Below are 144179 nucleotides of genomic sequence, written 5' to 3'. Positions count from 1 at the left end.
GTCTCATTTTTAAAATCTATAAAGAAATGTGTCAAATTCATAAGAATACAAATTATTCCCCAATTACTAAATGATCAAAGCATATGAGCAATTTGAAGGATATGATCAAACAAATTAAAGCCATCCATTGTCATATGAAAAAAAAATGTTGTAAATTATTATAGATTAGAGAAATGCAAATTAAAATAATTCTGAGGTACCAGCTCACATCTCTCAGATTCGTTAAAATGACAGGCAATGATAATGATAATGATAATTGTTGGAGGGATTTGGGAAAACTAATATTAATGATGGTTGGACGAGTTGTGAAATGATCCAAAATTTCTGGAGAGCAATTTCGAATTATGTCCAAAGAGCTTTCAAACTGCATATCCTTTGACAGACTACTGGGTCTGAATCTCAAGGAAATCATAAAGGAGCACTAGAAAAAATGTTTCTAGCAGATCTTTTTGTGATAGCAAAGAACTAAAAAATGAGTACAAGATGACTATCAATTAGGGAATTGCTGAATAAGCTGTGTTATATGACAGTTATGTAATATTATTGTTCTATAAAAATGATGAACAAGCTGATTTTAGAAAGGTTTGGAAAAATTTACCTGAACCAAATAAGAGAAACAGGAATATATTGTACACAGTAACAGCAAGAATATGTGATAATCAACTATGAAAGACTTGGTTTTTCTAAGTGGTTCAATGATCCAAGAGAATCCCAATAGAGTGTGGATAGAAAATAACATCTTCATCCAGAAAAAGTACTATGGAGATGAATGTAAATCAACACATGCTATGTTTACTTCTTTCTACTGTTTGTTTTTCTCTCCCTTGGTTTTTCTCTTTTGTTCTGATTTTTCTTTCCCAATGTGATTTGTAAAGCAGTGTGTATTAAAAAGAAATAAATTTAATATAATTTTAAAAGGCTACTTTTTGAAGCCTTATGCACTTTAGAATTATAAGCCACCAGTAACATTTCCTTAATAGTTAGAGGGAACAATTATTAATTCAGAATAAAACCATCTTCAAAATTGTATAATGAAAATATAACAATCAATTTTTTTTCCACAACTGTAGAATACACTTCTCCAAAAATATACTCACTCTCAGTGGAAACAATGAACCTATATAGAAATCACATATGGCTTATTGTGATGGGTTACATGTGTGGTTATGGAACATATTTAAAAGAACACACATGTGGCCAGGAAGTACAACTGAAGAAAGAGGAATATATGCTTTCAGTGCTTTAGAGTTTTCTGCTAATGTCAAAGTGTGATATACTCATGGATCCTGTTCCTGGCTACTCTTTAAATTCTGTCCATCTCCATTTTATATATTGTTTTTGTTATTTTATTCAACTATATATGTGTGATTTCTTCTACAGGCTATTCCTAAAGAGAAAAAGTCTACACAAAATGGTCTTTTCTCTGAATGTGTCATCTCTGTCAAAATAGAATTTATTATTAGATGTGTCTTCACATACCTATATATTTTATATCTATTTGAGCATATAGATGAACTATGTCTGTGTTAAGAGCTATTTCAGAATTTTTAGTTTCTGGCTTTAGCTAAAGTCCTTGCCTTCAAGTAGCTAAATTTCTATGTCCTCTTCATAAAAAGAATAGTTTTACCTTATGCTTTCAGTTCCAAACCGTGACACTTTTCTAGAAGTCTTTAATTAATCAGAAGTCTTGCTTTAGTCACAACTCCTTCCTAAGTCAAGGGATGAAGAGCAAGGAATTTCGTGTCTTTTTTTATTGACATGACCTATCTTGTTCGCTTCAGAATCTTTGTTGTAAGGCCAGTGTTCTCACTAGTAGATTCTTTAGTTCAAGTACCAAGCTTTTTAAAATAAAGAACAAAGTCACTCTTAGCTAAGCAATTAGGGCCCTCAAGTTCAAATCTGTCATTTGAATTGAACTCCTTGATCTTTTATGTTTTTATGTCTTTTATGTTTTCTTTTGGAAACCTTCACCTAAGTTTCTATAGCACATTTTCTATAATTCTCCATAATAATCTCTGACTAATCTTTCATTAATATTCATTACATTATTTCACCAACAACTGTCAAAGTCTCTAAATTTCTGGGGTCCTCCAGATTTACAAATTCATAATGTCTTTACACAGATGATGCTTTTGAAATTAACTGCAAGTTCATTGACTGTTTTCCTGATTAGCCAAATTCTTGGCCTTTCATATGGATCATATGAAAGCAAAGACTGAAAAAATCTTAAGCTTATTCTTGCATATTTATGCATGCAAAAACAAAGCTTGATCACTTTTGGAATAAGGTACCACTGAACAAGAGAGTGCCACTTGCATCCTAGGACAATACCAGTCTTCTTTATTTGTATCTTGATACTGAACTCCCAAGATTCTGGAACTGACTTTGTACAGCTCTGCCTCATTTAAATCAAATTAACTTGCAAGTCAATACATCACTCTTCTAATGTCATTGGTTCTCTTTGAGAACAAAGGACAGACAACAATCAACAAGGAACAAGATAATAACAGCTATATTGAGGGAGATGTTTTTTTAACTTCAACAGCGTCCTGACTGCTACATGATAGTTTTGTTATTAATTTCTGATTGACAATTGCAAAATAGCTTTTCAAAAATTCCTCTTTTCTCCTTAGGTTCTAATTCTGTTCTGAATATCCCTTAAAAGATTATTTTGCAAAATAATATGAGCTTCCTTGTTCTCTTAATACATACTTTGGAGTTCTTAGAATCTCATTCTCAGATATTGAGGCAGCTTTGTATATATTAAACTTTTCCCCTGTAGCCTCTATGCCAGCTTCTTTTGCCTTCTCTAATCTTTGGAGTTATCAAAATTCTCTGTCATCATAAAATTATTTCTAATGTTGTCTATTTTTCTACTTTAAAAAAAAATCAAACCCACCCTTTTCCATTTCTTATTTTACAATCTTACCTTGACCCAGATACACTTCAACTGTAATCCCATTGCTTTTTTTTTTCAAAGTCAAATTTATGGAAAATAGGGTACTTCTTTGCTAATTGCTAACTTCTACACAACCTTTAGTCCTTTGCAATTCACCTCTTTGTCATTCAATTGAACACTGAAAGTGAAATTCACTAGATTCTGGATGATCTCCAAGTTTCCTATTGGAATGAATTAACTTTTCATAGTCTTCACCTTTCTTGATATATCTATTGTCAACTTTCTACTTAATAATTTTTCCTCCTCCATTTCTAAAATATATTATAGGCTAGTTTTTTTCTTCTCTTTTTTCAGGACCCTCTACTGATTTCTCTGTTTTAACTCATAAGTTTGGGCATTTTCCAAGACTCCACTTTTCTCTATTTTTCCCCCTGACAATTTGAGCCACTCCCATGTGTTCAATTATTAGTCCAATGCTTTCAATACTATATTTTTATCTCAACTCTCATCTTAGTTCCTCTCAAATTTCCAATTATCACTTGAATGTTTTGCTGCTATCTTAGACACAACATTTCCAAAGCTTATCTTTCCCCTCAAAATCTGTACCTCTTCTCACCTTCTCTATCAGGGACAGTACCTTGATCTCCCAAAGCCCTCTTCTAGAGGGAACATATTTCCAAGTTATCCTCCATAAATGTGGAATGGAAGCCCTTCATATCTCAAAATGATTTTTATACTTTCTTCCCCAACTTCTAAGTCACCTTTCCTTCTGATCCTTTCAATAAGAATATCTTATCACTCATCACTCAAACATGTATTTGTCTCATTGCAATTTGTAGTTTAGTTGTTTTTATGTTTATCTTACCTACCTTGTAAAAAGATAGTAAGCTTCTTTTTTTTTTCCTTAATAATTTTTTATTATATATATATTTTTTATATTATTATCCCTTGTATTCATTTTTCCAAATTATCCCCCCCTCTCTCTATTCCCTCCCCCCGATGACAGGCAATCCCATACATTTTAAATGTGTTACAATATAGTCTAGATACAATACATGTGTGTGAATATAATTTTCTTGTTGCACAATAAACATTAGATTCCGAAGGTACATGCAACCTGAGCAGACAGATATTAGTGCTCACAATTTACATTCACTTCCCAGTGTTTCTTCTCTGGGTGTAGCTACCTCTGTCCATCATTGATCAACTGGAAGTGAGTTGGTTTTTCTTTATGTTGAAGATTTCCACTTCCATCAGAATACATCCTCATACAGTATCGTTGCTGAAGTGTACAGCAATCTTCTGGTTCTGCTCATTTCGCTCAGCATCAGTTGATTTAAGTCTCTCCAGGCCTCTCTGTATTTCTCCTGCTGGTCATTTCTTACAGAGCAATAATATTCCATAACCTTCATATACCATAATTTACCCAACCATTCTCCAACTGATGGACATCCATTCATCTTCCAGTTTCTAGCTACTACAAAAAGAGCTGCCACAAACATTTTGGCACATATATGTCTCTTTCTGCTCTTTAGTATTTCTTTGGGATATAAGCCCAGTAGTAGCACTGCTGGGTCAAAGGGTATGCACAGTTTGATAACTTTTTGGGCATAATTCCAGATTGCTCTCCAGAATGGCTGGATTCTTTCGCAACTCCACCAGCAATGTATCAGTGTCCCAGAAATCCTATCTCCACACTATTGTGTAGTGGAATATTCAGTCTTCTGGTTTCAGTCATGGACCTTCTATTAAAAAGAAAGCTCTTTGAAAATCATTTAATGAAAATATGGCACACAAGAGGTTTAGCCAGTTTTGTGTATGCTTTGGTTATTCACTCTAGACCTTGTATACATAAAGAACACATTAATTGGAATGGGGAAAATTCCAGATAATATGATATTTGTCTTACCTGTACATACTTGAGGAAGAATTACCTGGAGTAAAGGAAAAAGGAGAGGTCTCAGCTTTGAGATTAATCATTTCCTTCTCAGAAGACCTTGTCAATTTTGAAAAATCAAAAAGCTGCTGGGATCCCATTTTCCCTTCAGTGTCCTAACTGTACCCAAAATCAGTTGGTGGCAGTACTTACTTTGGAATCCAAGAACTAAAAATTCTATAAGGAATTAAGCAAAGGATTTATATCATGCCTTAAAAAAATCCTAAGAAATCCACAAATAGGAATTCTATCTCCTGAAAGCTACCCATTTCCTTTAAGAACTCATATGTTCCCCTGGTAAATTCTGTACCAATTGTACTTTTCTAAAAGCTATTTAAGGTAGGTTGACTGAATTGACTCTAATTAACTGCAAATTTTGAATGGAAGCACACTGATGGGGATTTGAGATCATGGAATTAAAGAAGTGTCCTTTGAAGATTCATAGAAATATCTTTAAGAAATTGAGAAAGAAATGAACTCAAACTGGGAAAATGTAATTTTAGGTGAGGATCTTCAGAGCTTACATTTGATATAAATACATTATTTACAATTTTGAGAATAAAAAAGGATGACAATTTGAATAATCTTCCCATTCATCTAAAGAAGTAGAAAACAAGAAAAGTTATTAGAAAGTTTTCTTGTGATAATTAAATATTTCCCCATTGAGTTATATATCTGATTATACATACAATTATAAGACAAACTATCATTGTAAGTGAAGTGCAGTTAAAAGAATTTCAGTAGCATATGACATTCTCAATTGTTGCTTCAAATACTGGCAATGTCTCAGATTTCCAAACAGCTATGGAGCCTGATAGGAAAGTGTGATCTCCCATTTGTCAATAATAATAACAATTAAATATTTAAAAAAGGAAAGAATGACCAGTCTCTCCTTGGCATCGGAAAATTGCTAACTTAAAAAAAAGTATATGATTTATTTAGAGAATTTGATATGAATTGCTATTTCTGTTGTGTCTATTACTGTGGATACTGGGGCATAATCCAATCTCAGTAGTGTATAACCAAACAAGAAAAATTAAATCTCTTAGAGATAGTAAAATTTAAAGCATTCAAAATAAAATAAAAAGTTATGAGGCAACAATGCCAGAAATAAAATAATTTTTCCACCACTAGCTTCTCCAAAAATTCTTGTTTTGTTGATATTTATTTATCTTTAATTTTTTGAGAGATATTTTCTTTTTCTAATTCAGAAATCCTACTTTCTTGAAACTTTTTTTATCTTTTCCAATTCAGAAATCCTACTTTCCTGTGATTTTTTAACCTTTTCTAATTCACAAATTTTGTTTCCCTGCATCTCCTGTGAATTATTTATTTTTTCCAACTCAAATTTCAGAACGTTGTTATTTTCTATCATAGCTTCTCTTTCCTTTCCCCATTTTTCTTCAAACTCTCTTAACTTTTTAATAGTCTCTTCTAGGAGAGAGTTATATGATGGGGGGCAGGTTTCATCCCCCTTTAGGCTGTTATCTGCTGACTCTCTGCTAATAACTTCCTTGGGGTTGGATACCGGCTCTTTCTCTGTGTAGAAGGAATCAGTGGTCCTCTTCAGCTTTTTACTCATGGTTAAAAATCTTTTGGGGTCTGCCCTTGGGGTAAGAAGTTTATTTATTTATTTTTTTACCAGCTTCCTCCCAGACTGGATGGATGCAGCGGCTCCTGTGTCTGAGCTAAGAGATAGCTCTGGGAGAGTGTTTCCCCTCCCCCTCCCTGGAAGTGCCTCAGAGGTGATTAGTACAACTCTGTTGTGAGGGTTGCCCAGTGAAGGACCCTGCTGTGTGTCATAGAGACTTCCCTGAGGTTTAAGACTGAACAGTAAAGGCAACACAAAGCCCAGCCAATGTGTCCTGTGGGGTGTGGATATCAGCAGCTGATGAGAAAAGCCCCTGTGCTCAAACTGGAAGTGTCTGCCTGGAAACCTCGGTCCCTATTTCAAAGGTTCTGCTTCTCTGGGATTTCTGTGGCTGAGTTCCACAGCCTCCAGCCAAGCCAGGCACTATGTGAATTAGATGTTGCCCTCAGGCTGTGTCCCAATATTCAGGCTCTTAACTACCCCAAGGTGAAGCCCAGACAGCAGAAAGCGGCTGCACAGCTGTGCTGAAATCTGTTAGTTCACTTCCGGATTGGGGTGGTTCTAGTATCTGGCTTTATATTTTAAAGTGGCTTGATTTCTCTTCTGAACTGCTGTTTTATAAGCAGAGAAGAGCTAACAGCCTGTGCCAGATTCTTCTATCTCAGTGGTTTCTCTGATCCCAGAGTTCTCCCCAGCCTGATTGGCACAGTGTGCTAGCACCTAACAATCTGTGCTGACCTTTTTTCTTCCTCCCCTTGGAACTGACCTTTTCTGTTGAAACTCCAGATTCTCTTCAGCTGGTATGTTGTGACCCAATCATTGTGGTTTCTATAAGTCCAGCATTATTTTTGAGGCTGATTTAACTAATTGGTAATGAAGGAAGAAGAGAGCTTACAAATTCGTGTGTATCTTCTCCGCCATCTTGGCTCTGCCCCCCATTTATCTTTAATTTTTTTGCCACACCAGATATATGATTCCCTCCCTCTTACCCAGCTTATCCTTTTCTTTGCAGGGAACATTGGCTTGGTAATAAATATATCAAGATCTTCCAAGTAGATTTTAAAAATGACTACAAACTAATTTTGGATGTTGCCCTTATGGATAAATGTGGTCAGATATTTTTTCCTGAATATTTAATAGGTTTATAGATTTTTTTGTATTGTCCATAAGAAATGCAACAGAAATTTGTTTAGATTTTAGAAATATCTATTTAAAAAAACAAACCACACCAACTTACAAAAGAAGGCTCAAGAGGCTTTGAGAGAGTTTGAACTGGCTTTATCCCATATGGTTGAAAGAGTCACTCAAAAACTCTTGGAAATAACAGTTTTTGCTACAAAAGAAGCATCTACCATAGTCTTTAATCAAGGACACAGTGTGATCCAATGGGTAACCTTCCAAGCACAACCAGACCAAAGCCTTACTCCTTACCCATTGCTTGTGGCTAGAATCTCATTAAAACCCATTAAGCAAGTAATACAATTATCTGGGATAAGACCTGACCAATCATACTATGCTTTCTAGAGCCTTCATACTGGGTTGCCAAAATATACCTGACAGATTAGCTGTCTGGAGGATCTCAGGACAAGCCCTAATCCTTGATCTTAGTGGAGGAGTAAAGGAGGCAGGAGACTGATGAGACACTTATGAAAAAATGTTTGTTCTGACATCTCTCCTCTTCCCTCTTGCTTCCAATTTATTTCATTCCCAATCCACAAGGAACACCTGCATCATCAAAGGCTGTTTTGCAACTCCCTCAAGTTTATGATCCACAGCTGCAGAGGCTCTCAGAGAACTGACCTGCTCCTTCACCCAGGCATGGTCCTTAACGATATAGCATCCAGAAATTTTACATGGGTGTACCTGAGCCATAATTTGAATGAAAGAAGAGATAAATAATATCTTCAATTTAATATGTTCCTTCTCTAACACCTCTGATTTTTTTTTAACTCTACTTTTAGACATTAGACATACCTAGAGAATTAGAGCAAAAGAATTGGAATTTGGAGAGGTTCTTTTTAGGATATAATGTTTCAGAATGTTTAAAACTGTACCCTCATTACTTTTCATATTTCTTATTTTTCCATGTTTTTTCCTCCTACTACTCTCCTTTTCCCCATCTTTCTATCACAAACTATCATGTCACTCTGTCAGCTCCCCTATTGTTCCAGTATTTCTCTTGATGTATATCTTTCTCTGTATTTTCAGTTTACTTATATAAACATCTCCTTTTTTCACTTTTGTTTCCTAAAAATTTTACAATTTCACTTCAAAAGTTTGTGTTGACAAGCTAATTGTACACTATTTCAAAGTCCGATTCTTTTTGTACAGCAAAACAACTTTTTGGACATTTATACATATATTGTATTTAATTTATACTTTAACATATTTAACATGTGTTGGTCAAACTGCCATCTGCAGGGAGGGGGGAGGAAGGAGGGGAAAAATTGGAACAGTGGGTTTGGCAGTTGTCAATGCTGTAAAATTACCCATGCATATATCTGGTAAATAAAAACTATAATTAATAAAAAAAAGTTTGCATTGAGAAAAAATAAAATTATATGAGACAAAGTAATATAATAAGATAATAGCAAAACATTGACAAACAATATTTATTTGGTTTCTAATATAGACAAAATTATATGTGTTATGGATCTATTAAAATATCTGTTTGGGTCTCACAAAGAATATTTTGTAAACTTTTCAAAATCATAGTTTAAGGACTCTGTACAGAGTTCTGTGTCAGGATTCTTTAGCTTAAACATTTCTATTAAAATATACTTCATTAAAAAAAAAAAAAAAACTTTAATTACATTTTCTCAAAAAAAATGTGAAAATAACCTTGCCCTTGATTTGTTGAAGGTTATAGTTTGTCATGTATATTGTATTATAAAAGTGTTGTGTTGTGATAATGTAGCTTTTAACTTGGCCATTGAAAGATAGCTTACAAGTCTGGCAAAGAACCAATGCCGAGATGAGAAACATGACAACTAAACTTAAAATAGACATCATACACCTAGAATTATTCTCAGCTTCCTGGAGAGTGAACCTGTGCATTGGCAAAGGCCCATCATGTATTCTCAGCTTAAAAGATAATTGGAGCATAGAGTTACAAAGTGACAAATGAGATGCTAGTTTCTGGGGTTGGACAATGGAAGAATCACTATAGGGCAAAATAAAGGGCAGGAACCAAGTGTTAGTGTTGGAATGGAAAGAACACTGGAATTAGTCTTCAGAAGAGAAAAAAGGAAATTCCTTGACACAGCTTCCTGGAAAGATGATAGTACTTGAATAATATCAAGTTCCCAAACTAAGCTGAGGAGCACTGAAAGCAAGAAGGAGCAATGAGGAACAGTACAAAGAAGGAGAACAGAGTGAGACCTGATTTACCCTACAAATATGAATTATTCAGACTGTAATTCCAATCATGTGGAGATCAACTCTCACAATCACATAGTTTTCTTTAGAGGGATTCATAAATAAAGGGTGAGAGTAAACATCCAGAAAAATCTGTAAGTTCCCAAGGAGGACAAAAAGAACTTATCTTAATTTTTATGGTTTGAGGCATGTCTTTTATCTTTTTGCATTTTTCTGTGTCACAAAATAAAAGCTATATTGTATCCAACATATGTGGCTAGTTTGTGTATTTACATGAGCTTTTTCTGAGGAGACCTAGATTCAAAACAAGTTTTGAAGTTTCCAGGGTAAACTTGGAAAGAAGTAAAAGAAGGATTATACTATCCCTAGATTCCACCAGGGCTTTTTAAGCCAACTTGGAGTTCTCAACACAGGTTAACATTTACCAGATATTGGCCTTGGAAATATTTACCTACCCAGAGAAAGCAGACATTTCTAAATCACAAGAGAAGAGTCCCTTCAATCAGTTTTACAAGCATTTCCATATGGTATAATTGGACTGATAAAAAGAAAAAAAAAAAAATAACATGGGTCAGAATTTTTTTTTCTGCCAGGATTGGCATATATATTAAAATTCTCAACTTTTCTGGATAATAGATAATGCATTATAACAACAGTGGAAAAAAATCTTTACCTATTAATAGCATACATCTTTCCTTATATCTATAATTCATCATATATTATCCCTTTTAACAATCTAAAGTGCTTTAATTATCAAATCTAAAATTGGAGAGATTACCTATAATTCCTAATTATTTTCTTGAAAACTGATGGTTTGAACTCTTGCTGATAATGTACAGCTGAATAGTAAGGAAGCAATACCTGGCCAAGTGTGATTTCTCACCCTCATTTTTAGCCTTCTGAGAACTTTATTCTACTTGTGAATCAAATTCCTTTTTGAAATTAGCTTGCCAATAGCTTTTAAGTTGGTGACATTAAAAGAAAAAAAAAATCTGTTCTGACAGAACTTTGGAATTATGTTTCACCTTATGAATCAAAAGGCAGTAATGTAGACTGATTCAAGAATTTGTTCAATCAGTTGTACAAATGATGAATATTCATATTTTGCTTATCCTCCCATTAGATATCATAGCCATCTGTTGCCTGCTGTTCAGAATCAAAGAATCTGCCCAATCATCTCTGACTTATGGTCAACTAGTAGTTTATTTTATTTTTTCTTCATGAAAGGGAAAAGCAGAGGAGCAAGATGAGGAAAATAAAGAAAATGAAAATCATGTGTCTTGGTTCCCTTGGCCACTAAATTAGCAACACAGTTAAAGTATGTGAATTACGTAGGAATATCAGTGCTGTATGTAAATTTATGGATCCAAGGAGGTCTTCCTAACAAAACACAATTTTAAAATAAAAATATATTTAATATCTGTTTCATTTTCCAAAGAAATTTAGCATTAAAGTGAGATGAACTGAGCAGTCATTCATTTTATTTTTTGAGAACAGACTCAATGTTTGAGAGCATTAACACTTTCTTGTTTGCTAACTAATGTCTGTGAGAGCAAAGTTTCTGCCTATCACAGTCCTTTGCATAGATTGAAGATCAAGAACATATAAACTGCAAAAATAGAGCAGAAGGAATAGTGTAAAAGGCTGTAAAGTCACTAGCTATCTTGTAAAATGTCTATTTCATGATGGAGATCAAGAATACTTCAGAGGACAGCCAGTTATAGAAATACTCATTTATCCAGGAAGCCCTGCAAAATCAGAGGACACTTACCAGATATCTTTATGAAATAAACTTGGCATCAGTCTGAAAAAGCTCTAGTTAACTGTCTAAGAGAAGTTTTGTAGTCTCTTCTAGTGCTGAAATTGAATTATTAACTTCTTTGGATTTATTTTTGAACTAGTTTGGGAATACAGGAAAAATGACAAGACATGCCAATAAAAGATATCAAGGAAAAAGTGCTATCAAAGAAAATGAATAATACCTCCAATAAAAAATTATAATAGTTCATACTCATTTAACTCTTTAAGGATTTCAAAGTACTCTGCTCATAACAGATCAGTAGGGTAGCTCATGAAATTATCTTCAATATAGATAAGGAAATGGAGCTTCAGAATAATTATGTGACTTTTCCACAATCACATCCCTAGTTAACTGAATCAGGATTTGACTCTAAATATTCTGATTCTAAATCCATTCCTTATTTTTTTTTCAATACTACTAAAGAGAGGTACAGATAGATTTATATTAAATAATCTACTCCTCTTGTTCTTAGATCACCATGAAAGAGGACTTTGCAACAAAATCATGGAAATAATGATTCTGACATATAGATGGGATTCTGATATGCTCTGATAAAATTACTGTAATGAGCAGAATTTCTGTTATTTTGCATGCCAGTAGTAATAGAAAGTACAAAAATTCACGAAAAATTAATTTAAATAGTTTGTCAAAGGCCTATGGATATTTAAGAATGGCAAATTATATTTGTGTCTTAGTGAATATTTGCACAGTACCAAACAAAAGGGAGTATGGGAAGGAATGTTTAGAATTGTTGATGTGAAGGAAATAAATGGTGTGAGGAGAGAGGTATCTATCATTCTCAACTGTGGACCAAAAAAGAAGAGGTATTTAAGCCTGAAAAACAATTGTGATCAATCAAGTAAAGGCCCTGGGAATTATAATCAAATAAATAATAGTCAAATAATTTTCAAATTAGACAGGATTCCACATGGCATCTAAGCCAACCCATACTTAATAATAAAGAATTTCTGAAAAGTACATAACAAATGGTCATCCATCTAGAAAACCTTCAGTTAAGGGAACCCACTACTGCAGTGCCACCAATTCTAAACATGATAGCTTTGTTTTATAATATTTTAATTACTTTATCCTACAGCACATAGTTTCTGAATTTTTATAACCTCATTTCTCTTTGTAAATAAATCCTAGAAAACTAATTGTGTCCTATATTATTTGGCAATTGGGTTGAAAGCAAAGATCACAGACTCAGTCAGTCTATGATAGTGAAGTGACAGCAGTGGCAGATTCAAGGAACATAATTTGTTTGGGTACACAAATAAAATGAAACAACAGATCTTATTTTTGGACACTACAAAAAAAAAAAAAGATAGTGAGGAAGAAATAGCATAAAAATTAGTTTACTGAATCAGTGAACCTAAGAAACCAAGCAGTCGCAGAAACCAAAGAAAGTCATTTTTTTAAAAGTATTTCAAAGTGAAATTAAATTATCTGATTTGATTTTGAAAGTAGTGAAAGGTGAAAGTTATAAATGAAAATATAAATGTTTTCTACATAATTTTGAGGATGAACTGGAAATCCCTGAAGGCAATATAGTTTACTGACCTAATATTAACCTAGGTTGTGAATTAGAAAGTACCCGAGAGATCATCTTGTCTAATTCCTTCATTTATAGATCCTTCACATTAATAATTCTAAATATTTCCCTTCCCTCAAATTTGGTGTTGTATAAATATAATCTCACTAAAGGAGATAAAAGAGTTTTAGTGTTCTTCTTCCCCCAATTGCTATATCTCTCAAAGAGTCTACCTTACCTTAGATTTGTGCTCTACTATTAAATTTTTTAGCTGTATTATCCAGAATATCATTATACACTTTGATCAACATACTTTTCTTCTTTTGAAATTATTTTTTGTTTCCCCCCCCCCCAAAAAAAAAAAAAGAACAAAAGACAAAAACATCAAGAAAAAAAAAAACAGGAATAAAAAGGTGAGAATAGTATCTTTTGCTCTACATTCAATATTGATACGGATGGTCTTTTCCTTCCAAAATTTATTAGGATTTCCTTGGATTACTGAACTGCTGAGGAGAACTAAATCTATTAGTTGATCATTGCATAATTCTGCTATTGTTGCAGACAGTGTTTTTGTTTGTTTGTTTGTTTTTTGTTTTGTTTTGTTTTGTTTTTTTGGTTCTGCTTGCTTCAGTGAGTATCAGTTCATATAAATCCTCTTAGGTCTTTCTAAAATCAACTTGTTCACAATTTTTATAGAACAATAATATTTTTGTTACCTTTGTATACCATAATTTATTCAGCCATTTATTAGTTGATGGATATTTACTCATTTTCTAATTCCTTGCCACCAGAAAAAGAGCCACTATAAACATTTCCCCGCATGTGGGTCCTTCTCCCTCTTTTATGATTTCTTTGGGATACAGACCCAGTTGTGGCATTACTAGATCAAAGAGAATTGACCCAAATTTGTGGCAAACATGTTTAGGCTTTATCTTTTTATTCTAATTTACCATGCTCCAGTTTTACATTTAGGGAAATGAGGCAGATGGAGTATGTGACTTGCTCATGATCATCCATCAAGGAGGCATATGAGGCTAGACTCATATCTCAGGTCTAACTCCAAGCCCACTGCTATATATCTCTCACTATATAGAGTAAAAGTGAGATAGTCTTTAAGGGAAGGTACAACCATTAAGAGAAATAGAAAAATTTGTAGAAGATAAGATTTTACATGAGGCTTTGAGGAAGCAAGAAAAATCAAGAGGGATAAAAGAGAAGGGAGGAAAAGCATTTAAAGCAGCCAACAAAAATGCATGGAGTTGGAAGATGCAAATCTTGTGCAAGGAGCAGGAAGGATCTTGGATTTGGAGGGAAAGAAAGAATAAACCAAAATTGGAAAGATAGGAATGGCTAGAATATAAAGGTTTTTTAAAAAAGCAAACAAAAACAAAAGGATTCACATTTGATCCTTGATATAATAGGGAATGACTAGAACTTATTGAGGGGTAAAATATGCATGAAGCTGCTAAGTGGGACAGTGAATAACATATTAGTTTGAAGTCAGGAAGATTCATCTTTCTGAGTTCAAATCTGGCATTAGGCACTTATTAGTTGTGTGATCCTATGCAAGCTACTTAACCCTATTTGTTTAATTTTCTTCATCAATAAAACGATCAGGAGAAGAAAACGGTGTCACTCCAGTATCTTTGCCAAGAAATTCCCAAAAGGGTTTATGAAAAAGTACACATGACTACATTGAGGAAGATCACTTTAGAGGATGTACTAAACTGCTGAAAGAATTGAGACAGGAAAATAAACCCCAGAAAGCTATTATAATACGAGGAATTCATTAGGTATATACATTGTGCCAAGCAGTGTACTAAGTGGTAAAGATTCCAATTAAAAAGCAAAAAATAAATCACTATTTTTATGATGCTTAAATACTATAGAAGGAGACCAAACAAATAAAGGAAGTAGTACTTTATTTAAGAAAGTTAGTGATATTATTAATAGAATATTGGAGAAAAGATTGACAAACTCGATTAAGATTACCAAAGTAGTAAATTGTACCTGATCCCAGGTGTCACACCTTTATTAATATGATTTCATTACTGTCAACTTGACCTGCATCTGTGCCAAATTTGTTATTGTTGCTTTGTTTTGTTTTTCAGTTTGCACAGAATTCACACTTCTTTTTTCCCATGGAAAGTGTGGGAAGTATGCAGCAGATCTAGGGGAAGTAAATAGGGTCTGTGGGGATTGATGTGGAGAAATACAGGTAATGAGATGGAGAATAGTTACAGCCCTGTTCAAGATGTGGTGGGTAAAGGAATCAGCCACCAATCAGTATATTAGGTCTAAGGATAAAGGAATAGGAGCAAGTATATTGGCCATAATTTGGTAAATTTTTATAGAGTTTGTTTAATAAGTTTTGTCTACTAGTTTGCTTAATCATTCAAGTTAAATATATAAGTTGTTAAAATACTCTTACATTTTGAGAATCGGTAAAAAATATAAAACGAAGCCAATGAAATAAAGTTTGCACAGACAAATATGGTTTCTGCACTACATCTAAAGTTCACTTTCTTTTCTTATAATCTCCAACTGTATGAATTTGTTTTTTCCTGGTTTTGTAAGAATATCATGTGTAACAGAAACTCTAGAAATTATATTTTTATACTTTATTTCATGTGTGTGTGTTTTTGTTAGCAACCTAGTAACAGATAGATTAGATATAGATACTACCATTGTGATTATACATACATATGTATGTATATATATATATATATATATATATATATATACATAGAGAGAGAGATGTATATAGACATGTGTGTACATGAATATAGCTATACACATGTGTTTGTCTATACACATATATACACAAATGTATATGCATATAAAAATTATTCCCATCATGATAAACATTTTTACCTAGTATTCATGGAATCAGTGACAGGATAATATGTAACTTAAAGATGAAAACTGTTCTTTATTTTAAAAGAAGTATTCAACTATTCTCTGGATCAATTGCATGGCTAGGTCATTCAATTATTCATTTATAAAAACACAAATGTTCTTTGTTCCTATTCTTCTGTACAATGGGTATGAAATATATATATACGAAGAGAAGGGAATATTCAACAATGAAACAAAAATGTTGTCCATAATAAGGTAAAAAATGTGATGAAACTGAAAATTTGCATCTAGTAATGGCAAAATTAAAAATTTTCTTTTAAGTTTATCAAAGCTAGTCTAGAATTCTTTATAAGTTTTTAAAAAGGACATAATAAAACTAAAAGTATTGCAATTACAAATCTATTGTAACTAATATGAATTCAATTATTCTTTCCATTAAAGATTTTAAAAAGAATACTAAAATAATGTGCTAGCCTTACTTTGGTGTAACTCTGCTTTTGGATTAATGTAAATTAAGATTTCAAAGAGTTTCAAGTATACAGTGGCTATATGCTATATTTTTGCTTTATATTTGTTGCATTCTATAACTGCAAAGAAGAACAAAGATTTACTTAGGACACCATTCTATGATTTTATGTCCTATAAAAGCAAAACTGATAACTTTCAAAGTATGGCAGTGATGGCACCTTTTCTTGTCCCTGGTCATCTACTCATTTATTCCATTTAATTTGGTATTGTTCTAAAAGTTTAATTGTTAATGTTTAATGTCTAAACAGAAGTCTTTCTTATGAAAGCTTTCAAAAATAAAGTTGAAATTTGGCTTCAGCTTGTCCAACACTGATGCACTGATTTAATTCTCTGTCCCTTCTTTGGAAGCTGAATATATGTGTACTCCATAACATATAATTACAAAAGGCAAATCTGGGATTGAAACACCTGGAATGGTCATTTGGGTAGGTTCCTGATCCCAGGTGAAGGCACCTTTGTTTAAAATATTCCATGCTGTCAACATGGCCTGCACCTGTAGCAATTTGCATACTATTTACACATTCAGTTATTTCCCACTGAAGATATTGACAACAACCTAGTACAACGATGACCTGTATTTAGTAACATAGTACTTCCACTGTTTCTAAAAAAATAGTATAGTCTCCTACTTGTTGCACTATAGCTCATCATTCTGGGTGTTGGATGCACTACATTTGTAGAATGGAGATTTCACTGAAGGAAACTAATTTCTTTCCTTGTTACATTAAAAATTCACACCATAGTCACAGCCAGTGACATATAGAAAGGTCTGTGCCCAACCATGGTTGACACTAAACATCAATCATTATTCCATCTGGAATTGAACATGCAGTATTAATCACTGAGAGAAATCATGTGCATTTTTATAACATGAATCAAAATGAGTTTCTTAACAAATGTCATGCCAAGAACTTGCTATAATAAAGATGTGTGTCTGGTACTATTCTGCTGCCGTTCAGACTGTCTCTCTGTCTCCATCACTTTCTCACTCTTTTTTTCGATCTCTTTCTGTTCTTTCTCCTTGTCTCTTTTACTTTATCTTTCCCCCCCTGTCTTTTTCTCTTCATTTATACAACCATTTTCCCATACACATATTAATACACATATCCTTAACCTTCCAGGATTACAATACTTATAAAATTGATTCATTATAATTTTGAATTGAGAGCAAAAGCAAAAGAAATAAGGTTATACAAAATAATAATACACACACACACACACACACACATATATATATATATATACATAAAAGTAAAAAAAAATTAGGGGTTGCAATTGTTTATTGTAAACAGAGAGACAATAGTACAAGACAGTGAAAAGTTAGTATCATTAGCAGAAGAGGGCTGCAGATGCTACAGAATTGCTTCATCTGGAACAAAATCAAAATGTAAAAACATTTAACCCTAGCTGAATCTGAGAAGAGGATTTTAGAGGGATTTTTTCTAATTGCAGTGCCTTTCCTTTGAGGCATAAGACATAAGACAAAATGGATCAAATGAATTTTTGTAAAGGATTGCAAGTAGGAAAAAAAAAAGATTTTGTTTAATCTATGATGTAATACCATTGTGTAGCCTACTAAATATCTGAAAGCTTTTGTTAACTGGCCAATTATATCTCTCACATAATATAATAAATTTATATTGGCAACTCAGCAGAGAAATTTATCCAGTTATTGTCAATGGCATAGAGAAGTATTACATTAAACTGGGACAAGGGCATAGCAGGAGTCATTGCTCAGTTTCAGTTCTGAAATGCCTACTCTTCTGGTTAATGCCATTGGGGGAAAAAAAAAAAAAAACTAATCCAAAATGACTTTCTTAAAAAAAAATTAGAATATATAAAGACACTTCAAGGGCACATGTACCCTGTGATAAATGTTCACCTTTGGTGAAATGTATAATGTGTTTTGTAACTGTTTTAGACTTCTGTGAACTTTAAGGGTCACTGTGATTTTGAGCTCATGACAATAGTTCTTGACAACAATGAAATATGGATGTGAATTTCCAGGACTTTGAACCTTATCTATGGAAGGCTTTAACCACTTCCTAATACTAATTTAATGAATATCTTTAGAAGATAGAAGTAGTTATAGTTCATTTCCTTCCTCAAACCCTTCTGTACCTGACACTTAAGTAATTAACAGAAGGATGGTAACAAGGGATATGGAACCAAGATATTTAAGAAGGAAGAATTTATATCCACTTTAGGAATATGTTAAAATACAGACATATTTAAGGTTAGAATCAGAAGCATTTGAAACAACTTGTATGAAATAGAGTTCAGTATTATTAAATCTGTAATTTTTTGGTAATTGATTTCCAGTTTCTTACTCAAATTTCACTTCATCAAAAAATTAATTTTATGACTAAGATATAGAGAAATGTTATTGTGATTTTTTTGATTCAATTTACATTGAGTGGTAACAGAAAAGAACTCTATACCAAGATAAAGTAAAAAAAAAAGTACATGATTTAGATAATAAAGTGTAATAACATAAGCAAACTAATTTTCCTGTCAGATCTATGAAAGAAGGGAAGAATTATGATCAAACAAGAGATAGAGAACATTATGATATGCAACATGGATAATCCTGATTACATTAAATTAAAAAGCTTCTCCATATACAAAAAATTGCAACTAAGATTACAAGGGAAACAGAAACCTGAGAAATAATTTTTTTTTACAGCCAGGATTTCTAATAAAGTTTTTATTTCTAAAAGATATATAGAACTGAATCAAATTTATAAGAAAACAAGTCATTCCACAGTTGATAAACTATAAAAGAATAGGAACAAGCAGTTTTCAGATGAAGAAAGTAAAAACCATTTCTAGTCATATTAAAAATTCTCTAAATCACTTTCAAGTAGAGAAATGCAAATTAAACCAACTCTGACATAGCATCTCACATTAATATGATAGAAAATTAAAATGACAAATTTTGGAGAAGATATGGGAAAATTGGGACACCAATGCAGTAGCTGAGTTGTGAACTGATCCGACCATTCTGGAAAGCAATTTGGAACTATGCCCAAAAGGCTATGAAACTGTGCATATTGACCCAATAATATTATTACTAATATTTCCCAAAGAGATCACAAAAAAAGGAAAAGGACTTACATAGGCAAAGTTATTTATAGTACTCTTTTTTTGTTGTGACCAAGTATTGGAAAGTGAGGGGATAGTCATCAATTGTTGAATGACCGACCAAACTGTGTTATATGAATGCGATGGAATTTTATTGTCCTATAAGAAATGAACAAACAGATTTCAGGAAAACAAACAAACAAACAAACAAACAAAAAAACCTGAAAGGATATTCAAGAACTGATGCTGAGTGAAATGAGCAGAATCAGGAGAACATTCTACCCAATACAACATGATTTTGCAATGGTCAACTATGAAAATCTTAGCTCTCTTTAGTAATGCAATGTTCCATGACAATTGCAAGGGTTAATGGTGGAAAATGCTAATCACATCAAGAGAAAGGACTATGGAGTTTGAATACAGATCAAAACATACATTTTTCACTTTTTAAATATTTTCTCTTTCTTGAAGATTTTTCCCTTTTGTTTTGAGTCTTCTTTCACAACATGACTAATGTGCAAATGTTTTTTTTTTTTTTAAATCGGATAGCTTCCTTAATCTACAGATCTTTTTAAAAAAGCTTTTTAATTTTCAATAGTATATTTTTCTGTTTATTCAAAACAACATATTTTATCTATTTTGATAGTTTCAAAATTCACCCTTGCAAAACCATGTGTTCCAAATTCTTTCTCCCTCTCTTCCTCCCACTGTCTTTCCTAAATGACAAGTAATCCAATTTATATTAAACATGTACAATTCTTCTAAACATATTTCCATAATTATTATGCTGCAAAAGAAAAATTGGGGTACCCTCTCGAAGTGCAGACAATTTTCTCCATCACAAAATTATTGGAACTGGCCTAAATGACTTCCCAATTGAAGTCCATCAGAACTGATAATCATAAAATCTTGTTAATGTGTACAAAGTTCTCTTAGTTCTACTCACTTCATCTAGCATCAGTTCATTTAAGCCTCTCTAGGCCTTTATGAAATCATCCTGCTGATCATTTCTTACAGAACAATAATATTCCATAACATTAATATGCTATAACTTATTCAGCTATAACCTTTGGTTATATTTTTTCCCAGTTTACTATAATCTTGTCTACATTAGTTTTTGTTTGGACAGAAATTTTTAACTTAATATAATAAAAATTATACATTTTACATTCCATAATGTACTCTAGGTCTTCTTTGACTAAAAATTGCTTTCTTCTCCACAGATATGAGAGGTAGACTATCCTTTTTTCTTCAAATTCTTGATGTTTTTTTCTTCTATATTAACTTAATTATTATGCTTTCCTAACTTTGTAAAATAATTTTTTGGGAGTTTGATTGGTATGGCACTGAATATGTGGATTACTATAGGTAGAATTGTCATTTTTTATCACATTAACTCTACCTACATGTGGGTACCTGATATTTTGTGAGTTGATTAGATCTTATTTTATTTGTTTGGAAAGTGTTTTGTAAATTGTGTTCATATAATTCTTGGTTTTGTCTTGGCAAATAGATCCAAATAATGTATATTATCTACAGTTATTTTAATTAGAATTTCTTTTTATATCTCTTGCTGCTGGACTTTTTTGGTAATATATAAAAATGTTGGTGATTTATGTGGATTTATTCTGTATCCTGCACCTTTTCTAAAGTTGTAAATTGTTTCTTGTAGTTTTTGAGTTTATTCTCTAGAATCTCTAAGTATGCAAAGAGTAATAATTTAGTTCCCTCATATACTCTAATTCTTTTAATTTCTGTTTCTTCTCTTATTGCTAAAGCTAACATTTCTAATACAATATTGAATAGAAGGAGTGATAGGAGGAGGAGTTTCACCTCTGATCTTATTGGAAATGGTTCTAGTTTGTCACCCTTACATATGATGCTTGCTGATGGTTTTAAATAGATGCTACTGATCATTAAGGAAAAATCCATTTATTCCTATACTCTCTGGTGTTTTTATTAGGAATGGATAGTGAATTTTGTGAAATGCTTTGCTTTTTCTGTATCTATTGAGATAATCATGTGATTTCTGTTAGTTTGGTTATTGATGTACTCAATTATGCTGAGTTTTCCTAATATTAAATAAGCCCTACATTCCTGGTATCAAATCCTACTTGGTCATGGTGAATTATGCAGGGAATAACTTGATGTTTTCTCTTTGCTAATATTTTATTTAAGATTTTGTCATCAATATTCATTAGAGGAATTGTATAATTTTCTTCTTTTTATTTTGACCCCACCTACTTTAGGTATTAGCACCACATCTGTGCTATTAAAGGAATTTGGTAGAACTGCTTTTTCCCTACTTTTTTTCCAAATAGTTTGCATAGTATTGGAATTAATTGTTCTTTAAATGTTTGGTAGAATTCACATGTAAATCCATGTGGTCTAGAGAATTTTTTCTTAAGAAGTGGATTAACAGCTTGTCGGGTTTCTTTTTCTAAAATAGGACTATTTACATAATTCATTTCCTCCTCTATTAATCTGGGCAATATATACTTTTGTTTATATTCATTCATATTACTTAGATGATAATATTTTTTGGCATATAGTTGGGCAAAATAGCTCCTAATTATTACTCTAATTTCCTCTTCATTGGTGAAAAGCTCACCTTTTTCATTTTTGATATTAACAATTTGATTTTCTTCTTTCCTTTTTCATATCAAATTAACTAAAAGTTTATGTATTTTTTGACCTTTTTCATAAAACCAATTCTTTGTTTATTAATTCAATAGTTTCCTTATTTTCAATTTTATTAATCTCTTATTTCCAAAATCTCAAATTTGGTTTTTAATCAGGGGTTTCTAATTTGTTCTTTTCCCAGCTTGTTTAGTTCCATGTTAAATTCATTGATTTTTTCTTTCTCTGTTATATGCAAGTAAGCATCTAAAGATGCTTACAAGATCTTAAAGATCTAAAGATATAAAATTTCCCCTAAGAACTGCTTGGCCTGCATCCCATATATTTTTGTATGTTGTTTCTATTGTCCTTCTCTTAGATGAAATTATTGATTTTGTCTAGGATTTGTTTTTATACCCACTCATCTTTAGTAATATATTATTTAGTTTCCAATTAATTTTGGTCTATGTTTCCCTAACATTTTATTACATGTACTTTTTATTGCATCTCATGCTGAAAAGGTGCATTTACTATCTCGGCTTTTTTTTTTTTTTTTTTTTTTTTTGCATTTGATTTTTAAGTGTTTTTGCCATAATAAATGGCCACCAAGAAAAAAGTATATTCCTTTCTTTCTCCATTCAATTTTCTCCAAAGATCTATCATACCTAACTTGTCTTAAATTATATTTAATTCGTCAAATTCTTTCTTATATTTTCCATGTTATATTTTTCTTTTTATTTTCCCCCTTTCCATCCTCTTCATTGTTTTGCTTCTTACCACTACTTCCCTGGGTGTGCCCTCTCCTTTTCTAGACCTCTCTTTCCCCTTCTGTTTCTGTTCTCCCTTCTATCACCTCCCCCTTTCCTTTCCTCCTTCTCTTTCTCCCTCCCTATAGGATGAGACAAGTTTCTCTATTAAACTAACTATGTTTGGTATTCTCTCTTTGAGCCAAATCCAATAAGATTAAGTTTCATAAAATGCTCCTCCTCTTTCTTTCTTTCCCTCAATTGTAATAGGTATTTTTGCCTCTTCATGTGATATAATTTATCACATTTTCCTCCCCTTTCTTCTTCTTCCAGTATAATCCCTTTTACATCAATAGCATCTTTATATATATATATATATATATATATATATATATATATATATATATATATATATATATATATATATAATTACAGTAAAGTTAAATTATACCTATACTCTATGTATACCTCTAACAATGATCCATTTCTGAAGAGTTCAACATGTCATCTTTCCATATTGGGGTGTAAACATTTCATCCATTAAAAATAAATGAAGATCACCTATTTCAATGAATAGTCATTTTTTCTCATTAAAAAAAAAAATAATAATAATGGTTAATTTTGCTGGATGTTTGATTCTTGGCTATAGTCCAAGTTCCTTTGCCTTCCAGAATACCATTTTCTAGAAACTTCAGTTATTTCAAGTAGAAATTCCTACGGGCAGACAGGTGGCTCAGTGTATTGAGCAACAGCCCTGAAGTTAGGAGGACCTGAATTCAAATCTAGACTCAGAGACTTAACACTCCTTAGATATGTGACCCTGGGAAAGTCACTTAGACCCAGTTGCCCCAGGTGAAAAAAAAAAAAAAGTGGAAACTCCTAGGTTATGGTTCCTTGATATTTGAATTGTTTGTTTCTGGGGGTTTGAAGCATTTTTTTCCATGATATAATAATTCTGCTTTTTCTTACTAATAGTTTCAGTACTTAACCCATGGCCCAAAATATTAACTTGGGGGGAAGATCTATAGAATAAAAGAAAGGAGGGGGCAGAGCCAAGATGGCAGCGAAGCCACACACAACTTACTAAGCTCTCTCATGCCCTCACAACCAACTATTTAATTCAGCCTCAAAAATTGCACTTGACTGGTATTTGATTGCATTGTGGTCAGAAAAGGATGCATTTACTATTTCTGCCTTACTGCATTTGATTTTGAGGTTTTTATGCCCTAGTATATGATCAATTTTTCTATAGGTTCCATGAACTGCTGAGAAGAAAATAAACTCCTTTCTGTCTCCATTTAGCTTTCACCAAAGATCTATCATATCAAACTTTTTCTAGTATTCTATTTACCTCTTTGACGTCTTTCTTATTTATTTTGTGGTTTGATTTATCTAATTCTGAAAGTGCAAGGTTGAGATCTCCTCCTATTATAGTTTTGCTGTCTATTTCTTCTTGCAGCTCTCTTAATTTCCCTTTTAAGAATTTAGATGTTGCACCACTTGGTGTGTATATGTTTAATATTGATACTGCTTTATTATATATGCTACCCTTTAGCATGATATAATGCCCTTCCTTATCTCTTTTAATTAGATTTTTGTTTTTGCTTGATCTGCTACCCCTGCTTTTTTTGGCTTCGCCTGAAGCATAATAGATTCTGCTCCATCCTTTTACTTTTACTTTGAATGTATCAACCTGTTTGAGGTGTGTTTCCTGTAAACAACATATAGTAGGATTCTGACTTTTAATCCAGTCTGCTAACTGCTTCCTCTTTATGAGGGAGTTTACCCCATTCACATTTATGGTTAGAATGACTAATTCTATATTGCTTGTTATCCTGTTAACCCCTGCTTATGCTTTTCTCCTTTCCTTCCCTCTTACCCCCCTACCCAGTATTAAACTTGTGAACACCACTTGCTTTTCACAACCTTCCCTTTTTAGTATCCCTCCCCCACCTTAAAGTTCTTCCCCCTATTTTACCCCTTTTCCTCACAATGTCTGTATTCCCTTCCCCTTAGCTTACTCCTTCCCTCTCACTTTTCAATGAAGTGGAAGAAATTTCACCATGAACTGAATAAGTCTCTTGATACACACTATGTTCATCTCCCTCCTTTCTTTCTCTCAGATATAATAGATTACCTTTGACTCTTCATGAGATGTAGTACCACCACTTTATACTTTTTTATGATGTACTTTCCTTTCCACCTCTAGTTTCTAGGACAAATTATATATATATATATATATATATATATATATATGTTCTTTACATATTTTTATGGCAGAAGTATAGTTCTCAAGATTTCTTTTTACCTTTTTAGAAATCTCTTTAGTACTGTATCTGAAGATCAAACATTTTATGTAGGTCTGGTTTTTTCATCAAAAATAGATGGAATTCATTTATTTTGTTAAATGTCCATCTTCTTCCCTAGAAAACAATGCTCATTTTTGCTGGGTAAGTTATTCTTGGCTGCATAGCAATTTCCTTAGGATTTTGCAATATCATGTTCCAAGCCCTTTGTTCTTTTAATGTGGATGCTGCTAGATCCTGGGTTATCCTTATTGTGGCTCCTCCATATCAGAATTGCTTTTTTCTAGCAGCTTCCAGTATTTGTTCCTTTGTCTGATGGTTCTTGAACTTGGCCACTATATTTCTTGGCATTTTGATTTTAAGGTCCCTTTCAGTAGGTCATCGATGAATTTTTTCAATGCCTATTTTACCCTCTGCTTCCAAAACGTCTGGGCAGTTCTCTTTGATAATTTCCTCGAAAATAGTGTCCAAGCTCTTTTTTTCCTCACATTTTTCAGGGAGTCCGATTATTCTCAAATTGTCTCTCCTGGATCTGTTTTTCAGGTCTGTTGTCTTTCTAATAAGGTACTTGACATTCTTTTTAATTGTTTCATTTCTCTGGTTTTGCTTGACTACTTCTTAGTTCTTGGTTTCTCCTTGAGTCATTCATTTCTACTTGTTTGAGTCTAATTTTCAATGATGTATTTTCTTCACTCACTTTTTTTATATCTTTTTGTAATTGACCAATTGTGTTTGTGAGTTTTTTTCTTCAATGGAATTTTTTTTTCCATTTTATTCATTTTATTTTTTAGAGAGCTGTTTTCCTTTTCCAGCTCAATATTTTTATTTCTCAATGATTTGATCTCTTTATCCACTCTGGATAACTTCTCCAGGCTCTCTTGCAAAGCGTCCCTTTCCTTTTCCCATTTCTCTTCTAGCTCTCTTGTGAGAGCCTTTTTGCTTTCCTCTGTGAGATTATTTTTGTATTGAGGAGAAGCTCATAGCCCCCTTAGGGGATTCCTCTGGGGACAGTCTGTTTTTCGTCTCCTCAGTATTTGAAGTCTGCTATCTCTCCATACAGTAGCTGTCAATGGTTAGAGCCCTTTTGAATTTTTTTTTTTCATTTTGTCAGAGCAGAATCGAAGAAAACAAATTGACACGAGAAACAATTGTTCTGTTTTTTTGGGGATGGGGCTGGATGGTATTAATGGGCTTCCTCTACAGACTGGGGGGGAGGGCAGTGGTGAGCCACTAACAGGACAGCGATCGATGCGCTGCATCTGCACTCTGAGGCTCTGAGAATGCGCTGAGTAACTCCAGGTGGGGTTTGGGGGTGACCTGGTTCAGAGAGAAGCCAGCTTTCTGGGGTTTTAATCTTCACCTCTGCTGTTTACAGTCTCTCCGCTGCTCCTGGCTTGCTACCAAGACGGAATATCCACACTGGGGTAAAAGTCTTTTTGCAAAAAAGGCAGAGGGGAGGGGCGGAGCCAAGATGGCGGAGAAGAAACACACGACTCTGTGAACATCCTCACTCCCTCACAACCAATTAGATAAATCAGCCTCAGAAATAGCGCTGGACTGATAGATACCACAAGGACTGGAAGCACAACTTACCAGCTGAAGAGAATCTGGAGTTTCAACAGAAAAGGTCAGTTCCCAGGGGAGGAAGAAGAGAGGCCAGCCCAGACGGCTGGGTGCTAGCATACTGCGCCGATCGCGCTGGGAAGGGCTCTGGGATCAGAGAAGCCACTGAGATAAAGGAATCTGGCACAGGCTGTTAGCTCTTCTCTGCTTATAATATAGCAGTTCAGAAGAGAAATCTAAAATACTTTAAAATTCAGATAGATTAGATTTTCCCCAGATCCTGGGGGTGACTCAGCAGATCTCAGCACCAGGGTGTGTGGCCTCAGCCCCCACCTGAGAATAGTTAAGAGATTGACAAGTGGGTGGATATGGCCCAAGTCAACACACACTGCCTAGCTTAGCTGGAGGGAGTGGAACTCAGCTCCAGAAGTCCCAGAGAAGCAAAACCTTTGAACTAGGGACCACGGTTTCTGGCAGACACTTCCAGTTTGAGCACAGGGGCTTTTCACATCACCTGCTGCAGACATCCACGCCCCACTGGGAAGCATAGGCGGGGCTTTGTGCCTTCTTTACTGTTCAATCTCAAACCTCAGGGAAGCAGCTAGAACACAACGCCCTCAAGCCACAGCACTTCCAGGGAGCGGGTGGGGAACTCTCTCCCAGAGCTCTATCTTAGCTCAGGCACAAGAGCCGCTGCATCCATCCAGTCTGGGAGGAAGCTGGTAAAGAAATAAATAAATAATTTCCTACCCTAGGGACAGACCCCAAAAGATTTTTAAAATATGAACAAAAAAGCAAGAAAAACTATAGGTTCCTTCTACACAGAGAAAGAGCGGGTATCCAACCCCGAGGAAGTTAACATCAGAGAGTCAGCAGATAACACCTAAAGGGGAACGATTCCTGCCCCCCATCACTTAACTCTCTCCTAGAAGAGCCTATTAAAAAGTTAAGAGAGTTTGAAGAAAAATGGGGAAAGGAAAGGGAAGCTATGATAGAGAATAACAACGTCCTGAAATTGGAGTTGGAAAAAATAAAGAATTCACAGGAGATGCAGGGAAACAAAATTTGTGAATTAGAAAAGGTTAAAAAATCACAGGAAAATAAGATTTCTGAATTGGAAATAAAAAAAAGGCTCAAGAAAATAGGATTTCTGAATTGGAAAAAGAAAATAATTCTCTAAAAAAAATTAGGGAAATGGAAAAAAAAATTCAATAGAGCAAAATAATTCATTTAAAAACGAAATTGGGCATTTACAAAAAGAACTAAAAACTGTGAAAGAAGAAAATAACTCCTTAAAAGTCAGGATGGAACAAATAGAAATGAATGATTCACAGAGAACCCAAGAATCAGTCAAACAAAACAAAACAAAAAAAAAAAATGAGAAGCTGGAGAACAACGTCAAATACTTACTGGGAAAATCTATAGACCTAGAAAATAGATCTAGGAGAGATAATCTGCAGATCCTTGGACTTCCAGAAAACTATGACCAAAAGAAAGAGCCTAGATTCTATTTTACAGGAAAATATCAAAGAGAACTGTCCAGAGATAATAGAAACAGAGGGGAAAGTAGATGTGGAAAGAATTCATCGAACTCCTTCTGAAATAGACCCTAAAAAAAGAACACCACGGAATATTATGTCTAAGCTGCAGAATTACCACACAAAGGAGAAAATCCTGCAAGCAGCTAGAAAAAAACAATTTAAATACCAAGGTGCCACAATAAGGGTCACTCAAGATCTGGCTGCCTCCACATTAAAAGATAGAAGGGCCTGGAACCTGATATTCCGTAAGGCAAAAGATCAAGGACAGCAACCAAGAATGAACTACCCAGCTAAGTTTAGCATCTTTTTCCATGGAAGAAGATGGTAATTCAATGAAATAGATGAATTCTATATGTTTCTAAGAAAAAAAAAACAGACTTAAACAAAAAATTTGATCTACATCCACAAGACTGAAGAGAAACAGAAAAAGGTACACAGAACCCTTGAGAATTGTAACTCTCTTGAGGGTATATAAAAAGTACTCAAGGATAATTTGATTTTACTGATATAAAAGAAAAAAGGGGGGTGTAGTAAAGGGAAGGGGGTAGTATCAGAAAAAGGGGAGGGAGTGATAAAAAGAGGGAAACTACATCCCAGGAAGAGGCATAGAAAATACAACATATCTGAGGGAATTTAGTGAGGGGGAGAATCATTGTGTGAATCTTACTCTCATCAGGAGAGGCTCAAAGAGTAAATAATTAACATATTTGTTTTTCAGAGAATTTTCTCTCACTTCATTAAAAGGGGGGAGAGGAAAAGGGAAAAGGAAAAGGAGAATAAGTGAAGGGACTTGGAGGGAGGGGGGAGGGATACTAAAAAAAAAAAAGGGAGGGTTGCGCGTCACAAGGGGGGTCCGTAAATTAAATATCAGGGAAGGGGTTCAGGGGGGTAAAAGGAAAAAGCATAATCTGGGGATAATATGATGGCAGGAAATACAGAATTAGTAATTTTAACTGTAAATGTGAATGGGATGAACGATCCCATCAAACGGAGACGGATAGCAGATTGGATCAAAAATCAGAATGCTACAATATGTTGTCTGCAGGAAACACACTTAAAGCAGGGAGATACATGCAGAGTAAAGGTAAAAGGTTGGAGCAGAATCTATTATGTTTCAGGTGAAGCCAAAAACAGGGGTAGCCATCCTTATCTCAGATCAAGCAAAAGCAGAAGTAGATCTAGTTAAAAAAGATAAGGAAGGAAACTATATCCTGTGGAAAGGTAGCATAAATAATGAAGCCATATCAATACCAAACATATATGCACCAAGTGGTATAGCATCTAACTTTCTAAACGAAAAGTTAAGAGAATTGCAAGAAGAAATAGACAGTAAAACTATAATAGTGGGAGATCTCAACCTTGCACTCTCAGATTTAGACAAATCAAACCACAAAACAAATAAGAAAGAAATTTAAAAAGTAAATAGAATATTCGAAAAACTAGGTATGATAGACCTTTGGAGAAAACTGAATGGCAATAGAAAGGAATATACTTTCTTCTCAGCAGTTCATGGATCCTATACAAAAATTGACCATATATTAGGACATAAAGATCTCAAAATTAAATGTAGGAAGGTCGAAATAATAAATGCCTTCTTCTCAGATCACAATGCAATAAAAGCAACATTCAGTAAAAAGTTAGGGGTAAATAGACCAAAAAGTAATTGGAAACTGAACAATCTCATCTTAAATAATGACTGGGTGAAACAGCAAATTATAGAAAGAATTAATAATTTCACCCAAGATAATGACAATGATGAGACATCATACCAAAATCTGTGGGATGCAGCTAAAGCAGTAATAAGGGGAAATTTTATATCTTTAGAGGCTTATTTGAAGAAAATAGAGAAAGAGAAGATTAACAAATTGGGCTTACAACTTAAAAGGCTAGAAAAAGACCAAATTATAAAACCCCAACCAAAAATTAAACTTGAAATACAAAAATTAAAAGGAGAAATCAATAATATTTAAAGTGAAAAAAACTATTGAATTAATAAATATAACCAAGAGTTGGTTTTATGAAAAAGCCAATAAAATAGATAAACCTTTGGTAAATTTGATCAGAACAAAGAAAGAGGAAAATCAAATTGTTAGTCTTACACATGAAAAGGGGGATCTTTCCACCAATGAAGAGGAAATTAAAGAAATAATAAGGAGTGACTTTGCCCAACTTTATGCCAATAAATTTCATAACTTAAGTGAAATGGATGACTTCCTCCAAAAATATAGGCTCCCTAGATTAACAGAGGAGGAGATAAATTGCTTAAATAGTCCCATTTCAGAAAAAGAAATAGAACAAGCTATTAATCAACTCCCCAGGAAAAAATCCCCAGGGCCAGATGGATTCACATGTGAATTCTACCAAACATTTAAAGAACAATTAGCCCCAATGTTATATAAATTATTTGAAAAAATAGGGGATGAAGGAGTTTTACCAAACTCCTTTTATGACACAGACATGGTACTGATACCTAAACCAGGTCGATCGAAAACTGAGAAAGAAAATTATAGACCAATTTCCTTAATGAATATTGATGCTAAAATCTTAAATAAGATATTAGCAAAAAGACTAAAGAAAATTATCTCCAGGATAATACACTATGATCAAGTAGGATTTATTCCAAGAATGCAGGGCTGGTTTAATATTAGGAAAACTATTAATATAATTGACCATATTAATAATCAAATTAATAAAAACCATATGATCATCTCAATAGATGCAGAAAGAGCATTTGACAAAATCCAACATCCATTCCTACTAAAAATACTTGAAATTATAGGAATAAATGGACTATTCCTTAGAATAATCAGGAGCAAAGATTTAAGACTGTCAGTAAGCATAATATGCAATAGAAATAAACTACAACCTTTCCCAGTAAGATCAGGAATGAAACAAGTTTGCCCATTATCACCATTACTATTCAATATAGTACTAGAAATGCTAGCCTCGGCAATAAGAGCCGAGAAAGAGATTCAAGGAATTAGAGTAGGAAATGAGGAAATCAAACTATCACTTTTTGCAGATGACATGATGGTATACTTAGAGAAACCCAAAGACTCTGCTAAAAAGCTACTAGAAATAATTCAAAATTTCAGCAAAGTGGCATGGTACAAAATAAATCCACATAAATCCTCAGCATTTTTATATATCACTAACAAAATGCAACAGCAAGAGATACAAAGAGAAATTCCATTCCAAACACATGTTGAGAGTATAAAGTATTTCGGAATCCATCTACCAAATAAAAGTCAGGAATTATATGAGAAAAACTACAAAACACTTGCCACAAAAATAAAGTCAGATTTAAATAATTGGATAGACATTCAGTGCTCTTGCATAGGCCGAGCAAATATATTCAAAATGACAATACTCCACAAACTAATCTATTTATTTAGTGCTATACCAATCAGATTCCCAAGAAACTATTTCAATGACCTATAAAAAAATAACAACAAAATTCATATGGAAGAATAAAAGGTCGAGAATTGCAAGGGAACTAATGAAAAAAAGTTGGAGGAAGGTGGTCTAAGTGTACCTGATCTAAAGCTATATTATATAGCAGCAGTCACCAAAACCATTTGGTATTGGCTAAGAAATAGACCTGTAGATCAGTGGAACAGATTAGATACAAAGGACAAAAAAAGGGTACATCTATAGCAATCTAATCTTTGACAAACACAAACATACCAACATTAGGGATAAAAATTCATTATTTGGAAAAAACTGTTGGGAAAACTGGAAATTAATATGGCAGAAATTAGATATGGATCCACACTTAACACCATGTACCAAGATAAGATAAAAATGGGTCCATGATTTAGGCATAAAGAGGGAGATAATAAGTAGATTAGAGAAACCGAGGATAGTCTACCTCTCAGACTTGTGGAGGAGGAAGGAATTTATGACCAGAGGAGAACTCGAGATCATTATTGATCACAAAATAGAAGATTTTGATTACATCAAACTAAAAAGTTTCTGTACAAATAATACTAATGCAAACAAGATTAGAAGGGAAGTAACAAATTGGGAAAATAGTTTTAAAAACAAAGGTTCTGACAAAGGTCTCATTTCCAAAATATATAGAGAACTGACCCTAATTTATAAGAAACCGAACCATTCTCCAATTGATAAATTGTCAAAGGATATGAACAGACAATTCTCAGATGAAGGAATTGAAACTATATCCACTCACATGAAAGAGTGTTCCAAATCACTACTGATCAGAGAAAAGCAAATTAAGACAACTCTGAGATACCACTACACACCTGTCAGATTGGCTAAGATGACAGGAACAAATAATGATGAATGTTGGAGGGGATGTGGGAAAACTGGGACACTAATACATTGCTGGTGGAGTTGTGAAAGAATCCAGTCATTCTGGAGAGCAATTTGTAACTATGCCCAAAAAGCTATCAAACTGTGCATACCCTTTGACCCAGCAGTGCTACTACTGGGCTTATATCCCAAAGAAATACTAAAGAGCAGAAAGAGACATATATATGCCAAAATGTTTGTGGCAGCTCTTTTTGTTGTAGCTAGAAACTGGAAGATGAATGGATGTCCATCAGTTGGAGAATGGTTGGGTAAATTATGGTATATGAAGGTTATGGAATATTATTGCTCTGTAAGAAATGACCAGCAGGAGGAATACAGAGAGGCCTGGAGAGATTACATCAACTGATGCTGAGTGAAATGAGCAGAAACAGAAAATCACTGTACACTTCAACAACAATACTGTATGAGGATATATTCTGATGGTAGTGGAAACCTTCAACATAAAGAAGAGCCAACTCACTTCCAGTTGATCAATGATGGACAGAGGTAGTTATTCCCAGAGAAGAAACACTGGGAAGTGAATGTAAATTGTTAGCACTAATATCTGTCTGCCCAGGTTACATGTACCTTCGGAATCTAATGCTTATTGTGCAACAAGAAAATGGTATTTACACACATGTATTATATTTAGGTTATATTGTAACACATGTAAATTGTATGGGATTGCCTGTCATTGGGGGGAGGGAGTAGAGAGAGGTGGGGGATAATTTGGAAAAATGAATACAAGGGATAATATTATATATATATATATATATATATATATATATATATATATATATATATATATATATATATAATAAAAATTATTAAAAAAAAAAAAAAGGCAGAGAGCATACCCCTCCCCCCTCTGGTCTGAGCTGTGTGAGCTGCCTGTCTCTCACTGGCTTGCCTGCCCTCAGTCTGCTCCCAGTCTGTTCGACTCTTCCCCAAGCAAACACAGACCTTCTCTGGCAAATTTCAATGATGTCTTCTGTTGATGATTATTTGTGGGTTTCTTTTGTGGTCAAGCATTAACTCCGAGACTTGTTATGAAGTAAGTCCTGAGAGAAAACATGTAGCTCAAGCAGCTGTCTGCCTCCATGCCGCCATCTTGGCCAGAAGTCCCAAAGATATTTTTCTACATTCCCTGGTAAAACCTATGAAGATTAGAAGTACAACAACTTGCCAGAAGAAGAGAATCTGGAATTTCATCAGAAAAGGTCTATCCTGAGGGGTGGGAAAAGACTGGTGTGGACAGTGATAGAACTAGGCTAGCATAGTGTGCAGATTGGGCTGGGGAGGCCTCTGGGATTAGAAAAGCTACACAGACAGATGACTCTGGCATAGGATGATTGCTCTACTCTGCTTGCAAAACAGCAGATCATTAGAGAAATCAAATCCACTTTAAAAAAAGTAAGAAACTATAGTCTGCCTATAGCCATGCCAAACCAGAAATACTCAGCAAAAATCAAAGGATAGTTGTGCAGCCCCATTCTGCTGTATGGAGATTTTGCTTGGACCAGTTAAGAACCTGCACAGTAGGGGAACATAGCCCAGGACAGCCTATAATCTTCACAGTGCAGGGGCTCGGCTTGAGGCTGTGGAATTTCCACATCAGCAAAACATCTGTAGCAGAGACTGTGCTTCCTGGGGCCGAGACACTTCCAGTCAGTGTCGCAGGGGCTATTCGCTGGTCAGCTGCTAATATCCACACCCCCACAGTGTGCTTTAGTCTTGTGACACTTTTACTGTTCACCCTCTAGGCTCAGAGAAGTCACTAGGCCACACAGCTGGGGCTCTTCACTGGACATTTCTGTAGCCCAGCCTGTGTTAACCAGCTCTGAATCACTTCTGGTGGGTGGGGGGGCTCTCTCTCAGAGCACCCTCATACCTTTGCACCCTGTTCACAAGACAGCTGCTGTCCATATACCTCGCCCTGTTTTGCAGAGGAAGCTGGTAACCTCTTTTCACTGAAGGCAGACAATATATGTTTTTAAAAATGAGTAAAAACATTAAAAGGATGATCTATAGGTTCTATACAGAAAGAGAGCAGGTTTGCAACCCTGTGGAGACTAATAGCAGACAATCTCCAGATGATACCCTGAAGGGGAATGTTACCTGGCCCCAATCACATAACTCTCTCCTAGAAGAGGTTATTAAAACCCTCAAAAGAGAGTTAGAAGAAAAATGGGGAAAGGAAAGAAAAGCTATGCAAGTGAGTAACAATATCCTAAAATGTGAATTGAAAAAAGATAAAAAATTCACAGGAAGTGCAGGGAAACAGAATTTGTAAATTGGAAAAGGTTAAAAAATCCCTTGAAAGTAGAATTTGTGAATTGGAAAAGATAAAGAATTACCAAGAAAGTAGGATTTGTGAATTGGAAAAAGAAAATAACTGACTAATTAAAAAAAAATAGTGAATCAACCCATTCTACCTAAACAAATCAATCTCTAAAATGAAATGGGGGATAGATATAAATAATGCCAAAAAAATCCTGTGATGTTTATACTTCCCCCCCCAAAAAAATAATCTTTCTTTTTCTCTCTCTTCAGTTAATATAAACATTCATTCTTGGTCTCAGTAACTTCAGCTGAACAGAGGGGAAGAGAAAAGCATTTGAGAAATGTAACAGCTGCATGATTATTGTAGGACACACTTATGTCACGAATCATTTATCTAAGGATCATGGCATTTTATCCCTAGTGGCTTCATAAGTCATGTGTATCCATTTCCAAGAACTGCAAGATTTCCCTTTGGCCAAGACAAAACCTTTTTTTTTTTTTTTTTTTTTTTTTTTTTTTTTTTTTTTTTTAATCTAGCTGTTCCTTAAGTGACAATTGATTTAGAAAATATTCAGTTGTAAGTTATAGAATCTTAACCTTGAAAAAAAACTTTTTTAAACAGTTACTTCTGGCATAAGGTATGCTGCATACCCTCTTTGTTTATTTTTAAAAGTAATGAAATAATGGCAGAAATTAGATATGGAACCACACTTAACACTATATACCAAGATAAGATCAAAATGGGTCCATGGTTTAGGCATAAAGAATGAGATCATAAATAGATTAGAGGAACAGAGAATAGTCTACCTCTCAGACCTGTGGAGGAGGAAGGAATTTATGACTAGAGGAGAACTAGAGATCATTATCAATCATGAAATAGAAGAATTTGATTACATCAAACTAAAAAGTTTCTGTACAAACAATAATAATGCAAACAAGATTAGAAGGGAAGTAACAAATTGGGAAAATATTTTTACAGTTAAAGGTTCTGATAAAGGTCCCATTTCCAAAATATATAGAGAAATGACCCTAATTTATAAGAAATCAAACTATTCTGCAATTCATAAATGGTCAAAGGATATGAACAGACAATTCTCAGATGATGAAATTGAAATTATATATACTCATATGAAAGAGTGTTCCAAATCACTACTGATCAGAGAAATGCAAATTAAGACAACTCTGAGATACCACTATACATCTGTCAGATTGGCTAAGATGACAAGAACAAATAATGACGAATGTTGGAGGGGATGTGGGAAAACTGGGACACTAATACATTGTTGGTGGAGTTGTGAAAGAATCCAACCATTCTGGAGAGCAATTTGGAACTATGCCCAAAAAGTTATCAAACTGTGCATACCCTTTGATCCAGCATTGCTGCTATTGGACTTATATCCCAAAGAAATACTAAAGAGCTGAAAGAGACATATATGTGCCAAAATGTTTGTGGCAGTTCTTTTCATAGTGGCTAGAAACTGGAAGATGAATGGATGTCCATCAGTTGGAGAATGGTTGGGTAAATTATGGTATATGAAGGTTGTGGAATATTATTGCTCTGTAAGAAATGACCAGCAGGAGGAATACAGAGAGATTTGGAGAGACTTACATAAACTGATGCTGAGTGTAATGAATAGAACCAGAAGATCACTGTAAACTTCAGCAACAATGCTGTATGAAGATGTATTCTGATGGAAGTGGATATCTTCAACATAAAGAAGATCCACCTCACTTCCAGTTGATCAATGATGGACAGAAACAACTACACCCAAAGAAGGAACACTGGGAAGTGAATGTAAATCGTTAGCACTACTGTCTATCTACCCAGGTTACTTATACTTTCAGAATCTAATGCTTAACGTGCAACAAGAAAATTGGATGTACACACATATATTGTATCTTGGTTATACTGTAACACATGTGTAAAATGTATGGGATTGCCTGTCATCTAGGGGAGGGAGTAGAGGGAGGGAAGGAGGGGAAAATTTGGAAAAATGAATAAAAGGGATATTATTATAAAAAAATACTCATGCATATATAGTGTCAAAATTATAATTAAAAAATTAAAAAATAATAAAATTTTAAAAAGTAAATAATAAAATAAAAGTAATGAAATATCAATTATCCAACAACTATTGGAGGAAGGAAACCATATTGCGAATAATCTATGCAGATTTCATTTCACTGTTAAAGGTTAAGGAAGGGAAATCAATTCCCATAGAACCATTTAAACAATTATTTGTCAATTGCAAATAGCTGAAAATGACCACTATTTTCAACACAGGAAAATATAAATTCATCATCTAACATAAAAGCTTCCATTGCCCAAATTATCTAATAATTAAAAACAATCAACATTTAGTAAGTTCTTGTTATGAGCAATTGCTTAGATCTGTCTACCTTGGTAGATAAATTCCCAAATATATTATATTATCAACAGTTATTTTAAGTGGATTTTCTCTTTGTATCTCTTGTATTTGACCTTTTAGTGATGTATGAGAATGCTAATGATTTTTGAATCCTGCAACTTTGCTAAAGTTATGGATTATTTTAAATAGCTTTTTAGTTGATTTTCTTGGGTTCTCTAAGTATACCATCATATGATCTGCAAAGAATGAAAATTTGGTTTCCTCATTACATATTCTTGTTCCTTTTCTTTCACCTCTTATTCTTCTATTATTGCCAAAGCTAGCATTTCTCATACAACATTGAATAACAATGGTTATAGTGGAGAACCTTGTTTCATCGCTGATCTTACAGGGAATAGTTCTAGTTTATTTCCATTACATAGATCTTACTAGGAATGGTTCTAGTTCATTTCCACTACATAAGATGCTTGCTAATGGTTGTAAATAGATGAATAGATGCTACTGACAATTTTTAAAATTAATTTTATAATTATAATTTTTGATAGTACATATGCATGAGTATTTTTTTTTTACAATATTATCCCTTGTATCCATTTTTCCAAATTTTCCCCTCCCTCCCTCTACTCCATCCCCTAGATGACAGGCAATCTCATACATATTAAATGTGTTACTGTATAAGCTAGATACAATATATGTGTTTAAATCCAATTTTCTTGTTGCATGGTAAGAATTGGATTCCGAAGGTATGAGTAACCTGGGAAAAAAGACAGTAGTGTAAATAGTTTACATCCAAATACCAGTGTTACTTCTCTGGGTGTAGTTGCTTCTGTCCATCATTGATCAAGTGAATTGGATCTTTTTTATGTTCAAGATATCCACTTCACTTAGAATATGTCTTCATACAATATTGTTGTTGAAGAATATAGTGATCTCCTGGTTCTGCTCATTTCACTCAGCATCAGTTCATACAAGCCTCTCCAAACCTCTCTGTATTCATCCTGCTGTTCATTTCTAACAGAGCAATAATATTCTGTAACATTGTTATACCATAATTTATCCAACAATTCTCCAACTAATGGACAACCATCCATTTCCCAGTTTCTAGCCACTACAAAAACAAATGCCACAAACATTTTGGCACATACAGGTCCCTTTCCCTTCTTTAGTATTTCTTTGGGATAGAAGCCCAGTAGAAGCACTACTGGATCTAAGGGAATGCACAGTTTGATAACTTTTTGGGCCTAGTTCCAAATTGCTCTCCAGAATGGCTTGATTCTTTCACAACTCCTCCAACAATGCATCAGTGTCCCAGTTTTCCCACATCCCCTCCAACATTTATCATTACCTTTTCATGTCATCTTAGCCAATCTGACATGTGTGTAGTGTTATCTCAGAGTTGTCTTAATTTGCATTTCTCTGATCAGTAGTGATTTGGAACACTCTTTCATGTGAGTGGATATAATTTCAATTTCATCTGAGAATTGTCTGTTCATATCCTTTGACCATTGGAGAATGGTTTGATTTCTTATAAATTAGAGTCAGTTATCTATATATTTTGGAAATGAGTCCTTTATCAGAACTTTTAACTGTAAAAATATTTTCCAAAATTTTTACTTCCCTTCTAATCTTGTTTGCATTAATTTTGTTTATACAGAAGTTTTTTAATTTGATGTAATCAAAATCTTCTATTTTTTGATCAATGATCTCTAGTTCTCTTCTGGTCATAAATTCCTCCCTTCTCCACAGGTCTAAGAGGTAGACTGTTCCTCTAGTCTATTTATGATCTCATTCTTTATGCCTAAATCATGGACCCATTTTGTTTTTATCTTGGTATATGGTATTAAATGTGGGTCCATATCTAATTTCTGCCATACTAATTTCCAGTTTTCCCAACAGTTTTTTTCAAATAATGAATTCTTATCCCAAATGATGGTATCTTTGGGTTTGTTAAACACTAGATTGCTATAGTTGGACCCTATTTTGTCTTGTGTACCTAATCTATTCCACTGATTGACTAGTCTATTTCTTAACCAATACTAAATAGTTTTGGTGACTGCTGCTTTATAATATAGCTTTAGATCAGGCACAGCTAGAACACCTTCATCTTAATTTTTTTTTCATCAATTCCCTCGAAATTCTCAACCTCTTATTCTTCCATATAAATTTTGTTGTTATTTTTTCTGGGTCATTAAAATAGATTTTTGGGAGTCTAATTGATATTATTTTGGGGATTATTGTCATATTTATTATATTTGCTAGTCCTATCCAACAGCACCTAATGTCTTTCCAATTATTTAAATCTGACTTTATTTTTGTGGCAAGTGTTTTGTAATTTTGCTCATATAATTCCTGACTTTTCTTTGGTAGGTGGATTCCCAAATATTTTATACTCTCAACATTTGTTTTGAATGGAATTTGTCTTTGTATCTTTTGTTGTTGCATTTTGTTGGTGATGTATAGAAATGCTAAGGATTTATGTGGGTTTATTTTGTATCCAGCAACTTTGCTAAAGTTGTGAATTATATCTGTTAACTTTTTATTAGGATCCCTGGGGTTCTCTAAGTATACCATCATATCATAGGCAATGAGTGATAGTTTGATTTCCTCATTACCTGCTATTATGCCTTTAATCTCTTTCTCGACGCATTACCGAGGATATCATTTCTAATTGAATATTGAATAGTAATGATGATAGTGGGCAAACTTGTTTCACTCCTGATCTTACTGGGAATGGTTCCAGTTTATCTCCATTACATATTATACTTACTAACGGTCTTAAATCTATACTCCTGACTATTTTAAGGAATCTTCCATTTATTCCTATACCCTCAAGTGTTTTTAGTAGGAATGGATATTGTATTTTATCAAATGCTTTTGCTGCATCTATTGAGATGATCATATTTTTTTAACTTGATTACTAATATGGTCAATTATATTACTAGTTTTCCTAATATGAAATCATCCCTGAATTCCTGGTATAAAATCTACTTGATCATAGTGTATTATCCTGGGGATGATTTTCTGAAGTTTTTTTTATTAATATCTTATTTAAGATTTTAGCATCAATATTCATTAAAGAGATTGGTCCATAGTTTTCTTTCTCAGTTTTCAACCTACCTGGTTTAGGTATCAGTAACATTTCTGGGTAATAAAAGGAGTTTGGTAGGACTCCTTCATCCCCTATTTTTTCAAATAGTTTATATAACATTGACGCTAATTGTTCTTTAAATGTTTGTTATAATTCACATGTAAATCCATCTGGTCCTGAGGAGTTTTTTTCCTGGAGAGTTGATTAATAGCTTGTTCTATTTCTTTTTCTGAAATGGGACTATTTAAGCAGTTTACTTCCTCCTCTGATAATCTAAAAAGCCTATTTTTTGGAGGTAGTCATCCATTTCACTTAAGTTATCAAATTTATTGGCATAAAGTTGGGCAAAGTAACTCCTTATGATTTCTCTAATTTCCTCTTCATTGGTGGAAAGATCCTCCTTTTCATTTGTAAGACTAACAGTTTGATTTTCCTCTTTCCTTTTTCTGATCAGATTTATCAAAGGTTTATCTATTTTATTGGCTTTTTCATAAAACCAACTCTTAGTTTTATTTATTAATTCAATAGTGTTTTTTTTTTTGTTTTTTGTTTTTTTTTTTACTTTCAATATTATTGATTTCTCCTTTTAATTTTTGTATTTAATGTTTGATTTTTGTTTGGGGGTTTTTAATTTGGTCTTTTACTAGATTTTAAAGTTGCAGGCCCAATTTCTTCTCTTTCTCTATTTTATTCAAGTAACCTTCTAAAGATATAAAATTTCCCCTAATTACTGCTTTAGCTGTCTCCCACAGATTTTGGAATGATGTCTCATCATTGTCATTATTTTGGGTTAAATTATTAATTGTTTCTATAATTTGCTGTTTCACCCAGTCATTCTTTAAGATGAGATTATTTAGTTTCCAATTACTTTTTGGTCTATTTACCCCCAACTTCTTGTTAAATGTAGTTTTTATTGCATTGTGATCTGAGAAGAAGGCATTTACTATTTCTGCGTTCCTACATTTAATTTTGAGATCTTTATGTCCTAATATGTGGTCAATTTTTGTATAGGTTCCATGAACTGCTGAGAAGAAAGTATACTCCTTCCTATCACCATTCAGATTACTCCAAAGATCTATCATACCTAGTTTTCTAATGTTTTATTTAATTTCTTTCTTATCTGTTTTGTGGTGTGACTTATCTAATTCTGAGAGTGCTCAAATGAGATCTCCCACTATTATAATTTTGCTGTCTATTTCTTCTTGCAACTCTCTTAACTTCTCCTTTAGGAAGTTAGATGCTATACAACTTGGTGCATATATGTTTAGTATTGATATGGCTTCATTGTCTATGCTACCTTTTAGCAGGATATAGTTTCCTTCCTTATCTTTTTTAATTAGATCAACTTCTGCTTTTGCTTGATCTGAGATAAGGATGGCTACCCCTGCTTTTTTGGCTTCACCTGAAACATAATAGATTCTGCTCCAACCTTTTACCTTTACTCTGTATGTATCTCCCTGCTTTATTTTATTTTTTTTTTTTTTTTTAATTTTTTATTTTATTTTATAATTATAACATTTTTTGACAGTACATATGCATGGGTAATTTTTTACAACATTATCCCTTGCTCTTACTTCTATTCAGATTTTTTCCCTTCCTCCCCCAACCCCCTCCCCCAGATGGCAAGCAGTCTTATATATGTTAAATATATTACAGTATAATTTAGATACAATATATGTGTGTAGAACCGAATTTTTTGTTGCACAGGAAGAATTGGATTCAGAAGGTAAAAATAACAGTTTACATTCATTTCCCAGTGTTCCTTTTCTGGATGTAGCTGGTTCTGTCCATCATTAATCAATTGGAATTGGATTAGTTCTTCTCTATGTTGAAGAAATCCACTTCCATCAGCATACATCCTCATACAGTATCATTGTTGAAGTGTATAATGATCTTCTGGTTCTGCTCGTTTGACTCAGCATCAGTTGATGTAAGTCTCTCCAAGCCTCTCTGTATTTCTCCTGTTGGTCATTTCTTATAGAACAATAATATTCCATAACATTCATATACCATAGTTTACCCAACCATTCTCCAATTGATGGACATCCATTCATCTTCCAGCTTCTAGCCACTATGAAAAGGGCTGCCACAAACATTTTGTCACATACAGGTCCCTTTCCCTTCTTTAGTATTTCCTTGGGATATAAGCCCAGTAGTAGCACTGCTGGGTCAAAGGGTATGCACATTTTGATAACTTTTTGGGCATAATTCCAGATTGCTCTCCAGAATGGTTGGATTCTTTCACAACTTATCTCCCTGCTTTAAATGTGTTTCCTGTAAACAACATATTGTAGGATTCTGACTTTTGATCCAGTCTGCTATCTGCCTCCGTTTAATGGGAGAGTTCATATCATACACATTTACAGTTAAATTACTAATTCTATATTTCCTGCCATCCTATTATCCTATTATCCCCTCATTATGCTTTTTTCCCCCTTGTCCCCCCCCTGAACCCCTTCCCCAGTATTTAATTTATGCACCCCACTTGTGATGGGCAGCCCTCCCTTTTTTTTTTCAGCCCTCCCTTTTTAGTATCCCTCCCCCCTCCTTAAGAGTCCCTTTCCCCCTTACCATTCCCTTATTCCTTTTTTCCTTTTCCTGTTACCTCTCCCCCATATAATGAGGTGAGAGAGAATTCTCTGAAAAACAAATATATCACTTATTTCCTCTTTGAGCCTACTATGATGAAAGTAAAATGCACACAATGTTTCTCCCCCTCTCTAAATTCCCTCCAGTGTGGTAAATTTTCTATGCCTCTTCCTGGGATATAGTTTCCCTCTTTTTATCTCTCATTTTCCTTTTTCTAATACTATCTCCTTCCCTTTACTACTTCTCCTTTTTTTAAAAGTTGTATCAGTAAAATCTAATTATCAATGTGGATTTTCTGTATATCTGCAACAGAGATACATTTCTGAAGAGTTCTTTTTACCTTTTTCTGCTTCTCTTGTGTCTTGTGGATGTAGAACAAATCTTTTTTTTAAGTCTATTTTTTTTTCCTTAGAAACAAATGGAATTCCTCTGTTTCATTAAATGTCCATCTTCTTCCATGGAAGAAAATGCTAAACTTGACTGGGTAGTTTATTCTTGGTTGCAGTCCTAGTTCTTTTGACTTTCAGGATATCAGGTTCCAGGCCCTTTGATCCTTTAATGTGGAGACAGCCAGATCTTGAGTGAGCCTTATTGTGGCACCTTGATATTTGAATTGTTTTTTTCTAGCTGCTTGCAATATTCTTTCCTTTATTTGATAGTTCTGCAGTTTAGCCACAATGTTCCGTGGAGTTATTTTTTTAGAGTCTTTTTCAGAAAGTGTTCAATGAATTCTTTCAACACCTATTTCCCCTTCTGTTTCTATGATCTCTGGACAGTTCTCTTTGATGATTTCCTGTAAAATAGAATCTAAGCTCTTTTTTTGGTTATAGTTTTCGGGAAGTCCAATGATCCTCAGATTATCTCTCCCAGATCTATTTTCTCGGTCTATAAATTTTCCCAGTAAGTATTTGACCTTATTCTCCATCTTTTCATATGCTTTTGTTTTGTTTGACTGATTTTTGGTTTCTAAATGAATCATTCATTTCTATTTGTTCAGTCCTGATTTTAATGTTATTTTCTTCATTCACATTTTTAGTTCTTTTTGTATATGTCCAATTGAGTTTTTAAATGAATTATTTTGCTCTGTTTAATTTTTTTCTATTTCACTATTTTTTTTTAGTTATTTATTTTCTTTTTCCAAATCACAATTCCTACTTTCTTGGGAAGTTTTTATCCTTTCCAATTCAGAAATCCTACTTTCCTGTGATTTTTTAACCTTTTCCAATTCACAAATTTTGCTGCACCAACTGTGAATGCTTTATCTTTTCCAACTCAAATTTCAGGATATTGTTATTCTCTCATAGCTTCTCTTTCCTTTCCCCATTTTTCTTCAAACTCTCTTAACTTTTTAATAGTTTCTTCTTATGTGATGGTGGGCAGGTATCATTCCCCCTTAGGGTGTTATCTAGAGACTCTCTGATGTTAGCCTCCTTGGGTTTGGATACCCACTCTTTCTCTGTATAGAAGTTGTCAATAGTTCATTTCAGCTTTTTACTCATTATTAACACTCTGTAGGGGGTCTGCCCTTGACTAAGAAATTTATCAACTTCCTCGCAGACCAGATGGATACAGCAATCCTGTGATTGGGCTAAGAGAGAGCTCTGGGAGACAGTTCCCTCCCCCACAGAAGTGACTTAGAGATGGTTAGCACCACTGTGATGCAAGGAGTGCCCAGTGAGGAAACCTGCTGTGTGGCCTAGCGACTGCTCTGAGGTTTAAGGCTGAACAGTGAAAGCTTCACAAACCCCTCCCATGGGGCCATCGATATTAGCAACTGATGTGAAAAGCCCTTGCACCCAAACCAGAAATGTCTGCCTGGAAAGCACAGTCCCTGCTGTAAACATTCCACTGTTATGGGAGTTCTTCTGCTGCTGGAGTTTTGCTACAAGGAGAATTCCACTGCCTCAGGCTGAGCCCTGCACTATGTGGATTAGAGGCTGCCCCAAGCTGTGTCCCCCTCTGTTCAGGTTCTTAACTGCCCCAAACAAAAGCCCTGGACAGCCACAGGCGGCTTCACAGCCCTGCTGAGATTTGTTAGGTCGCTTCTGGTTTTGGGGGTGATTATATTTTCTGGCTAATGTTTTAACGTGGCTTTGATTTCTCTTCTGATCTGCTATTTTATAAGCAAAGTAGAGCTATCAGCCTATGCCATATTCTTCTATCTCAGTGGCCTCTCTGATCCCAGTGTTCTGCCTAGCCTGTTTGGGACAGTGTGCTAGCCCTAATCCAACACTGTCTGTCCTGATCTTTTTTTTTTTTTTTCTTCCCCTCAGAACTGACCTTTTCTATTGAAATTCCAGAGTCTCTTTGGCTAGTAAGTTTTGCTTCTAATCCTTGTGGTTTTTATCAGTCCAGTGTTATTTTTGAGGCTGATTTAACTAGTTGGTATTAAGGGAAGAAAGGAGCTTAGAAATTCACGTGTATCTTCTCCAACATCTTGGCTCTGCCTGCTACTAACAATTTTAAGTTAAAGTCCATTTATTTCCTCTCTAGTGTTATTGGTAGGAATGGGTGTTGGATTTTATCAAATGCTTTTACGCAACTTTTGAAATAATCATATGTTTGTGTTAATTTGGTTATTGATATATTCAGTTATGATAATAGTTTTCCAAATATAGTACCAGCCCTGCATTCCTGGTATAAATCCTACTTGGTCATGGTGTATTATCCTGGAGGATGACTATCTGTAATCTCTTTGCTAATATTTTGTTTATGATGTTTGCATAAATATTCATTAGGGAGATTGGTCTGTAAATTTCCTTCTCTATTTTCATCCTACCTGTTTAGTTATCAGTACCTTGTCTCTATTGTAAAATGAATTTGGTAGGAGTCCTCCATTCTCTATTTTTTCAAATACTTTATATGGTATTGAAGTTAATTGTTTTTTAAATGTTTGGTAGAATTCATATGTATATCCATCTGTTCCTGGGGATTTTTTCTTAGGGAGTTGATTAATAGCTTGTTCTGTTTCTTTTAATAAAATGGGACTATTTAAGTAATTTATTTCCTTTTCTTTTAATCTGGACAATCTATATTTTTGTAGATATTCTTTCACTTAGTTTATCAATTTTATTTGCAGGCAGTTAGATAAAGTAATGATAATTGCTAATAATTGCTCTAGTTTCCTCTGCATTGGTGCATAGTTCTCCCTTTTCATTTTTGAGACTAACAATTTGATTTTCCTCTTTCCTTTTTCTAATCAAATTAACTAAAAGTTTATCTATTTTGTTGTTGTTGTTTTTATTAAACCAACTGTTAGTTTTATTTATTAATTCAATAGTTTTTTTTAGTTTCAATTTTATGGATCTCTTATTTTTAGAATTTCAAGTTTGGTATTTGATTTGAGGTTTTTAATTTGTTCTTTTTCTAGCTTTTTTAGTTGTAGCCCAATTTATTGATCTTCTCTTTCTCTATTTTATACAAGTAAGCATCTAGATTATTGATTGTGTCTTTTTTATGTTTCACAATTCTGGTTTTGTGGGAGTTGCTTTCTTTTTCCATTTTGTAAAATCTATTCTTTAATGAGTTATATACTTTTTTCCATTTCACTAAGTCTATTTTGCAATGAATTTTCTACAGATAGTTTCTGTGTTGCCTTTTCCAAACCTTCTTGCAAATTTTTCATTTCCTTTTCCAATCTTTCTTCTGGCTATCTTTTAAGATCCTTTTTTAAATTCTTCTAGGAGAGCCTTCTGTGATGGGGACCAGCTATATCACCTTCATCTGCAGACAATCTGCCCGTAGTCTCTTCTATGTTTGAAATTTGTTCTTCTCTTTCACCATAAAAACTGTCTGTAGTCAGAATCCTGTTTAATTTTTTACTCTTTTTTTTTTTTTTTTTTTTTTTTTCTTAAGTTAAGGTCTGCCTTTAGAGTAAGGGAGATTTTCCAAGTGGCCTCAGCTGCACTGGGTCAGTCCTGATTCACTCCTGGTGCTGGGTGAGTGTAGCAAGGTACCATGAGATTCTGGCATTTGGGGTTCACTATTGATCTTTTGTGTTTGTGTTGGAAGTTTTATAACTTCTCTGTTAATCTACTGGCTTACAACCAGGACAGATTGGCCAACATTGCTGTAAATTCTTGTAGATTCCACCCTGTGGGGATTCTCTGCCCTGTGAAGTCAGCAATGCCAGTGTAGTCAACAACATCCTAGGACTCTGAGCTGACTGAGCTGACATTTGTGGTCAGCTGTTTGTGTTAAGCTACCTCTATCTGGTTTCTGATTGAAACAGACCTTTTCTGGTATGTTTCATCCCGTAAATTGTCTGCCACATGGAGACTGCACCACCCTGGGATTCTGTGCTATCTGCACTGACATTTGAGTTCAGCTGGTTGTGCTGGCTTTCTCCCTCCCGTTTCCAATTGAAACAGACCTTTTCTGGCTATCTTCAAAATCATCTTCTGTTGATAATTTGTTGCATTCCCAATATTTGTGGGTTCTTTTGGTCCAGAATTAATTCAGAGGCTGGATTTCATAATTAGTGAGTGGGTTATAGAGTAGGTCAGAGAGAGAAATGGGTGTCATCTCAGCTATCTTTGTTCTGCCCCCAAAAGTCCAAAATATTTTTAATAATAATACAGAATCAAACTGGTAAAATAGTATAAGAAGCTAACCTAATGTGTAAAAATTCTTAGCTTAAGTTCTATCTTGTATATTACTGGCTATATAATTTATCTTTTCATTGCTTCCAAAAAAAATTAAGATACCAAATTGAGTATAATGTGCTGATTAATTTGTATTGATAAGTAGATTTTATTCTCCAGAAGTTCCCCATACTAATGAAATTATAGGTTTGTCCCCACTTCCACAAATGGTAAAGAAATAAATGTGATTTTTTTTTTCAGTTTTAATAAGCTTTACAAGAGTTATGAGCTGGTCTTTAGTCAGTAGGTTAAATATATTTTAGTATGAATAAGTGGATAATTGAGATAGTTACTTAGGTTGAGGGAATAATTCTACCTGACCTTTTGGCTTCTCTTTAACAGGAAAACAAAAAACAAACAAACAAAAAAACAAAAAAACAAAACACTTTTCTTCAAATTATTTAACTGGGTAATCTAAAGAGTGAGTTTCTTATTTGGGATCACTTAAAATAGTATGTAGGGGGCAGCTAGTTTGTGCAGTGGATAGAGCACCAGCCCTGAATTCAGGAGGACTGGAGTTCAAATCTGGTCTCAGACACTTAACACTTCCTAGCTGTGTGACCCTGGGCAAGTCACTTAACCCCAGCCCCAGGAAAAAAATAGTATGTAAACGTAATCTAAACAGTATTAATATTTATCATAGTAAGGTAAAAATATAAGCATTCAAAGAAAAAGAAATGAAAGTTTTGAAATCACAGTATTTGGTTCACCAGGTGGAATATTAATTTAGAAATTCTGTCAATTTGTGCTACATTCATCCTTTTCCATTAGAGGAAATGTTCTATTTGGCAAAAGTGTTCTGTTTTCTAATGTGTGCTTAAAAGGGGGGGGAAACATATTCTGTGGTGAATTTGAATAAAGCAGGGTTTTCACACTTCAGTTTGGTTAATGAGAACCAGATTTGAATGCTTACAAAGGAAAGAGAAATCTGGAAATGCAGAACAGCAATTGCAGCCAATTGCCATGGGTTACTGCAGGTTAATTGGCATCTATTGTCTGGAGATGAGTCAAACAGGGAAAGAATTTGATGCCCAAATATTGTGTTTTCATTTACATTTTTATTAAGATTTAACAAATACAGAGAGAGCTCATCAATGTAAGTTGATATGATATTTGCAAAGGAGACAGACAAAAATTAGTAAAAGCTCCAAAAGGAAAGGAAGGAGTTTGTTTATATTTTATTTGTTATTGCCTTTAAAAATACTAAAAAAATCTCTCTAAAATATCATGTCTTTAAGGATATTAGGTGAGTTCAAATGGTCTCTGAATATCAGTATTTTTTTAATGTAGAAAAGATACAACATTCTCATTCCCTAATAAGGGCCAGAGAGCCTCAGAATGCAAAAAAGGCCTGAATTTTAATGGATCAGATGCTTTAACCAGTCATTCACAATATGAGTAATGCATCCATCACACCCTACTGTCTTTCCATCTGGCCCAAACCTTTTCTTTTTCACTAAGCCAATTATACTATCCTATTTTCTGCTAAGCACATGTGACCTCACCAAATATTTCCTATAAAATTTGAAGCTATCTGCCATTAGATTCCTCTTCTCCTTACCTCCAAATTCAAGAACACTTCAGTGTCATTGTTTATGTTCTTATCTCATAATCACTTTCCAAAACATTGAAATTTATATTCTGATCTCTTGACAAAAATGAAGCTTTTTTTTTAAAGGATAACAGTGATCACTCAATGGTTAAATGTAATTTCTTCTTCATATATTGATCCATACAAACCTCTGTGCACAATATGACACTGTCTATTGTCTTTTCCTCCTAATAATTCTCTACTTTCTGGGTTTTCATGAAATTACTTATTCTTTTCCCCCTACACCTATGTACTTTTTTCCCCTTAATATTTGTTGTTGTTGTGGCTGTTGTTGATCTCATTGGAATCCATGGGTTCAACTAATATCTTTATGAAGGTAATTTGAAGATCTGTATTTCTGGTCTCAATGTTCCACTAACACTTCCTTCTCTCTAATAACCAGTCAGTTATATTTAGATTTTATTTATTCTATCTCCACAATATCTTTCACAAGCATCCTCTTTTCTCTATTCATTTTCCTATTTAAATTGCAGCCATTATTACATTTCTAAGTGATCTCTTAATCTCCATTTTCACTCCTCTTCAATCTATTCTTCATATAGCTGCCAAATGTCTGTAAAGGACAGGTCTAACCATATTCATCACCTGCTTATGATGTTTCAGAGGCATGTGTGTGTGCTTCTATGATTAAAAATTCAAATGCCCTTTTTGACATATTAAGTTCTTCACACAGTTTCCAAGCTTCTATTGAGTTAATTGCTTTCTTTTACTCACTCTACTCTTTAGTTAAATTGGTTCATTATACTTTTTCTGATGAGTTGCTTTGGGGCCAAGATAGGAGGATTCATGCTGCAAAATTCCCTATTAAAAAGTTTTATGTCCAGTTCTTCTCAGCATTTTGCTTCCTATTAAATGAAAGGCATTTGGTTGTACATTGAGGCAGACCTAGGTCCATGAAGATTTTACTGAGTTCACTGAGATAGGAAAAGTACAATTTTATTTCAAAATGATTACTTTCCTTTAGAATTGACTTTACATACATTTCATCTGTTTGAATTAAAGAAAAAACAATATTTAAAGTTTTTATAGGTTTTACTGGTTTGGCAAAAATTCACCTAAGAGTAAAATGAAAACAAAAAATCCTGAAATTAAAACAAAACAAAAAACAAACAAAAAAAAAAAAAAAAAAAAAAAAAAAAACAAACAACAACAACAACAACAAAAACTGAACACATTTCCTTCAAATACATTAAATTACAGTAGGATGCCACAAAATATCATACAACAAACATGGCACTTTGAAAAGATTTCAAAGAATTTAAAATTTATTACACATGACTTTGAATTATAAGACTTTCTCATCATACCATGAAAATATCCATGTCTAACATTTTATTGCATGTTATTTCAAAAAATCTGTGATTTTGTAACATTATCTGTTTTGCTAGAGGGAAATTAATTTTTTCCTGTAACTAAATGAAAATCATTTATACTACAACGAAACCAGTCAATTAGATGAACTCATGTTGCATAATCTAAATTTTCTGATTACCAATTTTATTTCCTTTGGATATAATTAATTTTGAACCTACATTCTGTACTAATTAATCCAAATGCAGTCAGTTACCTTACAAACTGTCTTATATGATGTAGTAATCTGTTTAAAAAGGTAATAATTAATTCAAAGTGCATTATAGTATGTCTATGCTGAATAAGCTGCATAACTAGAAAAGACTGTCTTTAAAATTCCAAATAAGCTCTAACACATATGATTTCTGGAGGAGAGGAGGAACAATGTGAAGGGGTGGTGCTGAATTCCATTCTAGCATCTTCCAAAGGGGATTGAGGGGAAAAAAATCATATAAAACAAACTGCCAGAAGTATCAGAGATGCCAAAATACTTTCTTCCACTTTATGTACCTTCTCTTGCCTCCACCAACTAGAATTCCTTAATTGGAACCTGTTATCAAAAGAATTAGAAATTGTGAATAATGCTTATATCAAAATAAAATTGAGTGATATCAAATCCTTTGATGCAATAGTATGCTGGTAAATGTTTAACTACACTTTTTGAGGAAGAAAAAGTATACTATACATACTTTTGAGTTTAATCCACATCATTAGCATTTTCTCTATCCTTTTAGATCTAGAAAGTCAATAAACAATAGTTGAAGTCCTGATTTGTAGCCTTTTCTGATTTCTGAAGTGTAATTCCCCACACTGAAAATTTAACAATCAGCTTTCACCAACTATGTCAGCTGACTCCAGCATACTCCTATTGTGGACTAAAGGTAAACAGGGAAATAATATAAGACTGATAAAAAGGGACAAGGTAAACTAAAGCAGTAAAGAAAATTATCCTATTTTGTTATATTCAGAAAGATCAGAGTTCAAATATAATTTCAGACACTTACTGGCTTTATGATTTGGGACAATTCACTTTAATAACAGTGCTTAAAGCTGAGGAAGGAAATTGCAAACTATTCCAGTATCTTTGGGAAAAAGTATCCATAGAGAGTTGATCCTCCAGTTACAAAGAGATAGATAACACTGAACAACAATATTTTTTCTTAGGATCTGCTCTGTTCCCCTAGTCCCTTCTGATTCCCTTCTGACATATCAGTGAGAGAGCCAGAAGCAGTAATTTTCTGGTTATAACAAGGTAACAGGGAACTTTGAGAAGGTAACAATTTTTATTTTCACCTAATCTGAAATGAAATTCCTGCTTCTTTCCATCCCCTAGCTAGGCTATTATTTCCAGAATGGTAGATCACAATTGTATATGGAGAAGGGAAGATTTCAGGAGAGGTGTTGTGTCTTTTCTCCGCTTTTTCCCTTCCCATCTTAAGAACAATCCTGAATCAGGTTCAATAGTCAGATGAATGAATCGAAAATGGCAGAGAAAGCAAGCAGAAGGAAAGAGTGTAAACAGAGACATAGGGGATTTCATTTGGCTACTCTTAGAGAGGTTTGAAAAATAATATTGACAGTGGGAATACCAGCCACACATAGAGCAATGACTAGTTGCAGAACACAAAATGTAGAGTCAGAGTCCAAACTGTTGATTTCGAATCAAGAGAAATACTGTAGATTTAATATTGAGCCTATTTACATAGTACTGTGAAAATGGTAATTAACCAGCATTCAAAGACAATTTGTCAAAAGGACCATATTTCTCTTTTGTTAATCCAAAGTAATTGTATCTAAATAGAATTCATTTCTTTCAGTTTTACAATCATTGCAAATTAGATATAAGTTTCATTAGCAAATGTGTATGAAAGAACTTGAGTTGTCAATGGGTTACCAATAGGACAAATGTCAGTTACTTAGTTTATCATCTCTCTTAAATTAGAAAGTGACATCTAAAAGCCCAAGGAACTATATTGTTATTTAGCTCTGGGAAACAGCTAACTAACCTCTGTTCCTTATAGAATCTTATTCTATATTTTCAGCTAAGTTCTTCTCTCAGCCTTTTGGCTCTATATAAAAAGCTTGTCTCACTTCTCACTGAACATCTAAAGACTGAACTTAGCCTTTCATGTCTTGACAAAATTTCCCAAGGTATTTTCATAATTAGAACACTCAATCATAAATTTCTCCTTTTTCTTCTTCTCTTCTATGGCACTATCCTCTATGGGCTGCCAGTCTTATAAGATTTCCCCCCTTTCTCTGAAACAAAGGCATTGCTATCCCCAAAATTATCTTTGAGCTTTCTTTGAGGACTTATTGCATCAGCATTCTGCAAAATTAGATAACTATACCTGACATTATTCTTTGAATTTGCAACTAAACACTACTAATTACACCACTTTAGGCATGAAGAATACACTAAGACAAATGTCTTTGCAGTAGTAGTTTTAGTCATTGGATGAAAGTCTAAATATGAAAAAAATGAAAGGTGTGTGTGAGTTTGTGTTCTATAGTGTTTGTGCATTTCAATATTTGTTTTAGATTCTAAAAATCTAATGGATAGGGAAAATAAAAGGAAAGACTACATTCCTTGTGATGGTTGTTCTATTGTTATGTTGTAGGTGACAATGATTTTATGTTTGATAACTGATTCTTCAGTTTATATCTTGAGAAATTCCTATACTCCCAACACGCACACACACACAGACACACACACACACACAAACATGAATAGAGGGGGGATCGGATAAAGATACACAATGTGTGTGTGACACTAGGTAAATCACTGAACTAATGTCTGCCTCAGTTTTCTCCATTGTAATGTATGGATAGTAATCACTAACTGCCAGATTTGTAATATCAATGCATTGTAAGTACTTACTAAATGCTTTTTGTCTCTTGCCCTCTCTCCAAAGGCTTAAAGTTCAAATAATTAATTTGTGCTATCACTAACCAACAAGTAGGGGAAATAGATGTTTGGGGGCTTTGCAAATTTTTTTTCTAGGTCTTTTCCAAATACACTATTATGATTATATTTCAAGAAAGATTAGAAATGTGCATAATATATACTATTTAAATGAAAGTATATGTTTGTGTTTATTAATATTCAGATAGAGGTTTATATATAGAGGTGTATATATATATATATATGTGTGTGTGTGTGTGTGTGTGTGTATGCATATATATGTATAAAATATAACCCATGAGAGGAATACTGGTTTACAATAGGTTTTGATATTCAGAATTCCCAGATTAAAGTCCTGCTTCTGATCAAATGACTTTGGATAAGTCAAAGTTGATAAGTCACTTTCCCTTTTCTAGAAGGTATTTCATTTTTTTTTCTACTTTTTCATTTTTTTGGTTTTGTTTGACTGATTCTTGGAGTCTTATTGAGGCATTCACTTCCATTTGTTTAATTCTAATTTTTAGTGTATAATTTCTTCAGTTACCTTTTAAGCTCCTTTTATATTTGGCCAATTGAATGGTTTTGTTCATTGCATTTTTTTTTAATTTCACATTTTTTGTTTTTCATTGGATTGGTATTTTTTTCATATTTATTTTATAAGGAATTATATGCTTTTCCCATCCCTTCTTGCAAAGATCTCATTTCCCCTCTCCACTTTTCTTTTTTTTTCAACTTTTTTTTTAATTTAATTTTTATTTTATTTTATAATTATAACTTTTTTTTGACAGTATATATGCATGGGTAATTTTTTACAACATTATCCCTTGCACTTACTTCTATTCAGATTTTTTCCCTTTCTCCCCCAACCCCCTCCCCCAGATGGCAGGCAGTCTCATACATGTTAAATATATTATAGTATATTCTAGATGCAATATATGTGTGTAGAACCAAATTTCTTGTTGCACAGGAAGAATTGGATTCAGAAGGTAAAAATAACAGTTTGCACTCATTTCCCAGTGTTCCTTTTCTGGATATAGCTGATTCTGTCCATCATTAATCAATTGGAATTGGATTAGCTCTTCTCTATGTTGAAGATATCCAATTCCATCAGCATACATCCTCATACAGTATCATTGTTGAAGTGTATCATGATCTTCTGGTTCTGCTCGTTTCACTTAGCATCAGTTGCTGTAAGTCTCTCCAAGCCTCTCTGTATTTCTCCTGTTGGTCATTTCTTATAGAACAATAATATTCCATAACCTTCATATACCATAATTTACCCAACCATTCTCCAATTGATGGACATCCATTCATCTTCCAGCTTCTAGCCAATATGAAAAGGGCTGCCAGAAACATTTTGGCACATACAGGTCCCTTTCCCTTCTTTAGTATTTCCTTGGGATATAAGCCCAGTAGTAGTATGGCTGGGTCAAAGGGTATGTAAATTTTGATAACTTTTTGGGCATAATTCCAGATCGCTCTCCAGAATGGTTGGATTCTTTCACAACTCCACCAACAATGCATCAGTGTCCCAGTTTTCCCACAGCCCCTCCAACATTCATCGTTATTTGTTGGTGTCATCTTAGCCAATCTGACAGGTGTGTAATGATATATCAAGGTTGTCTTAATTTGCATTTCTCTGATCAATAGTGATTTGGAACACTCTTTCATATGAGTGGAAATAGTTTTAATTTCATCATCTGAGAATTGTCCGTTCATATCCTTTGACCATTTATCAATTGGAGAATGGCTTGATTTCCTATAAATTACAGTCAATTCTCTGTATATTTTGGAGATGAGGCCTTTATCAGAACCTTTAACTATAAAAATGTTTTCCCAATTTGTTACTTCCCTTCTACTCTTGTTTGCATTAGTTTTCTTTGTGCAGAAACTTTTTAATTTGGTGTAATCAAAATGTTCTATTTTGTGATCAATAATGCTCTCTAGTTCTCCCTTGGACACAAACTCCTTCCTCCTCCACAAGTCTGAGAGGTAAACCATCCCATGTTCCTCCAATTTATTTATGATTTTGTTCTTTATGCCTAAATCTTGGACCCATTTTGATCTAATCTTAGTATGTGGTGTTAAATGTGGGTCGATGCCTAGTTTCTGCCATACTAATTTCCAGTTTTCCCAGCAGATTTTTCTCAAATAATGAATTCTTATCCCAAAATTTGGGATCTTTGGGTTTGTCAAACACTAGATTGCTATTTTTATTCACTATCTTGCCCTGTGAACCTAACCTATGCCACTGATCAACTAGTCTATTTCTTAGCCAATACCAAATGGTTTTGGTGACTGTTGCTTTATAATATAATTCTAGATCAGGTACAGCTAGACCACCTTCACTTAATTTTTTTTTTCATTACTTCCCTTGAAATTCTCAACCTTTTGTTCTTCCATATGAATTCTGTTGTTATTTTTTCTAGGTTACTAAAATAGCTTCTCGGAAGTCTGATTGGTATAGCACTAAATAAATAGATTCCTGGTATAAATCCCACTTGGTCATAGTGTATTATCCTGGGGATGATTTTATGAAGTCTATTTGCTAATATCTTATTTAAGATTTTAGCATCAATATTCATTAAGGAAATTGGTCTATAGTTTTCTTTCTCAGTTTTCGATCTACCTGGTTTAGGTATCAGTACCATGTCTGTGTCATAGAAGGAATTTGGTAGGACTCCTTCAATCCCTATTTTTTCAAATAGTTTACATAGCATTGGAGTTAGTGGTTCTTTAAATGTTTGGTAGAATTCACATGTATATCCATCTGGTCCTGGGGACTTTTTCTTAGGAATTTGGTTAATAGCTTGGTCTATTTCTTTTTCTGAGATGGGACTATTTAGACTACTTACTTCTTCCTCTGTTAATCTGGGCAAGCTATATTTTTGAAGGTATTCTTCCATTTCATTTAAGTTATTGAATTTATTGGCATAAAGTTTAGCAAAGTATTGTTCTAACTTAACTATTGTTCTAATTTCCTCTTTCATTAGTGGTGAGTTCACCCTTTTCATTTTCAAGATTAACAATTTGCTTTTTCTCTTTCCTTTTTTTAATCAGGTTTACTAAGGGTTTGTCTATTTTGTTGGTTTTTTCATAGAACCAACTCTTAGTTTTATTAATTAATTCAATAGTTTTTTTACTTTCACTTTTATTATTCTCACCTTTCATTTTTTGAATTTCAAGTTTTGTGTTTGTCTGGGGGTTTTTAATTTGTTCCTTTTCTAGCAATTTTAGTTGTAAGCCCAATTCGTTGGCCCTCTCTTTCTCTATTTTATGCAAGTAGGCCTGTAGAGATATAAAACTTCCCCTTATTACTGCTTTGGCTGTATCCCACACATTTTGGTATGATGTCTCATTATTGTCATTTTCTTGGGTGAAGTTATTAATTGTGTCTATGATTTGCTGTTTTACCCAATCATTTTTCAGGGAATCCGATTATTTTCAAATTCTCTCTCCTGGATCTGTTTTCCAGGTCTGTTGTCTTTCTAGTAAGGTACTTGACATTCTTTTCAATTGTTTCATTTCTCTGGTTTTGCTTGACTACCTCTTGGTTTCTCCTTGAGTCATTCATTTCTACTTGTTCCAGTCTAATTTTCAATGATGTATTTTCTTCACTCATTTTTTTTTAATATCTCTTTGTAATTGTCCAATTGAGTTTTTATCTTCTATGGAATTTTTTTCCATTTTATCCATTTTATTTTTTAGAGAGCTGTTTTCTTTTTCCAGCTCACTAATCCTGTTTTCCTTGGAGTTGTTTTCCTTTTCCAGCTCACTAATCTTGTTTCTCAATGATTTGATTTCTTTATCCACTCTGTCTTTGAATGCATGGGATGACTTCTCCAGGCTCTCTTGCCAAGCTTCCCTTTCCTTTTCCCATTTCTCTTCCAGCTCTCTTGTGAGAGCCTTTTTGATGTCCTCTAGGAGATTCTTTTGTTTTGAGGAGCAGCTCCTATCCCTCTTAGGGGATTCATCTGGGGACAGTCTGTTTTTGGTCTCCTCACTGTTTGAAGTCTGCTCTCTCTCCATAAAAAAGCTGTCAATGGTTAGAGCCCTTTTGAATTTTTTGTTCATTTTGTCAGAGTAGGAATCTAAGAAAACAAACTGATAAGAGAAACAATTGGTCTGTTTTGTGGGGGATGGGGCTGGATGGTATTAATGGCTTCCTCTACAGACTGGGGGTAGGGCAGCAGAGAGCCACTAACAGAACTGCAGTGACTGTACTGAGTCTGCACTCTTGAGGCTCTGAGAACACACTGAGTCAGTCCAGGTGGGGGTTGGGGGTGGCCGGGCTCTGAGACAGGCTGGCTTTCCGGGGTTTTAATCTTCCCCTTAGGTGTTTACACCCTCTCCGCTGCTCCTGGCTTGCTGCCAAGACGGAGCATCCACACTGGGGAAAAAGCCTTTTCACAGAAATGGCAGAGATCGCACCCCTCCCCCTCTGGTCTGAGCTTTGTGAGCTGCCTGCTCCACTCTGGCTTGCCTGCCCTCAGTCTGCGCCCAGTCTGATTGACCCTCCCTCAAGCAAACACAGACCTTTTCTGGCGACTTTCAAGGATGTCTTCTCTTGGTGATTATTTGTGGATTTCTTTCTGGGTCAAGCATTAAGTCTGAGGCTTGTCATGAAGTAAGTTCTGAGAGAAAAGGAGGAGCTCAAGCAGCTGTCTGCCTCCACGCCGCCATCTTGGCTGGAAGTCCCTCTCCACTTTTCTTCTCTCTTTTAAGCTCCTTTATGAAATCTTCCAAGAAAGCCCTGTACAATGGGGACCACCTTATATCTCCCTTAGGGGCTTGCTCTGGAGTTAATTTTCCTCTAGGAATGTCAGGATTTGAGGTCTGTTCTTTTCTCTCTCCACAAAAGCTGTCTACAGTGAACTTTTTTTGTTTTTTGTTTTTCCTCATTTTTTTTTAAGGCTTGAGGTTTGCTCTTAAGGAAAAAGCGTGACTATAGTTTGCCCAGGGGCATCTGCTAATTGAATTCTGGTTGTGTTTAATGACTGTTAGATGCCATTCATCTGGCATTCAGTGGTTTACAATTTTCCTTTTGTAGCAAATTTGCTAGATCAACCACTTTCAATCAGGACTGAGTAGACTAAGAGGCTCACAGAAGATTTCTGGGTGCCTGGAAGCTGCAATGAAAGCTCTAACTCCCAGCTTCATCTTCTTGCCCCTGTCTCCCTGTACTGCAGTCTGGGCCCAGCAGACTGTCCCCCTGCCTATTTCAAATAGACTTCTGAAGTTCTTCCAAGGCATATTATTTTGTAAATTTGTTGTACTACAAATATTTGTGAACTCTGTGACTCCAACACCATTTTAAAGGCTTAATTTGCTATTGGTTTGAGAGAAGGTCAGAGGAAGTCACAGAAAGTCAGGTCTACTCCCTGTCATATATTTTTTCAATTTATTTTTTATTAATTTTATAATTATAACTTTGTTTGACAGTACATATGCATGGGTAATTTTTTACAACATTATCCCTTGCACTCACTTCTGTCTGAATTTTCCCTTCCTTCCCTCCATCACTTCCCTTAATTGGCAGGCAGTCTTATGCATGCTAGATATGTTATAGTATATCTTAGATACAATATATGTGTGCAGAACCAAATTTCTTGTTGCACAGGAAGAATTGGATTCTGAAGGTAAAAATAACCTGTGAAGGAAAACAAAAATGCAAGCAGTTTACACTCATTTCCCAGTGTTCCTTCTCTGGGTGTAGCTGATTCTGTCCATCATTGATCAACTGGAACTGAATTAGATCTTCTTTTTGTTGAAGATATCCACTTCCATCAGAATATATCCTTAAACAGTATTATTGACGAAGTGTATAATGATCTCCTGGTTCTGCTCGGTTCACTCAGCATCAGTTCATGTAAGTCTCTCCAAGCCTCTTTGTATTCATCCTGCTGGTCATTTCTTACAGAACAATAATATTCCATAACATTCATATACCATAATTTACCCAACCATTCTCCAATTGATGGGCATCCATTCATTTTCCAATTTCTAGCCACTACAAAAATGCTCCCTTCCTTTTTGGCGTCAATTTACCTATCAATGCTCCAAGAAAATATTTATGATATAGGTTGCAGAAAGCACTTCATACACCAATGAAATCATATGATCCCTTCAAAAAAAACTTATATATCATATACACACATGAAATAAAACAAAGGAGCATATTTGTAAAACATTTTTTAAATCTTAAAGATTATCATGATCATAAAAATGAAATCTTTGAAATAACATTACTATACATTTAACTTTAAAGCAAAGAAATATGGTCAGGTCATTCTTTCAACTGGTGGCTACAATATAGATAAACCCTACTGATAAATAGGAGAAATTAATGCTTTTGTCTAATCCTTACAAATTGTCACTGTTTGGGGATTATCAAGTACTAATTTTACTACAGAAAGAAGTTAAGAAAACAGTCTCCACTAAGTGATTCAAAAATATTTGTTATTTGATTGATTAATATATTCCCATAATTAGTGACAATCATCAGTGGTATAGAAAGGAGGAAATAAACACCTGAAGCTGAAAAGGACATGACTGAAACCAACATTCAAGAAGTTTCAGAGAAATCCATGTTGAAGACAAAGACTAGTATTTTTTATTTTTAATGAATGACTGACAACATTATTCCAAAAGCACCAGGAAGTCAATGGCCAAGAATAAAAAGTCTATACAATGTGAATAAGGAAGAACACGAACACACATACACACACACACACACACACACACACACACACACACACACACACTGTGCTTGCACACACAGGGATATATGCAAAGTAACTAACAATTTATCTTATAAAGAGATACAAGAAATATTGCCTAAGCCCCTGCTGTGAACAAAGGCAAAGCACTGTAGGAAACCAAAGTCTCCCTGAGGCAATATCGTTTTATTTTTTTTTTTTTTTTTTTTTTTTTTTTATGGCAGTAACATGATAAAGCTATTTTCTTTCTTCAATCAGTTACAATCACACAATTGTAGTTGTTTTCGTCCCTAGAGAGTAATTGAATTAATTCAATTTTTCAAAATGTTTATTAAGCATTAGCTAAGCTTTGTATCAATGAATGAATTAATGAGCAACAGAAAGAATGAATGAATTGTGCATTATTAGTGGAAAGAGAGCACTGACAGGCATCAGAGACTTGGAATTCAAATTCTGCCTTTGTCAGGTACTAATTATGGAATATCACTTTTTGGGAAATGTCACTTTCCTTCTTTGAGTGCTAATTTCTTAGGTAAATGCCTTATAAGATAAAGTATAGACCTGAAAGCAAAAACAAAAACAAAACAAAACAAAACAAAAAACCTGAGTTCAAATCTAGTCTCAAACACCATCTTGTGACCTTTTGAAAGTCACTTAAGCCTGCTGTCTCAATTTTTTCATCTATAAAATGGGGATAATAAGATCTACTTGAAGATTTATTGTAAGGATAAAACGAGATAATGTAAAGTATATGGGAGATCTTAAAAACTAATGATGATGATAATGATGTTGGTGAACTAGTTAGCTTCCAATGTTCCTTTCAGTTATAAATCTGTTTTAACATCTATTAGAAGCAGAGTTAGGGTTTCACAAAAAGAACTTCCATTCACAAATTCTACTGATTTGGTAAAAATCACTACAAGTAAAACATGGACTTCACGTAAGTCTGTTTATTTCATTTTAATGGTATTTTTCTCCAATTACATGTCAAGAAATTTTTAGCATTAATTTTTACAATATTTAGAGTTCCAAGTTGTTATCCTTCCCTCCCTCCCTCCCTGTCCTCTTCCAAATATGACAGAAAGTTTGGTATATTTTATGGGTGTATTATTGTATAAAATTAACTTCCATATTAGTCACAATTATGAAAGAAGAAACAGATCAAAAGAAAAAAAGATATAGAATAAGATAAATGGGGTAGAAATGCCTTGATTTGCATTCAAGGTGCAAGAGTTCTTTACCTGGATATGTGTTCCATTTTGAGTCCTTTATATTTGTATTAGTTTATATTAATGAGAAGAGTTCAGTAAGTTATAGCTGATCATCAAACAATGTTGCTGAAACTGGGCACAATGTTTTCCTGCTTCAGCTCGTTTCACTTTGCTTTGGCTTGTAGTAGTCTTTCTGTTTTTTGTTTTTGTTTTTTTTTTCCCTGAAATCTGCCTATTTATCATTTTTTATTGCACAGTAGTATTCCATTATATTCATATACCACAACTTGCTCAGCCTTCCAATTGAAAGGAATTCTCTTCAAAGTCCAATATTTTGACACCAGAAAAATGTTGCTATAACTATTATATATTAGATAAAGATATACATATCTATCTCTATCTATCTATCAATCTATCTATCTATCTATCTATCTATCTATCTATCTATCTATCTTTCCCCCTTTCATTATCTCATTGATATATATATATATATTAGATAAAGATATAAATATCTGTCTTTTTCCCCTTTTATTATCTATCTATCTATCTATCTATCTATCTATATCTATATACATATATATACATATATACATGTATACATATATATATATACACATATATATATGTAAATATATATATGTGTATATATATATATGTATATATATATATATGTTTATATATATATATGAATATATATATATATATTTTTTTTATATACATACATATATACACTGGTATTGCTGGGTCAAACAGTATGCAAAGTTTGGTGGCCCTTTGGGAATAGTTCCAAATTGCTCCAGAATGGTTGGATCAGTTTGCAACTCCACCAATAGTTCATTAGTGTCCCAATTTTCCTACATGCTAACACTTATTATTTTCATTTTTGTCATATTAAGTAATCTGATACTTATAAGGTGGTATATAAGGGTTGTTTTAATTTAAATTTTTGTAATCAAAAGTGAGTCAGAAGATATTTATTTATTTATTTATTTATTTTTAAATTTATTATTTTATATATATATATATATTTTATAATATTATCCCTTGTATTCATTTTTCTAAATTATCCCCCCCTCCCTCTATTCCCTCCCCCCGATGACAGGCAATCCCATACATTTTACATGTGTTACAATATAGTCTAGGTACAATACATGTGTGCAAATATCATTTTCTTGTTGCACAATAAACATTAGAATCCGAAGGTACATGCAACCTGGGCAGACAAATATTAGTGCTAACAATTTACATTCACTTCCCAGTGTTTCTTCTCTGGGTGTAGCTACCTCTGTCCATCATTGATCAACTGAAAGTGAGTTGGATCTTCTTTATGTTGAAGATTTCCACTTCCATCAGAATACATCCTCATACAGTATTGTTGTTGAAGTGTACAGTGATCTTCTGGTTCTGCTCATTTCACTCAGCATCAGTTGGTTTAAGTCTCTCCAGGCCTCTCTGTATTCCTCCTGCTGGTCATTTCTTACAGAGCAATAATATTCCATAACCTTCATATACCACAATTTACCCAACCATTCTCCAACTGATGGACATCCATTCATCTTCCATTTTCTAGCTACAACAAAAAGAGCTGCCACAAACATTTTGGCACATATATGTCTCTTTCTGCTCTTTAGTATTTCTTTGGGATATAATCCCAGTAGTAGCGCTGCTGGGTCAAAGGGTATGCACAGTTTGATAACTTTTTGGGCATAGTTCCAAATTGCTCTCCAGAATGGCTGGATTCTTTCACAACTCCACCAGCAATGTATTACTGTCCCAGTTTCCCCACATCCCCTCCAACATTCATCATGATTTGTTCCTGTCATCTTAGCCAATCTGACAGGTGTGTAGTGGTATCTCAGAGTGGTCTTAATTTGCATTTCTCTGATCAGTAGTGATTTGGAACACTCTTTCATGTGAGTGGATATAGTTTCAATTTCTTCCTCTGAGAATTGTCTGTTCATATCCTTTGACCATTTATCAATTGGAGAATGGTTCGGTTTCTTATAAATTAGGGTCAGTTCTCTATATATATTGGAAATGAGACCTTTGTCAGAACCTTTGTTTTTAAAAATATTTTCCCAATTTGTTACTTCCCTTCTAATCTTGTTTGCATTAGTATTGTTTGTACAGAAACTTTTTAGTTTGATGTAATCAAAAGTCTTCTATTTTGTGATCAATAATGATCTCTAGTTCTCCTCTGGTCAAAAATTCCTTCCTCCTCCACAAGTCTGAGAGGTAGATTATCCTCTGTTCCTCTAATCTATTTATTATCTCCCTCTTTATGCCTAAATCATGAACCCATTTTGATATTATCTTGGTATATGGTGTTAAGTGTGGATCCATATCTAATTTCTGCCATACTAATTTCCAGTTTTCCCAACAGTTTTTTCCGAATAATGAATTTTTATCCCTAATGTTGGTATCTTTGGGTTTGTCAAAGATTAGGTTGCTATATATGTATCCTTTTTTGTCCTTTGTATCTAATCTGTTCCACTGATCTACCGGTCTATTTCTTAGCCAATACCAAATAGTTTTGGTGACTGCTGCTATATAATATAGCTTTAGATCAGGTACATTTAGACCACCTTCCTCTGAGTTTTTTTTTTTTCATTAGTTCCCTTGCAATTCTCGACCTTTTATTCTTCCATATGAATTTTGTTGTTATTTTTTCTAGGTCATTGAAATAGTTTCTTGGGAGTCTGATTGGTATAGCACTAAATAAATAGATTAGTTTGGGGAGTATTGTCATCTTTATTATATTCGCTCGGCCTATCCAAGAGCACTGAATGTCTTTCCAATTATTTAAATCTGATTTTATTTTTGTGGCAAGTGTTTTGTAATTTTTCTCATATAATTCCTGACTTTTCTTTGGTAGATGGATTCCCAAATACTTTATACTCTCAACATTTGTTTGGAATGGAATTTCTCTTTGTATCTCTTGCTGTTGCATTTTGTTAGTGATATATAAAAATGCCGAGGATTTATGTGGATTTATTTTGTATCCTGCCACTTTGCTGAAATTTTGAATTATTTCTAGTAGCTTTTTAGCAGAGTCTTTGGGGTTCTCTAAGTATACCATCATGTCATCTGCAAAAAGTGACAGTTTAATTTCCTCATTTCCTACTCTAATTCCTTGGATCTCTTTCTCAGCTCTTATTGCCAAGGCTAGCGTTTCTAGTACTATATTGAATAGTAATGGTGATAGTGGGCAAACTTGTTTCACTCCTGATCTTACTGGGAAAGGTTGCAGTTTATTTCTATTGCATATTATGCTTACTGAAGGTCTTAAATATATGCTCCTGATTATTCTAAGGAATAGTCCATTTATTCCTATACTCTCAAGAGTTTTTAGTAGGAATGGATGTTGGATTTTGTCAAATGCTTTTTCTGCATCTATTGAGATGATCATATGGTTCTTATTAATTTGATTATTAATATGGTCAATTATATTAATAGTTTTCCTAATATTGAACCAGCCCTGCATTCCTGGAATAAATCCTACTTCATCATAGTGTATTATCATGGAGATGATTTTTCTGAAGTCTTTTTGCTAAAATCTTATTTAAGATTTTAGCATCAATATTCATTAAGGAGATTGGTCTATAATTTTCTTTCTCAGTTTTCGATCTACCTGGTTTAGGTATCAGTACCATGTCTGTGTCATAAAAGGAGTTTGGTAGGACTCCTTCATCCCCTATTTTTTCAAATAATTTGTATAACATTGGGGCTAATTGTTCTTTAAATGTTTGGTAGAATTCACATGTGAATCCATCTGGCCCTGGGGATTTTTTCCTGGGGAGTTGATTAGTAGCTTGTTCTATTTCTTTTTCTGAAATGGGACTATTTAAGCAATTTATTTCCTCCTCTGTTAATCTAGGAAGCCTATATTTTTGGAGGAAGTGATCCATTTCACTTAAGTTATAAAATTTATTGGCATAAAGTTGGGCAAAGTAACTCCTTATTATTTCTCTAATTTCCTCTTCATTGGTGGAAAGATCCCCCTTTTCATTTGTAAGACTATCAATTTGATTTTCCTCTTTCTTTTTTTTGATCAAATTTACCAAAGGTTTATCTATTTTATTGGCTTTTTCATAAAACCAACTCTTGGTTTTATTTATTAATTCAATAATTTTTTTTTTACTTTCAATATTATTGATTTCTCCTTTTAATTTTTGTATTTCAATTTTAATTTTTGCTTAGGGGTTTATAATTTGGTCTTTTTCTAGCCTTTTAAGTTGTAAGCCCAATTCGTTAATCTTCTCTTTCTCTATTTTCTTCAAATAAGCCTCTAAAGATATAAAATTTCCCCTTATTACTGCTTTAGCTGCATCCCAAAGATTTTGATATGATCCATGAACTGCTGAGAAGAAAGTATATTCCTTTCTATTGCCATTCAGTTTTCTCCAAAGGTCTATCATACCCAGTTTTTCTAATGTTCTAAATCTGAGAGTGCAAGGTTGAGATCTCCCACTATTATAGTTTTACTGTCTATTTCTTCTTGCAGTTCTCCTAACTTTTCCTTTAGAAAGTTTGATGCTATACCACTTGGTGCATATATGTTTAGTATTGATATGACTTCATTATTTATGCTACCTTTCAGCAGGATATAGTTTCCTTCCTTATCTTTTTTAACGAGATCTACTTCTGCTTTTGCTTGATCTCAGAAGATATATATTTAAAAAAATAAATGTATAGATACTTTTAATTTCTTCATCTGAAAATTGTTTTTCTTTATCCTTTTACAATTTTGGAATTGTAAAAGTTTTGGAATGGTTTGTATTCTTATAATTTTGATGCTATTATCTCTATATTTGAGAATTGAGACCTTTTTCAAAATATTTACTGTAAATATTATTTTCTAGCTTTTAGCTTTTTTCTCCATTCTTGGTTTACAAAACATTAGTTTACTATGGACTCTGACTACTGTATTATTTTTCACCAAGTCTATTACACTGATTCATTACCACATTCCTTAGCCAATGTCAGATAGTTTTGCTATTTACTGCTTAATACAATTTGAGATATGATATTGCTAGCCTAATTTCCTCTGTATTTTTTTTTCATTAATTTTCTTGACATTCTTGAACTTTTTGTTCTTTCAAATGAAGTTAGCTATATTTTTTCCAGTTTTATAAAATTAAGTTTATGATAATTTTATTGGCAAAGGTACTTAATGAGTAAATCATATCAACATTTTTATAATATTGGTTTGACCTAACCATGAGCAATTGATGTTTTTTCAATTTTTTTCAGTCTATTTGTGTAAAAAGTGTTTTGTAATTGTGTTCATGTAGTTTCTGGGTTTGTCTTAGCAGATAGACTCAAGAATTTTATGTTGTATACAGCTATTTTAAATTTTAAATGGAGGGGGCAGAGCCAAGATGGCGGAGAAGATACACAGGACTCTGTGAACGTCCTTATTCTCTCACAACCAATTAGATAAATTCAGCCTCAAAAATAGTGCTGGACTGATAGAAACCACAAGGACTGGAAGCACTACTTACTAGCTGAAGAGAATCTGGAGTTTCAACAGAAAAGGTCAGTTCCCAGGGGAAGAAGAAGAGAGGCCAGCACAGACAGTTGGGTGCTAGCACACTGCACAATCGCGTTGGGGAGGGCTCTGGGATCAAAGAAGCCACCGAAATAGAAGAATCTGGCACAGGCTGTTAGCTTTTCTCTGCTTATAAAACAGCAGTTCAGAAGAGAAATCAAGCCAACTTAAAATTTAAAGCCAAATTAGATCTTCCTCGATCTGATCCCGGAGGTGACTCAGCAGATCTCAGCACTGTGGGTGTGGCCGACATAGGCTGTCCTAGCTTTCACCTGGGAGTAGTTAAGAGATTCAGAAGTGGGCAGATATGGCCCAAGGTAACACATAGTGCCTGGCTCAGCTGGAGGCTTTGGAACTCAGCCCTGGGAAGTCCCAGAGAATCAGACCCTTTGAACTAGGGACCGCGGTTTCTGGCAGACACTTCCAGTTTGAGCACAGGGGCTTTTCACTTCACCTGCTGCTGACATCCACGCCCTACCGGGACACGTAGGCTGGGCTTTGTGTTGCCTTTACGGTTCAGTCTCGAACCTCAGGGAAGCCACTAGAACACAGCACTCTCACAGCACAATCCTGCTAATCACCTGTGAGGCACTTCCAGCGAGGGGGTGGGGAACTCTCTCCCAGAGCTCTCTCTTAGCTGAGGTGCAGGAGCTGCTGCATCCATCCAGTCTGGGAGGAATATGGTAAATAAATAAATAAATAAATTCCTACCCCAGGGACAGACCCCAAAAGATTTTTTAATCATGAATAAGAAACCAAAAAGAAATATTGACTCATTCTACATAGAGAAAGAGCGGGTATCCAACCCTGAGGAAGTTAACAGCAGAGAGTCAGCAGATAACAACCTAAAGTGGAAGGATACCTGTCCCCCATCACATAAGTCTCTCCTAGAAGAGACTATTAAAAAGCTAAGAGCGTTTGAAGAAAAATAGGGAAAGGAAAGGGAAGCTATGGTAGAGAATAACAATGTTCTGAAATTGGAGTTGGAAAAAATAAGGAATTCACAGGAGATGCAGGTAAACAAAATTTGTGCATTAGAAAAGGTTAAAAAATCACAGGAAAATAGGATTTCTGAATTGGAAAAAGAAAATAATTCTCAAAAAAAAATTAGGGAAATGGAAAAAAAATTCAATAGAGCAAAATAATTCATTTAAAAACGAAATTGGGCATTTACAAAAAGAACTATAAACTGTAAAAGAAGAAAATAACTCCATAAAATTCTGGATGGAACAAATAGAAATGAATGGTTCATAGAGAACCCAAGAATCAGTCGAACAAAACAAAACAAAAAAAAAAAAAAATGAAAAGCTGGAGAATAACGTCAAATACTTACTGGGAAAACCTATAGACCTGGAAAATAGATCTAGGAGAGATAATCTGCAGTTCATTGGACTTCCTGAAAACTACGACCAAAAAAAGAGCCTAGATTCTATTTTACAGGAAATTATCAAAGAGAACTGTCCAGAGATAATAGAAACAGAAAGGAAAGTAGATGAAGAAAGAATTCATCGAACTCCTTCTGAAATAGATCCTAAAAAAAGAACACCACAGAATATTGTGGCTAAGCTGCAGAATTACCATACAAAGGAGAAAATATTGCAAGCATCTAGAAAAAAAGAATGTAAATACCAAGGTGCCACAATAAGTGTCACAGAAGATCTGGCTGCCTCCACATTAAAAGATAGAAGGGCCTGGAACCTGATATTCCATAAGGCAAAAGATCAAGGACAGCAATCAAGAATGAGCTACCCAGCTAAATTTAGCATCTTTTTCCCTGGAAGAAGATGGTCATTCAATGAAATAGAGGAATTCTATATGTTTCTAAGAAAAAAACCAGACTTAAACAAAAAATTTGATCTACATCCGCAAGAGTGAAGAGAAACAGAAAAAGGTACACAGAACCCTTGAGAACTGTAACTCTGTTGTGGGTCTATAAAAAGTACACATGGATAATTTGATTCTACTGATATGAAAGAAAAAAGGGTGGTGTAGTAAAGGGAAGGGGGTCATTTCAGAAAAAGGGGAAGGAATGATAAAAAGAGGGAAACTACATCCCAGGAAGAGGCATAGAAAATACACCATATCTGAGGGAATTTAGTGAGGGGGAGAATCATTGTGTGAATCTTACTCTCATCAGAAGAGGCTCAAAGAGTAAATAATTGAAATATTTGTTTTTCAGAGAATTTTCTCTTACCTCATTAAAAGGGGGGAGAGGAAAAGGGAAAAGGAAAAGGAGAATAAGTGAAGGGACTTGGAGGGAGGGGGGAGGGATACTAAAAAAAAAAGGGAGGGCTGTGCGTTACAAGTGGGGTCAATAAATTAAATATCGGGGAAGGGGATCAGGGGGGTCAAGGGAAAAAGCATAATCTGGGGATAATATGATGGCAGTAAATACAGAATTAGCAATTTTAACTGTAAATGTGAATGGGTTGAACACTCCCATCAAACGGAGACAGATAGCACACTGGATCAAAAATCAGAACCCTACAATCTGTTGTTTACAGGAAACACACTTAAAGCAGGGAGATACATACAGAGTAAAGGTAAAAGGTTGGAGCAGAACCTATTATGCTTCAGGTAAAGCCACAAAAGCAGGGGTAGCTATCCTTATCTCAGATCAAGCAAAAGCAGAAGTTGATCTAGTTAAAAGAGATAAGGAAGGAAACTATATCTTGCTGAAAGGTAGCATAAATAATGAAGCCATATCAATACTAAACATATATGCACCAAGTGGTATAGCATCTAACTTTCTAAAGGAAAAGTTAAGAGAATTGTACAAAGAAATAGACAGTAAAACTATAAGAGTGGGAGATCTCAACCTTGAACTCTCAGATTTAGACAAATCAAACCACAAAACAAATAAGAAAGAAATTAAAAAAGTAAATAGAACATTAGAAAAACTAGGTATGATAGATCTTTGGAGAAAACTGAATGGCAATAGAAAGGAATATACCTTCTTCTCAGCAGTTCATGGATCCTATACAAACATAGACCATAAATTAGGACATAAAGGTCTCAAAATTAAATGTAGGAAGGCAGAAATAATAAATGACTTCTTCTCAGATCACAATGCAATAGAAGCTACATTCAGTAAAAAGTTAGGGGTAAATAGACCAAAAAGTAATTGGAAACTGAATAATCTCATCTTAAAGAATGACTGGGTGAAAGAACAAATTAAAGAAACAATTAATAATGTCACCCAAGATAATGACAATGATGAGACATCATACCAAAATCTGTGGGATGCAGCTAAAGCAGCAATAAGGGGAAATTTCATATCTTTAGAGGATTATTTGAAGAAAATAGAGAAAGAGAAGATTAACGAATTGGGCCTGCAACTTAAAAAGCTAGAAAAAGTCCAAATTAAAAACCCCCAACCAAAAATTAAACTTGAAATACAAAAATTAAAAGGAGAAATCAATAATATTGAAAGTAAAAAAAAAAAAAAAACTATTGAATTAATAAATAAAACCAAGAGTTGGTTTTATGAAAAAGCCAATAAAATAGATAAACCTTTGGTAAATCTGATCAGAAAAAAGAAAGAGGAAAATCAAATTGTTAGTCTTACAAATGAAAAGGGGGATCTTTCCACTAATGAAGAAGAAAGTAGAGAAATAATAAGGAGTTACTTTGCCCAACTTTATGCCAAATAATTTGATAACTTAAGTGAAATGGATGACTTCCTCCAAAAATATAGGCTCCCTAGATTAACAGAGGAGGAGATGAATTGCTTAAATAGTCCCATTTCAGAAAAAGAAATAGAACAAACTATTAATCAACTCACCAAGAAAAAATCCCCAGGACCAGATGGATTCACATGTGAATTCTACCACACATTTAAAGAACAATTAGCCCCAATGTTATATAAATTATTTGAAAAAATAGGGGATGCAGAGTCCTACCAAACTCCTTTTATGACACAGACATAGTACTGATACCTAAACCAGGTCGATCGAAAACTGAGAAAGAAAATTATAGACCAATTTCCTTAATGAATATTGATGCTAAAATCTTAAATAGGATATTAGCAAAAAGACTTCAGAAAATCATCTCCAGGATAATACACTCTGATCAAGTAGGATTTATTCCAGGAATGCAGGGCTGGTTTAATATTAGGAAAATATTAATATAATTGACCATATTAATAATCAAATTAATAAAAACCATATGATCATCTCAATAGATGCAGAAAGAGCATTTGACAAAATCCAACATCCCTTGCTACTAAAAATTCTTGAAATTATAGGAATAAATGGACTATTCCTTAGAATAATCAGGAGCATATATTTAAGACCATCAGTAAGCATAATATGCAATAGAAATAAACTGCAACCTTTCCCAGTAAGATCAGAAGTGAAACAAGTTTGCCCACTATCACCATTACTATTCAATATAGTACTAGAAACGCTAGCCTCGGCAATAAGAGCCGAGAAAGAGATTCAAGGAATAAGAGTAGGAAATGAGGAAATCAAACTATCACTCTGCAGATGGCATGATGGTATACTTAGAGAACCCCAAAGACTCTGCTAAAAAGCTATTAGAAATAATTCAGAATTTTAGCAAAGTGGCAGGATACAAAATAAATCCACATAAATCCTCAGCATTTTTATATATCATCAACAAAATGCAACAGCAAGAGATACAAAGAGAAAGTACATTCCAAATAAATGTTGAGAGTATAAAGTATTTGGGAATCCATCTACCAAAGAAAAGTCAGGAATTATATGAGCAAAATTACAAAACACTTGCCACAAAAATTAAAGTCAGATTTAAATAATTGGAAAGACATTCAGTGCTCTTGGATAGACCGAGCAAATATAATAAAGATGACAATACTCCCCAAACTAATCTATCTCCCAAGAAACTATTTTAGTGACCTAGAAAAAATAACAACAAAATTTATATGGAAGAATAAAAGGTCGAGAATTGCAAGGGAACAAATAAAAAAAAAAAAAAACTCAGAGGAAGGTGGTCTAATTGTATCTGATCTAAAGCTATATTATATAGCAGCAGTCACCAAAACCATTTGGTTTTGGCTAAGAAATAGACCACTCGATCAGTGGAACAGATTAGGTACACAGGACAAAAAAGGGTACATCTATAACAATCTAATATTTGACAAACCCAAAGATACCAACATTAGGGATAAAAATTCATTATTTGGAAAAAACTGTTGGGACATCTGGAAATTAGTATGGCAGAAATTAGATATGGATCCACACTTAACACCATATACCAAGATAAGATCAAAATGGGTCCATGACTTAGGCATAAAGAATGAGATAATAAATAGATTAGAGGAACAGAGGATAATCTACCTCTCAGACCTGTGGAAGAGGAAGGAATTTATGACCAGAGGAGAACTAGAGATCATTATTGATCACATAATAGAAGACTTTTATTACATCAAACTAAAAAGTTTCTGTACAAACAATACTAATGCAAACAAGATTAGAAGGGAAGTAACAAACTGGCAAAATATTTTTAAAAGTAAAGGTTCTGACAAAGGTCCAATTTCCAAAATATATAGCGAACTGACCCTAATTTATAAGAAACCAAACCATTTTCCAATTGATAAATGGTCAAAGGATATGAACAGACAATTCTCAGTTGATGAAATTGAAACTATATGAAAGAGTGTTCCAAATCACTACTGATCAGAGAAATGCAAATTAAGACAACTCTGAGATACCATTACATACCTGTCAGATTGGCTAAGATGACAGGAACAAATAATGATGAATGTTGGAGGGGATGTGGGAAAACTGGGACAGTAATACATTGCTGGTGGAGTTGTGAAAGAATCCAGCCATTCTGGAGAGCAATTTGGAACTATGCCCAAAAAGTTATCAAACTGTGCATACCCTTTGAGCCAGCATTGCTGTTATTTGGCTTATATCCCAAAGAAATACTAAAGAGCAGAAAGGGACCTGTATTTGCCAAAATGTTTGTGGCAGTTCTTTTTGTTGTAGCTAGAAACTGGAAGATGAATACATGTCCATCAGTTGGAGAATGGTTGGGTAAATTATGGCATATGAAGGTTATGGAATATTATTGCTCTGTAAGAAATGACCAGCAGGAGGAATACAGAGAGGCTTGGAGAGACTTACATCAACTGATGCTGAGTGAAATGAGCAGAACCAGAAGATCACTATACACTTCAACAACAATACTGTATGAGGATGTATTCTGATGGAAGTGGAAATCTTCAACATAAAGAAGATACAACTCACTTCCAGTTGATCAATGATGGACATTGGTAGCTACACCCAGAGAAGGAACACTGGGAAGTGAACGTAAATTGTTAGCACTACTGTCTGTACCTTTGGAATCTAATGCTTATTGTGCAACAAGAAAATGGTATTTACACACATGTTTTGTATCTAGGTTATATTGTAACACATGTAAAATGTATGGGATTGGCAGTCATCAGGGGGAGGGAGTAGAGGGAGGGAGGGATAATTTGTAAAAATGAATACAAGGGATAATATTATAAAAGAAAATATATAATATTTTTTAATTGAATTTTTCTGTATCTTCCAGCTAGGTCATATAAAATTACATATGAAAATATCTTATATCCTACCATTTGTTAAAGTTAATTTTAAATAATTTTTATGTTGATATTCTAGGCTTTTTTTACGTATATCATTATATCATATACAAAGATTTATAGGTTTGTTTCCTCAATGACTATTCTAATTCCTTCCCTTTCTTTTATTTTTTCTTGTTGTTATAGCTATTCCTCTAGAACTGTATTAAATAATAGGAGTGATAATGAGCATTCTTGCTTCCTTCTCATCTTTTTAAAAATGTTTATTGCTAATCCTTGTTACAGATAATATTTGTTAGTGGTTTTATATAGACACTATTTATCGTTTTAAAGAATGCTCCCTTTGTTTGTTTTTTTTTTTTTTTTTTTTTGTTTGTTTGTTTAATAAGAATGAGTGCTGTATTTTGTCAAAAGCTTTTTTTGAGTTCCATTACTTTTTTTTTTTTAATTGATATGGCTAATTATGTTGATTGTTTGACTAATATTGAATGAATCCTGCATGCCAGTTATAAATCCCACATGGCCATATTTTATAATACTTGTTATATATTGTTTGTAATCATCTTGCTAATATTTTGTTCAGAGTTTTTACATGAATATTCATTAGGGAAATTGCTCTATAATTTTCTTTCTCTTTTTTTGCTATCCTGGTTAAGATATCAATACCATATTTGTGTTATAAAAATTTTTGGTAGGACTTCTTTCCTATTTTCCCAAATAGTTTATATGGAATTAATTATTCTTTAAATGTTCGGTAGAATTTGATAGAATTCACTCATGAATGCATCTGAATATTTTTTTTCCTAGGGAGTTCATTAATAGCTTGTTCAATTTCTGTTTTTTTTTTTCTTTTTTTCTCTCTCTTTTTTTTTTCCTAATGTGAGATTATGTAAACTTTCTATTTCTTAATCTAGTAATCTAGCTAATTTATATCTTGGTAGATATTCATATATTTTTTTTTCTGAGAATCATCAGATTTAGTGTCATGTAATTATGTAAAATATTCCCTCTTCATTGTTTTAATTTCTTCATCTTTGGTAATGACTTCACCCTTTTCTTCTTTATATGATTTCTTCTTTAAAAATGAATTTATCTAGTGCCTTATCTATATTATAGATTTTTTTTTTATTTCCATAAAACAATTTCCTTGATTAATTTATTAACTTAATAGTTTGTTTGTTTCAATCTGAGTAATCTCATTTTGATTTTCAAGATTTCCAATTTAAAGCTCACTTCCAAGTTATTGAATTTTTTTCTATTTCAAGTGTTTTTGCAATTCAAATTAACTTTTTCTGTTCTTTTCACAGTTTCTTAATGTAAGAATTTAGAGAAATATTTTTTCTTCAGTGCTGCCTTCTTTGTATTTCATAAATTTTGGTATGTTTATGTTGTCTCATTGTTTTCACTCTCTTTAATTAAATTATTGATTGTTTCTATGATTTATTTTCTGATTATTTTATCCCTTAGGATTAGATAATTTTGTTTTCAATTCATTTTTATTCTATTTCCATTGTCCTATATTGAATGCATTTTGTTTCATTGTGATCCAAAAAGAATAAATTTAAAATTTTTACCTTTTTAAATTGGATTTTGAGGATTCTGTGACACATTATATGGTTTATCTTTATGTGGATGTCATATGTTTCTGAGAAAATGGTATATTCCTTTATATTCCCATTCCATTTTCTTTACAGGTCTGCCACAGCTAACTTTAACATTTTGTTTACCTTCTTTCTTTCTTGTTTATTTTTTTGTTATTGAATTTATCAAGTTCTGTGAGGGGAGCATTGCAATCCTGTTAGTATAGTTTTGCTGTCCATATTCTTGCAATTCACTTATCTTTCAAGAATTTGGTATCTACACCATTCGTTGAATATTTGTTTAATATTAATATTGCTTCATTGTCTATGGTATCATTTATATCATTTAGCAATATGTAGTTTCCTTATTTATTTTAGGCCTATTTTTTTTTACTTGGAGATCAGCATTTTTTCATTTTTTTTTAAATTTATTTTCTTATTTCAGCTGAAGCATAATAAATTCTTCTCCAGTCCCTTAACTTTGCTCTGTGTGTGTGTGTGTGTATGTGTGTGTGTCTGCTTCATATGTATTTCTTGTAAACAACATATTATAGAATTCTGATTTTTTTATCTGCTCTATTATCCACTTCATTTTAATGGAAGAATTCATCCTATTCACATTCATTCTCCTCCATTCTATTCCTCTTTTTTGTCCTCTCTTTCCTCTCATCCTTTTTCTCCTCAGTACTATTTTGCTCCTGTCTTCCCTGATCTGCCCTTTCTTCTGTCAGTTCCAACTTCCAACCTTTATTTAATATTCTCCTGTACTACTTCCCTGTCAGGTAAGATAGAATTTTATATTCAATTCATTCAAAGATGTTATTCAATCTTTAAGTCAATAGTGATGACAATAAGTTTCAAGCAAGATTCATTGCCCACCTCCCATCTTCTCCATGAAAATAGATTGTATATGCCTCTTCATGAGAAAAAATTTATACCATCCTACCTCTTCCTTTCTTCTGCATCCAATATACTATTCTTTCTCATTCCTTAATTTTTTATGTCATTCTCTCAAATTCACCTTTTACCTATACTTTCTAGGTATATTTCTTCTAGCTATGTTATTAGCAATACAATTTTTTTTAAATTAAAACTTTTTATTTTCAAAATATATACATGGATAATTTCAACATTCACCCTTACCAAATCTTGTGTTCTAAAATTTTTCCTCTCTTCCCCCCACTCACTCCCTTAGATGGCATCCAATATATATTAAACATGTGCAATTCTTCTATACATATTTCCACAAATATGATGCTGCATAAAAAAATCAGATCAAAAAGGGAAAAAAGAGAAAGAAAACAAAATGCAAGCAAACAGCAATAAAAAGAGTGAAAATATTATATTGTGATCCACACTCAGTACCCACTCTCTAGATGCAGATTACTCTCTTCATTACAAGACAATTGGTACTGGCTTGAATTATCTCATTGTTGAAAAGAGTCATGTCCATCAGAATTGATCATTGTATAATATGGTTGTTGCTGTGTATAATAATCTCCTGGTTTGGTTCATTTCACTTAGTTCATGTAAGTCTCTCAAGGCCTCTATGAAATTATCCTGCTGGTAGTTTCTTACAGAACAATAATATTCATTTACCATAACTTATTCAGCCATTCTCCAACTGATGAGCATTCATTCACTTTCCAGTTTCTTGCCACTACAAAGAGGTCTGCCACAAACATTTTTATACATATGGGTCCCTTGCTCTCCTTTAAGATCTTTTTGGGATATAAACCCAGTAAAAACACTTTTAGATCAAAGAGTATGCACAGTTTGATAACTTTTTAAGCACAGTTCCAAATTGCTCTCTAGAATGATTTAATCAGTTGACAACTCCAACAGCAATGTATCAGTATTCCAGTTTTCCCACATCTCCTCCAACATTCATAATTATCTTTTCCTGTAATCTTACCCACTCTTAGAGATGTATAGTGGTCCCTCAGAATTATTTTAATTTGCCTTTCTCTAAGCAAAGTAATTTAGAGCAATCTGAAAATTTAGAGCATATGAAAATATGACTAAAAATTATTTCAATTTCTTCATCTGAAAATTGTCTGTTCATATCCTTTGAACATTTATCAATTGGAGAATGTTGAATTCTTATACATTTGAGTGAATTCCATACATATTTAGAAATGAGGACTCTATCAGAATCCTTGAATATAATTTTTTCTCAGTTTATTGCTTCCCTGCTAATCTTGCCAGCATTGGTTTTGTTTGTACAAAACCTTTTTAAGTTAATATAATCAAAATTATCTATTTTGTATTCAATAATGTACTCCAGTTCTTCTTTTGCCACAAATTTCTTCCTTCTCCACAAATCTGAGAGGTAAACTATCTTTTGTTATTTTCATTTGCTTAAACTATCATTCTTTATGTTTAAATCATGAATCCATTTCAACCTTATCTTGGTATAAGGTGTTAGGTATGGGTCAATGCCTAGTTTCTGCCATATTAGTTTCCAATTTTTCCAGAAGTTTTTGTCAAATAGTGAGTTTTTATCCCCAAAGCTTTGTCCTGTAAACCTAACCTATTCCACTGATTGACTATTCTATCTCTTAGGCAGTATCAAATAATTTTAATGACTACTGCTTTATAATTTACTTTTAGATCTGGCACAGCTAGGCCACTTCCATTTGCATTTTTTCAATAATTTCCTAGAAATTATTCACCTTTTGTTATTCCAGGTGAACTTTATTATTATTTTTTCTAGATCTGTAAAGTAATTTCTTAGGAGTTTGATTGGCATGACACTGAATAAGTAGAATAACTTAGGTAGTATAGCAAAGCAGTTCTTAAGATTACCAGTATTCTGTGTACATATGTTAACAACTGAGTTCTATGGAATCCCTTTTGTTTTATTTTTCCTTTTTACCATTTTTTTTTTTTTGCTTTTCTTGGTTCTTGATATGGGATGTCATATTTTTGGTTTAGTTTTGGTCATCTCAATAAAACTTGAAATCATTTTATTTTATTGAATTATCATATTTTCCTCTGATGCATTGTGTTTAATTTTATGAGATAAGTGATTTTTTTTCATTATAGTCTTCAGTATCTTGTCTTCTGGAATGTTCAATAAATTTTTATTAATTAAGTTGTAAGTAATCCATACCATGACTCCCTAGTATTTGAATTGCTTCTCCCTTGTCGTTTGTAGCATTAATTTTTTTTTTTTCATTGACTTGGTAGTTCTGTAATTGGCCTATACTGTTCTTTGTGATTTTTATTTTGGCATCTCCTTCCTGAGGTAATTGGCAGATTCTTTCAATGCCTCTTTTGTCTTCTTGTTTCAGTACATCAATATAGTTTTCCTTGACAATTTCAAAAATGATGCTGTTCTTTTTGAATAAAGCTTCCAGGTAGTTCAATGTTTCTGATATTGTCTTTACTAGATTTATTTATTAAGCCTGCTGTTTTTTCCCCATGAGTTATTTCATATTTTCTTCCATTTTTTTCATTCTTTAGAATTTGTTTGATTGATTTTTCATGTTTCATAGAACTCAATTTCTACTTACCCAATTCTAACTTTTAAGGTGGTGTTTTTCTCAATTAGCCTTTTTACTTTTTTGTTTTTCCCCCATTTGGCCAATTGTACTGTTTAAGGAATTGTTTTCTTTAATGGATTTTTGCATCTCCTTTTCCATTTGGCCAAATCTACTTTTAAAGCAGTTTTTCAAGTATTGACCTTTCCCCCATAATTCTCTTGCATCTCTCTGATTTCTTTCCTCATTTTTTTAATCTCTTTTATATGATTTTGAACTCCCTTTTCGACCTCTTCCATGATTTTTTCTGAGCTTTGGACTATTTTCCCTTTGTTTATGGAATTTTGCACAAAGGTTTTTTGACATTGTTTTCATCTTCCAAGTTTGTCTTGGTCTTCCCTTTAATCATAATAACTTTCTATAATCAGACTATTTTTGCTGTTGCTGTTTTCTCCTCTTTCTGTCTCTCTCTCCTTCCCTCCCTCCCTGCTTACTCCTCCTATCTCTTTCATTCCCTCTCAGCTTTTTATTGTCTCTTAAATTTGAAATCTGCTTCACAAGTGGAAGGGTTATTGTCTCAGGCATCTTGGGCTTGGGGCTTCAGGCCGTGGCATTTACTGATATTGCACTGATATTGCCCACAAGGCAATGTGTCTGATGCTGTACCGAGGGAGTCTGATGGATATGGCTTACACTGCTGGAAGCTATAAGAGTCTGACAGCTTACCTGCTGGTGAAATGAAGTCCTAGAAGTGGTATCTAGCAGGTGCTTATGCCTGGTAGAGCTTTTTTTGCATTTCTCTTGGGACTACACTGAAGCATATGTTGGTCCGGCAGATGTTTGTCACCTGCCTGCCTGCAGCTATATAGAGTATCTATGTGATACTTTAGCCACGGAAGGAAGACAGCTCACCCATGCTACCCTGAAGCATGTGGAAGTCTGACCACTGATGGATGCCTATTTGGGGGGAAGCATGTGAAAATCCAATGCTGGAGGACTCCTGCCCTCCCTGGGACTATTCCCTGAGCTGGAATCTGGTGGTTCCCACAGCTATGGCAAGGCACATGGGATGCAAGGTTTCTGGTGTTAGCATTTTTTTCCTCTACAACAATGGGACTCAGGATCTCCTGCTGGTTTGCTTAGGTGGGTTTTGCTGCTAGCCAGCTGGAAAACTTCCTGTTTTGGACTTTGCCTCCCTCACCCCCATGTACCTAAGTGAGACAGACCCTTCCTTACAATCCTCCAAGTTTCCTGGGTTAACAGATTGTTTTACTTCATTTCCTTGCTGGTTCCATGACTCAAGGACCTGACTTGTGGCACTATTTTATGGTTTCATGGAGTTAAACTGGGGGGGGGGGAGTTAACAGTGCTTTATGTCTTACTCCATAGTTTTGACTCCCAGAAGTCTTTAGGTCCAATGTTTGTTTCTTAAAACTCTTTGGAAGTCAAACAAGCTGATAATTTTGCGAAGAGGGAAGTATTAAGAAAATATGTGCAATTATATTGTCATCAGGAATGAATATTTGAGAATTCCAAGTATAATGTTAAAAGATATCTTGAATATATAGTAAATTTTCATTATTATTAGCTCAGGGATCTCTTTGCAAGGAATGCTTCACTTATCTCTCATAAACAATAAGGAAGCATAATAAGCAATTATGGTTTAGATTACTTTCTAGCACAATGTAACAAATGTCTCTGTGCTTTGCTATTTTATAATCTGCAACCTATATTCTTTCATGATTTCTTTGGATTCCAGACATTGTTTTTGGCCATTTATTTGCTTCCCTATATCAAGTTCATGTTACATCTATCAAAAAAGCATTCATCCATATTAAATGAATATTTCAAAAAGATTTCATTTTTGATGAATTTAAACCAGCAGCTGGGCTCTAATTTGCAAGTTGAATTTGGCTTTTCTAAAATAGCATAGCCACCTACTAATAAGAAATTTCTTTTAATTCTTGCATGGTTTGGTATTTTTAAGAGGGGAGATGTATAAAAGCACATACATATTTATTCCTTCAAGTATCTGAACATAAATTTCCCTTTAAAAATGATGAAAAATTTAAAGTGATGTGTGTGCATGAGTAAATTTAAACTGCATATGTATACCAGACTAAAAATCACAAGGCAGTGTGATTATGCCTTATAATTGGAGGTTTAGCATTAAGTGTGGTTCCCATATAACATTTGTGGGAAGTAAAATGCCAAACTGCAGAATGCCTACATAAGCAGGCGAGTCATCAAAAGAAGAATCTTTTGAGCATAGTAAAGATGTCAATAACAAAAAAAAAAAAAAAAAAGTATCTCTACTTCTTTTCTAGGTCACAAATTGTTACCACCTAAAGATAAATAGTTGGCCATTGTATATATTACAATTTTTAAGATATTTTTTCAACATTTCTGTTCTGAATATAAATGTTCTTTGAATAAATAAGTAGACGTATGTGGTGAGATGTTGGCAATATTTGTGGGATTGTGCTGTATTTTTTTAATTTAAATTATGTTTTCTTTATGGAAGCCATGTGTTAATTATATTTGAAATAAAGAATCCTGAGGATGCTAAGACATCAATCCAAACTATTCATTTCTTCTGACTACTGACTTCCTTTATCCACCCTTTAATCATTCCACCCACTTTCTATTATCCCCTCCCTTCCCCACTTCGTTTTTGGTAAGATAAATTTCTATAACAAATTTGATGTTTATATTTATTGTTCCCTTTTTAAATCAACATAGACAGAAGTGAAGTTCAAGTATTTTCTCTCTCCTAACCATTTCCCCACCCACTGTAAAAGCTATTCCTTGTTTGTCTTTTTTATGTGAGATAATTTTTTCATAGAGTCTAAGATTTTTGCCAGAGCAATCCTTAATCACCTGGAAAATAGTAATCAACCAGAGAACCAGTGTTGCTTGAGAAGAGTTGAGGAACAGTTCCAGGAGCAATCCCAGGAGCAGAACATCTGTACACAATACAGGTTGTTCAGAGGAGGCCTTTGAAACTGTCAGTCATAAGGACATGTGGGAGATCATGACAAAATGAAGTTGACCAGAGAAATCTGGAAGTATTATACACTATTATGGCATGCTTGCATGATTTTGAGTTATTAGATGATATTTTTCACTGAAGTGGAGCAGGGCTATCTACTGGTTCCCAGGCATTTTAGCATGATGTTTTCAGATACTTTCAAAGAGGATGAATATGACATTGAGGTCAACTATCATACTGATATTAAATTGTTAAATTAAAATATTAAAATGAGTTAACTTGAAAAAATGTATAAGCCAAGATTGAAGTAGAAAGAGTTTGTGTTGCTTTTTGTTTGTAGATGATTTTGCACTTGATGCAGTCTCTGAAGCTGAGATGCAAGAATTCACTACTTGTGATAATTTTGGCTTTCCAGTTAACACCAAAAGCAAGCAAACAAACAACAAGAACAACACACAGGCTCTCTACCAGTCAACACCACCACATCATCCATATGAACTATTGGTTATAGCAAATAGGTAAATTTTAAAACTTCTGGATAAGTTTAAGTGGTAGCATGCTTTCTATAAATGAAGTTGATGCATATATTGCCAGGGTTATCTTTATATCTCAGACACTCAGAAAGAAAGTATTATACAGAGGTATTAAAGTATTATGGTAGGCACCTTATTAAATATCTACAGAATTGTTGTGCTTAACTCATTGTTTTATGCCTGTGAACCTTAAACAGTATGCCAATGGCATGCCAAGGCAATAGATCACCTGGAAAGATAAAAGTATGGGACACTTAGATCGTTTCTTCAACTTAACTTCCTAGTCATCATCTCCCCACAATCACCTATTTCTTCCACTATATTATTATGTTAGTTTATTAAATAAAACTCTTAATTCACTTCTCAAAATGTCTAAAATTTATTTGCTGGAAAAGGAAGTATTTCCTGAAGCAATTAGTATTCATAATAGAATAGCAAAAATAGTAGAATAATATTGTTAAAATATAAATATTATGTAAGATTTTGCCAGAATATATTTCTGAAAGTTTAAAGTAATAAAAACTGTTTGCCCAAATTAACAGGGGAGGAAATATTTTTAGTTTTCTTTCAGTTTCATTAATCTCTTTTATTTTTACAATTTCAAATTTGGTATTTAATTAGGGGGATTTAGTTTACTCTTTTAGTTGCATGCCCAATTCATTGATTTACTCTTTCTCTGTTTTATGCAAGTAAGTATCTAGAGATATAAAACTTTCCCTAATAATTGCTTTGGCTGCATCCCTTAAGTTTGATAGGTTGTCTCATTATTGTTATTTTCTTGGATGAAATTATCAATTGTATCTTTAATTTTTTGTTTTACCGACTCATTCTTTAGGGTTAGAATATTAAGTTTCAATTAATTTTTGGTCTGTTTTCCCCTGGCCTTTTATTTCATGTAATTTTTATTGCTTTGTGATCTGAAAAATGCATTTACTATTTCTGCCTTTATGTATTTGATTTTGAGATTTTTATGCCCTAATACATGGTCAATTTTATGTAGGTTCCATCTAACACCAAGAAAAATGTATATTATTTTCTGTCTTCATTCAATTTTCTCCAAAGGTCCTTGTTGTGTACAGCTTGGCTTTCTGAAGCATCTCCGTATCCAGTTCGAATCCTTAGTTTTAGAAGAAGAGTGAAGAGGCAGAATACACATGGATAGTCAAACATGGAGTCCATTTATTCCAAATTCCCTCAGCCTTTTATACCCTAATCCCCTTACATAAGCACAGCACACTGAACATGCACTAACTATGCACATGTAGGACTATATGAACAATTTGCTATTGTATGTAGATGACTCTTGGTAACCTGGTATCATGCTGCTGAGAACACAGATTCTCACTGCCCCCAGACTTCTCAGGGAAGCTGAGAGCTCTTAGGAGAGATGAGGACCCTAAGGAGATATTGTCAGCAGATTTCCTCTGAGCTGAAGGGTTTTCTACCTTACCCAGAGTTCTCCCACTATCTGTGGCCCTCTATATCTCTTCATTTCTTTTGTTTTAATTGAAGTAGGTATACATCAGTAGTTAAACCCATTAGCATGGGAGGAGTCACACAAGTGAGTAGTAATATTACACAGGCAAGTAGTAATATAACAAACAATATGAATAAAAAAGATATTATAAAAGACTTTTGTAAGTCCCAGAAGGAAGGTATGGAAAATAACTATCACTTTATAATCATACCTACATCTCCTTCAGCAGCCAAGATATTCCAAAGCCAAAGTATTATCCATAATTTCATGTGTCAAAGAATCCAATGATTCCTGCAGGTTTTGGAAGTCCTGCATCAGTCTCATTAGCAATTATTTTTTATTGTCATGGTAATGTTCATGAGTCAATTGTCATACATTTCTTCTTCTTTGGGTCTTCTCCTTTGTTTCGAGTGTCTTCTCTTTTTCTGTCTCTCTCCTATGGACAAGACAGATATGACTTGTTGGCCCCCGAGGGATTCCTTCTTCATCTGTAGAGACACAAGCAAACCCTCTGCCTCAAGCAGTTAACCTATCTAGTCCCTTCCATTCACCACTATTTGGATCTCTCCACATCACCTAGAAATTATCTAAATATACTGGAGCTGCTCGCACTGAACACTGCCCTTCTGGCAGGTTATAAAACCTGTCTGCCAGAGCCAGTGCATCATCATCAAAACCCCAAAACTTAATAGTATAAATAATTAAATTTAAAAGTTCTCTAGAGTTACCTGTGGCTCCCCCTTCCTTTTTTTTTTTTTTTTTTTTTTTTGGAGGAGCATCTTGATATCTGTTTTTCCTCTCTACTATTGCCTGTCCTTAAGGATTAAAGGGTATGCCAGTGGTGTGTAAAATGTGATACTGTGCACAAAAGTGTGAAAAATGTTTAGAAGTATATGCAGATCCATTATCTCTTTTTATTGTTTGTGGCACATCCATGATTGCAAAATCTTGTATAAGGAATTCAGTGATACTCAGGCTGTCTCTTTTGCTGCTGGTATTGTAAAAGTGAATCCTAAAACGGTGCCTACTACAACTTGAATAAAAGGCAGATGACCAAAAGATTTATAATGGGTCACATCCATTTGCCAAATTTCACTGTGTATAAAATCATGAGAGTTCTTTCCTGGAGGGAGCATAGGAGTGTGGAAAGGAAGGTAAGCTGTACAGGCTTTTACTATGCTCCTAGCTTTGTCTTTCATTATCCCAAATTGCAAACATAAAGGTGGAACAGCCTGATGATATTCAGAATGAGATTCTTGGGCTGCATGAAATATAGGAGTGTTAGCTAACATGGTGAGAATGTGACCTGCCTTTGAGTTTCCATTAAAAAAAAAAAAATTCCTAGAATACCACTATGAGAATAGACATTGAGATAATACTTACCTGCACATTTTCTCACTTTCTCCTGAAGTTCTTTAAAAAGCTGATATATGTTAGAGGCTACAAATAGTATTTGGGCTGTGGCAATTCTTTGTACCACACCTACTGAATAGGCCAAATCAAATATTATATTTACATCTCCTGTAAAATAAGTAAGAACTATCATAATTGCATACAATTCAATCTGCTGAGTAGATTGAAAGGAAGTTCTGACTACTCTTTTTATAGTTAAGTCAGGAGACTATACAGTGCAAATGCTATCTTTGTATGCATCTGTAGAGATGGTTGGTACTTGAAGAGAAACCTTAGAAATCTTTTCTTCGAAAATCCATGACCAATTATGTAATAGCCAGGGTATTGTTAAGGGGAACTCGTACATAAAATTTAGAGCTGTGGCCAATAAAATTTGCCACAACATACATTAATTTGTGCATTGGTATAAAAAGTGTATATCTTGTCAGGTCCTACCCCAGATAATTTTACTACTCACTTAATGGCTTTTAATAAGATTCTAGCCATAAGCACTGGGTAAGGAGTAAGGCTTTATTCTGGTAGTGCTTGGAGGGTCACCCATTTGATCACACTGTCTGCTTGATGAAAGGCTGATTTGGGTGCCTCTTTTGTAGCACAACCTGTTATTTTCATGGGTCTTTTAGTGACTCTTTCAACCATGTTGGATAAAGTCAGTTTAATCTCTCTGAGAGCCTCTTGGACTTCTTTTGCAAGCTGTCATGATGTGTCTAAAGCAGTGTCTCCAATTAAAATGTCATACAATGGTTCTAATTGATAAGTAGTTAGGCTTAACACAGGATGCATCCATTGGATACCTCCTAACAATTCCTGAAAGTCATTTAAGGTGTTCAACTTCTCTGTTCTTAAAAGAAAGTTTCTATACTGTAAGTATCATGGGATATACTTCATATCCTAAATACTGAAAAAGAACATGCCTTTGATTTTTTTCTATATATGATTGGTAGTTTCTGAGAGTTTCCATGGTCTATTGTAGACATGCTTCTAAAATTTGCTTCTCAGATGCACATCCCAAGAAATTATCCACATAGTAAAATAACTTTTGGAAATGCTTTTATAAGGCTCAGCTGAATTAATGTTGAGCACTGAAAAGGCAAATCTTTTTATATCCTCCTTATCTAGAAAGATAAAATAGAAACAATCCTTAATGTCTGTAACCCAAAGAAATCATTTCCTAGGCAATTGAATAGGAGATGGAAGCCCATGGTGAAGAGTTCCATAGTGTCCATCTGTTCATTTACTTTTCCCAAATCAGTTAACATCCACCATTTTCCATATTTCTTTTTTGCATTAAATGCAGGGGAATTCCAGGAATTCAGAGAAGGTTATAAGTATCCTTGGTCAAGTTGCTCTTGTACTTATCTAATAAAGCCAGATTTTTTCACTGATTAAGGGCCACTGTTCCACTCACACCAATGTATTAGTTTTCCATTGGAGAAGAATAAGTGTAACAGCTGGCAAGCCTTAAACAGTGGCCCGGTCTAAAAAGTCAAAGTGCTTAGTTGTAATCTTAACTTCTGTAAAAAGTCTCTTTTCTTTAGCCTTGCCTTGGGATATAGGAAAGCAAAACTGTACTACAGGAGCTGATGGTGTTACTGCCTTTCCTGCTCTTCCCACTCCTCCTTTTCCCACCCATGAAGGCAGAGTTGAGAGATGATGACTCAGGAAGTAGAAGATGTCCCAAGGGTGCATGTCCAGGCTTAGATGAAAGTGAGAAACTGAGAAGTGCCATGCTCATCAAACTTCCAAGGACAATCCTTATCTTCCTTCTAGCCCAAATCTCCATGCCTCTCAAACCTCCTAGGGCTATAACAAACAATATAAATAAATAAAATACTAAAAAAGACTTCCTTAGCTCCTTCCCATGTGCTGTACCCTCTGAGGCTACAGGCTTATTTTTCTCCTCATATTTCCTTGTTTGACTCACAAAGCTAGAAGCTTTCTTTTTCTTAAATGTGGGATTTCTTAAAGACAATTTTATCCCATTGTATTCAGTTAGTTATTCTCCTACTATTTTTCACATCTCTGGCTACAAATTCCTTCACAACATCTTAGAACTCAGTGATCTGCTTCTCCATTACCAACAACAAGCAACAATGTTGCTTCTCTACCTACCTAAACTAAACTAGCTAAACACGCTTCATATTTCCCTTGGGAGAGAGGTGTTTTTGTTAGCCCCATTTTAGTTAAAAAAAAAAAAAAAAGTGAATAATTTAGCCCTTACTGAATCTTCCCATTTGCCTATTTTTATATTTACCCCATTCCAAAGGTCATGGGGACTTCTCCACTGAACTCATTGATTGTGTTAGTCTATCTTCTATGTATCTTACTTTCTAGGGCCCCAAATCTAGGGTCCCACATTTTGGTGTAGAATGTTATGTCCAGACTGGCTCTCTGGAGCATTTCAATATCAGCCCAAATCCTTGGTCTTAGAAGAGGAGTAAAAGAGGCAGGATTCATGTGGAGAGTCAAACATGGAGTCCATTTATTCCCAAAACTCTCAGCCTTATATACCCTAATCCCCTTAATGTAACCACAGCACACTGTGCATGCACTAACTATAGACTGAGGATAAGGACCACATAAACAACTTGCTCTTGTAGGTAGGGTTCTCCCACTATTTATGGCCCTCTAACAATGCCTAACTTGTCTAAAATTGTATTTATCTACTTAACTTATTTCTTATTTATTTTGTGGTTCAATTCATCAAGTTCTATACTAGCCCCACTAGTATAGGTTTGCCATCTAATTCTTCTTGCAACCCTCTTAATTTCTCTATGAATTTGGATGCAATAGTACATAGCACATATATGTTTAGTTTTGATATTGCTTCATTATCATAGGTACTCTTTAGCAAAATATAGTTTCCTTTCTTATCTCTTTTAATTAGGTCTATTTTTGTTTTTATTTGATTTCAGATCAGGATAATCATTCTTTTTATTTATTTTTTATTTTTTTTTAACTTGTGCTGAAGCATAATAAATTCTGCTCCAGTCTTTTACATTTACTCTGTATGTATCACTATGATTTAAATGTGTTTCTTGTAAACCACACATTATAGGATTCTAGTTTTTATTCCAATTTGCTATCTGCTTCTGTTTTATAGGAAAATTCATACCATTCACATTCACAGTTAAAATTACTAACTCTGTGTTTCCTACTATCTTATTTTCCCCAAGTTACTGTTCTCTTTCCTTTTCCCCATTCCCTCCTCCACAGTGTTTGGTTTCTGATGACACCTGCCTCTGACACCCCCCCTTTTATAGCCCCTTCCCCTTTCTTATCCTTTTCCCCTTCTACTTCTGTTCTCCCTTCTATTAGCCTCACACTTTCCTTCCTCTATTCCTACTTTGCTAGAGAGTAAAACAAGTTTCCCTGTGAAGCTAAATATGTCTGATATTCTCTCCTTGAGACAAATCTGAAGATAATAAGGCTTGCACAATGCTCAACCCCTCTCTTCTTTCCCTTAATTGTAATAGGTCTTTTTTGCCTCTTTATGAGATATGTTATCCCATTTTACTTCCCATTGCCCTTTCTTCCATTACAATCCCCTATCCATCTCTAGTATTTTTTTGAATATCACCAAAATAAAATCAAAATATACCTGTACCCTCTAAGTATATCTATATCAGAGATACAGTTCTCAAGAATTAAACATATCATCTTCCAATATAATTATGTGAACATTTAAATTTAAAAAATAAGTTGTTGGCATACTGGAACCACCTGACAGTGGCTGCTATAGATCCAATCCAGATCTGCAGAATGGATCTCCTCGTGTGAGAGGATGATTGATACAAGGAAAGTAAGAGACAGTTGCTGTTTTCTGACCTCTCTGGCTGAGAAATCATTGCATTGCCTGACCTTTCTCCTCTTCCTTCTGCCTCGATTTATCTCATGCTTAGTCCACAACACCTGTGTCAGCAAAGGCTGCTTTGCAGATTCTTTAGATGTTATGATCCACAGCTGTGGAGACTCATGGAGAATTGATCTACCCCTTAACAAAAAGTTATTATTTCCTTTCCTTTTTAGGTTTTTATGCTTCTCTTGGGTTCTGTATTTGAAAATAAAATTTTCTGTACAGCTTTGGTCTTTTCATTAGAAATAAATGAAATTCATCTGTTTCATTAAATATCCATATTTTTCCCTGAAAGATAATGCCTAATTTTTCTAAATATTTGATTCTTAGCTGCAATCCAAGTTGCTTTGTGTTAGAATTCTTACAAGGTGCTAAGTCACTAGAATGAATAGAGACAATAATTATCTAATTCAGTATGATTTATTTAATCCAATTTAAGCCAGAACTTGAAACAAGGTACTGAGTGGAATTGAAGAGACAATGGTTAAATCTAATTTAGCATTGATTTAATCCTACAACAAATAATGGTTTCCTAGTGATGAAATGATTGCTATATACTCAGTGGACAACATATAAGCAGGAAGCTCTCAGAGGTCTGGGGACTTTTGGGATAGAATTTCAGGAGAGGGCTAAGGAGAAGCTCCAAGAGATTCAGAGTGAAGATTCATTCCCATTTCCATCTTTGTGCTGGCTGGAGAAATTCATACAAGAGCTCTCTGGAACCAAGGAGAGAGAAAGGCATCCAGAAAATTAGCCATTGAGCTCCATGTTTTCTCTCAGAATTTACTTCATGACAAGCCTCAGAATTAATGCTTGTCCGGAAAAGAAACTACAAATAATCACCAACAGAAGACATCCTTGAAACTTGCCAGAAAAGGTCTGTGTTCGCTTCAGGGAAGGGGACAAACAGACTGAGTATAGCTGTGGGCAAGCAGCCAGAGTGAGGCAGGTAGTTCACACTGCTCAGATCAGAGTGAGGAGGGGTGCGATCTCTTCTGTTTATGTGAAACGACATTTAACCCAGTGTGGATATTCCATCTTGGAAGCAAGCCAGGAGCATCAGAGAAGGTGTAAACACTGGAGGTAAAGAATAAAACCCCGGAAAGCTAGCATCTCTTGGGACCCGGCCACCCCCATTCCCACCTGGAGTGACTCAGTGCATTCTTAGAGCCTCAGAGTGCAGATACAGTGCAGCCATCAATGTTCTGCTAGTGCCTTGCTATTGTCTCCTGCAGTCAGTAGAGGAAGCCTGGTAACACCATCTAGCCCCATCCTCCTGGCCAGAAACAGACCAATTGTTTCTCTTGTCAATTTTTTTTCTTTGATTCCTGCTCTGACAAAATGAAAAAAAAAACATTGACAGTTTCTGTATGGATAGAGAGCAGACTTCAAACCCTGAGGAGACTAAAAGCAGACTGTCTCCAGAGGAATCCCCTCAGGGAGATATGATCTGCTCCTCAATACACAAAAATCTCAAAGAGGAAATCAAAAAGGCTCTCACAATTGAGATAGAAGAGAAATGGGAAAAGGAAAGGGAAGGTTGGCAAGAGAGTCTGGAGCAGTTATCCCATGCATTTAAAGAGAGAGTGGATAAAGAAAACAAATCATTGAGAAATAAAATTAGCGGGTTGGAAAAAAGGAAACAGCTCTTTAAAAAATAAAATTGATGAAATGGAAAAAAATTCCATAGAAGAAAAAAACTCAATTGGACAATTACAAAAAGATATAAAAAAAGTGATTGAAGAAAATACATCATTGAAAATTAGACTCAAACAAGTAGAAATGAATGACTCAAGGAGAAACCAAGAAGTACTCAAGCAAAACCGGAAAAATGAAAAAATTGAAAAGAATGTCAAATACATACATTATTGGAAAGACAACAGACCTGGAAAACAGATCCAGGAGAGAAAATTTGAGAATAATCAGACTCCCTGAAAATGTGAGGAAAAAAAAGAGCCTCGACACTATTTACCAGGAAAATATCAAAGAGAACTGCCCAGACGTTTTGGAAACAGAGGGAAAAAAGACATTGAAAAAATTCATCGATCACCTACTGAAAGGGACCCTAAAATCAAAATGCCAAGAAATATAGTGGCCAAGTTCAAGAACCATCAGACAAAGGAAAATATATTGGAAGCTGCTAGAAAAAAGCAATTCAGATATGTAGGATCCACAATAAGGATAACCCAGGATCTAGCAGCGTCCACATTAAAAGAACGAAGGGCCTGGAACATGATATTCTGAAAGGCTAAGGAACTTGGTATGCAGCCAAGAATAACTTACCCAGCAAAAATAAGCATCAATTTCCAGGGAAGAAGATGGACATTTAACGAAATAAATGAATTCCATCTATTCTTGATGAAAAAAGCAGATCTACATAAAAGGTTTGATCTTCAAATACAGAACTCAAGAAATTTCTAAAAAGGTGAAAAGAAATCTTGAGAACTATATTTCTGCCATAAAGATATGTAAAGAACACATGTATAATTTGTCCTAGAAACTAGAGGTGGAAAGGAAATTATATCATAAAAAAGTGAAAAGTGGTGGTACTACATTTCATGAAGAGGAAAAGGTAACCTATTATATCTGAGATAAAAAAAGGAGGGGGATGAACATAGTGTGTATCAATAGACAAATTCCATTTATGGTGAAACTTCTTCCACTTCATTGAAAAGTGAGAGGGAAGGAGTAAGCTAAGGGGAAGGGAATACAGAAATTGTGAGGAAAAGGGGTAAAACAGGGGGAGGAATTTTAAGGTGGGGAAGGGATACTAAAAAGGGAGAGGTGTGAAAAACAAGTGATGCTCACGAGGTTAATACTAGGGAGGGAAGTAATAGGGAAGAAAAGGAGAAAAGCATGAGCAGGGGTTAACAGGATGGCAAGCAATATAGAATTAGTCATTCTAATCATAAATGTGAATGGTGTAAACTCCCCCATAAAGAGGAAGCAGTTATCAGACTGGATTAAAAGCCAGAATCCTACTATATGTTGTTTACAGGAAACACACCTCAAACAGCGTGATACATTCAGAATAAAAGTAAAAGGGTGGAGCAGAATCTACTAAGCTTCAGGTGAAGCCAAAAAAAGCAGGGTTAGCCATCCTCATCTCATATCAAGCAAAAAACAAATTTGATCTAATTAAAGGAGATAAGGAAGGGCATTATATCCTGCTAAAGGGTAGCATATATAATGAAGCAGTATCAATATTAAACATATATGCACCAAGTGGTGCAGCATCTAAATTCTTAAAAGAGAAATTAAGAGAGCTGCAAGAAGAAATAGACAGCAAAATAATAATAGTGATTGATCTCAACCTTACACTCTCAGAATTAGATAAATCAAACCACAAAATAAATAAGAAAGAAGTCAAAGAGGTAATAAATAGAATACTAGAAAAGTTTGATATGGTAGATCTTTGGCAAAAGCTAAATGGAGATAGAAAGGAGTACACTTTCTTCTCATCAATTCATGGAACCTATACAAAAACTGATCATATACTAGGACATAAAAACCTCAAAATCAAATGCAGTAAGGCAGAAATAGTAAATACATCCTTTTCAGATAGCAATGCAATTAAAATTACATTTAATAAAAAGCCAGGGGAAAATAGAACAAAAAATAATTGGAAACTAAATAATCTTATACTGAAGAATGATTGGGTAAAACAGAAAAACATAGACATAATTAGTAACTTCACCCAAGAAAATGACAATAATAAGACATCATACCAAAATGTGTGGGATACAGCCAAAGCAGTAAAAAGGGGAAGTTTTATATCTCTACAGGCCTACTTGCATAAAATAGAGAAAAAGAAGGTCAATGAATTGGGCTTACAACTAAAAATGCTAGAAAAGGACAAATTAAAAACTCCCAGACAAACAAGAAATTTGAAATTCTAAAAATAAAAGGTACTTGAACAAGTAGAAATGAATGACTCAAGGAGAAACCAAGAAGTAGTCAAGAAAAACCAGAGAAATGAAACAATTGAAAAGAATGTCAAGTACCTTACTAGAAAGACAACAGACCTGGAAAACAGATTCAGGAGACACAACTTGAGAATAATTGGACTCCCTCAAAAATGTGAGGAAAAAAAGAGCTTGGACACCATTTTTGAGGAAATTATCAAAGACAACTGCCCAGAAATTCTGGAAACAGAGGGTAAAATAGACATTGAAAAAATTCATCGATCACCTACTGAAAGGGACCCTAAAATCAAAACGCCAAGAAATATAGTGACCAAGTTCAAGAACCATCAGACAAAGGAAAAGATACTGGAAGCTGCTAGAAAAAATCAATTCAGATATGGAGGATCCACAATAAGGATGACCCAGGATCTAGCAGCATCCACATTAAAAGAACAAAGGGCCTGGAACATGATATTCTGAAAGGCTAAGGAACTTGCTATGCAGCCAAGAATAACTTACCCAGCAAGAATAAGCATCGTTTTCCAGGAAAGATGATTGACATTCAATAAAATAAATTAATTCCATGTATTTTTGACGAAAAAACCAGACCAACATAAAAGTTTTGATCTTCAAATACAGAACTCAAGAGATTTCTAAAAATGTAAAAAGAAATCTTGAGAACTATACTTCTGCCAAAAAAAATATGTAAAGAACATATGTACAATTTGTCTTGGAAACTAGAGGTGGAAAGGAAATTATATCATAAAAAAGTGTAAAGTGGCGGTACTACATCTCATGAAGAGGCAAAGGTAACCTATTATATCTGAGAGAAAGAAAGGAGGGAGATGAACATAGTGTGTATCAATAGACATATTCGATTTATGGTGAAACTTCTTCCACTTCATTGAAAAGTGAAAGGGAAGGAGTAAGCTAAGGGAAAGGGAATACAGAAATTTCGAGGAAAAGGGGTAAAATAAGGGGAGGAACTTTAAGGTGGGGGAGGGATCCTAAAAAGGGAGGGCTGTGAAAAGCAAGTGGTGTTCACCAGTTTAATACTGGGTAGGGGGGTAAGAGGGAAGGAAAGGGGAAAAGCATAAGCAGTGGTTAATAGGATGGCAAGCAATATAGAATTAGTCCTTCTAACCATAAATGTGAATGGGGCAAACTGCCTCATAAAGAGGAAGCAGTTAGCAGACTGGATTAAAAGTCAGAATCCTACTATATGTTGTTTACAGGAAACACACCTGAAACATGGTGACACATTCTAACTAAAAGTAACAGGGTGGAGCAGAATCTATTATGCTTCAGGCAAAAGCAAAAAAGCAGGAGTAGCCATCCTCATCTCAGATCAAGCAAAAACAAAAATTGATCTAATTAAGAGAGATAAGGAAGAGCATTATATCCTGCTAAAGGGCAGCATCAATAATGAAGCAGTATCAATATTAAACTTATATACACCAAGTAGTGCCGCATCTAAATTCTTAAAAGAGAAATTAAGAGAGCTGCGAGAGGAAATAGATAGCAAAAATTGTAATAGTGGGACATCTCAACCTTGCACTCTGAGAATTAGATAAATCAAACCACAAAATAAATAAGAAAGAAGTCAAAGAGGTAAATAGAATACTACAAAAGTTTGATATGATAGATCTTTGGCGAAAGCTAAATGGAGACAGAAAGGAATATATTTTCTTCTCAGCAGTTCATGGAACCTATACAAAACTTGATCATATACTAGGGCATAAAAACTTCAAAATCAAATGCAGTAAGGCAGAAATAGTAAATGCATCCTTTTCAGACCATAATGCAATCAAAATTACATTTAATAAAAAGCCAGGGGAAAATAGACCAAAAAATAATTGGAAACTACATAATCTTATACTGAAGAATGATTGGGTAAAACAGCAAATCATAGACACAATTAATAACTTCACCCAAGAAAATGACAATAATGAGACATCATACCAAAATGTGTGGGATACAGCCAAAGCAGTAATAAGGGGAAGTTTTATATCTCTACAGGCCTACTTGCATAAAATAGAGAAAGAGAGGGCCAACAAATTGGGCTTACAACTAAAATTGCTAGAAAAGGAATAAATTAAAAACCCCCAGACAAACATGAAACTTGAAATTCAAAAAATAAAAGGATAAAATTGAAAGTAAAAAAACTATTGAATTAATTAATAAAACTAAGAGTTGGTTCTAAGAAAAAACCAACAAAATAGAGAAACCCTTAGTAAACCTGATTAAAAAAAGGAAAGAGAAAAAGCAATATTAATAAATAAATTAATAATTAATAACTAAAACCAAGAGTTGGTTTTATGAAAAAGCCAATAAAATAGATAAACCTTTGGTAAATCTGATCAGAAAAAAGAAAGAGGAAAATCAAATTGTTAGTCTTACAAATGAAAAGGGGGATCTTTCCACCAAATGAAGAGGAAATTAGAAAAATAATAAGGAGTTACTTTGCCCAAATTTATGCCAATAAATTTGATAACTTAAGTGAAATGGATGACTTCCTCCAAATATATGGGCTTCCTAGATTAACAGAGGAGGAGATAAATTGCTTAAATAGTCCCATTTCAGAAAAAAAGAAATAGAACAAGCTATTAATCAACTCCCCAGGAAAAAATCCCCTGGACCAGAAGATCGCTGTGCACTTCAATGCTATATGAAGATGTATTCTGATGGAAGTGGATATCTTCAACATAAAGAAGATCCAACTCACTTCCCGTTGATCAATGATGGACAGAAATAACTACACCCAGAGAAGGAACACTGGGAAGTGAATGTAAATTGTTAGCACTACTGTCTATCTACCCAGGTTACTTATACCTTCAAATTCTAATACTTAATGTGCAACAAGAAAATGGTATTTACACACATATATTGTATCTAAGTTATATTGTAACACATGTAAAATGCATGGGATTGCCTGTCATCAAGGGGGGGAGGGAGTGGAGAGGGGGGATAATTTGGAAAAATGAATACAATAGATAATATTATAAAAAAAATACTCATGCATATATACTGTGGAAAAAATTCTAAAAAAGAAAAAAAAAAAAAAAAAAAAAGAAATGGTGTGAAATCCTAGTTATATAATTATTGGTGTATACTCATTGTGGGGCATATAAGCAAGAAGCTCTCAGGGCCAGAAGGACAAGTACACTAGAAACTCTCAGAGGCTGAGACAGATTCATTCCATCTTCCACCTTTGTTGTGGCTGGACAGTGAAGCACAAACCCTTGGAAGTTGGGGAGATTCAGAAACCAGAAAAGGCAGGCAGGAGTTCAAGCTCTTGGAACCAAGGCCAGACTGAAAGGCTCTCCAGAAAGCTGCCCATCCCCAGGAAAGAGATAATTAAAGATCTGGACTATAAGAAAGCTAACCAGGCCACAGGAAAGGAGATAAGACTTTGAAGAAGACAATAAAGAATTTGGACTTTAACACCTAGCTGCATTTGGGGTGATTACTGAACTGAAATGAAGGCTGCCTCTAGAGACCCCAAGAAAACCCCAACAAGAGAATATTACATCTTAGAGAGAATATTACACTATTCCCAGGAGAGGTCTTCACCAAGTTAATTCCATTCCCTTGAGATTAAATTAAACTATACAGTTAGAAAAGTATGACTTTGAAAAGCCATTGAGCTTGTTCTAAAATTATAAAAAAGGAAATATTCAGTGCAATGAATAGTGTCTGGAATATGGTTTAAGAAGAAAAGCAATGTTGTATAGTCTGAGTAATTTGTTTAAAAGATTTGGAAAGATAAATAATAACAACTTGAGGGGGAAATGTTAATGATATAAGGTTTAGACTTTTAAACCATAAGAGAGGTATATAACAAAAGTTATGTGAATATTTATAAGGTTTATGGAAGTTCTGGTTTTAAGTGGAATAACTGTGTGAAACTTCATGTGTTTGTCTTACTGACAACTATAATAAAAAGTTTCTGCTTGATTTGGAAGCATATAATAAAAAAATTATGGAGAGGTATGAGTAAATTGATAAGTTATGTAAAGTAAAAAGATAAGTTATTTTTTAAGATTATAGAACATATATTTGAATTGCATTAAAAGATACTCTTAAGTGTATTAACTGGGGTAGATTAAAGTTTAATATGAGGAAGGCTGTATGTTTAAAATCTTTGGAATTAGATTAGCTCAAAATTCTGGATCCCATAATATGAAATGCTTAGAATAAACAGCCCTTGTGTAACTTATAATACTGAATCATTAAAATTATAAATTAGTGTTATTTATGATATTATTTGGAAAATGGATCCAGGTATGATAGGATTTTTTTCTGGTCTCATTTTAAAAGAAAATTATGGTGCCTCAGTTATTTAATTTTAATTGTTGGGGGAGGTGATGTTGGAGAATGGGAATTAGAAGCTATATACTTAGGGCACCTCCTTAACCAGAAAGCTTTAAATATAGGTGAAGGAAACTGGGGAAAAATAATTGATTCAACTCTTTCAGGAAATGGGGAGGGAGCCTTAATAGAAAGCTGGAAATTATTACTATTCAATTTTTTTTTAATATCTGAAAACTGTTAGGTCAGTCACTCTCATTATGTTGTAATATTATGAAGTGCTATAATTTAAAGTCTTGAAAATTTCCATGTTTTTCCAATATTCAAGAGGAAATTTCACCTAACAGTATTTGACTATCATTTATGAAAATCATGAGATAGTTAACTAAGTTATTTGGAGTTATAGTCATAAGGTTAAAACATAAATTGGTAATTGATTTCTCTGTGTGAAAAGAAGGGAATGTAGTCAAAATCTTATCCATACTAATTCTTTTCATTCAGGACAGTCTACCATGGCACAAGAGAGGTAATCCCTGCAATAGTTCATCATTTCTAAGTGTTATGAGAAGGATTAGACAAAAAGAATAGGAGTTTATGAAAGAAAAATACAAACAAAATGTTAAAGCATTAATCCATAGATTAAAGCTGGTCTACAACTGACTGAGCTACTCTACTAAAATTCTATCTTCTATTTTTTACTGGATATATATTTCTGTATAAAATAAGATCCTTAAATGTTTTAAAATGATGTCACAATATTTGGGTATTGATGATATATATATATATATGTATATATATATACATATATATATATATATATATAAAATGGATATTTATGAGACTAAACTGTTCTCCTATTAATTATTAAAGTCAAATCAGAAATACTTTTCGTTTCATTTTGAGGAAAACAATTTAATGCCATTGGTTTTCTTAGAAGAGAGTATCTTATGGATTATTGCATATTTCATAAAATTTTATTTTATTTAAGATTATTATTATTAAATAACTCCTATTCATAGAGAATGTACTTTTCTATAAATATGTTTTATTATATTTGATATGTTCAGTTTTGACATGGATTACTTGGAAGCATCCCATGTCTTATGTTACAATTGAAGCGAACCTGGTAACATTTATATAAATTAATTCATGTATCATTTTGTTTAAACAATGTTCTGTAACCTATTCTTTTATTTAAGGATTAGATCCTTCTCTGTCTCTGCCCCTTCTAAGATGAAGAGGATTCAAAAATTGAATTGCATTTAAATTAAATTAAAGTAAGTATTTAAATTTTGAGTTCTAAAATAATTCATAAAATAAAAAAAAATTAAATAAAACTTTGAGAATTTACACACACACACACATAAACATACATATGTGAATGATTTAAGAATTCTACCTTCTGTGGTATTTTTAAAATATTTAGTTTTTATTTGAATGTCTTACCTACCAATGTGTAAATAAGCCTTTTACTTGCTGTTAACTGTTTATTGTTTAGAGTTTAGATAATGATATAACCAGCATGGTATGTTTATATCCTGAATTCTCTGAAGTTTTAGGTAAATTGGGGAATTTTATTTCGATGTTACCCTTAAAACCATTAAGTCTGAGCTTGATTTCATTACATGAACTATTTGTTAGTGAAATAAAATTTTGTGATTAGTATTAAAATCTTGTATTGAGATTTGTTTTGTTAAAGATTTTAAAAGAAACATCTAAGTAGTCTTTAGAAGTGACTTGGAATCCAAGAAAAAATCCAGTGGAGTGATGGTCCTGAGTACAAATTGTTGAATAAAGAATATCAAATCATTTAAGGAATTAATGCAGGCAGTTATATCATTTGCAAAAAATACCTCCTGATAAACCTCAGCATATAGGGAAAATTATTTTTAAATTTGATGTTCTCCTTGACAGTTTTGTTGCATTTAACAGTAGTAATCAGAGAATTCTTAAATAACTGTCCAGTTATATTTTTTTAAACATTAAAATCCAATTTAATTTTTTTTTTAAATTTAATAGTTTTTATTTACCAGATATTTGCATGGGTAATTTTACAACATTGACAATTGCCAAACCATTTGTTCCAATTTTTCCCTTCCTTCCCCCCCCCCCCGCCCAGATGGCAGGTTGACCAATACATGTTAAATATGTTAGAACTGTCTAGTTATATTTAGAAATTTTCTGACTCATTAAAGCTCATCATGTATAATCTCAGCTCTAGCACCAAAATCTCCCTATCCTTAGTTCAGTGGTCTTTTATAAGTATATAAAAGTTATATGGAAATCTATCTGCACATGAAATATACTAATAAATATATCTTCAAAATCACATGTGAATAATTTTAAATGAATTTATTTGAAATATCCCTCGGCCGTCGAAGTGCTTGAAAAAAACAAAACAAAACAAAACAAAGAAGAGCATGGATAGCATGCTGGGCCTACAGTCAGGAAAACTGAAGTTCAAATTCAAGTTCAAATTCAGACATTTACTATTTGTTTGAAAAACAGCTGCCAAGGCACAAACTGTAGTCCCCATTATAATTTCTTCACATTCAATTATATTGTTACAAATGTTTAATTCTATTTCTATTCCTTTTTCCTGTGTTCCTTAAATTCAATAGCTAGTAAGCTACTTAATTCTAAGCCTTTTTCTTTTCTTTTTTTTTTTTTTTTTTTTTTTTTTTTTCTCCTCAATTTCTGGTTTTTATAGAGATCTGTCTCTCTACTGAGGATGTGGCATTCTTGGACACTCTTTCCAATTTTTGTGCTATCTATAATATTCCTAACTCCATGAAACCTGGATAAGGAGTTGAAATACTCCACCCCCATTGTCTTTCCCAAACACTCAGTAAATTATTTTCCACTGAAGTTGAAACTATTCAAATTTATCATCCACTCCAAATCCTGTTAGCCATTACCTATTGAACCTCAAGCAATTCCTCAACAAGTGAACTGCCTACCTCATATATTTCTCTTTTCTAACAGTTATTGTTACAGTAGGGGCTGAAACAAATTATTTTTACTCCTTCAAATGCTGTAACTTCTCATTTTTTTAATCCATTTTTTTCATAACATTATATCTCATACCCTTTTTCTTAGTACAACCCAACAATTTTTCTACTTTCATGCTAATCAAAGCTGAAATACATTTATCTGATCATGATATTTTCTAATTCCATAGTTCTTTATTCCTTATGGTCTATATTCCTACTAGCAAGTGGGCCATAGACAAAGGAATTAACAGTAGAAAGTTTTTATTGAATTTAAATGGAATTTAAGTGAGCTTTTCTTGCAATGGGCTACACCTAGTTGAATTCCCATGACTACTTCCTAAGACATGCAGGGAGGGGCTGCTGAATTCCTTGCCAATACCCAGCACTAACAAAATTTTCATGGCTCCACAGTTACTGTATCTAATCAGAAGGTTCCAAAATCATTTCTCTCCATAAAAGAACCTACATGTACTCAAATTCCTCCTAACTCCTTTTAGGATGTTATATCCTTTTATGGTTAGCCCACCAGCCAGGCACATAATCCCTAGCTAACTCTTTTTATCTGTTTACTAAGTTTCATAATGATAGGCACATTATTAGACATACCCACCTTATGCCAGCATTTGCTTTAAGAATGATATCTCCCCCTTTTTATGGCATTTTCCCCTTGATTAATTATGAATTCTACCAGGATGTTTAGCCCATGTCTTTCCCCTTGTTATTAGCTAAACTCCCCCTTTTAGAAATTGGCTCACTGTCAACAGCATGGTAAAAACAAAACAAAACAAAACAAAAAACAAAACAAAACAAATCTCTGTCATTTAATATGGAGAAAGTTCAAGCCTACAAATTATTTTGGGCAACTCACAACACCAGCCTACAACCTCAACATATTTGGGGGGTCCAAATTCCTTCTCCCTAACATTTGGGGGACCACAGAAAGAGCATGAAAATCCAAAGTTTTGTTTGTTCATTTTTGGGTTTTTTGGGGTGCGAGGTTTGGTGTCCAGTATTTTTATACTCTTCTATCTGTCACTTTCTCACTTAAATCCAATTCACTTGCATGTCATGGTATCATCTCTCTGAGGATATGGTTGTCTTTGAGAAAGAAGGACTAAAAATAGTACTCATCAATGTATTGCTAATGGAGTTGAAAAAAAAAATTACCTACCGTGCTGATTGATTTCAATATAATCTATGCTACATAATCTCACCAGGATTTTCATAGCAGCATTACAATCTTTTTTACATCCTATTAATAAACACTAGGATTAAGTATTTTTAAGCCTCTAAAAATACCCCTTCTCCACCCTATCAACTGGGGAATTGACATCATACTTCACAAAAAAATATAATGAAACTATTCGGAAATCCCTCTTTCTTACCTTCTTCTGCATTTCACTTCATTCAGATATCTTCCCTTACTGCCTTCTGTCTCATACAGAGGTGACACTTCTAGCCAAAAAAAACTTTCTATATGAATCCTTAATTACACCCCCTTTTATATTCTCCAACAGATGATACCAGTATAATTTCCACTCATCCTTGAATTTTGATTCATTTCCCTCATACTGGATCATTCCCTGATGTCTACAAATAAACTTATGCATTCCCCATCCATTCACACACACACACACACACACACACACACACACACACACACACACACACACACACACACATCATGTGACTTCTCCATTCCTACTAGGGTATCATCCAGAATCTTTTACTATTCTTGGCTAAAGTACTAAAGTTTATTCATACTGCTTCCACTTTTTCTTCTAACATTTGCTTTAAATCCACTGCTTCTTGGTTTCCAACGTCATCATTCATGTGAAACTTCTCCCTTCAAAGTTGTCAGTGATTACTTGATTGTCACATCTAATGATCGTTTCTCAGTTCTCATTTTTTAAAATCACTTTATAGTTTTATACTGCTGAACTCCTCTATGTCTTTTCTTCTCTGAGTTTTTATATCAAGCATTTTCCTAGTTTTCCTCCTGCCTATCTAACATTCCTTCTTAGTCTCATTTGCTAGATCTTATTTATCTTGTGAATACTAAACATGAGTGTTCTTCTGAAAGATTCTGTCCTGAGTTCTATTCACTTCTCCATTTATATGATTTCTTTTTATAACTTCATGAGTTCCTATGAGATGCAGTATCTTTATGTAGATACTTCCTGATTCTATGTATCTAGTCCTAATCTGTCTTCTTAGTTCTAGTCCTACATTATGAACTACCTTCTGAACATTTCAAACAAGATGTTCCTTCTTTTCCCTCTTATTCTCCTTCCCACAAACATCTCAAAATCAAAATATCTATGATATAAACCATTATCTTTCCCTCCAAAATCTTTCCTCTTCTCAAATATTCAATTACCCATTGAGGGGACCAATTTTTTTTTCAGTTATCTATATCCACAACTTCAATATCATTCCCAACTTTTTATTCTCATTCACCCTACATATACAATGTACTGTCAAATTATGTAATTTATCCATTATGATTCTTGTATTTGTTTTCTTTTCTACATTCACAGAGAAACCACCTTAGTATAGGCACTCAATGCATTTCCCCTGAACTATTTCAACAACTGTCTCATTGATTTTCATGTCACAAAAATCTCTCTCTCTTCCAGTATAGCCTATTAGATTTCCAAAGTGATATTTTTCAAGTGTAGCTTAAACCATATCACTCTCTTCACAAGAAACCCCAATGATTCTCCTTTACCTTTGGAATCAAATAGAAACATATTTGAACTTTAATGTCTGGCATATAAATATGAATACACATGAATTTTATAGCTATTTATCTCATGTGTATGTATAAATGTATGTATATGTTTACATATGTGTGTATGTATATCAATATCTATATGTGTATATATGTATGTATACATACACATATAGGTATGTGTATATAAAACTTCTGCTTCCAACCTAATTTTTGAATATTTTTTTGCCTCACTTCCCTTTCATACATTCTACAATTCAACTATTCTGACCTACTTACTGTTCCTCACACAAGACACTCTTTCTCTTTATGTGATTTTCCTGGCTGTCCTCTGTTCTATTGACTGCTTCTTAGCTTCCCTTTTTTCCTTCAAGATCCAGCTCAAATCTTGCCTTCTACAGGAGGGTTTTCCTAATCACATGATATAAGTACCTTCCCTCTGAGATTAATTTCCATATCCTCTGTTTTTACTTGGATGTACATATTTATCTGTATGTTTTAAGTTACAAATAAAATACATACTAATTGAGAATACAGAGAGTAACCTATCTTTATATTTATAATGTTTGATAAAGAGACTGACACATAATATGCACTATATATTTGCTGATTTTTTAAAAATTGAAAAGTGAATATAAAATATGTAAATGAATGAATTTATTCCAAGAGGGAAAAGATACAGGAGAACGAGAAAAGACATCATGGAAATATACAATGCTTTGATATAACCAAGAAATTCTGTGTAAAAACAAGGTACATCTCTGATATAGGGGACCACTTGTGCAAAGACCCAGAGGAACAGTTTGACTATAAAAAGATAAGCTTGGGGGAGGGGCAGATCACACAGAATGAAGACTAGAGTTTAATGGAGGATTATGTGGGACAAAAACAGATCAGATCTGTAGTTTGACATAAAATGTGCAATATGACATGAAATACAAGGTTTTTTTTCTCAGTGACCCATTGAACATTAACTCTAGTATGCATGTAAATGGGCATAAGAGTCCAAGTGTTTTAACTCCTCAGTTTTTCAACTGGCTTTCTGCTGTGGCATGGTTACTTCTTCTATACCCAATTTCTTAGAACCCTAAGCTGGGATAATATTTCTTGAAACTGCTGTGCTTTTTCTAATGACCAGTGTCTGACTTCTCATCTTGGCAATCAGGCTTCAAGTAATGGCTCACAAAAATTTTATAATCACAGAATATTTGTCTTCTTTTCCCCAAATATAAGGCACAATTTAAGAAGCTGGAGCCAAAAACTTTATACTAATTAGCAATTTGACATTTAGTCCACTTGTGTACAATGGAACATGGGTTACAAAGTTGTTCCTCTGCAGTATTTTCTACTCACAGCTTAGGATCCACATGTTTATGGATTTTCTACTTTTGAAGAAATTAATATTGAGCCACCAGGAGCCACAAGGAAAAACTGGTATATCTCTGGGATATAAATATCTCCATTTTCCTTTATTCTTTTCTGGCTTTTAAAAATATGACAAGTATAATCTGTTCTCTTTCGCTATGAAAACTTTCTATGGTCAGAGCTCTTTTTTCTTTTTTGCTCATTTTTTTAAAAGTTGAAATCTGCTTTTAGGGCAAGGAAGGTTGTCCAAGCTTTCTCTACATGTGGCAGCAGCTGTACTGAGTCTATGATGACTCACTCTGGTGCTGAGTGGGCATGGTCAGGTTGCATGAAATTCTGGCATTTCAGGGTTTACTATTTACTTTTTTTGCGTTTGTATTGGATGTTTTATTTATTTTTTTTAATTTTTTATTTTATTTTATAATTATAACATTTTTTGACAGTACATATGCATGGGTAATTTTTTACAACATTATCCCTTGCACTTACTTCTATTCAGATTTTTTCCCTTCCTCCCCCAGATGGCAAGCAGTCTTATATATGTTAAATATATTACAGTATAATTTAGATACAATATATGTGTGTAGAACCGAATTTTTTGTTGCACAGGAAGAATTGGATTCAGAAGGTAAAAATAACAGTTTACATTCATTTCCCAGTGTTCCTTTTCTGGATGTAGCTGGTTCTGTCCATCATTAATCAATTAGAATTGGATTAGCTCTTCTCTATGTTGAAGAAATCCACTTCCATCAGCATACATCCTCGTACAGTATCATTGTTGAAGTGTATAATGATCTTCTGGTTCTGCTCGTTTCACTCAGCATCAGTTGATGTAAGTCTCTCCAAGCCTCTCTGTATTTCTCCTGTTGGTCATTTCTTATAGAACAATAATATTCCATAACATTCATATACCATAGTTTACCCAACCATTCTCTAATTGATGGACATGTATTGGATGTTTTATAACTTCTCTGCTGATCTGCTGGTTTCCAACCAGGAGAGAGTAATGAACACTGCTGAAGATACCTTCTTGTAGACTCTTTGGTACTCTGAGCCCACGGCATCTTATATTTGTCCTGCTGGCACTGGTGTCTTTGCTTACCAGAGCATCAAAACAAGATAAGAATGGGCATATTATTTAGACACAAAAGGTAATATCATAAACAAATTAGTAAAGTATAGAATATCTGACCCATTAAATCTATAGATAAGGGAACCATTTATGACAAAACAAGAGATAGAGAGAACTACAGTGAGTAAAATGGATAATTTTGATTGCATTAAATTTTAAAAGTTTTACACAAACAAATCCAATGCAGCCAAAATTAAAAGGAAAAAAAAAAAAAGCTAAGAAGGGTACTATAGCTCATTTCTCTGATAATTTCTCAATTAGAGAATGGAGTAAAAGCTATAAAAATGAATAATTTCCCAATTGATAATGGGCCGAAGGATTTGAACAGGCAATTTTCAGAAGAAATTAGTCTGTTTATAGGCATTTTGTGGGGAAAAAAAAGCTCTAAATCATTACTAATTAATGAAAAATAAATTTAAATTCTTCTGAGTTTCTACTGCACATCTATCAGATTGGTTAATATAAAGGACCATGTCTAGGTGAAGGGGTAGGTCAATTCTCTGAGAGCCTTCACAGCTGTGAATCATAACATCTGAAGGAGTTGCAAAGCAGCCTTTACTAACACAGGTGTTGCTTGTGGGATTGTGGACTGGGAATGAAATAAATTGGAAGCAGAGGGAAGAGGAGAGAAGTCAGACAATGTAGCAGCATCTCAGTGAAGAAGGCAGAAAATAGCAACTGCCTCTCAGTCTCCTTGTATCATCATCATCTGCTTACATGAAGAGATTCATTCCACAGGTCTGAGTTAGACCTCTAGCAGTCACTAGCAGGGGCTCCCATATCACAACAGTTCAATATGACAGTAAGTGGAAATGAAAAATATTGAAGGTGATGTAGAAAAATTGTGACATGAATGCTCTGTTGGTTAAGTTGTGAACTGATCCAAATATTCTTCAGAGCAATTTGAAACTATTCCTAAGCTATTCCTAGAGAGCTTTAAATACCAGTTATACAACTACTAGAACTGTATCGCAAACAGATTTTATTTTTAAGGACCTATATGTATAAAAATAATTCAAATTTTTGCATTGATGAAAAGTTTCTACAAATTTGTTTCATGGTTGCAAAGAAATGTAAATTAAAGAGATACTCATCAATTGAGGAATGGCTGAACATGTTGGGATATATGATTGTTATGAATAAGGAACTTAACTTGTTAAGGGCTAAACCAGCAATCTGTTATAGTTGAAATGGGGCAGATGTTAGCTAAAGGCAATCCCTCAACCTCAGCTGACTCAGCTCCAGCCCCAGCGGCAGCCTCAGCTCTACCCCCATTCAGGAGTGGTACTATAGAGAATATAATTAAAATAATTGAGGAGCAGAGTTTACTTGTAACCTGGGTACAGATTGCTAAACTCTTGGCTGCATTAAGACGCACATTCCCTTGATTCTTAGAGGAAGAGTAGATAAATGGAAGCTAGTGGGATTTGAAATGAAAGAATTTCATGCAAAAAAAATGGTCCTCATTCAATTTCTGCAGAGGTATTTTATATCTACAACATAGTTCAATTAGCCTTAAACTATCAAGCAAGTTGTAGGAGAAGGAAATGTTTTAAAAATGAACAGAGGAGGAAGTGTGAGGAAAAAAGGAAAGATGAAGATCTTGCCCTAGAGCAAGAGAATTTAAATGAGGAATTAGGGTATGATTCTCTTAAAGAAGCTTCAACCCTGCCTAGAGAGCAGATTATTGACAGGCCCACATTAACTCCACCTTCAGAGGTGGAGGAAGAAGGAGGAGGGGAAGAGGCAGAAATGCAAACAGAATTGCCTGTGAAGCAGCCTAAACCTATGACAAGATTAGAAAAAAGCATTGGTTAAAGCTAAGAGAGAAGGACAGCATATAAGTGATTTTATACATGCATATCCTGTGATTGAAGAGATTGACTTTGTAGGTCAAAAAAGGAGAAGATATGCACGTTTAGATTTGAATAAAATTAAGGATTTGAAAAAAGGTTGTGCCCTTTATGGGGCTACATCAGCTTATGTTAAAATGTTACTAGATGATTTGTCTTATGAAGTCCTAACCCCGAATGATTGGATATCCATAGCAAGTACATGCCTGGAACCTGGACAAAATTTGCTATGACTTGCAGATTTTCATGAATTATATAAAATCCAAGTCAGATGCAATTTGGAAATAGGAGTTAACACAAAATTCACTTTTGAGCACTTAGCTGGTGAAGGTCAGTAGGGAGAGAATTCAGAACAGATTAATTATACCATGACAATATATGAGCAAATTGCTAAGGCTGCAATAAAAGCTTGGTGTGTCCTCCCTGGACAGAAAGATCGTGGAGAGGCTTTCACTAAAATAGAGCAAGGTCTCAATGAACCTTTTGCAGATTTTGTGGGACGTTTGCAAACTGCTGTCAAAAGAACTATTGGAGAAAATGCAGCTACAGAAATAATGACCAGACATCTGGCTAAGGAAAATGTCAATGAGATTTGCAAAAGAATTATACGGGGATTAGACAAAGATGTTTCTTTAGAGGAGATCATAAGAGCTGTGCTACAGTAGGACCAAATGCTTTTTAAACCCAGACTATGATGAACATGGAAAGACAGGGTCCCTCCTGGCAAGGGACTTCTAGAGAAACTCAGCATTGTTTTCAATGTGGAAAAATTGGACATCTAAGAGCTCAGTGTAGATATGGAGATACAGTGAGAAGACAGGGTGAGAGAAGACCTAACACTCCATGTCCAAAATGTCACAAGGGTCTCCACTAGGCCTCCAAATGTAGGTTAACCCAGGGAAATGAGAAGCGGGGCCCAGCTTCAGCCCCCCAAGTGGGGCATGATGGCAGACGAGGTTACATCCAGAGAATTTTAAGACATGATCAGTCAGCCAAAAGGGAATCAGATGGAAGAAGGGGATTGAAATTAGGAAAAATAGAGTTGTGTGCAGTAGAGACTACTGAGATACTCCCTGGAGAAGTGAAATCTGTTCCTGTTGAGCCTATGCATCCTTTGCCTCCAGGCACAGTAGGCTTGACCATTTCACCTTCTGAGAGTGCCTACAAAACAGTGTCCATCCATACACTGATGTGGGAAACTGGAGAACGTGTAGCTAATATCCCAGTCACTAATACAGGTAGACAACGTGTGATTTATCAACCAGGAGAAGTAGTAGCATCAGGCTTATTGTTACATATCCCTAATAAGCAACCTGGTGATAGTCGCCTAGATTCTGACTCCAATGAACAAAATCCAGGAATATATTGGACAGCAGCTGTGACAGCTGACCGACCTATGCTTACTATTTATATAAATGGAATACCATTTGAAGGATTGGTAGACACGGGTGTCAGATTGTACAGTAATTAGAGGTGCCAATTGGCCCAGTCACTGGCCAAAGATTAAGGCAGACACCTATATGTCTGGGGTAGGAGTATCAATAGCAGCAGAAGTTAGTGCTAGGCCTTTGAGATGGATATTTGAAGGAGAAACAGAAGTTTTTACTCCTTTTGTGGTTGAAAAAATCCCCATCAATCTGTGGGGAAGAGACATTTTACAGCAGATAGGATTACAAATAAGCACTTCGGATTTTTAGGCAGGGCTGCTGTTGAAGACCTACCTGCACTTTTACCAGTTCCTATTCAGTGGAAGACTGATTCACCAGTGTGGGTAGAACAGTGGGCCTTAAGAAGTGATAAAATTCAGGCCTTATTAGACATAGTGAATGAACAACTTGACCAAGGACACTTGCCTTCTCTAAGTCCTTGGGATTCCCCAGTATTTGTGGTGAAAAAGAAATCTGGGAAATGGAGGATGTTAATTGATCTAAGAAGAGTAAATGAACAGATGGAAACTATGGGAACTCTTCAGCCTGGACTTCCACCTCCTACTCAGTTGCCAAGAGAATAGCCTCTATGGGTTATAGACATTAAGGATTGTTTCTATTCTATCCCTCTAGATAAGGAGGATATGAAAAGATTTGCTTTTTCAGTGCCTAGTGTTAATTTGGCTGAGCCTTATAAAAGATATGAATGACAGTTTTGCCACAGGGAATGAAAAACAGCCCTACTATGTGCCAAATGTATGTTGCTGCTGCTCTTGCTCCAGTAAGAAAAGCTTTTCCAAAAGTAATATTGTTACATTATGTGGATGATATTTTGGGATGTGCACCTGAGGAACAAATGTTAGAAGCATGTCTACAAAAGACCATGGAAACACTAAAGTACTACAAACTGCATATAGCTACAGAAAAAATTCAAAGACATGCTCCTTTTCAATATTTAGGATATGAAGTATATCCTAAAACACTAACAGTACAAAAGATTTCTTTAAGAACTGAGAAGTTGAACACCATAAATGATTTTCAAAAATTAATAGGAGATATCCAATGGATTATATATATATATATATATATTTGGTGATGGATTTTTGAAGAAAAGTTTCTAAGGTTCCTCTTAAAGGACCAACAATCTTTACAGATGCCTCCAAAGAAAATATTTGTGCTGTATACTCTCACGATTTAACCATAAAGAGAGTAGTCAGGACTCCTTTTCAGTCCATTCAACAGAATGAATTATTTGCTATCATGTTAGCTCTTACTTATTACCCAGGAGATGTAAATATAATTACTGATTCAGCCTATTCAGTAGGTGTAATACAAAGAATTGCCATAGCCCAAATAAAATTTGTAGCCTCTAATATTTATCAGCTCTTTAAGGAACTTCAAGAGCAAGTGAGAAAACATCCAGGCAAGTTTTATACCTTGCATGTCCACTCACATAGTGGACTTCCAGGTCCTATTTTTGATGGAAATTCAAAGGCAGATAGCCTTCTAACCATGTTAGCCAGTAGTCCTTTATTTCAGGAAGCACAAGAATCTCATTCTAAATATCATCAGGCTGCTCGAGCTTTATGTTTACAATTTGGAATCACAAGAGAGGAAGCTAGGAGCATAGTAAAAGCCTGTACAGCTTGCCTTCCTTTCCATGTTCCTATACTCCCTCCAGGGAAGAATCCTCATGGTTTGAGACCCAATGAAATCTGGCAAATGGATGTGACCCATTATAAATCTTTTGGTCGTCTATCTTTTATTCATGTTGTGGTAGACACCTTTTCAGGATTCACATTTGCAATGCCAGCAGCAAAAGAGACAGCCCTAGTGCTCACTGAATTCCTTATATAAGCATTTGCATTTATGGGTGTGCCACAAGCAATAAAAACAGACAATGGACCTGCATATACGTCCAAACATTTTACACACTTTTGTGCACAGTATAAGATTTTACATACCACTAGCATACCCTTTAATCCTCAAGGTCAGGCAATAGTAGAGAGAAGAAACAGAGATATTAAGACACTCCTCCAAAAACAAAAGAAAGGGGGAACAACAGGTAGCTCTAGGTAACTTCTAAATTTAGTCCTCTATACCATTAATTTTCTAATTTTTGACAAAGATGCACTGGCTCCAGCAGACAGGTTTTATAACCCACCAGAAGGGCAGTGTCCAGTTTGAGCAGTTTCGCTGTCCTTCCCAGAGGGCTCTAATCATATATATTTGGGTATGTGAGCACCTTGAAGGGAGGGGGAAAGCAGAAAGACAGATGGTGCTGCTCTGGTTGCCTCTGGTGGTCGTAGTCTCTGGTGTGAATGGTCTGCTGCCATGGGGAGTGGTGTTCTTTAGGCGGGCCATCGGCCCTATGCAGACTTTGGGGGGGGGGCACATACAGCAGTCTAGCCCTCCTCCAAGTGACGGGGTGGTCCTTGTCCCCTGGTCAAAGCAGGAACTTGAGCCAGTGGGAGGTTTCTGAAGCCAGCAGGGAATGCAGTGCCTTAGGAAGGGTGGCAATTGGAGCCATTTTTTTGTCTGTATGCTGAGCTCTGTGATAGAATCTGTAAGCCATGAACAGTGAGGGAGATGGGGAAGACTGATGGAGATGGAGGCAAGGACTTTCTGGACCCCAAACCAGACAGCCCTGTTAAGTTCTGTTGTCTCTAGATTGTGAATTGTTCCCTGGGAGGATGTAATGTGCTGTTGTCTCCAGAAGCTGCCGATCTTTCTCTGGGGGGAGATCTGTTGTGTCAACTCAAATCTCTTGAACAGATTCTTATTCCTGTAGAGAACTGTTGTCATCAGACAGTTGCCGTTAACTGTCGTCCAGAGAAGTGACTTCCCTTCCTTCAGAGAGCCTCGTCAAGCCTGGTCTAAAGAAGAGACTGACTTTTTCTTCCAGAGCTGCCCTCTTTATCCTCCCAGAGAATGGGCATAGGATAATGCAAGGGCTTCTGGGAAGAACCACTTCAACCAATGAGCTTCCTCCTCCCAAGCATGCAAGCTCTTCCCCAGGAATTCACAAGTCAAACTACCAGGAAAGGCCAGAACTAGAAAATTGTCAAGTACCTACTTAGCAGTTAGTAAAAACCCAATATCTCATTATCTCATTAGCACTTAGTAAGAACCTAACAGTTATGGAACTCAATCGTGGTATGCTACAAAATTATGAGATAACTGATTTCAGAAAAATCTAGAAAGACTAATAATGCAAAGTGAAAAATGAAGTGAACAGAACCAGGATGATATTATACACAGTAACCAAATTATTTTATGATGATCAACTCTAAAAGTCTTAGCTACTCTTAAGAATGCAATGATAAGAGCCAATTATGAAGCTCTTATAATAAATATACTATCTACATACAGAAAATGACTTGAAGATATATGAATGGCAGATGTCTTACATACACACATACACATGTACGCATAAACCTTCTCTCTCTTTCTCTCTCTCTCTCTCTCTCTCTCTCTCTATATATATATATATATATATATATATATATATATATATATATACACACACACACACATACACACACGTGTGTGCACACACACATATATAACATGCAGATATATACTTTATTTTTCTTGTTTTGGCTTGTTTTTTTTGTAACGTGTCTATTATGGATATAAGTTTTGTATGGCTAAAAATATAAGTTTGCCTTCTTGGGGAGGTAGTTAAGAAGAAAAACATGGAGAGAATTAGAAACTCAGAATTTTCAAAAATGAAATCTAAGAACATGTTTTTACATGTACTTTAAAAATGAAATATTGAAATAAAATAAATGTATTGGGGAGGGAAGGGGTAAAGTTAGATCGAATATTCAGTAATCTCCTTATGTGACCCAATTTATGATACAAATATGAATTATCTTTGGACAATATAGTTCAGTTCGATCTCACACAAAGCTTTCTACAGACTTGTTTTTGTTTCTATTTTGGGGGGGATTTCTGCTTTATAAGGCAATGCTAGTAGTTTTCAGTCATTCTTCCTCAGATTTTAGAAAGGAATTTAAGCCATGATCTAAACTATAAGAAAGGCAACTATTTCCTGGGACGCATATTTCTGGATTCTTTTGGACTCCTCATTGTAACAACTATTTTACATTGGTTTAAAGATTATAGGAAATGGTGATAAAGTTAGCAATTAAAAAAATTAACATTTTCTTCAACTTCCATTTTTCCAACATTGACAGCTCATCTGAACACAGCCAATTATGACTGCTGAAGTTATCCAATGTCTTCTCTTCTCATGCCTTTCCACTAATTTGATAACTTTCAAACTGTTTTCCTGTAATAATTGATAGCAGTTAGCCAGTTTTATATATTCTTCATAGCACTAACAACTAATTTACATATAATTTGATTTATATAATTATGATTTTGTTTAGTTTTTACCATGTCTAATGCTATCTGATTCTATTCTGGAAGAAAATGTTAATCATACCTAAGTATTGGGTTTATAAATAGACTGTAATTCTTTTATTTCTTTAGTTTATCCCTTGTCCCTAACTTCAAATGAAAATGCAGCATATCAAAGTCCATTTTCAATTGGTTTGAATGATCTTGTGAAGTTCTCATAAAATAGATTTCTATCAATGGTTTTCTTTGTTTCTGCTTCTTATGGATACTGCAAGATAATTCGACTAAGAGTCTCAAGAATGATGCTTCTTCTTCCTTTTGAACATGGGATGAAACAAAATATTCCAGTTCTTCAGCTGTCAGTCATTTGCTTAATCATGGATATTACTTTTGCATTTTAAATAAACAACAGCCTACTACTCTCACTGGAAGAAGTGTACCATATTTATGTGTACATTTTTATTATGAAACAGAAGATACACATATATGCACAAAAGAAGGATTACTGCCAGATTTGCCTTAAAAAGGAAATTTTAAAAAATAGATTATGGAAAAATAATCTGAAAAGGATGGATCTTAGTGATCATCTATTTCAATCCCTTAATTTTATAGTAAATTAAGATTTCAATAAGCATATGCCCTCACTTATACAGGTTGTAGCTTCAGTACTAGAGTTTAAATACATTTCTTTTGACTTATATGATATGATAAGAAAAAGGCTTAGTTTGGATCCAGAAGACTTTTATTCAAATTCTGGCTCTGCAAGTTATTCTACAATTTGAACTTATATATGACTTTTATTTTTTTTTTAATGAATAACATAAAAAAGATAAACCAGATGGTTTCTAAGACTTCCTTGACAAATATATTTTTTTTTTCTCAAAATGTATCATTCCATTTATTAGAAAACTTTCCCATTATATTTTTTAAAAATTTTATAATAACAACTTTATTTAGACAGTACATATGCATGGGTAATTTTTTACAACATTATCCCCTGCACTTACTTCTGTTCAGATTTTTTTCCCGTCCTCCCCCAACCCCCTCCACCAGATGGCAGGCAGTCTTATACATGTTAAATATATTATAATATATTCTAGATACAATATATGTGTGAAGAACCGAATTTCTTGTTGTACAGGAAGAATTGGATTCAGAAGGTAAAAATAAGAGTTTACACACATTTCCAAGTGTTCCTTTTCTGGATGTAGCTGATTCTGTCCATCATTGATCAATTGGAATTGGATTAGCTCTTCTCTATGTTGAAGATATCAACTTTCATCAGAATACATCCCCGTACAGTATCATTGTTGAAGTGTATAATGATCTTCTGGTTTGGCTCGTTTCACTTAGCATCAGTTGATGTAAGTCTCTCCAAGCCTCTCTGTATTCCTCCTGTTGGTCATTTCTTACAGAACAATAATATTCCATAACATTCATATACCATAATTTACCCAACCATTCTCCAATTGATGGACATCCATTCATCTTCCAGCTTCTAGCCACTATGAAAAGAGCTGCCACAAACATTTTAGCGCATATATGTCTCTTTCCGCTCTTTAGTATTTCTTTGGGATATAATCCCAGTAGTAGCACTGCTGGGTCAAAGGGTATGCACATTTTGATAACTTTTTGGGCATAATTCCAGATTGCTCTCCAGAATGGTTGGATTCTTTCACAACTCTACCAACAATGCATCAGTGTCCCAGTTTTCCCACAACCCCTCCAACATTCATCGTTATTTGTTCCTGTCATCTTAGCCAATCAGACAGGTGTGTAATGAGTTGTCTTAATTTGCATTTCTCTGATCAAGAGTGATTTGAAAATAGTTTTAATTTCACCATCTGAGAATTGTATGTTCATATCCTTTGACCATTTATCAGTTGGAGAATGGCTTGATTTCTTATAAATTAGAGTCAATTCTCTGTATATTTGGGAGATGAGGACTTTATCAAAACCTTTAACTGTAAAAATGTTTTCCCAATTTGTTACTTCTCTTCTAATCTTATTTGCATTATTTTTGTTTGTGCAGAAACTTTTTAATTTGGTGTAATCAAAATTTTCTATTTTGTGATTAATAATGGTCTCTAGTTCTCCCTTGGACACAAACTCCTTCCTCCGTCACAAGTCTGAGAGGTAAACCATCCCATGTTCCTCCAATTTATTTATGATTTTGTTCTTTATGCCTAAATCTTGGACCCATTTTGATCTAATCTTAGTATGTGGTGTTAAATGTGGGTCCATGCCGAGTTTCTGCCATACTAATTTCCAGTTTTCCCGAAGTTTTTGTCAAATAATGAATTCTTATTCCAAAATTTGGGATCTTTGGGTTTATCAAACACTAGATTGCTATTTTTATTCACAATCTTGCCCTGTGAACCTAACCTATGCCACTGATCAACTAGTCTATTTCTTAGCCAATACCAGATGGTTTTGGTGACTGTTGCTTTATAATACAGTTCTAGATTAGGTACAGCTAGACTACCTTCACTTATTTTTTTCTTTTCATTACTTCCCTTGAGATTTTTGACCTTTTGTTGTTCCATATGAATTCTGTTGATATTTTTTCTATGTTACTAAAATAGCTTCTTGGAAGCCTGATTGGTATAGCACTAAATAAATAGATTAGTTTAGGGAGTATTGTCATCTTAATTATATTCACTCGGCTTATCCAAGAGCACTGAATGTCTTTCCAATTATTTAAATCTGACTTTATTTTTGTGGCAAGTGTTTTGTAATTTTGCTCATATAATTCCTGACTCTCCTTTGGTAGATATATTGCCAAATATTTTATACTACAGACCGTTATTTTGAATGGAATTTCTCTTTGTATCTCTTGCTGTTGAATTGTGTTGGTAATGTATAAAAATGCTGAGGATTTATGTGGATTTATTTTGTATCCTGCAACTTTGCTAAAATTCTGAATTATTTCTAATAGCTTTTTAGCAGAGTCTTTGGGGATCTCTAAGTATACCATCATGTCATCTGCAAAAAATGATAATTTCATTTCCTCGTTTCCCACTCTAATTCCTTGAATCTCTTTCTTGGCTCTTATTTCTGAGGCTAGAGTTTCTAGTACTACATTGAATAGTAATGGTGATAGTGGGCAACCTTGTTTCACTCCTGATCTTACAGGGAAAGGTTCTAGTTTATTGCCATTACATATGATGTTTACTGAAGGTTTTAAATGTATGCTCGTTAATCTTTTAAAGAATAGTCCATTTATTCCTATACTCTCAAGGGTTTTTAGTAGGAATGGATGTTGGATTTTATCAAAGGCTTTTAATGCATCTATTAAGATGATCATATGGATTTTATTAATTTGATTATTAATATGGTCAATTATACTAATAATTTTCCTAATATTAAACCAGCCCTGCATTCCTGGTATAAATCCCACTTGTTCATAGTGTATTATGCTGGGGATGATTTTCTGAAGTCTATTTGCTAATATCTTATTTAAGATTTTAGCATCAATATTCAGTAAGGAAATTAGTCTATAGTTTTCTTTCTCAGTTTTCGATCTACCTGGTTTAGGTATCAGTACCATGTCTGTGTCATAGAAGGAATTTGGTAGGACTCCTTCAATCCCCATTTTTTCAAATAGTTTATATAGCATTGGAGTTAGTTGTTCTTTAAATGTTTGGTAGAATTCACATGTATATCCATCTGGTCCTGGGGACTTTTTCTTAGGAAGTTGCTTAATAGCTTGTTCTATTTCTTTTTCTGAGATGGGACTATTTAGACTACTTACTTCTTCCTCTGTTAATCTCGGCAAGTTATATTTTTGAAGGTATTCTTCCATTTCATTTAAGTTATTGAATTTATCAGCATAAAGTTGAATAAAGTAGCTACTAACTATTGTTCTAATTTCCTCTTTCATTAGTGGTGAGTTCACCCTTTTCATTTACAAGACTAACAATTTGCTTTTTCTCTTTCCTTTTTTTTAATCAGGTTTACTAAGGGTTTATCTATTTTGTTGGTTTTTTTCATAGAAACAACTCTTAGTTTTATTAATTAATTCAATTGTTTTTTTAATTTAAATTTTATTAATCTCACCTTTTATTTTTTGAATTTCAAGTTTTGTGTTTGTCTGGGGGTTTTTAATTTGTTCCTTTTCTAGCAATTTTAGTTGTAAGCCCAATTCGTTGGCCCACTCTTTCTCTATTTTATGCAGTAGGCCTGTAGAGATATAAAACTTCACCTTATTACTGCTTTGGCTGTATCCCACACATTTTGGTATGATGTCTCATTATTGTCATTTTCTTGGGTGAAGTTATTAATTATGTCTATGATTTGCTGTTTTACCCAATCATTCTTTAGTATAAGATTATTTAGTTTCCAATTATTTTTTGGTCTATTTTCCCCTGGCTTTTTATTAAATGTGATTTTAATTGCATTGTGGTCTGAAAGGATGCATTTACTATTTCTGCCTTACTGCATTTGATTTTGAAGTTTTTATGCCCTAGTATATGATCAAGTTTTGTATAGGTTCCATGAACTGCTGAGAAGAAAGTATACTCCTTTCTGTCTCCATTTAGCTTTCGCCAAAAATCTATCATATCAAACTTTTCTAGTATTCTATTTACCTCTTTGACTTCTTTATTATTTATTTTGTGGTTTGATTTATCTAATTCTGAGAGTGCAAGGTTGAGATCTCCCACTATTATAGTTTTGCTATCTATTTCCTCTTGCAGCTCTCTTAATTTCTCTTTTAAGAATATAGATGCTGCACCACTTGGTGCATATATGTTTAATATTGATACTGCTTCATTATTGATGTTACCCTTTAGCAAGATATAATGCCCTTCCTTATCTCTTCTAATTAGATCAATTTTTGTTTTTACTTTATATTTGATGAAGATGGCTACTCCTGGTTTTTTTGGTTTTGCCTGAAGCATAATAGATTCTGTTCCACCCTTTTACTTTTAGTTTGAATTTATCACCCTGTTTCAGATGTGTTTCCTGTAAACAACATATAGTAGAATTCTGACTTTTAATCCAGTCTGCTAACTGCTTTCTCTTTATGAGGCAGTTCGCCCCATTCATATTTATGGTTAGAAGGACTAATTCTATATTGCTTGCCATTCTATTAACCTCTGCTTTTGTTTTTCTCCTTTCCTTCCCTCTTACCCCTCTATCCAGTATTAAACTTGTGAACACCACTTGCTTTTCACAGCCCTCCCTTTTTAGGATCCCTCCCCCACCTTAAAGTTCCTCCCCTTATTTTACCCCTTTTCCTTGAAATTTCTGTATTCCCTTCCCCTTAGCTTACTCCTTCCCTTTCACTTTTCAATGAGGTGGAAGAAGTTTCACCATAAATTGAATATGTCTATTGATACACACTATGTTCATCTCCCTCCTTTCTTTCTCTCAGATATAATAGGTTACCTTTGCCTCTTCATGAGATGTAGTACCATCACTTTACACTTTTTTTATGATATAATTTCCTTTCCACCTCTAGTTTCTAAGACCAATTGTATATATGTTCTTTACATATTTTTTTAGCAGAAGTATAGTTCTTAAGATTTCTTTTTACTTTTTTAGAAATCTCTTGAGTTCTGTATTTGAAGATCAAACATTTTATATAGGTCTGTTTTTTTTCATCAAGAATAGATGGAATTAATTTATTTCATTAAATGTCCATCTTCTTCCCTGGAAAATGATGCTCATTCTTGCTGGGTAAGTTTTCTTGGCTGCATACCAAGTTCCTTAGCCTTTTGGGAATATCATATTCCAGGCCCTTCGTTCTTTTAATGTAGAGGCTGCTAGATCCTGGGTTATCCTTATTGTGGCTCCTCCATATCTGAATTGATTTTTTCTAGCAGCTTCCAATATTTTTTCCTTTGGCTGATGGTTCTTGAACTTGGCCACTATATTTCTTGGCATTTTGATTTTAGGGTCCCTTTCAGTAGGTGATCGATGAATTTTTTCAATGTCTCTTTTACCCTCTGTTTCCAAAACGTCTGGGCAGTTCTCTTTGATAATTTCCTCGAAAAGAGTGTCCAAGCTCTTTTTTTTCCTCACATTTTTCAGGGAGTCCAATTATTCTCAAATTGTCTCTCCTGGATCTGTTTTCCAGGTCTGTTGTCCTTCTAATAAGGTACTTAACATTCTTTTCATTTGTTTCCTTTCTCTGGTTTTGCTTGACTACCTCTTGGTTTCTTCTTGAGTCATTCATTTCTACTTGTTCGAGTCTAATTTTCAATGATGTATTTTCTTCACTCACTTTTTTACATCTTTTTGTAATTGTCCAATTGTGTTTTTAAGTGAGTTTTTTTCAATGGAATTTTTTTCCAATTTATTTTTTAGAGAGTTTGTTTCTTTATCCAGCTCATTAATCTTGTTTTCCTTGGAGTTGTTTGCCTTTTCTAATTCACTAATTTTATTTCTTAATGATTTGATCTTTTTATCCACTCTGGATAACTTCTCCAGGCTCTCTTGCCAAGCTTCCTTTTCTTTCTCCCATTTCTCTTCTAGCTCTCTTGTGAGAGCCTTTTTGCTTTACTCTATGAGATTCTTTTGTATTTAGGAGCAGCTCATAGCCCCCTTCTCTTGGTGATTATTTGTGGGTTTCTTTTCTGGTCAAACATTTACTCTGAGGCTTGTCATGAAGTAAGTCCTGAGAGAAAACCCGGTCCTCAAGCAGCTGTCTGCCTCCACGCTGCCATCTTGGCCGGGAATTGACAACTAAATTTAAGATAATTTTCCTGCAAGTTCAGTTTTATTTTTCACTAAAGTGAAGTAGTTACATTGTTGGCTTCCTGTATTCAAAGATTAAAAAACAAAACAAAACAAAAATAAACAGATGATTCAATTAATCACATTACCTTTTCTCCACTTTACAAGAAAACACAAGTTTCTGTGGTATTAAGAGCCCCTCATTATCTTTATTTCCATATATGTTACTTTTTTCAACATATAAATTCCCTGAGAACAAAGTCTATTTCATGTTTATCTTTTTATCTATAATGTTTCCTTAGCACAGTTCCTATTACATAGCAGATACTCAGTAAATGTTTATTGGATATAATTGATTAAAAATATTGTATCTTCTAAAAATGGACTAGAACAACAAGCCCCAATTACTTTAGCACATATAAAATGTGATTAGATCATGTTCATAAAAAACATATGACTATTCCTAATGGTGAGAATGGAAAACTCATAAGTTTCACCTCTGATATTTAATGATTGTATGACTTTGAGAAAATAACCTCTCAATGCTCTAGCCAATTCTGAGGTTATACATTGCAAAATGTTACCAAGCAAATTAGGGGAATATGAAATATATCTGTCTTATTAGATCTATGGATGAGGGAATAATTTATGACAAGAGATAGATCAATACAGGAAGTCATGGCTTTGTTTTACTTGAGGAGTTGACAAACATAAAACATGCCAATCTATCAAGAGGGATAAGAAATTTATTTTTAGGGGGGCAGAGCCAAGATGGCAGAGAAGCTAGAAGGAACTTTCTAAGCTCTCTAATTCCCTTTCAACCAAATATTTAATTCAGCCTCAAAAACAGTGCTTGATGGGTAAAACCCATGAAGATTGGAAATACAACAATTTACCAGTGGAAGAGAATCTGGAATATTGCCAGAAAAGGTTTGACCTGAGGTGGCGGGAGCAGACCAGAGCTAAGCAGGGAGAAAAACAGGAGTGGGATGGCATCTAAAGTTGGAAGGTTCACACAGAGCTCTCTGCTGTAGCTTGACTGCTTTGGTTTGGTGGCTGAGTAGGGGACAAGAAGAGGAGTTGGACCTTGGGGTAGTGAGTACACTGAGAGATGCCAAAGCCAGAGAGGCTCTGGCTGCACCCACCCAGTACAGTGACCTAGTGCAGACCATAACACAGCTCTTCACTGCATTCAGCAGCGAGGGGCTCGTGAGGGGCAGTCACACACAGCAGGGGCACAAGCCAGGGTAGCCTTTCATCTGTATAGTGAGGGTTCGCCAGGGGTAGTGGAATTTCCCCAGCCCTACTGTACTCCCCCAGGCAGGATACTTCCGGTATGGTGAGGAACAGGAGGATTGCAAATACTCAAGTGAGCATTTGGGGGAGTGTGATGCCTTTTCTCCTTAACCTTTAGCCCCAAGGCAGTCACTAATCCTCACAATGGGGCTCCTAGTAGGGCACTTACACAGCACAGCCCATGATACCCAGGCATAATCACTTCCCCATGGAGTTCTTCCCAGAGCCCTCCTATAGCCCGGCAGTTCCTTGCAGCCCAGTGAGAGGGCAAGTACTGTCCATAAACCCATCATCGCTCTGCAGAGGAAGCTGGTATTCTCCTTGCCCCGAAGACAGACCCTGAAGGTTTAAAAAAAAAAAAAAAGAGCAAAAAAATGAAGAAAATGATTGAAAGCTTATATGCAGGGGGCAGAGCCAAGATGGCAGAGAAGATACACGCCACTGTGTAAGCTCCTTTCTTCCCTCACAACCAACTAGATTTAATCAGCCTCAGAATAGTGTTTGACTGATACAATCCACAAGGACTGCAAGCACAACTTACCAGCTGAAGAGAATCTGGAATTTCAGCAGGAAAGGTCAGCTCCCAGGGGAGGAAGAAGAGAGGCCAGCGCAGACGGTGGGGTAGTGGCACACTGCGCCGGTCGCACTGGGGAGGGCTCTGGGATCAGAGAATCCCCCGAGATAAAATAATCTGGCACAGGCTGTTAGTTCTTCTCTGCTTATAAAACAGCAGTTCAGAAGAGAAATATAAGCCACTTTAAAATTTAAAACTAGATTGGATCTTCCTGGATCCCAGGGGTGACTCAGCATATCTCGGCATTGGGGGTGTAGCCGACATAGGCAATCCAGGCTTTTACCTCAGGGTAGTTAAAAGATTGAAGAGTGGGCAGGGCGGTAACTCATAGTGCCTGGTTTGGCTGGCTGAAGGCTGTGGAACGGAAGTCCCAGAGAAGCGGAACCTTTGAACTAGGGACTGTGGTTCCTGGCAGACACTTCCAGTTTGAGTGCAGGGCCTTTTCACGTAACCTGCTGCAAACACCCACGTCCCACCGGGAGGCATAGGCTGGGCTTTGAGTCGCCTTTACTGTTCAGTCTCAACATCAGGGAAGCGACTAAAACACAGCGCCCTCAGGGCACACCAGTGCTGATCACCTTTGAGGCACTTCCAGGGAGGGGGTGGGGAACTCTCTCACAGAGCTCTCTCTTAGCTCAGGCACAAGGGCCACTGCATCCATCCAGTCTGGGAGGAAGCTGGTAAAGAAATAAATAAATAATTTCCTACCCCAGGGACAGACCCCAAAAGATTTTTTCAGTATGAGCAAGAAGCCCAAAAAAACCATAGATTCCTTCTACACAGAAAAAGAGCGGGTATCCCACCCCAAGGAAGTTAACAGCAGAGAGTCAGCAGATAACAACCTAAAGGGGAACGATTCCTGCCCCCCATCAAATAACTCTCTCCTTGAAGAGACTATTAAAAAATTAAGAGAGTTTGAAGAAAAATGGGGAAAGGAAAGAGAAGCTATGAAATTGGAAAAAATAAAGAATTCACAGGAGATTCAGGGAAATAAAATTAGTGAATTAGAAAAGGTAAAAAAATCACAGGAAATTAGGATTTCTGAATTGGAGAAGATAAAAAAATCTCAAGAAAACAGGATTTCTGAATTGGAGAAGATAAAAAAGTCCCAAGAAAATAGGATTTCTGAATTGCAAAAAGAAAATAATTCTCAAAAAAAAATTAGGGAAATGTAAAAAAAATTCAATAGAGCAAAATAACTCATTTAAAAATGAAATTGTGCATTTACAAAAAGAACTAAAAACTGTGAATGAAGAAAATAACTCCTTAAAAGTCAGGATGGAACAAATAGAAATGAATGATTCATTGAGAACCCAAGAATCAGTCAAACAAAACAAAAAAAAAAAAAAAAAAAAAAAGAAAAGCTGGAGAATAACGTCAAATACTTACTGGGAAAATCTATAGACCTGGAAAATAGATCTAGGAGAGATAATCTGCGGATCATTGGACTTCCAGAAAACTATGACCAAAAAAAGAGCCTAGATTCTATTTTACAGGAAAATATCAAAGAGAACTGTCCAGAGATAATAGAAACAGAGGGGAAAATAGATGTGGAAAGAATTCATCAAACTCCTTTTGAAATAGACCCTAAAAAAAGAACACCACGGAATATTGTGGCTAAGCTGCAGCATTACCACACAAAGGAGAAAATCCTGCAAGCAGCTAGAAAAAAATATTTAAATACCAAGGTGCCACAATAAGGGTCACACAAGATCTGGTTGCCTCCACATTAAAAGATAGAAGGGCCTGGAACCTGATATCCCAAAACGCAAAAGATCAAGGATTGCAACCAAGAATAAACTACCCAGCTAAGTTTAGCATCTTTTTCCATGGAAGAAGATGGTCATTCAATGAAATAGAGGAATTGGATATGTTTCTAAGAAAAAAACCAGACTTAAACAAAAAATTTGATCTACATCCACAAGACTGAAGAGAAACAGAAAAAGGTACACAGAACCCTTGAGAACTATATCTCTGTTGTGGGTATATAGAAAGTACGCATGGATAATTTGATTTTACTGATATAAAAGAAAAAAAAAGGAGGGGGTGTAGTAAAGGGAAGGGGGTAGTATCAGAAAAAGGGGAGGGAGTGATAAAAAGAGGGAAACTACATCCCAGGAAGAGGCATAGAAAATACACCATATCTGAGGGAATTTAGAGAGGGGGAGAATCATTGTGTAAATCTTACTCTCAATCAGAAGACGCTCAAAGAGTAAATAATTGTCATATTTGTTTTTCAGAGAATTCTCTCTCACCTCATTAAAAGGGGGGAGAGGAAAAGGGAAAAGGAAAAGGAGAATAAGGGAAGGGACGTGGAGGGAGGGGGGAGAGATAATAAAAAAAAAGGGAGGGCTGTGCGTCACAAGGGGGGTCTATAAATTGAATATTGGGGAAGGGGTTCAGCGGGGTCAAGGGAAAAAGCATAATCTGGGGTTAATACGATGGCAGGAAATACAGAATTAGTAATTTTAACTGTAAATGTGAATGGGATGAATGCTCCCATCAAACAGAGACGGATAGCAGACTGGATCAAAAATCAGAACCCTACAATATGTTGTTTACAGGAACTACACTTAAAGCAGGGAGATACATAGAGAGTAAAGGTAAAAGGTTGGAGCAGAATCTATTATGCTTCAGGTAAAGCCAAAAAAGCAGGGGTAGCCATCCTTATCTCAGATCAAGTAAAAGCAGAAATTGATCTAATTAAAAGTGATAAGGAAGGAAACTATATCCTGCTGAAAGGTAGCATAAATAATGAAGCCAATTCAATACTAAACATATATGCACCAAGTGGTATAGCATCTAACTTCCTAAAGGAAAAGTTAAGAGAGTTTCAAGAAAACATAGACAGTAAAACTATAATAGTGGGAGATCTCAACCTTGCACTCTGAGATTTAGACAAATCAAACCACAAAACAAACAAGAAAGAAATTAAAAAAGTAAATAGCACAATAGAAAAACTAGCTATGATAGACCTTTGGAGAAAATTGAATGGCAATAGAAAGGAATATACTTTCTTCTCAGCAGTTCATGGATCTTATACAAAAATTGACCATATATTAGGACATAAAGATCTCAAAATTAAATGTAGGAAGGCAGAAATAATAAATGCCTTCTTCTCAGACCACAATGCAATAAAAACTACATTCAGTAAAAAGTTAGGGGTAAATAGACCAAAAAGTAATTGGAAACTCAATAATCTTATCTTAAAGAATGACTGGGTGAAAGAGCAAATTATAGAAACAATTAATAATTTCACCCAAGATAATGACAATGATGAGACATCATACCAAAATCTGTGGGATGCAGCTAAAGCAGTAATAAGGGGAAATTTTATATCTTTAGAGGCTTATTTGAAGAAAATAGAGAAAGAGAAGATTAACGAATTGGGTTTGCAACTTAAAAGGCTAGAAAAAGACCAAATTAAAAACTCCCAACCAAAAATTAAACTTGAAATACAAAAATTAAAAGGAGAAATCAATAATATTGAAAGTAAAAAAAAAAAAAAACTATTGAATTAATAAATAAAACCAAGAGTTGGTTTTATGAAAAAGCCAATAAAATAGATAAACCTTTGGTAAATATGATCAGAAAAATGAAAGAGGAAAATCACATTGTTAGTCTTACAAATGAAAAGGTTGATCTTTCCACCAATGAAGAGGAAATTAGAGAAATAATAAATGAGTTACTTTCCGAACTTTATGCCAATAAATTTTATAACTTAAGTGAAATGGATGACTTCCTCCAAAAATATAGGCTTCCTAGATTAACAGAGGAGGAAATAAATTGCTTAAATAGTCCCATTTCAGAAAAAAGAAATAGAACAAGCTATTAATCAACTCCCCAGGAAAAAATCCCCAGGATCAGATGGATTTACATGTGAATTCTACCAAACATTTAAAGAACAATTAGCCCCAATACTATATAAACTATTTGAAAAAATAGAGAATGAAGGAGTCCTACCAAACTCCTTTTATGACACAGACACGGTAATGATACCTAAATCAGGTCTATCGAAAACTGAGAAAGAAAATTATAGACCAATTTCCTTAATGAATATTGATGCTAAAATCTTAAATAAGATATTAGCAAAAAGACTTCAGAAAATAATCCCCAGGATAATACACTATGATCAAGTAGGATTCATACCAGGAATGCAGGACTGGTTTAATATTAGGAAAACTATTAGTATAATTGACCATATTAATAATCAAATTAATAAAAACCATATGATCATCTCAATAGATGCAGAAAAATCATTTGACAAAATGCAACATCCATTCCTACTAAAAACTCTTGAGAGTATAGGAATAAATGGATTATTCCTTAGAACAATCAGGAGCATATATTTAAGACCGTCAGTAAGCATACTATGCAATAGAAATAAACTACAACCTTTCCCAGTAAGATCAGGAGTGAAACAAGGTTGCCCACTATCACCATTACTATTCAATCTAGTACTAGAAACGCTAGCCTCGGCAATAAGAGCCAAGAAAGAGATTCAAGGAATTAGAGTAGGAAATGAGGAAATCAAAATATCACTCTTTGCAGATGCCATTATGGTATACTTAGAGAACCCCAAAGACTCTGCTAAAAAGCTATTAGAAACAATTCAGAATTTTAGCAAAGTGGCAGGATACAAAATAAATCCACTTAAATCCTCAGCATTCTTATATATCACCAACAAAATGCAACAGCAAGAGATACAAAGAGAAATTCCATTCCAAACAAATGTTGAGAGTATAAAGTATTTGGGAATCCATCTACCAAAGAATAGTCAGGAATTATATGAGAAAAATTACAAAACACTTGGCACAAAAATAAAGTCAGATTTAAATAATTGGAAAGACATTCAGTGCTCTTGGATAGGCCGAGTGAATATAATAAAGATGACAATACTCCCCAAACTAATCTATTTATTTAGTGCTATACCAATCAAATTCCCAAGAAACTATTTTATTGACCTAGAAAAAATAACAACAAAATTCATATGGAAGAATAAAAGGTCGAGAATTGCTAGGGAACTAATGAAAAAAAAGTCAGATGAAGGTGGTCTAAGTGTACCTGATCTAAAGCTATATTATATAGCAGCAGTCACCAAAACCATTTGGTACTGGCTAAGAAATAGAACGGTAGATCATTGGAACAGATTAGATACAAAGGACAAAAAAGGGTACATCTATAACAATCTAATCTTTGACAAACCCAAAGATACCAACATTAGGGATAAAAATTCATTATTTGGAAGAAACTGTTGGGAAAACTGGATATTAGTATGGCAGAAATTAGATATGGACCCACCCTTAACACCATATACCAAGATAAGATCAAAATGGGTCCATGATTTAGGCATAAAGAATGAGATCATAAATAGATTAGAGGAACAGAGAATAGTCTACCTCTCAGACCTGTGGAGGAGGAAGGAATTTATGACCAGAGGAGAACTAGAGATCATTATTGATCACAAAATAGAAGATTTTGATTACATCAAACTAAAAAGTTTCTGTACAAACAATACTAATGCAAACAAGATTAGAAGGGAAGTAACAAATTGGGAAAATATTTTTAAAAGGAAAGGTTCTGACAAAGGTCTCATTTCCAAAATATATAGAGACCTGACCTTGATTTATAGGAAATCAAACCATTCTCCAATTGATAAATGGTCAAGGGATATGAACAGACAATTCTCAGATGATGAAATTGAAACTATTTCCACTCATATGAAAGAGTGTTCCAAATCACTACTGATCAGATTAATGCAAATTAAGACAACTCTGAGATACCACTATACACCTGTCAGATTGGCTAAGATGACAGGAACAAATAATGATGAATGTTGGAGGGGATGTGGGAAAACTGGGACACTGATACATTGTTGGTGGAGTTGTGAAAGAATCCAGCCATTCTGGAGAGCAATTTGGAACTATGCTCAAAAAGTTGTCAAACTCTGCATACCCTTTGACCCAGCATTGCTGTTATTGGGATTATATCCCAAAGAAATACTAAAGAATGGAAAGGGACCTGTATGTGCCAAAATGTTTGTGGAAGCTCTTTTCGTAGTGGATAGAAACTGGAAGTTGAATGGATGTCCATCAATTGGAGAATGGTTGGGTAAATTATGGTATATGAAGGTTATGGAATATTATTGCTCTGTAAGAAATGACCAGCAGGAGGAATACAGAGAGGCTTGGAGAGACTTAAATCAACTTTTGCTAAATGAAATGAGCAGATACAGAAGATCACTATACACTTCAACAATGATACTGTATGAGGATGTATTCTGATGGAAGTGGAAATCTTCAACATAAAGAAGATCCAACTCACTTCCAGTTGATCAATGATGGACAGAAATAAGTATACCCAGAGAAGGAACACTGGGAAGAGCATGTAAATTGTTAGCACTACTGTCTATCTACCCAGGTTACTTATACCTTCGGAAGCTAATAATTAATGTGCAACAAGAAAATGGTATTTACACACATATATTGTATCTAGGTTATATTGTAACACATGTAAAATGTATGGGATTACCTGCCATTAGGGGGAGGGAGTGGAGGGGATAATTTGGAAAAATGAATAAAAAAAAAAAAAAAAGGAAGCTTATATGCAGAAAAAGAGCTGGTTTCCAAACATGAGAAGGCTAATAGCAAACAACCTCCAGACAATTCCCCAAATAATGCTCTCCAAGAAGAAATTATTAAAAATCTGAATAGAGAATTAGAAGAAAAATGGGCTAAGGAAAGAGTAGCAATGCTAGAGAATACCAATGTCCTGAAATGTGAATTGGAAAAGATAAATAATTCTCAAGAATGTAGGATTTGTGAATTGGAAAAAGAAAATAACTCCCTAAAAAACAAATTTAGTGAAATGGAAAAAATTTCCATGGAGCAAAACAACTAATTTAAAAACTCAATTGGATACATACAAAAAGAAGTTAAAAAAGCTAATGAAGAAAATAATTCATTTAAAATCAGAACTGAACAAATAGAAATGAATGATTCACTGAGACACTAAGAATCAGTCAAGCAAAACCAAAAAAAAAAAATAAAAATCTGCAGAAAAATGTCAGCTATCTACTTGCCAAAATGACAGACCTGGAAATAGATCTAGGAGAGACCATCTGAGGATTATTGGACTTCCTGAAAATTATGATGAAAAAAAGAGCCTAGATTCTATTTTACAGGAAATCATCAAAGAGTACTTCCAGAGATAATAGAATCAGAAAGTAAAATAGACATTGAAAGATTTCATTGAACACCTTCTGAAAAAGACCCTAAAAAAAAAAAAAAAAAAAAAAAAAAAATCAACGGAACATTGTGGCCAAATTTCAGAACTATCAGACTAAGGAAAAAATATTACAAGCAGTCAGGAAAAAACAATTCAAATAACAAGGTGCCACAGTAAGGGTCACAAAAGATCTGGCTGCCTCTACATTAAAGGATCGAAGAGCCTGGAATCTCATATTCTGAAAGGCAAACGAACTTGGAATGCAGCCAAGAATAAACTAACCACCTAAGTTAAGTATTTCCTTCAATGGAAGAAGATGGACATTTAATGAACCAGATGAATTCCATATGTTTCTAAGTAAAAAAACAGATCTAAAGAAAAAAAATTAATCTCCAATCATATGACTAAAGAGAAGCAGAAAAAGGCAAAAGGGACTCTTGAGAACTGTATTTCTGTTGTGGATATGTATTAAGACTACATGTATAATCTGATTTTAAGGATATAACAAAAAAAAAGGAAGTAGAAATGGAAAGGGGATAGTGTAAGAAAAAGAGGAAAGGGGAGATAAAAAGAGGGAAAACACATCCCACAAAGAGGCAAAGAAAACCTATCATTTCTGAAGGAAGTTAGAGAGGGGGAGAAACATTGTGTGAACCTTACTCCCATCAGAATTAGCTCAACAGAAGATAATTAACATATTAGTTTTAGAGAAAATTCTTTCTCACCTCATTAAAAAAGGGAAAGGAAAAGGAAAAAGGAAAAGAGCAATAAGGAAAGGGAATAAAAAAAGGGAAAGGGATTTAAAAAGAGGAGGGGGGAATATTAAAGAGGGAGGGCTGCATGACACAAGTGGGGCTCATAAGTTTAATACTGGGGAAGGGGTTCGATGAGGGTAAGGGAAAAAAGCATAATCAAGGCATATTATGATGGCAGGAAATACATAATTAGTAATTTTAATTGTAAATGGGAATGGGATGAACTCTCCCATTAAGCAGAGGCCGATAGCAGATTGTATCAAAAGCCAGAACACTACAATATGTTGTTTACACGAAACACATTTAAAGCACGGAAATATTTACAAAGTAAAGGTAAAAGTCTGGAGCAGAATCTATCATGCTTCAAGTGAAGTAAAAAAAGCAGGAGTAGCCATTCTTATCTCAGATCAAGCAAAAGCAAAAATTGATCTAATCAAAAGAGATAAGGAAGGAAACTATATCTTGCTAAAGTGTAGCATAGACAATGAAGCGATTTCAATACTAAACATATATGCACCAAGTGGTATAGCATCTAACTTCGTAAAGGATAAGTTAAGAGAGTTGCAAGAAGAAATAGACAGCAAAACTATAATAGTGGGAGATCTCAACCTTGCACTCTCAGAATTAGATAAATCAAACCACAAAACAAATAAGGAAGAAATTACAGAGGTAAATGAAATATTAGGAAAATTAGGTATGATAGATCTTTTGAAAAAACTGAATGGTGACAGAAAGGAGTATACTTTCTTCTCAGCAGTTCATGGAACATATACAAAAATTGACCATATATTAGGGCATAAAGATCTCAAACTTAAATGAAGGAAGACAGAAATAGTAAGTGCCTTCTTCTCAAATCACAATGCAATAAAAATTACATTCAATAAGATGTGAGGGGTAAATAGACAAAAAAGTAATTGGAAACTGAATAATCTCATCTTAAAGAATGACTGGTTGAAAGAGCAAATTATAGAAACAATTAATAATTTCACTCAAGATAATGATAAATGATGAGACATCATGCCAAAACTTGTGGGATGCAGCTAAAGCGGTAATAAGGAGAAATTTTATATCTTTAGAGGCTTACTTGAAGAAAAGAGAAGATCAATGAATTGAGCTTGCAACTTAAAAAGCTAGAAAAAGACCAAATTAAAAACCGCTAATCAAATACTAAATTTGAAATTCTAAAATTAAAAGGAGAAATTAATACTGTTGAAAGTAAAAATACTATTGAACTAATAAATACAACTAAGAGTTGGTTTTATGAAAAAAACCAATAAAATAGATAAACCTTTGGTAAATCTGATTAGAAAAAGTAGCGAGGAAAATCAAATTGTTAATCTTGAAAATGAGAAGGGGGAATTGTCCACCAATGAAGAGGAAATTAGAGAAATAATGAGTTACTTTGCTGAACTTTATGGCAATAAATTTGATAACCTAAGTGAAATGGAGGACTACCTTCAAAAGTATAGGCCTTCCAGATTAACAGAGGAGGAAGTAAATTGCTTAAAGAGTCCCATTTCAGAAAAAGAAATAGAGCAAGCTATTAATCAACTCCCTAAGAAAAAATCTCCAGGACCAGATGGATTCACATTCAAAAAACAATTAGCTCCAATGTTATATAAACTATTTGAAAAATTAGGGAATGAAGGAGTTGTACCCAATCCCTTTTATGACACAGACATGGTATTGATACCCAAACCAGGTAGGTTAAAAATGGAGAAAGAAAATTATAGACCAGTTTCCTTAATGAATATTGATGCTAAAATCTTAAATAAGATATTAGCAAAAAGACTCCAGAAAATCATCCCCAGGATAATACATCATGATCAAATAGAATTTATACCAGGAATGCAGGGCTGGTTCAATATTAGGAAAACTATCAGTATAATTGGCCATATTAATAATCAAATTAACAAAAATCATATGATTATCTCAATAGATCCAGAAAAAGCATTTGTAAAAATCCAACATTCATTCCTATTCAAAACACTTGAGAGTATAGGAATAAATGGACTTTTCCTTAAGATAATCAGTAGCATCTATTTAAAACCATCAATAAGCATAATATGTAATGGAGAAAGATTGCAACCATTCCCATTAAGGTTGTCCTTATCACCATTATTATTCAATATTGTATTAGAAACACTAGCTTTGGCAATAAGAGTGGAGAAAGAGATTAAAGGAATTAGAGTAGATAATGAGGAAACCAAATTATCACTCTTTGCGGATCATATGATATTATACATAGAGAACCCCAAAGATTCAACCAAAAAGCTATTAGAAATAATCCACACCTTTAGCAAATCTGCAGGATACAAAATAAATCCACATAAATCATCAGCATTCTTATATGTCACTAACAAAGTCCAATAGTTAGAGTTACAGAGAGAAATTCTATTTAACGTAACTATTGATAGTATAAAATATTTAGGAATCTATCTGTCAAGGGAAAATCAGAAACTATATGAGCAAAACTAGAAAACACTTTACATACAGATAAAGTCAGATATAACCAAATGAAAAAATAGTAAATGCTCTTGGATTGGGCAAGCAAATATAATAAAGATGACAATACTACCTAAACTAATCTTTTAATTTAGTGCTATACCAATCAGGCTCCCAAAATATTTTAATGACATAGAAAAAATAACAACAAAATTCATATGGGAGAACACAAGGTCAAGAATTTCAAGGGAATTAATGAAAAAAAAGTCAGATGAAGGTGGCCTAGCTGTACCAGATCTAAACTTATATTATAAAGCAGTGGTTACCAAAACCATTTGGTATTGGCTAAGAAATAGATAGCTGATCAGTGGAATAGGTTAGGTACAAAGGACAAAATAATTAATAACTCTAACAATCTAGTGTTTGACAAACCCAAGGACTCCTCCAGCCTTTGGGATAAGAAGTCAATGTCTGACAAAAATTTCTGGGAAAATTGGAAATTAATATGGCAGAAACTAGGCATTGATCCACACTTAACACCGTACACTAAGGTCAAGTCAAAATGGGTTCATGACCTAGGAATAAAGAATGAGATTATAAATAAATTAGAAAAACATAGAATAGTTTACATCTCAGACGTGTGGAAGAGGAATGAATTCATGACCAAAGAAGAACTAGAGATCATTATTGATCACAAAATAGAAAGCTTTGATTATATCAAATTGAAAATTTTTTTGTACAAACAAAATCAATGCAGATAAGATTAGAAGGCAACAATAAACTGGGAAAACATTTTTACAGTCAAAGTTTCAGAGAAAGGCCTCCTTTCCAAAATATATAGAGAATTGACTCTAATATATAAGAAATCAAGCCAATCTCCAATTGATAAAAGGTCAAAGGATATGAACAGACAATTCTCAGATAAAGAAATTGAAACTATTTCTAGTCATATGAAAAGATGCTCCAAATCATTATTAATCAAAGAAATGCAAATTAAGACAACTCTGAGATATCAATACACACCTGTCAGATTGGCCAGAGTGACAGGGAAAGATAATGCGCAATGTTAAAGGGGATGTGGGAAAACAGGGACACTGATACATTGTTGGTGAAACTGCAAATAAATCCAGCCATTCTGGAGAGCAATTTGGAACTATGCTCAAAAAGTTATCAAACAATGCATACCCTTTGATCCAGCAGCGTTGCTACTGGGTTTGTATCCCAAAGAGATCTTAAAGAAGGGAAAGGCACAGGTATGTGCAAGAATGTTTATGGCAGCCCTCTTTGCGGTGGCCAGAAACTGGAAAGTACATGGATGCCCATCAATTGGAGATTGGCTGAATAAATTGTGGTATATGAATAATATGGAATATTATAATTCTGTAAGAAATGACCAACAGGATGATTTCAGAAATGACTGGAGAGACTTTCATGAACTGATGCTAGATGAAATGAGCAGGACCAGGGGATCATTATATACTTCAACAGCAATATTGTATGATGATCAATTCTGATGAATGTGGCCCTCTACAACAATGAGATGAACCAAATCAGTTCCAATAGAGCAGTAATGAACTGAACCAGCTACACTCAGCAAAAGAACTCTGGAAGATGACCATGAACCACTACATAGAATTTCCAATACCTCTAAATTTGTCTGCCTGCCTTTTGTATATCCTTCACAGGCTCAATGTACTATTTCAAAGTCTGATTCTTTTTGTTCAGCAAAACAACTGTTTGGTCATGTGTATATATATTGTATTTAATTTATACTCTAACATATTTAACATGTATTGGTCGACCTACCATCTGGGGCTGGGGGGGGTAGGGAAAAATTGGAACAAATGGTTTGGCAATTGTCAATGTTGTAAAATTACTCATTCAAATATCTGGTAAATAAAAACTATTAAAAAAAAAGAAAAAGGAATTAACAATATTTCACCCATTTCTGATATGAGACCCAAAGAAAAGCTTTATGTTCTCAAACAAAGAATTTGCAAAAAGCGTTGGATTTGGGGTTGATTGGCATTTAAGATCTATGAAAGATAGTCCAGGATGGGTTTCTTTAAGAATTTATCCAGGGACTGGATCAAAAGTCAGAACCCTACAATATATTGTTTACAGGAAACACACATAAAGCAGGGAGATACATACAGAGTAAAGGTAAAAGGTTGGAGCTGAATCTATTATACTTCAGGTAAAGCCACAAAAGCAGGGGTAGCCATCCTTATTTCAGATCAAACAAAAGCAGAAGTTGATCCAATTAAAAGAGATAAGGAAGGAAAATATATCCTACTAAAAGGTAGCATAAATAATGAAGCCATATCAATACTAAACATATATGCACCAAGTGGTATAGCATCTAACTTTCTAAAGGAAAAGTTAAGAGAATTGCAAGAAGAAATAGACAGTAAAACTATAATAGTGGGAGATCTCAACCTTGCACTCTCAGATTTAGACAAATCAAACCACAAAACAAATAAGAAAGAAATTAAAAAAGGAAATAGAACATTGGAAAAAAACTAGGTATGATAGACCTTTGGAGAAAACTGAATGGCGATAGAAAGGAATACACTTTTTCTCAGCAGTTCATGGATCCTATACAAAAATTGACCATATATTAGGACATAAAGATCTCAAAATTAAATGTAGGAATGCAGAAATAATAAATGCCTTCTTCTCAGATCACAATGCAATAAAAGCTACATTCAGTAAGAAGTTAGGAGTAAATAGACCAAAAAGTAATTGGAAACTGAATAATCTCATCTTAAAGAATGACTGGGTGAAAGAGCAAATTATAGAAACAATTAATAATTTCACTCAAGATAATGACAATGATGAGACATCATACCAAAATTTGTGGGATGCAGCTAAAGTGGTAATAAAGGGAAATTTTATATCTTTAGAGGCTTATTCGAACAAAATAGAGAAAGAGAAGATTAACGAATTGGGCCTGCAACTTAAAAAGCTAGAAAAAGACCAAATTAAAAACCCCAACCAAAAATGGAGAAATCAATAATATTGAAAGTAAAAAAAAACTATTGAATTAATAAATAAAACCAACGAGTTGGTTTTATGAAAAAGCCAATAAAATAGATAAACCTTTGGTAAATCTGATCAGAAAAAAGAAAGAGGAAAATCAAATTGTTAGTCTTACAAATGAAAAGGGGGATCTTTCCACCAATGAAGAGGAAATTAGAGAAATAATAAGGAGTTACTTTGGCCAACTTTAAGCCAATAAATTTGATAACTTAAGTGAAATGGATGACTTTCTCCAAAAATATAGGCTCCCTAGATTAACAGAGGAGGAGACAAATTGCTTAAATAGTCCCATTTCAGAAACAGGAATAGAACAAGCTAATAATCAACTCCCCAGGAAAAAATCCCCAGGACCAGATGGATTTACATGTGAATTCTACCAAACATTAAAGAACAAAGCCCCAATGTTATATAAACTATTTGAAAAAATAATGGATGAAGGAGTCCTACCAAACTCCTTTTATGACACAGACATGGTACTGATACCTAAACCAGGTAGATCGAAAACTGAGAAAGAAAATTATAGACCAATTTCCTTAATGAATATTGATGCTAAAATCTTAAATAACATATTAGCAAAAAGACTTTAAAAAATCATAACCAAGATAATACATTATGATCAAGTAAGATTTATACCAGGAATGCAGGGCTGGTTTAATATTAGGAAAACTATTAGTATAATTGACCATATTAATAATCAAATTAATAAAAACCATATGATCATCTCAATAGATGCAGAAAAAGCATTTGACAAAATTCAACATCCCTTGCTACTAAAAATTCTTGAAATTATAGGAATAAATGGACTATTCCTTAAAATAATAATGAGCATATATTTAAAACCGTCAGTAAACATTGTATATAATGGCGATAAACTAGAACCTTTCCCTGTAAGATCATGAGTGAAACAAGGTTGCCCACTGCACCATTACTATTCAATGTAGTACTAGAAACTCTAGCCTCGGCAATAAGAGCCAAGAAAGAGATTCAAGGAATTAGAGTAAGAAATGAGGAAATCAAACTATCATTCTTTGCAGATGATGATAGAACTGAGAGAACCCAAAGACTTTGCTAAAAAGCTATTAGAAATAATTCAGAATTTTAGCAGTGGCAGGATACAAAATAAATCCACATAAATACTCAGCATTTTTATGCATCACCAACAAAATGCAACAGCAAAAGATACAAAGAGAAATTCCATTCAAATGTAGAGAGTATAAAATATTTGGGAATCCATCTACCAAAGAATAGTCAGGAATTATATGAGAAAAATTATGAAACATTTGCCACAAAAATAACATCAGATTTAAATAATTGGAAAGACATTCAGTGCTCTTGGATAGCCCGAACGAATATAATAAAGATGACAATACTCCCCAAACTAATCTATTTATTTAGTGCTAAACCAATCAGACTCCCAAGAAACTCTTTTAATGACCTAGAAAAAATAACAACAAAACTCATATGAAAGAATAAAAGGTCGAGAATTGCAAGGGAACTAATGAAAAAAAAAGTCAGATGAAGGTAGTCTAGGTGTACCTGATCTAAAGCTATATTATATAGCAGCAGTCACCAAAACCATTTGGTTTTGGCTAAGAAATAGACTAGTTGATCAGTGGAACAGATTAGGTACACAGGACAAAATAGGGTACAACTACAGCAATCTAGTCTTTGACAAACCCAAAGATAACAACATTAGGGATAAAAATTCATTATTTGGAAAAAAACTGTTGGAAAAATTGGAAATTGGTATGGCAGAAATTAGATATGGATCCACATTTAACACCATATACCAAGATAAGATCAAAATGGGTCCATGATTTAGGCTTAAAGAATGAGATCATAAATAGATTAGAGGAACAGAGAATAGTTTACCTCTCAGACCTCTGGAGGAGGAAGGATTTTATGACCAGAGGAGAACTAGAGATTATTATTGATCACAAAACAGAAGATTTTGATTACATCAAACTAAAAAGTTTCTGTATAAACAATACTAATGCAAACAAGATTAGAAGGGAAGTAACAAATTGGGAAAATATTTTAAAAGTTAACGGTTCTGATAAAGCTCTAATTTCCAAAATATATATAGAGAAATTACCCTAATTAATAAGAAATCAAACCATTCTCCAATTGATAAATGGTCAAGGGATATGAACAGACAATTCTCAGATGATGAAGTTGAAACTATTTCCACTCATATGAAAGAGTGTTCCAAATCACTACTGATCAGAGAAATGCAAATTAAGACAACTCTGAGATACCACTATACACCTGTCAGATTGGCTAAGATGACAGGAACAAATAATGATGAATGTTGGAGGGGATGTGGGAAAACTGGGACACTGATACATTGTTGGTGGAGTTGTGAAAGAATCCAGCCATTCTGGAGAGCAATTTGGAACTATGCCCAAAAAGTTATCAAAATGTGCATACTCTTTGATCCAGCATTGCTGCTATTGGGCTTATATCCCAAAGAAATACTGAGGAGGGGAAAGGGACTTGTATGTGCCAAAATGTTTGTGGCAGCTCTTTTTGTAGTGGTTAGAAACTGGAAGATGAATGGATGCCCATCAATTGGAGAATGGTTGGGCAAATTATGGTATATGAAGATTATGGAATATTATTGCTCTGTAAGAAATGACCAGCAGGAGGAATACAGAGAGGCTTGGAGAGACTTACATCAACTGTTGCTGAGTGAAATGAATAGAACCAGAAGATCTCCGTACACTTCAATGTTGTATGAAGATGTATTCTGATGGAAGTGGATATCTTCAACATAAAGAAGATACAACTCACTTCCAGTTGATAAATGATGGACAGAAACAACTATACCCAGAAAACAAAACAAAACAAAACAAAACAAAACAAAACAAAAAAATAGCACTGGGAAGTGAATGCCAGTTGTTAGCATTACTGTCATAATACCCAGGGTACTTATACCTTTGCAATCTAATACTTAATGTGTAACAAAAAAAAATGGTATTTACACACATATATTGTATCTAGGTTATATTGTAACACATGTAAAATATATGGGATTGCCTGGCATCAAGGGGAGCGAGTAGAGGGAGGGAATGGATAATGTGGAAAAATGAATACAAGGGATAATGCTATAAAAAAATTACTCATGCATATATACTATGAAAAAATTATAAATAAAATTTAAAAAAAAGAATTTATCCAGGGGTATGCTGTAGGGAATTCATTTTGATTTCTGGGAGCTGACTTAATCTTCATTGTGAAAATTCACACTTCAGAAGTCTTCATGGCTACAAATCAGGACTTGATTTACTATTTTGTTCATTGTCTAGACTTAAGAAAATGAGATTGAAAAGGTTAATAATGCAGATAAAATATAACCACATGAAATGATTAGATTATTAAATATTTATCATCATTCTCCTGCATACAATTGTAAAAGAAAAAAAGTTAAGCCTAGAGAGGAGCACCAACTCTGGAGGAATTCAATTCTACTATATTCAACAACCATTTCTGAAATGCTTAATAGATACAAGGCAGTAAGACAAATCTAGAATAATACTAAAGAGTTATAGGGGATCATAGAAATGAATGGTTGTAATGATCAGAGAATAATCCAGGATAGATTTAATAGTTATGTATAAATATTTCCACAAAATGTAATTCCTTTATTCAAAGAATGTAGATAGATAGATAGATAGATAGATAGATAGATAGATAGATAGATAGATAGATGATAGATAGATAGTTTTATTTGAAGACAGGAGAACCAACCTGTTGAAGTTTAGAGGTGTTGATTATACTTCATATAGGCCAATAGTGTCAATACTCCCAAGTGCAGATTGTACCACATCAAAATGTAATTGGAAAGTACTTTACTGAATAAATTGAAATATAATAAAACACAAATAATATTCCATTTTAGAACCAAGATAAGGTGAAGCCTTTGGGATCCTAATAGTATAATCAATGATCTATTTAAGCTTGACACCATGCTGTTGTGTGATAGAGAGCTAACCTTAGAAGTAGGAACACAATCTTCTCTGTTAGAGGAAATACTCTCTCCAGCAGTTTCTATCATCAACCAAAACAAACTGGCCTCAAACCTTTGGGAGCCAGCTAGAGACTGCGGTGTCAAGAATCAAACAGAAGAATTTCATGGTGAGGGAATCAGATTTCAAGCAAGGATATAGGAGCTTCATCTGTGCCCCTCCTGCTCAAGGCAGTGTGGGGAAATCTCAATATTCGTAACCTAGGGCTAAGCAGTAAGCCTCTGTCGCTCTGACTATGAGGGATAACAGCAACAAAGAGACAAGTTTGATTCCTAGCAGGAATTAAGGACTGGAACATAGGTCCTTGTCTGAGCTTGTCCAGTGCATGTGTGAGCTCAGAGAATACCTGGTGCTAGTCAAAGCAATATAATAATTATGTGATTTTGGTAGAGGGTGAGATCCTCCAGAGAGTGAGCACAAAGGATTTATATTATACCAAGTTCAAGGCACAGCTTGCTTGCTGGGCTTTAGCACTGGAAAACAGGCTATCATGACACTATAGCGTTGCCAACACCAACCAAAACACAATGAACTGGGAACTTCAGTTATATATTTATATGAGAAACCACAATCACTGAGGTTGCCACATACCAAAAAAAAAAAAAAAAAAAAAAAGACATATATCAAAAATTCTATTTTTAATAGATTTTTTTTCAAAAACACTTCAATGGTGAAATGTTGGGAGAAGGGAAGAATTATAATAGAAATATTGTTGTTGTTTGCTAAAAGTAATAACAGAGGAAAGAAATGGAAACTTCAAAAACAAGTGCCAGTAAAACCAAAAAAAACCTTTAGAGTTGAAAGTGTTGTTGGACTGCTGTGTCCCAGTTGAACTCCTTCTGTGAATCCATTGCCTCTGGGGCAGAGTCTGTAGCATTGAATGTGAATAGCTGCTGACTGGACCAAACAACTGATTCACACATTTAAGATTATTCTCATTAAGCATCAAAATTTTTTTCTCAAGGAAAAGAACTGTTCAAAGGCAGTGAAAACCTTGGGAAAAAAATACTCTGGTTGAAATATGCAAAAAAGCTATGATCAAATCCGCAGAAAAAAGCAAAAGAAAAATCTTCCAAACAAATGCCTTTCATTTAGAGGATTCTCTGGAAATTGCAGTCTTACATATGACCTAATGCATTTCAAAATAAGAAGGAATTTGAGGTGTCAGTCCTCAGGGGATTAAGCTACATTTTCTTTTTTTTTTTAAGTCAAGGGCTTCAGCCAGCCTAGTAAAACTGTAACGCCTCAGAGATTGCTGTTTGTTCCTCTTCAATTGTCATTGTCATTTTGCAATCTGTGTTCTGCCTTTGTCTCTTTCCTCAAGTTTTCCCCTAATTACCACCTGCATTGTGTTCTGAACCTTGTAAAAACTGCCATAAAGGCCACTAATTCCTCTGCTTGTCCAGCTAACCAAATCAAGTTAGGTTCTGCCAGATACCAGTTAAATTTCCTGCTAGCTAGTGACAATACAAAATAGATTGATAGTTTTATCATCTTCAAAAGTTCAGCTAAAAATTGACAAGTTTTTATTCCTGGTGTTAAAATAAAAAAATGTTAGTGTCTTCTTTGGTCTCCTTTAGTGAGTTTGGCAAAAGAATTCACACACTCAATTTGTCTCTAAGTTAAGGGGCAAAGATTTATTTCCCAGCTTGAAAGTGTTCTAATTTCAAGGGAACCTAACAAACAGAATCAAGGAGATAATTGTGACGCCAATTGAAGCAGGCTAAAGTTCCAAGGGAATCTAGCAAAGGGAATTTAGCAAAGAGCTAGATACAAGAAGACATTACACTGTTTGACATTGGGCTAAAGTTCCAAAAAAGTTTTAGCAAAGAGGCAGAATCAAGGAGATAATCAAGGAGAATCTTAAACAAAGATTCCGTTGATAGTCTAATATTATGGTTTAGAGGTACAATTGGAGTATGGTAGGGGTGAGATAGTTCTCATTATTGAGTTCTGTCCCTTACTGACTAACAAATTGGCCAGCATTGTTTGAGATACTTCCAAGGCCAGGTAGCCTTAACATTCCTCAGATAGCCAGCAATTTTTTTGTGGCACTCACAATGGTGCATAGTTTTAGGGTTTCTCAAACCTTGAAACTTTCTCACACCTCATCTCTGAGAAAGTAGACTTCAAAAGCAAGTTTTGTTTCTGAAGCCTGCCATAGGAAGATTCAAACCTGCTTCTTTGATTACTCCTATCTAGCAGGCATACAGGAAGTCAGAATGAGAATGAATAGCTGTGAATCCCCAGACTAGACTTCTCACCTTACAGTATGCATCTTCTTTGTTTTTCAATGAACAAAGAACATTTAGCTCCTTTGGGTGGCAGTACTTTTATAATAGCAATCCAATTGAGCATCTGCCAAGGCCAGATATTTCATTTCCTTATACTGTATACTTGCAAGCTCTATATTATCATGTATCACTTGTTTGATATATGAATATCAAGGTTGTGGATGGATTTTTAAATTTGTTTTTCATTATAATACTATTCTAGCTAGGGGCATTTAGTACTTTCCTGATTTTTTTGCCAAAAGTATATCTGACACCCTCAGCAGTGCTGATGAAGCTACTATATTGGGTCATCACAAGAATATATTATAATGTGGATTATTCCACATTTTGAAAGTAATAGGGTTCAGAGTAATCAACATATAAATATTGCAGTTGTTTATTCCTTCTTCTGAACTAATGTATTAAAGATTCAATACATACATTCTAGAAATGATGTATATTGCAAACCATGAAGTTTTAACTACTTTTATTTAGAAATAAAACCAAGAAAGTGTCATCTTGCTGATAGAGATTTAAAAATAAAGATTGATAATCACATTTCCAAGAGGATTTACCAGTAAAATTTGTATTTCCATTGATTTTGAGTCACTTTTCTAAACTCAAACCAATTTTCTAGTAATCTTGTTGTTATTGTTACTATTACTTCTGGATGACTCACATTCAACAAGTGGTTTTTAGGTCCAAACTATAAGCACATTGAGGTATTTAGAAAGTCAATATGAAAGAATGGATAAGACCTTAGATCTTAATTGAGGAAGACCTCAAGATCTTGCCAGATTCAGATCTTGCCCCTGACATTCTCTTTTGGTTCTTTTCCTACTCTCTCTAAAAGACATTTCCACCCATTTCTTTGAAGAGATTATCATTTGATATTGTCCCAAGATTCTGATACTTCTCCATTCATACTCTGGAGAATCTGTGTCTCTTCCTTATAGGATTCAATTATCAGTCTGTGAAGCTTAGTCTTTGATCTATATATCTAGACAGTACAACCCAAAAGGAAGCTATTAAAATAGCAAAAGATAATGAAACTCTGAACCAGAATTGTGGCTAAATGACTGGAGAAAAGGGAATAGGAGAGATATTGTGGAGATGAAAGTGATAAAACAATGACAAGTTAGTATATACATGAAATGAGTAAGAGTAAAGAGTCAAAAATTAGAAAATATTAGATGTTAGAAGAATGGTGGGGGAAAGGATAGTAATAGGACACTTAAAAAGTCAGTGAGTTTTGGGGGTAAATTTAAGAAGGATTTGGCATGACAATGAGAAGTTCTTGGAGGACATGTAGTTTGACCTAAAGCCATCTTTCTTCAACTATTACCTATGTAAGTCAACACTATCCTTCTGGATATCCAGGGTCATAGTCTTGGTATATTCCTCTGCTCCTCATTCTTGCCTCATTAATACTATACATTACTAATTTTTTTTTCATTTTAATCTTCACAAAATCCCTAATATTTCTTTTCCTCTTTCCATACAGATAGCCACTAACTTGTTTCAGTTTCTCATTACCTATTAACTATTTTATGAAGATAACTGTTGCCTCAAGCTTCTCCACCTTTAATTCATACAAGACTGCTCACAGTAACAAAAGTTATTCTCCTGAAGTACAACTCTGATTTGTCATTTCCTTACCCAGTTTATTCCTACTTGCTATTACATTAAGAATGAAATAAAACATAATACACCATGACCAAATAGGATTTATACCAGGAAGACAGGGCTGGTTCAATATTAGGAAAACTATTAGCATAATTGACTATATCAATAACCAAATTAACAAAAAACATATGATCATCTCAATAGTTGCAGAAAAAGCATTTGATCAAATCCAATATCCATTCTTATTAAAAACACTTGAGAGTATAGGAATAAATGGTCTCTTTCTTAAAATAATCAGTAGCATCAATTTAATACCGTCATTAAGCATCATATGTAATGGGGATAATCTGGAACTATTCCCAATAAGATCAGGAGTGAAACAATGTTTCCCACTATCACCATTACTACTCAATATTGTATTAGAAATGTTAGCTTCAGCAATAAGAGTTGAGAAAGAGATTAAAGGAATTAGAGTAGGTAAGAGGAAACCAAATTATAACTCTTTGCAGATGATATCATGGTATACTTAGAGGACCCCAGAGATTCTACTAAAAAGCTATTAGAAATAATCCACAACTTCAGCAAGTTCACAACTTGCAGGATACAAAATAAATCCACATAAATCCTCAACATTTTTATACATCATCAACAAAATCCAACACCAAGAGATATAAAGAAAAATTCCATTTAAAATCACTGTTGATAGCATAAAATATATGGGAATTTATCTGCTAAAGGAAAGTCAGAAACTATATGATTGAAACTATAAAACACTTTCCACACAAATAAAGTCAGATGTAAACAAATGGAAAAATATAAAGTGCTCTTGGATAGGCCAAGCAAATATAATAAAGATTACAATACTCCCTAAACTAATCTATTTATTTAGTGCTATACCAATCATACTCCTAAGAAACTATTTTAATGACCTAGAACAAATAACAACAAAACTCATATTGAAGAACATAAGGTCAAGAATTTCAAGGGAACTGATAAAAAAAATCAAATGAAGGTGGCCTAGCTGTATCTCACCTAAAACTATATTATAAAGCAGCAGTCTCCAAAACAATTTGGTATTGGCTATGAAATAGAGTAGTTGATCAGTGGAATAGCTTAGGTTCACAAGACAGAATAGTCAATAACTATAGCAATCTAGTGTTTAACAAACCCAAATATTTCAACTTTTGGCATAAAAATTCACTATTTGACAAAAACTGCTGTTCGGAAAAATGGAAA

The sequence above is a fragment of the Sminthopsis crassicaudata genome, chromosome 1, assembly GCF_048593235.1.
Source record: "Sminthopsis crassicaudata isolate SCR6 chromosome 1, ASM4859323v1, whole genome shotgun sequence".
Lineage (NCBI taxonomy): Eukaryota > Metazoa > Chordata > Mammalia > Dasyuromorphia > Dasyuridae > Sminthopsis > Sminthopsis crassicaudata.
This window is presented reverse-complemented; position numbering follows the sequence as displayed.